General features: G+C 57.8%; 8 protein-coding genes across 13 annotated transcripts in view; 5 read left to right on the plus strand and 3 right to left on the minus strand.

Annotated features, from left to right (window-relative positions):
• Nucleotides 1-7066, minus strand: part of CDR2L (cerebellar degeneration related protein 2 like) — a 13716-nt gene extending 6650 nt beyond the window's left edge. Inside the window, exons 1-2 of one of the 2 annotated variants that reach the window (XM_044378748.3) lie at nt 6558-6641; nt 5390-5639 (exon numbers count right to left, since the gene is read on the minus strand). In XM_044378748.3, the coding sequence (XP_044234683.1) occupies nt 5390-5405 (16 nt within the window). In that variant the 5' untranslated portion in view covers nt 5406-5639; nt 6558-6641. Of the gene's footprint in view, nt 1-5389; nt 5640-6557 lie in introns of both variants that reach the window. The other variant, XM_026484190.4, reaches the window with a different exon arrangement.
• A 9439-nt stretch (nt 7067-16505) lies between these two features.
• On the plus strand, nt 16506-34073 carry HID1 (HID1 domain containing). Its single transcript, XM_026484194.4, has 19 exons — nt 16506-16621; nt 21845-21994; nt 22508-22678; nt 23250-23363; nt 23970-24076; nt 24342-24458; nt 26173-26395; nt 26587-26643; nt 27453-27593; nt 27769-27859; nt 28068-28219; nt 28325-28403; nt 29322-29486; nt 30644-30871; nt 31190-31296; nt 31804-31884; nt 32477-32568; nt 32761-32919; nt 33183-34073. Exons 1-19 carry the CDS (start codon nt 16556-16558, stop codon nt 33244-33246), a joined length of 2364 nt encoding a protein of 787 aa, XP_026339979.1. The 5' UTR covers nt 16506-16555; the 3' UTR covers nt 33247-34073.
• An 803-nt stretch (nt 34074-34876) lies between these two features.
• OTOP3 (otopetrin 3) lies at nt 34877-45362 on the minus strand. The gene is given in 9 exon segments (XM_057318206.1): nt 34877-35542; nt 36603-37417; nt 38987-39105; nt 39388-39431; nt 39433-39447; nt 40073-40209; nt 40299-40394; nt 40397-40714; nt 45344-45362. Coding segments are annotated over 9 exon segments (1734 nt in total). The 3' UTR covers nt 34877-35371.
• A 1752-nt stretch (nt 45363-47114) lies between these two features.
• On the minus strand, nt 47115-55603 carry OTOP2 (otopetrin 2). The gene is given in 8 exon segments (XM_057318185.1): nt 47115-47348; nt 49229-49960; nt 49962-50113; nt 52069-52202; nt 52644-52702; nt 53983-54119; nt 54811-55159; nt 55427-55603. Coding segments are annotated over 7 exon segments (1701 nt in total). The 5' UTR covers nt 55127-55159; nt 55427-55603; the 3' UTR covers nt 47115-47177.
• An 843-nt stretch (nt 55604-56446) lies between these two features.
• On the plus strand, nt 56447-71714 carry USH1G (USH1 protein network component sans). Of its 3 annotated transcripts, XR_008961292.1 has the most exons (4): nt 56449-56832; nt 59033-60250; nt 61149-61332; nt 71593-71714. XR_008961292.1 is itself a non-coding variant. In XM_048226056.2 (3 exons), exons 1-3 carry the CDS (start codon nt 56669-56671, stop codon nt 61150-61152), a joined length of 1386 nt encoding a protein of 461 aa, XP_048082013.1. In that variant the 5' UTR covers nt 56449-56668; the 3' UTR covers nt 61153-67124. The 3 variants fall into 3 exon arrangements, 2 of the variants coding, with proteins under 2 accessions (XP_026339980.1, XP_048082013.1); XM_048226056.2 differs by lacking the exon at nt 71593-71714 and having other exon boundaries at nt 61149-67124; XM_026484195.2 differs by lacking the exons at nt 61149-61332; nt 71593-71714 and having other exon boundaries at nt 56447-56832; nt 59033-60254.
• A 4935-nt stretch (nt 71715-76649) lies between these two features.
• Nucleotides 76650-91309, plus strand: FADS6 (fatty acid desaturase 6). The gene is made up of 7 exons (XM_057318207.1): nt 76650-76689; nt 76778-77260; nt 77752-77918; nt 86706-86886; nt 87492-87679; nt 88686-88865; nt 89331-91309. The coding sequence occupies exons 1-7, from the start codon at nt 76650-76652 to the stop codon at nt 89478-89480; spliced, it is 1389 nt and encodes a 462-aa protein (XP_057174190.1). The 3' UTR covers nt 89481-91309.
• A 2480-nt stretch (nt 91310-93789) lies between these two features.
• Nucleotides 93790-103885, plus strand: FDXR (ferredoxin reductase). 3 transcript variants are annotated; one of them, XM_026484198.4, is made up of 13 exons: nt 93819-93985; nt 94575-94690; nt 94776-94847; nt 99480-99575; nt 99784-99906; nt 100061-100174; nt 100530-100631; nt 101447-101554; nt 101802-101886; nt 102019-102218; nt 102301-102472; nt 103150-103320; nt 103456-103885. In XM_026484198.4, exons 1-13 carry the CDS (start codon nt 93907-93909, stop codon nt 103584-103586), a joined length of 1569 nt encoding a protein of 522 aa, XP_026339983.1. In that variant the 5' UTR covers nt 93819-93906; the 3' UTR covers nt 103587-103885. The 3 variants fall into 3 exon arrangements, with proteins under 3 accessions (XP_026339982.1, XP_044234693.1, XP_026339983.1); XM_026484197.4 differs by lacking the exon at nt 94575-94690 and having other exon boundaries at nt 93790-93985; nt 94750-94847; XM_044378758.3 differs by lacking the exons at nt 94575-94690; nt 100061-100174 and having other exon boundaries at nt 93800-93985; nt 94750-94847.
• A 5931-nt stretch (nt 103886-109816) lies between these two features.
• Nucleotides 109817-121526, plus strand: GRIN2C (glutamate ionotropic receptor NMDA type subunit 2C). Its single transcript, XM_026484199.4, is given in 13 exon segments — nt 109817-110248; nt 112215-112813; nt 113154-113268; nt 114177-114191; nt 114193-114389; nt 114536-114701; nt 115050-115203; nt 116596-116721; nt 116977-117206; nt 117573-117733; nt 118211-118398; nt 119322-119554; nt 119975-121526. Coding segments are annotated over 13 exon segments (3696 nt in total). The 5' UTR covers nt 109817-109849; the 3' UTR covers nt 121088-121526.
• Nucleotides 121527-121896: the final 370 nt, after the last annotated feature.

Below are 121896 nucleotides of genomic sequence, written 5' to 3' on the forward strand. Positions count from 1 at the left end.
TGCTCTCTCTGTGTCTGTCTCTCTCTGTCAAAGAAGAAAAAAAAAAAAAAGAAACAAAGGGAACGGCGTATTTATTATTATCAAGGGAAAATATATTATTTCTTTTATTTCTAAGAAGAGTTAAGCAGAATGATGGAAATGTTCTAAAGCTGACAACTGGGATGACTCCACTGTGAATATACTGGAGACTGTTGCATTGCTGTGCACTTTAAGTGAGTGAATTGCCTGGTGTGTGAATTACATCTCAGTAAAGCTGTTTAAAAAAAAAAAAAAAAAAAGATTCAGGCAGCTTAACCAGGAGACAGAGACTGGTGGTGGGGACAAGGACCTTAAGGAGGTTCTGGTGGAGTTCACAAGGCCCTTCCTTCCTCCCTTCCCCCTCTTCCCCCCCCTTCCTTTTTTAAAGATTTATTTATTTGTTTGAGAGAGAGAGAGAACACACATGAGCAAGCACAGAGGGAAGGGGAGAGGGAGAGGCAGACTCCCAGCTGAGCAGGGAGCCCTATGGGGGGCTCGATCCCAGGACCTCGGGATCATGACCTGAGCCAAAGGCAGCTGCTTAACTGACTGAGCCACCCAGGCGCCCCTCTTTTCTTTTCTTTTTTTTTTTAAGACTCTTTTCTTCTGCAAATTGCTTTAAGGCTTGTGTGAAGGTGTACTTGACGTAAAAAACCAAACAGCACAGAAAGGTTAACAAAAGTGACCAAAATATTACTTGAAAATGTACCTCATCTCGATCTATAACTGGGAATCCTACAAACACATGGCCGTGGCCTCAAACAGTTATCAAAGAATAGTGCCATTTGTAAGTAATTAGAATTACGGTCCGTGTGGGGCAGGGGAGGAGGGGGGAGCAAGTAGGTAGAAGAAAACGCCCCACTTAGAGAGACATGCGGGTAACCATCCTTCCAAACAGCTCTCTGGGCTTAGAGCAGCTGCAGGCACGATTTTGTGTGAACAGAATGTTTTTCGGTACCTGCTTTTTTCACTTCACAGTTTGGCATAAACAGCTTTCTGTGTCCACCTGGATCTCCGGGGCCGTTTTTAGTGGGTGTGAGTGTCCTATTGTGTATAGGTCCCTAAGTAGCCCTTACTGTTGGACTTTTAGGAATCTCCCGTTTTTTTCTCTCTGTTAAAAATGAAACTGGGGTTGCCTGGGTGGCTCAGTTCGTTGAACATCCGTCTTCCACTCAGGTCATAATCTCAGGGTCCTGGGGTCGAGCCCCGCGTCAGGCTCCCTGTGCTCAACGGGGAGTCTGCTTTTCCCTCTGCCCTGCCCCCCCCAACTCGTGCTCTCTCTCTCTCTCAAATAAATACATAAAATCTTAAAAAAAATGAAACTGTACAAAAATTCATATTACAAAGATCTCGGTGCAAATCACTGCCTACATCCTGAAGATCCTTTCCCAGAAACAGAATCACTGGGACAAAGAATAGGCCTATCTGATTCATTCTGCCAAAATGCTGTCCAGGAAAGCTTGGGTCTTTTTTCCCATCATGAGGTTGTTTCTTAAAACAGCCCTCAATCCAGGCCGATAGTATCAGTCCAGATCGAGATGGGTAAAGGCAACTCTGCTGGGGCCGATGTGATATGGTTCAGGGATTCAGTCTTTAATGCTTTCCCTGTTCAGACAATGATCGTTCTAGACTCCCCAGAGGATGGACGGTCTCTATAGTCCCCCTAGCGAGTTTCATCAATACAGTTGTTTCAGCTGAGCCCCTTGCTTGGCTCGGACCGGTCTGGGGAGGGGGCTTTTCTTCTCAGGAGAGCCCAGGAGAGAGGTGACTCCCAGTGGGCCAAGGACAGCAGAGCCTCAGGCTTTTTTTTTCAGCCAGGCTGGAGGTCGGACTGACATCACCTTATGGAACCCAGAGGGCCTGGACAAAAGGCCCAGCTGCCTGTCGGGAACAAGCCTGGAGTCTGCTCCCACACATAAAGGTAAGGTTTTGAAACAGCCAGAGAGGAGTCTCCAGGCTGGGCCTCAGCCAGGAGCAGGGCCCCTGCGCCCCGGATGTCACCCGGAGGAGTTTCCTGGAGGAGTGCAAACCTGGTATCCCGGAGAAAGGCTGCAATAACCTAGCCTGGGAAAACAAAAGCTGCTTTCCTGAACAGCTACCTCAGCCACTAAAAAAAATAATAATAATAATCAGGGTCGCCTGGGTGGCTCAGTGAGTTGAGCGTCTGACTCTTGGTTTCAGGTCAGGTCATGATCTCAGGGTCCTGAGATTGAGCCCCCGCACTGGGCTTGGTGCTCAGCATGGAGTCTTCTTATCTCCCTCCCTCCCCCTCTGCTCCTCCACTTCCTCTTGCGTGCGCCGTCTCTCTCAAATAAATACATAAAATCTTAAAAAAAATAATCATATAGATCTCAGATAAGAACCTTCAACTTTGAGCAATGAACTTTGGATGATGATGGCAAGAAAAACCAGTTACCTAATACAGACCAGTAGGGGAATGGGGCCACTTGCCATATGAATTTATTAACTATAAGTTGGGCAAATGTGTACAAAGTGTGAAGGCGTCTGGAGGCAAAGTGTGAGGTTTGATGTGAGCATCGTAGAACCGCAGCCCTACATTATGTTGAGCGTTTGGTGGAAATTCGGGAGCCCAGCAAGACCACCCCTGCTTCGTGATGAGGGAGCCACACCGTCTTCGTACTTTCTGAAATGAGATGGTGAACATTTGGCTCATCCCCAAATGGTATCAAATAACTCAGGTAGCAATGAAAAAGCACAGAGGCCCACACTCATTGGGGTTTTCTCCTTTGGGAACTGGCAGGTGGCCTGTGAAAAGGCTATTGCTACTGATGCAGGCGTTGGGGGACAGGCTCCAGGCGTGGCCTGCTTGGAGTTCCTGCAGCTTAACCTAGAGTCTAAGACCTCAGGCTCTGAAGCTGAGTGAGGAAAGGCCGAGAATAACTGCATTTTATGGTTTTCCTGCCAGGTGAGCCCCTGAGCTGTGTGGGTATTTCTACCGCCAGCAGCTGCAAGTCACTGTAACCCAGGGACACAGAAGCTTGCCCTGCGAAGGCAGCGAAAGTGACTCAGGCATGGGGAGGAACACAACAGAAGCTGTTTGGGGTGGGGGAGAATCTCAGAGATCGTCTCAGGGAAACTGGATCACAATGTAAGCTAAACTGGTCAAAGCTGCCAGGAGGGGCCACAGGAGAAGTCTAGAAGCTGCAGGGCAGGGGACTGGCTGGAGCCAAGTGCTGGGCAATGCGCACCAGCTAGCGGAGGGCTGGTGGCTCTGGGGGTGGGCGTAGCTCCCCCTGGCCCAGGGGTGGGGGAGGCCTGGGGGTGGGAGAATGGGGGAACTGGCTAAGCAGGAAGTAGACGCCAGAGCCATGAATAGCCTGTCCCAACCAGATTAATGGTCACACTGGACCAAGCTGGGGGAAGGTACCAAGTCTGAATGGGCACCTCCCCCCCCCCCCCCCGCCTGGACCCTGGAGTTTTCTGGGGTCTCCTGTAGTGGGCTTCAGCAGTTTTGCCCTCTGAGTGCCTGCTGATGTGAGCAATGCCCCAGAGGCCTGAGAGGGAATGGCTGGGAGCCACAGGAATGTGTTTGAAAAGAAACCCTGAAAACCCACTGTCCCTACTCATTGTGGTTGGGGTGGGGCCCCACAGACTCTGGAGGAGAAAGGTGGGAAAGGGACAAGGGACAGGCGAAGGGATGAAGGGACAAAGATAAAGCGGGGGGGGGGGGGGGGGAGGAGGGGATCTACCACCTGGCAGGCCTGCAAAGTTCCTGCTTACAACCTCCAGGGCATGACTGTCGGGAACTCTGGGTCCACACAACTGGGTCCGGTCACCTTCCTCCTCTTGCCATGTCAGAGCTCTCGCCCAAGGCTGAGACTCAAGGTCAGGTACCCAGGATTTCAAATCTGTGACTCAGCCCTCTCTCAGCCTGGAAAGAGGTACCACAGGGGCCACCAGGCCTAGTCCAAGGTTGGGAAGGGAGGCAGGCAGAGAGAGTGAGCCTGTGCTTAACGATCAATGGCTTTCTCCATTTTTACAGGTGCTTGTGTCAGTGGGCAGAGGGAACATGGTGAGGATCTCAAACCTTGCTTGTCCCAACTGCCTCCCTCCACTGGGACAAAACAGCATCCAAGTCAAACAGCATCTGGAAGGCCAAGCTTTCAGAAAGTACATTTGGGGCTGCCCTCAGGACGGGGGAAACAAATGCAGAGGGGAGGCCAGGCTGGCTGAACAAACCATGGCCTGAGCCAGTCAGAGGCAACCAGGGAGCAACTGGGCAGAAGAGAACTGGGGGGTTGGGGACAGGGAAGGGGGATGCAACAGGCACTTGATCCCCAGTGTGGCCGGACTTTGGCCCACGCTTCACCCCATTACCCAGCTCTCTGTGCTGGGCTCCAGGAGGTGGTGCTACAGTGGCTGTGCCTGAGACTTCCTCCGAACCCACCCCCGGCACTCTAGATGGCTCCTACTTTCTAGCTGTGTGTGGTCTTCTACATTGCTCTGTACCTTGGCGTAGCATTCCCTCTGCCTCGAATGCCCAGGCAGCCCCTACTCACCCTCCAGCTCAGACGGGCCTTTGCATAAACCTTTGAGTCTCAGAACAGAAGGCCCTCTGCTCTCACTACAGAGACAGAGGGCCTTCTGCCCTCACCCAGGGTGAGGGGACATTTGTTTTGAGGTCAAAAACTCCAGTTTCCTCGGACACTGACTGATTTCTGGTTTCCCTCCTTATTCCCGGGCCCTGGATACTCCTGGGGCCACAAGACAAGGCCAGCAGCTGCAGACCAGCAAGGCCAGCCCCTACCTTGGTCGCAGAGCACAGCTGCCCAGCCCAGCTCGGATCCCGACACCTCTCACTCTCCGGAAACAGCATGTCTCCCATCCCTACTCTCTGGCTCCTTCCTCCCACATCTGGGCCGGGCAGTGTGCCAGAGACTTTGTTAGGGGTGCGGGAATGAAATGAGACAGCAGCAATATCAGCATCAGCCTCCCGGGAAGCCATCTTCCCAGGCGCTCAGTTTCTAGTCTTTCCATCTAGGCCTGCCTCTTCCATGAAGCCCTCTTACTGCATCTTAACACCCACACTCAGTTATAGGCGCATCTCCACCTGCCCGGGTGCACCCAGGAGCCCAGGGCTGAGACTATCCCAGCGCCCAGGATGGTGTCTGACACTTAAGTGTCAGCCTGATAGGTGTTTGTGGGATGCAAGATTTGGGGGATGGTGCCCAGGATGGGGGAGGGAGTTGTCACAGCCAGTACTGGACATCACACTCCATGCAGGGAGGCTGAGGGTAGACTCCAGGGCAAAGAGTATGGCAGAGTTCAGCCCAGCACCCCCAGTTCCACATTGGTCCCCCAGGGGCTCTGATTAACCCACGCTCCCAAGTACAAGGACAGTCTCATTTACCAGCAAATCTGGCCATGTGGGGATGTGGGTCAGGGCCAGGAAACAAAGGCTCCAGGATCTGGGTAGATGTCTCACACGAGGGCAAATCTACGCATCTGGGGCCCCTGTGGATGGCAACTCAGAGCAGGGGTGTTAGTACACACTGAACCAGACTTGTGTCCACACTCGCCTGGTTTGCTGGGTGACGGTGGTCACTTCTCCTGGGTATGTTTCCTTGCCACTCCAGCTCTAACCATCCAAGAATGAGGCACTTGGGGGAAGAGAGGGTGGAATAGACTCTGTTCCAGCAGACCTTGGCCCTGACCCTCTTAGGCCTCCTCCTCCTTCCTGTCCCACAGCTCCGCCCCCTGCCTGGAGTGATGTCACCTTGGCCACCTCATCACCAGATTCTAACCCCCTTCAAGCCACCCTCTCTACCCTCAGATGGAAGTGGGGGAGGTGGCTCCCCCTTTATTCAGGATCTAGTCTGGTGCATTGCTCAGAATTCCCAAACCTGGTTCCCTCCGAACCATGAGTCATTTGAGAGAGGGCCGGAAGGGAAAGGGCCAGGAGACCCCCTTCCCCTCAGGAAGGCAGATTGGAGACTCCAAGTTTTTGCTGCTTCTTGGCCAGCAGGGTCCCCAAACCCCTATACCCTCCCTGGGTAAAGGGTAAGGGACTTGGGGAAACTTTCTGGGAGTCTCAGAGCTCAGGAATCCTGGCAGGGAAGGGTGCCACTGGATTTGGAATGGGATAACTTTCCGCTACACACACACACACACACACACACACACACATTCCTCTCAGCAAAACACAACCAAGGAGCCACCTCCCCGCCTTCAAAGACTTCCAGCCAGCACTCAGGCCCCCAACAATACCAGGGGCGTCTGGACAGTTCCTGCCTCTAAGATGGGGTGGGTGAGCTGGGTGAAGTATGCCCCTGTCGTTCAGGGAAAGAGAAAGGCCGCTCCCCCCCACTTTTGCACGGCTCCGCGGGTCCCGCCCGGGTGTTCCCGGGCAGCGTTCCCTCTCTCCACGTCCCCATTCTCCAGACGCATCACCCCTCGGAGTCCACCGCTCCGGGTCCAGCCCAGCCCTCCCCGGGGTGATACTGCTCAACAATGGAGAAGCGGACAGGGGTCGCCGGTCGCATCCCGCTCTCCCGCCGCACCCACGCCCCGGTGCTCACCCTGTTCCAGGTCCTGCTGGTCGTACCAGGGCTCCTCTTCCTCTGTGGAGAAGTCCTCCATCCCGGCGGCTCTCCGCATGGCCCCGCGGGCGGCGGGCGGCAGGCAGGCGCTGCGGCGGCGCAGCTCAGGGCCGGTGCGCGGGGCCCGGGACAATGCGGCGGAGGCGGGCCGGGCCTCCCGCGTCGCGAACTCGGGCTGCAGCGACCCCGCCCGCGCCGCGCCCCCTCGCCATCGGCCGCCGACCCGGCGCCCACGCGGGGCTGGCGCGCCGCCGCGGTCCTGCCCGGCCGGGGTCCTGCGGAGCCGGGGGCACCGGGCGGCGGCGGCACAAAGGGTGGAGGGGCGGAGACGGCGGGCGAGACGGCGGCAAGGACGGTCGGAGTCCGCCGGCACGTCTGCGGCGCTAGGAGTGCGCGGGGGCCGCGGCGGGAGTCCCCAGCCCGGCTCCGGCCCGCGCTGCCCCCGGCCCGCCCGGCGACACCCGGAGCCGCCGCTGCATCTTGGCGGGGTCCGCCCCGCGCTTCCCTAGCCGCCCGCTCCGGGAGGTGGGGCCGACCGCCGCTGACCAATCAAGAGACGTATGCAAAGATGGAGGAGGGGCCGAGGGCGGGATCTCCCTGGTGCCCTGGTGCCCTGGTGCGGCTGTTGCTGGTTCAACCTCACCCTCCCTCTAACGCCCGACCCCCTCGGTTTACCGCTAGCTATCTGAAATGATTTTATTTTGTTTACCTGCTGTTGTGTCTCTCTCCCTCTAGATCTCCTGAAAGCACAGATGGTGCTTCTCTTGTTCACAGCTGTCTCAGTGCCTAGAAAAGGCTGGCCCGTTGGTACCTTCCGTGGACACTCTTTGAATGAATGAATATTTATTTACGATTACCTTTAAGAAGTTGAGTGTTTAAATATCTGTGGCTGGACACTTCAGGCCAGGAGTGGCGAAGTTTGAGGGTGTGTTACCTGCATTCCGGACCTTTCCTTTTAAGGTCCTGTTTCCCTCCCCTTCCCTCTCCTTCCGTATCTTATATCCAGTTACAACAGTTAAACCCATACACAATTTCACATTCTAAGCATTCTTTCCTTAAAGGAGCTATCAGACTCAAGCATTCATGAACATTCATGTAACTGACTGTTATTAGGAGTCACCATGAGCTGGTACTGTTGAGGCATCCTGAGTATATCCAACTCTGAATATATGTGGCAAATATATCCAACAAAGGACTTGTATCCAGAATATAGAAAGAATATCTGCAAATCCACAGGAAAGACAGCCCAGTAGAAAAGTGGGTAAAAGACTTGACCAGGCACTTCACAAATGACCAAATGACCCAACAAACGTGTGACGAGGTGTTCAACTTCTTTAGAAGATCAACACTTGCAGGGGAAGAGAAGGAAACAGGGTTTGCATAGGGAGGAGTTGGGTTGAGATGTGGCCTTGACGAAAGCCTCTCCTGACTCTGGATACCTCTGGAATCTAAATCTGGAGAGATCCTTCAAACCTATTCCAAGTGGCAATGGGGAGAGGGCCTTTATATCCCCCTCCCCATGTCCACGAGTCATTGAATGGATGCAGGTGGTGAATGGTAAGCAGTGTAATCTTGGGCAAAGGAGCTCTTTTCAGCACCTCTCTTCTTAGAGAGGGCTGGCAGCTGAGGACTGTCAGCCAGCAGCTTCCCAGCAGCTGGGGGAACAAATCCTTCTGTTCTGAGAGGGAGTCTGGGGAATGCATCACAGCATCCATCATACATGCATACCCTATAATCCAGCCATTCTGTTCCTATATATGTGCAACAGAAATATGTAGATATGTTAATAAAAGGCACGCGCAAGAATGTTCATAGCAGCACAATTGACAATAGCCCACACTGGAAACAACCAAATGTCCGTCAATAGTCGATGAACAAGACGTGGTATATGCGTGCAGTGGAATATTGTATAGTACAAGTAAAATGTTGAGTGAAAGATGCCAGGCATAGAAAGCAAATACTCTCATTAGTCTCCTGTTGTTTCTATAACAATTCATCCCAAATGTTGTGACTTGAAACAACACAGACTTACTGTCTGACAGTTTTGTAGGTTAGAAGTCCAACATGGCTCTCAATGGCTGAAATACAGTTGACTCCAAGGCTGTATTCTGTTCTGGAAGCTCCAGGGAAGAATCGGTTTCCTTGCTTCCAAAGGCCACCCACATTCCTTGGCTTGTGTCCCCCTTCTTCCACCTCCAAAGCCGTCAACAGCAGGTTGAATCTTTCTCATGCTGCATCATTCTGACCTTTCTGCTTCCCTCTTCTGCTTTTAAAGACCTGTGATGACACTGAGCCCGCCCAATAATCCAGCACCATCTCCCCATCTCAAGGTCCTTAATTCAATCACACCTGCAAAGTCCCCTTTGCTATGCAAGGTAACATATTTAAAGGTTTTGGGGATTAGGATGCGAGCCTCATTAGGGATCATTCCATTTATGTAAAGTTCAAAACTGGCAAAAATGAATCTGACCAGGATAGTGTTTAGCTTTCAAGACTCATGTAGGGAACTCTGAGGGGCTTGAGTGTTTTATTTCCTGATCTGGGTACTGGTTACACAGGTGTGTTTATTCGTGACAATCATTGACCTGTACACTCAGGGTTTTTTTTTTTTGGTGTTTTTTTTTAAGTAGGCTCCACACCCAGTGTGGGGCTTGAACTCATGATCCTGAGATCAAGAGTCACATGCTGTACTGACTGAGCCAACCAGGCACTCCAGCCTGTACACTTAGGATGTATACATTTCTTTGAATATATGTTATACTTCAATAACATAGTTTGCTTAAAAATAAAAAGAAATCTGTGGCTGAGATATAGGCAGTCTCTGCCCTTGTGCAGCTTTCATTCTAGTGGGGACAAATAAAACATTTATTACAACTTGCAATGTGTGCTATGAAGGAAATTAACAGGGTTCTGGGAGCAAGTTTGGGGCAAGGTTTAGATTCAGTGTTCGGGAAAGACCTTCCTTGGGAGGTGACTGACCTCTAGGCTAATACCTAAAGGGTGAGCTAGTGCCGGCCATGCCAAGCTCTGGTTGGGGGTGAGTGTTCAGGCAGAGGCAACAGCAAGGGCAAAAGCCTAAGGGGGAAAAGAGCTTGACATATATTAACAACTGATGGAAGGCCATCGTAACTGAGCGGAGTGGATAAAGGAGAGACAAAATCGGAGTTAGGGCTGTGGGAAGGAATTGGGATATTTTTTCCCCCAACTGGACAAAGAGAAGGAGTAAAAGGCTTTTCATTTTCAGTTGTAAAATATCAGTGGCAATTTTGGAGCACGGATGGGAGGGGAGGAAGCAAGAGTGGAAGCAAGACTGGTTTGGAGGCTTTTGTGATCCTCTGGAAGGGAAGTACTGGTGGGATGGGCAAGGCTGCTGGCAGTGGACTCCAAGCAAGACGGACACAGTCTGGGTGCAGAATGGAGATGTGCAGATGAACCGACTGAAGAATCAGAGTGATGCCTTAGACTTCTGGCTCCAGTAACTGGGTGATGGTGACGCCATTTATTGAGCTGGGGACAAAAATGAGTCTAAGGGACCAGCAGGTCGTTGGGGGGGGGAGTAAGTTCCAAAGGGGTCTGGTCAGCACTTCAAGCCCACCAAGTCCCCTTCCCATTTGTTCATTTCTTTGTTCTGCAGCTCTGTGGGAGAGCTGCCCCGAGGGAGCTTAGGAAGTCCCCAGAGGAAAGCAGGGGCAAAGGGCTGAGGGCCAGGGCCTGGGGAGGGCTGCCTCAATTTCCCCAGCCTGGACAGAAAGGATGCTAGTTAAAGCAATTACAGACAGCCCCCACTGAAGATTCAGCTCCAACCTCTGGAGCTAAGGATGCTTTCAGTGGTGACTTGGATGACCCGCATACTTGCAAATATCCAGCTCCTGTGTCACCCCCCAGCCTTTGGCCTTTACCATACTGGCCAGATCCTCAGCATGGCTCTCCTCTCCTGTAGCCACCCTCCTCTCGCCCCAGTCCCAGAAGCATCACCTGGTGGGGACAAGCATGTCACAAAGGCTGGATTCTCACTGCCATCCCAGCAATAGGCAGGGTGATCAAGGCTGGATTCTCTTGGATCTCATGAGACTGGTATAGGTCAGAGCTGGGATACCAGCTCTTCCAAGTCAGTGGGGCTTCCTTGTCTCCCTCTGCAGGGGACAGAGAGTGGAGGTCCAGGTGACCTGCAAAGCTGTGGCTGGCTGAGGGATGGGAGGTGGCTGCTGTGTACCAGGCCTGTGCCAGGCCCTTTGCCTGAGTTGGTGCATAGGAACTCCAGACTCCTTGCCAGCTGGGACCACTCCCCGTGCCTTCAGGCCAGACTTAACATTTTTTAGACAATTCCAAGAGGAGGAAAATCAGATCTGCTTTTTTGTTTTTTTTTTTAAGTTTATTTATAAAGTTTATTTATTTTATAAAGTTTATTTAAGTAATCTCTACACCCTAGGTGGGACTCGAACTCACCACCTGGAGATCAAGAGTGGCATGCTCCTCCCACTGAGCCAGCCAGGCACCCCAGATCTGCTTCTGAGGAAGGAAATTCCGCAGCCTCTCTGAGCTAGCCCCCAACAAGCTCTGGGACCCGTTTCAGGCCCTTCCCTCTAAGTAGGTAGAGGGCTTCCGCGGGGTCAGAAGTGTAAGCTCTCTGACCTTGGTTAGCTCCCCGGCCTGGTACCTCATAGGAGTGTCGGGCAGACCTACTGCGTACTGTTGCTTATTGGAGGCATCGAGACTCGGCACTGATGGCTAGAGCCCTCCACGGACCCAATGTCCCCCAAGCCTTGGGCATTATGATTCCCCCGGGGTTGGCTTCACACTCCAGCAACCAGGAGCGCTTCCCCAGCTCCCTGGAAATGCAAGCCCAGCTCCTGGATGTGGGAACAGAGCGCAGAGAGGGAATTCGGGGGCGGGGGGGGGGGGGGGCAGGGAGCCGGGACCCGCAGCGCAACGCCCTCCGCCAGCACTGTTTGGGCGCAGGGCGGGGCTGGACACCCGGCCCCCTCGGCGGAGTCGCCACTGCCACCCACCCGCCCAGCCTCGCTCCCCATCCCCCCTCCCGCCCGGCCCACCGGAAATGACGGCGCTTACGGAGGCAGCGCTGACGTTGGAGGGTCCCGGCCGCTCCCAGTCGCCCGAGTCACCCTGTGGGAGGGGCACGGTGCCCAGGCCGAGCCTCCGGGCCCTCGGGGTACGCACCACCCCCTCACGCTGCGTATCTTGGGTTGAGGTCAGGGGATCAGGCGATATCAGGACACTTTCCTCGGGTGCCCTCACCCTTGCAGGCCGCGCTGCCCGCCCTGTCCCCAGACCCCTCGTTCCAGCGCTGGGCGCACGTTGCACTGATGATCTTGTCCCATCTGTCCCCCCTCCACCAGTCTGAAGTCAGTGCCAGGCGGGATAAGGCGCAAGTGAGGTCATCTGGTGCCCATCCCCCCGTCCCCCGTATATCATCTGATGTGTCCCAGACAACCCTCTGCTCTGAGAGGGGAATTATTTTAGATTCTCACCCTCCTTGCGGTCAGGAAGTGCTTCCCTGTGCCTACCTCAAATCCCTGCAGTTTAGAACTCCCAGGCCTGCCATCGGAGGAGTGACCTTTAGGGTGCCAAGGCTGAGTGTCCTTCTGTGGCCTCCCCCTTTACTTCTTTAAGACCTCCCCGTGGGGCTACTGAGAGAATTCAGGGAGCAGACACAGGCCAAGTGCTTAGAATAGTGCCTGGGCCATGAGAGCCCCATTCAGTGTTAGCCTTTCCGGGTACTATTATTATTACAACTTTTTTACCTGGAGGACGTTCCTTGCACATCACAATCTCTCTTCTGGAAGGGCTCCTGAGACCTGTTTAGGGACCTTACCTTCCTGGCCGGGAGGGGGGCGGGGCAGGTGAGGCCTGCAGTCAAAGCTGGAGCCAGGGGCCTTGGAGACTATGGAGAAGTTCCAGGCACATTTGCTCACTGCATCTTGCTTCCCAGTATCACAGATTGCAGCCCCACTGCATGGGATCCATCTGCCTCTGGGCAGATTGAGAGCTCCTCCAGGGTAGGAACTCTGGGTGGCCCCTAACAGGTGCCTGATGAAGGGACAAATGGATGCTCTGAAACCAGTGGTGGAACCATATTCCTTGGCTTTCCTTCTCTCTCTGTCCACTTGCCCCACCTCAAAAACTCCTAAAAGAACTACGAATCGAATCTGAGAAAGAGTTCGTGAGAATGTGTGGTTCCTGTTGGCTGGTGAACTATCCAGGTGGCTCCGCCTTCTGTGACCCAGGAGTTCCTTGTATGCATTCACCCTATCAAGAATTGCTGTGTTCCAGGCCAGTGCTGGGTGCAGGGATGCAGGGAGCAAGACGGACCCAGTCCCCGCCCACTTGCAGCTTACATTTCAGTAGGAGAGACAGACATAAACCAAACAAAGAGCAAAAAGATTTTACGTGATGGTTAAAGTTCTAGTCCACATACCAGCAGCTAGAATAACAACAGCCAGGGATGGGAAATCTCTCAGGGAAAGAGATGTTTGAGATAAGACCCCAAGGATGAGAAAGGGGCAGCCCCATGGAGAGTGGGCAGACAAATGTCCAGGTCACATTTGCCTCATCTTGCCTGTGTGTTCTTCCTCTTGTTTTCTTTATTTTTTGTTTTTATTTTATTTTTTAAAGATTTTATTTATTTGAGAGAGAGCCTGTGAGTGAGAGAGCACAAGCAGGGGGAACAGCAGAGGGAGAAGGAGAAACAGGCTCCCCACTCAGCAGGGAGCCTGATGGGGGCTGATCCCAGGACCCCAGGATCATGACCTGAGCTGAAGGCAGACACTTAACCAACTGAGCCACCCAGGCGCCCCTTTGCTACAGTATTTTAGAGCAAGGTCCAGTCTTTAGGCATCCTCCCTCTATACACTTCAGTATGCGCTAAACAATAACCAACAGCATTTAAAAAACAATCATTGGTGGGAATAGGGAGGATGCGAAGTTTAACTTGGAGACAATAAACAGGTGGTGGGGTTAAACAGGTATTTTTCCACCTAGATGTATTAGCAGTCACATTCCTTAAGACGATATTAATATTTTTTCCATCCTATGGTGGCAAGAGTGCCCAGGGAACTTGTAAGATTTTCCGGAGATGGACATTAAGATTTCCTGAAGAGCAGAATGCCCAGTGAATGGGAGAAGACCTTCTGAGGTTGGATGAGGATAAATGGACTCATTAAATCCATCCCATGAAAGCTGATGGAAAGAGCAAGGTCCATGGATGACCAGTAATATTTTGGTGCCACTTGGAGTTTCTGGTTGCAAATCCCTGAAATGGCTCTGAGTGCAGGGCAGGCCAAAGAGGCTCACAGTTACTCCCTTGAAATGGCCAGTTAGCACCTGCTCTTGGTCTTTGTCTTCTTAAAGTCAAATGTATTGAGGTATAATTTGCATACTGTACAATTCACCCCCCTTAGGTGTATAGTTATATGAACCTCAGCAGACATGATATAGCCATGAAACTAACACCACAATCATAGCAGAGACTGTTTTCATCACCCCCAAAAGTTTCCTTATACTTTTTCATAGCCAGTCTCTCATCCTACTCTCAGCCCAGGGCCACCACTCATTTGTTTTCTGTCCCGCTGTTTTGTCTTTTCCAGAATGTCACATAACTGATATAACAGTACGCCGCCTTCTGTGTCTTTTGAGATTTTGAGACTCATTCACATTGTTGCTGCTTGTATCAGTATTTTGTTCCTTTTTGTCGCTAAATACTAGTCCTATTGTATGGGTGAACTCCAATCTGTTTAGTCACAGATGATGGACATTTGGGTAGTTTCCACTCTTTGGTGATTATAAATGAAATTGCTATAAGCATTATGCAGGCTTTTTGTAGGGATAGATGCCTTCATTTTTCCTGGATAAATACCACGAGTGGGATTATTGAGATATGTGGTAATTGTATATTTGACTTCATAAGAAAATATAAATGCTCCCCATCCTCACAAGTATTTGGTATTGTTGTGTGTTTTTTTTAAAGACTTATTTATTTATTTATTTATTTATTTATTTATTTATTTGACAGAGAGAGACAGCCAGCAAGAGAGGGAATGCAAGCAGGGGGAGTGGGAGAGGAAGAAGCAGGCTCCCAGCAAAGGAGCCCGATGTGGGACTCGGTCCCGGAATGCCGGGATCACACCCTGAGCCGAAGGCAGACTGCGCTACCCAGGTGCCCCTGTTGTGTTTTTTTAAACCCATTCTAATAGGTATATAATAATTATCACATTATGGTTTCAATTTGCATTTCCCTGGTGACTAAGATTCCAATTTTTTAAAAAGATTTTATTTATTTATTTATTTATTTATTTATTTATTTATTTGACAGAGAGAGAGACAGCCAGCGAGAGAGGGAACACAAGCAGGGGGAGTGGGAGAGGAAGAAGCAGGCTCATAGCAGAGGAGCCTGATGTGGGGCTCGATCCCATAACGCCAGGATCACGCCCTGAGCCAAAGGCAGACGCTTAACCGCTGTGCCACCCAGGCACCCCTGGATTTTATTATTTTTTTTTTGATGCCAAATAAAGACACTATTCATTTGTTATCTTGGAGCAATTAGAAAAGCCATGAAGCCTGCCCACGATTTCATCCAGGGCAGGGAAGACCCACCTCTGGAGCAAGGACAGAGCTATCCTGTGCAGCCTGCTCCTCTAGTGAGAGGGAAGCATCCCTGTCCCCTCTCCTCCCTGTCCCCCTCCTCCCCGCCTCCATGCCTGTCCTACCCTGCCTTCACACCACCATTTCACTGGATAGATGGCGCACCCCTCCCTTTTCACCTGTGGAATTCCTATTTAAGCTAAATGACACCTTCTTTTGAAGTGTCTAGGATTTCCAGAAGCTTCCAGACATAGCATGCAAGATGATCTGGAGAAAGTGCAGCCTCTTTTGGAGCCAGAGCTGGATTTGCTCTTTTGGTTTTGTTCTTAAGTAGCTGTGTGACTTTGGGCAAGTAATGTAACTGCCTTGAACTTCAGTTTCCCCTACTATAAAATGGGGTAGTACTTACCTCAGAGGTAGATTTTTGTTGGCTTAGAGATTTTGTCCTCACATCATCATCATCATCATCATCATCACCATCACCATCAATATTATTAATTTGTCTCTATAAAGGCTTACTGGGCTGAAACACGGTTAATTCTTTCCTCGTTTCTTTCCCAAGCTAATTTTTATAAAGGGCAGGCCTTGTGACTTAAGACCCCTACGTCCCTGGCCTTGACACAGTGTTAGTAAATACCAGTCCCTCAACGCGTCTGTTGAAATAGATGGACTTAAACGGATTCTCAGGGAAGGCAGGTGGCCAGAAAGGAGCTGTGGGACCAGGAGGGACCTCCCACTCTCATCAGACCAGGGAGCTGCTTTTCTGGAGCGTGGGGCTTGTGGCTGGAAAAACAGCGGGGCTGTCTGGTGATGTGGGTTTGACAGGTCAATAAAAAGGAACCAAGAAAGCAGATGCTCAGGGAAAAAAAAAAAAAGGAATAGGGAGGACAGGGGTTGACAAGGAAGAAACTCTGAGGGAGAGGGCAGGCTGAGAAAGTGTGGGCCCAGAGTGGCGTGGGGACCAATGGTGGAGATGGGGGCGAGGAACGCGAGGCTGGGAAGGTTGCGGGCCCTGGGGGCTGAGAGGAAATGCGAGAGATGTAACGAGGACAACGCTCCGACGCAGAAGGGAGGGCGCGGAGGCACGGGGACTGGCTGAGAAGGACGCCTGGCGTGCGGCGGTAGCGGATCCCAGGAGCCGATTCCCCGCGCCTGGAGTGGGCGGTGCGGGGCGCGGCAGGTGCGGGGGCGGAGCCACGTGAGGGAGGAGCCCAGCGGGGCGGAGCCCAGCGGGGGCGGGGCCGACGCCGGGCCGGCAGGCGGGGTGCTAGGCTCCTCTTCTGCGAGAGCAGCGGGGGCCGTGGAGCTGGAGCTGGATCCCGAGCCGGGGCCGGGGCGGGAGTCGGGGCCGGGGCGGGGCCGGAGCGGGCTCCAGCGCTATGGGGTCGGCCGACTCTAAGCTGAATTTCCGAAAGGCGGTGATCCAGCTCACCACCAAGACGCAGGTGCGACCGGGGTCCCGGCCTCCCCACCCACCTGCGGGGCTGGGGGCTGGGGCTGGGGGGGGCCGGGGGGTGCTGCGCGAACTTGGCTCGTGAGGAGATGGGGGACCGACTGGCCTGCAGGGTGACGCTGAAGCCAGGGCCGGAGCGGGACCCGTTGGCCTACCCCAGGGCTTCATCCCCTAACCCTAGCCCCTCACCCCCAGCCTCCTCTCCCTGGAATATCCCTCTGCCCGCGGCAGCTGCTGCCACCTTAGGCTGACGTGTGCCTACTCCTTGAGCCGGCATCGCCGCTGCCCGCCACCTGTCCCGCCGCCTCCCCCCACCTCACCCCCGCTCCCGCCCCTCCAGCCCCGCATCTTCAGCTTCACCCCCACTCCCGCCCCCACCCACCCATCCGCCTCCATGCTCCCCTCCCTGCCCCTCGGTGCCGGCGATTCCTGGACGCACAGACCCGGCTGATTCAATGCAAACAAAGCCGGGCCGGCGCCTCCCGGGTCGGGGAAACAGCTGGTGCGCGGTGGCAGCGGCCTCGCTGGGCCCAGGTTGATGCCAGGGAAGGCCCAGGTCTTCCTGAGAACATGCCAAGAGTGGCGGGCAGCGCTGCAGCCTAGCAAAGGGAGCTGTTCCCAGGCCCTTCGAGTCCCCCGCTGGGGACCACCGCTCCGGGGGCTCCTCCTCTGAGGCCCAGCAGAGGGGATGGCTGTGTTTTCAGGTACCCTCTATTCTCTGGGTCAGAGAACCCTCCAGGTTGTCTTTGACTGGCTGGTGTGGGGCCTGGGGGTGTCTTTCAGCCAGTACCCTCCCCCTGAGTTCACAAGTGGCAGAGAGGCCACCTCCGTCCCCCAACACACAGGACCTGGCTCCTTCCCTGCTTACCCCTTCTGTTCTTACCCCTTGAACCAGGCTGCTCTGGCTGCAGAGATGCCCAGCCTTGACTCCCCAGGTCCCCCACTTTCAAGGGAGTTGGGACCTGCTGCCATCTGGGACTTTCCTCTTACACTTGCCCCCAGGGCTGTCTCTTGCTCTTGGTAGTTAGAGTGGGATTGAGGGATCTGTCTTCCCACAGCCAGCTGATCACAGCTCCAGAGGCCAGACCTCTGGTCCTACACTCTCTTGTTCCCACGAAAGAAAGGTCAGGTGCCTGGCAAATGCCCCAGGCCTCTGGAGAGTCCAGTCCCAGCTAAGAGGCATTTGATAGAAACCAGACTTTGCTTCTCGCCACTTCCCTAATGGCTCCTGGTTAGTTCTAGTACTTGGCTTTTTTGGGATGGGGCTTCTAGGTCTGTGGGCGGCAGGTGGGCCAGCCCTGCAATGTGGGGCCCCAGGGAGAGGCAGGAGGGAGGCTCCCATGTTTACCTACCTGGGGAAGGAAACACGTTGTTGAAGGAATGAACTATGGGCTGTTGGCTCAGCCGGAAGGGTCCTTTGCCAGGCCAGCAGGACTAGCTCAGCTGGGTCCCAAAGGATCTGGGTGTACTAGATTCCTACCTGCGCTGGCCCTCTCCCCAAAATACGGCGTGTCTCCAGCTTCCCCTGGCTGCAGCCCTGTTACGGAACTGACTGAGATGGTGCTGTCCTGTTTCCCAGCTGAGGAATGGGAGCTGGCTTGGGTCAAGACTGGAAACAGATACCAGGCCGGGTCTCCTTCCAGAGACCACAGGGGCCCTGCAGGTGGGAAGGGACCTGGGCTGGCTGGAGGGAGAGACCCTGAAGCCTCCTGTCCTGTGTAGTGACCTGGCTTGGGCAGCAGAGGAGTGAAGACCAGATCCCAGATGGTCATTCCAGACCTTGCCACTCAGTCTCCAAGGAGATTAAGGCCAACTGTCCACAGGGTGTCCTCCAGTCTCAGACACTTAGAGGCAATGCCATGAACACAGATGTTTGTCCTGGGCAGCAGACAAGCCGACCCAGAACCTTTTCCTGTGGCCTGGGCATGAGCTGCCGCTGCTGGGCCTTCACTGCCGGGCCTTCCCTGTCTTCCTGTGCTGCATCCTGTTTTCTTCCTGCCCTGGGCTAGGCCTGACCCTGGTCTTAAGGCTTAGCAGTTTTGGCTGTGTTTCCCGGACCTTTCCTGGGGTGGGTGGGACCCTCTTTTAGATCCTGCCTTTTTGGAGGTTCTCCGCCGTAGGCTGGGTGAGGCCTCGTGGGTCCGTGTGTATATGTGTGCATGTGTATGTGCGTGTGAATGCCATGGTGACACAGTCCTCCAGAACAGGTCACCCTTAGCTGGCTAGAGCACTTATGGTCCTTTGCTCCCCCTTACCCCCTAGAAAGTGCTAGCTGGGCTCCCAAGCTGGTGGGGGGGTCTGGCCTGAGCAGGGGCTGGTGAAGCTGGGGTAAGATTATCTGTTTTCCCACCAGGGTAGCTCAGTCCCTATGGCCTGGCAGCATGGGCCTTCCCGTCTGTTGCAAAAATACTTCCTTCAAACAAACTGGCTTGGGTTTTGGAAGCTTCCTTGGAAGCCTAAGGGTCTCCAGTGACCTTGGCCAACACCTGGAGCATCAGGCCAGCATGGGATAGCCAGGTGATGGTCACCAAGCTGAAGCGTCCGGGCCGCAGTGGGAGCTGGAGGGCTGGGACTCTCCTCTGCTTCTTGGCTGGGCTAGCCTGGGGCCTCCTAAGTCTCCTTTTAAGTCTCTCTCCTCATTTGGACACTTGCCTGAACTAGGCCAGAGGTCAAGTCCACTGGTGATCAAATGAGTTTCTGCCCCTTTAAGGGGGTAGTGTCTACTGGGGAGGTGGGGAAAGTGTTAGAGGTGGGGAGCTTCCCAGAGGTGCTCCCAGGTTTTCTAGGATGTCCTTCCCCACCCCAGCCCTGGCCACCTACACTGGGGGGTGGCGCCCCTTGACCCCAGGGACTGTCAGAGGGCTGCTTTGGCTGAGGCTAGCAAACCCTAGCCCTTGGCCGCTCCTTTGGCCTTTGTTCTTCTCCCCCAGCTAACTTGCTCTACCAGTTCTGGGACCGAGGAGGCCCTGGTACCAGGCCTGTCCTATCGACCATGGCCATTTGCTGCCCAGTAGCTTGGAGGGGGGGCATTACTTGGAGAGTGGGCGAGGTTACACCCGGACCTCAGTGAGGCTTTCAAGCCCAGCCCTGAGTTTGGACAGGCCCACTGGTGCTCAGGCCTGCCCAGTGACTGGGTTGAAGGGATCTCTAGGACAATGATAGCCTTTCTGTGAACAAATATCGGCTGAGCATCTGCCATATGCCCTAACTGCAGGGTCAGGGAAGAAGGCTCGGTGGGCTAATGGGGCCTGGAGGCAAGTGCTTTGAGACTCCTGGAGTCAGGGCCTATGATGAGTGACTGAGGGTGAGGAGTGGGGTTCCAAGTTGGCAGCAAACCTGTCGGTCCAGAGCTCTGGAAAGAAGGGGCTTCAGAGAACAGAGTTATTATTATTATTTTAAAGATTTTATTTATTTATTAGAGAGAGAGCACAAGCAGGGGGGAATGGCAAGGAGAGGGAGAGGGAGAAGCAGATTCCCTTCCGAACAGGGAGCCTGATGTGGGGCTCGATCCCAGGACTCCGGGATCACGACCTGAGCCGAAGGCGACGCTTAACCGTCTGAGCCACCTAGTTGCCCCAGAACAGAGTTATTTTTAAACGATATATATATATTTTTCTGATGGTCAGAGTAAGGCACACCGTGTGGAGTTGTGTGGTAGAAGGGCCTGTATCGACACTTTCAAAGAAGGGAGGAGGCCAGGTTGATGAAGCAGCTGGGGTCTCTTGCAGGAGCTGCTGTTCGGAAGAGTGCCTTGGGCACCCTGGCCTCTCAGCAGGCGAACATTCAAAAGGAAAAAATAGTAATATGTGTGTTTGCAGAAAAACATAAGTAAAAAAATAAAAACCACCCAGAGAGATAATCGCTGTGAGCGTGCTGTCATTTTTGTCTAGGCTTTTATTACTACCTAATTTAGCAAAGATCGTGACCGCCCTATAGCTGGTGTTATATCTTATCTTTTTCACACAGGGTTGTACCGTGAGCATTTTTCATTCGTTAATAGTCTTTGGCAACATGGCTCTGGTGGTTGCGTAATATTCTAGTCCATGAAAGGGCCTTAACTTTTTGAGTGTTCCCTGCTTTTTGGTCATTTAGGTTCATTCCAGCTCCTCACTATTATCAACAATAACACATCAGCGAACCTCCTTATATGTTCACATCTCTGATCATTTCCTTAGGAAGGATTTCTAGAAGTGGAGCTTATGATTCAAATTGGTTCCCTGTGCCACTGCCTGTGTGATTCAAAAGGCACACGTGTGCCTACAGCGTATGGCCTCCATAGCACTGCTAGGACTTTGGAATGCATTAGAAGGGTGGGCATGCGGGGAGGAGGGGACAGTCTGAGCAAAGGCCAAGAGATGTTGTGACAGTGTTGTGTTGCAGGGATAGCAAATACAGGTGTGCGTGAACCCACATGCAGTGTGTGTGTGTGCATACGTGTGTGCGTGTGTACACGCACGTAGGTATGTTGGGTAAGATCTTGGCTGACGGTCTGGCCCAATCCTGCAGGCAGCAGGTAGCCCCAAAGGTCTTTATGGAGGGAATAGTGCCTTTGGTGCTGTGCCTTGAACATGGGCTGGAGGCTGTGTGGAGGCAGGGTTGAGGATGTAAATTTGGAGGTGTGGTCCTGGCAAGAGAGGCCTGAACCGCAGCACTGGCGGTGGGGCCCTGGGAGGAGTGGTGCAGCCAGAGAGCTGGGGCCTGGCTCCTTTACATTTGGCATCTGTTGGGTGTGCGGGGAGAGGGTGGAAGCTGGGGCCGAGGGGTTGGTGAGGCTGGGCTTAGGTGAAATGAGCACACATTCCCTGTCCTCTTCCTTTGGGGCGGGGCACATCCTGGGTCTGTCCCCCAGGCACTTGACCTAGCAGCACGGCCTGGGGAGGTCTCCAGGTGGGGAGGCCCGGCCAGAGGAGGACAGTGAGTTATCCCATTCCTCAGGGACTAACTCTGAGTTAGGCTTTGGCTGCTGAACTCAGTGGTTGGCCGACCTCTGACATCCATGCCACGTGTCTCCAGCCTGTCTCTACCAGCCAGGGCTCACAGTGGCTGAAGGATGTCCCCCACCCCCAGGGGAGGGCCCCTGGGCACCAACAGGGTTGGAATAGGGGGGCTGTGGCTTCCCTTTTGGGGCTCATTTGGCTACAGACTGGGCAAACGGCGGGCCTGTTGGCAAGAGATTATGTAACAACTCTGGACACATGCCCCCCTCCCCCCCCAGCCTGTGGAAGCCACCGATGATGCCTTTTGGGACCAGTTCTGGGCAGACACGGCCACCTCAGTGCAGGATGTCTTTGCGCTGGTGCCCGCGGCAGAGATCCGGGCCGTGCGGGAGGAGTCGCCCTCCAATCTGGCCACTCTGTGCTACAAGGTGAGCATAGGTGCTCTGCCTCTCGCTGCCCCTCCCTGCTGAGCCGTTTCCCACCCTCCTGAGGAGGCTGAAGCTGGCCCAGCCCTGCGGACCCAGTGAGCAGGCGCCCACGACATCCCACCTGTCCAGCTCTGGCCTGTCTCGAGGCTGTACCCGCTTCTCCCCACTGGCTGGGCTCTGGGGGGGAGGTGGTCCTGGCAGCCACCCCCTGGGAGGGCTTCCACACATCAGCTCCTTCAGCTCACCCTGCGCGGTGGTTACTGGTAAGGTCACCGTTTTACAGATGAGGAAGCAGACTCAGACGGGGGTCACTGCGCAAGGTCTCAGCCAGGGAGCGGTGGTCTGGGCTCTCGGGGGATGCTCCAGGCCGCTCTCTGACCCACTTCCCGTCCCCCTGGGCTGGCTGACCCTGTCTGCCTCTCCCGCTCGGAAGCCTGGTGTGCCCGTCCTGATCCCAAGTGCGAGGTCCCCACTCCCCGCCCACCCAGCGTGCCCCGCTGCCTGTCCCCTCAGGCTGTGGAGAAGCTGGTGCAGGGAGCAGAGAGCGGCTGCCATTCGGAGAAGGAGAAGCAGATTGTCTTGAACTGCAGCCGGCTTCTCACCCGCGTGCTGCCCTACATCTTCGAGGACCCTGACTGGAGGGGCTTCTTCTGGTCCACAGTGCCCGGGGCAGGGCGAGCAGGGGTCAGTGGCCCTGGCTGGGGGGCCGGGTGGGAGGCGATGTGGTGACAGGGAGAGAACCCATTCAGGGCCCGTCACGTTCCTCCAAATCTCTTGTGGGGTTTGGGAAGTGCAGGGGCAGGGGAATGGGGTTGCTGCTGAGGCGGGGGGTCATCTCCCACAGGGGCGTCTGCCCCTTCAGCCGGGCAGACATGGGGGCAGGGCTGCTGGGCACTCTCCCTCCCCGCTCATCTCCTCCCTGGGTTTATTGCCAGGCAACGGGCCAAGGGCAGGACCCCAGTGATTCCCAGCAGGGCCGAGGCTCTAGAGTTTTCAGAATTGACCTGGTTCCTTCCAGTCAGTGGGGAGGTTTCTTCCTGGGTCCCGGCCCTGCTCCTGCCTGAGCCCCCTTCTGCCTTAGGAGGTTTGGGGTGGTTGGAATGTACTTCCTTTTCCTACTGTCTCTTCCTTCATCCCTCTGCCCATGGGTGCCTGCCTGGGCCCAGATCCAAGCCCCTTCTAACCCCCAAGTCCTGGGGCTGCCTCTTCCTGGCCAGCGACCGCTGACGTGGCCTGTGTGCTGTACCCTGAGCAGGGAGAGGAGGAGGATGAGAATGCCCGGCCCCTCGCTGAGTCCCTGCTCCTGGCCATCGCCGACCTCCTCTTCTGTCCGGATTTCACTGTCCAGAGCCACCGAAGGAGCACTGTGGTGAGAGTCCCCCAGTCTCCCACCCCTAGGCTGGGGAGGGCTCTGGTCCTGGGTTGGGGCTGGTTGAAGTTCCCTGGGCAGGACCCCGTGGGGGCAGGGGCTGCTCTGGAAGAGCTGAGCAGGCCTGGGGAGGGGCCGGTGACTGGCACAGCTGGAGAGGAGCCAGCTGGTGCCTGGCCCTGCCCCCTGTATCCGGGAGTCTGGGCACAAGCACCCATTGTCCTTGCCTGGACAGCGGGTGGGGGTGTGGGGCTTGACACAGGAGGTCTGGCCTGCTCACTTCCTGTGGGCTCATGGACTCGACCTTTAGTGTTCTCTGCTCCCCACCCCCACGCACCACTAGGTGCACCCAATTCCATTCCCCTCCCTCCCTATCTCTCTCTCCCTGCCTCAAGCTGGACTGAACAAGTAAAAGAACCAGAGAAGAAAAATTAGCTTACAAGAGGTTGAGAACATTAATTTCTTCCCTTGTGCATTATCACCTGGGGCATTTTGAGGGTCTGTCTTTAGGAGAATATGAGGGTCTCTGCCCCCAGGGACAACAGCAGGGGGGGGGGACTTGGGTTGGCCACCCCCAGCCTGATCGCTCCTGAACGGTGTCCCCAGGACTCAGCAGAGGACGTCCACTCCCTGGACAGCTGTGAATACATCTGGGAGGCTGGCGTGGGCTTTGCTCACTCCCCCCAGCCCAACTACATCCATGACGTGAACCGGTGAGTTTCGCTTGGACCCAGAGCCCATAGTGTAGCTGGACTCCAGGCCTGCTCCCCACTCCCTGGCTCAGAGAGGGAACCATGCATGGGGTCTTTTAAGGAGATCCTGTCCCCCTTGTGATCCCGCAGCAGCCTGACAAGGATAAAATGGGGTCATTTCTTTTCATGGACTTGAGCTGGGGCTGGGCAGGGTGGGCATGCTCTCTTAGAGAAGCATGGAGATCTTCAGGTACTGAACCCCCTGCATAATTGCCTCTCCCCTAAGGATGGAGCTGTTGAAACTGCTGCTGACATGCTTCTCTGAGGCCATGTACCTGCCCCCAGCTCCAGACAGTGGCGGCACCAACCCGTGGGTGCAGTTCTTTTGTTCCACGGAGAACAGGTGAGGGGCCCCTGGCCTTTCTTTCCATCCTCCTTCTTGTTCCAGGGAGCCCGGAACAGAGGCAGCTCTCCAGCCCGGCCTCTTAGTGGAGGGGAGGTGCTGACCCCTGGTGGTGATGTCTTGTAACTTAACAGCCACACGTTTTGCCCCAGAAGTCCAATGTCCCACTGGGGGGTCCTAGATGACTGATGCCTGGGTCCTCCATCAGAGCCATGCTGTCCAGCAGAAACATAATGCAAACCACATATGCTGATGTCAACATAAGTTGAACATTTCTAGTGGTGACATGAAGAAAATTAAAAAAAAAGAAAACAGGTGAAATTAATTTTGGTATTTCATTTAACCCAATATACACCAAATACTAGTATTTACCAGGTACTCGAGATGCCAAATTACTGAGATGTTTTACATTCCCTTTTCATGTGAAGTTTTCAGAATCCGTTGTGTAGTTTGCAGTCACAGCCCATCCCAATTCAGACCAACCACATTTTAAGCTCTCAGCTATGTGTGGCTTGTATGGGGCAGTGTAGGGTAGAGAGGCTGGGGAGAGGGCGTAACGAACACCCTGAAGGGTGGGGAAGCCTGGCCACAAGGGGGCGCTCCTGGGCTCTGCAGGTGTCACGTGGGGGGACTGAGTGTGTAAAGCAGCAGCTGTGCTCCAGCGGTGCGGCTCCAGCCGTCCCCAGGGCTGTGCAGACAGAATTGGAGTTAGTGTCCCTGAGGGTCGTGGCTCACCTCTTTCCTTCCAGACTCCCATTCCCTCATGGTGTGCCTTATCCTTCAGATTTTGCTGGACTTCTGCCCAACTTTTTAATTTTTCCCCCCCAAAAGAGAAGGGAAGCGAGGCGACTCCCCCCGCCAGCCACAGTCCAAAGCTGGCCGGAGTTTTTTGCTTTGTTTTCTCACCAGCATTATCAGGCAAGCGGCCATGCTTTGCCACTCACTTAACCTCTCTGGGTCTCAGTTTCCTTGCCTGTAAGATAAGGAGCTTGAACCCTGACATCCTACAAATCTCTGAATGATGTCAGTCTGTGGCCTGGGAGCTGCGTGATCGAGCGCGTGCTCCGCTCCCCGAAGGGAAGCCCACCTCCCTGTGGGACTCTAACCCCTTCTTTGAAGCCCCAGGGAGGGCACCTGCCCCTCAGAGATCTGAGGGACCAGTCCTTAGATGTGCAGCACCGCAAATGGACCCTAATGTAAACTACGGGTTTTGATGGTGGGTCCGTGTAGGTCTGTTGATTATAACACATGAGCCACTCCGCTGTGGACATCGGTAGTGGGAGAGGCTGTGCATGGGTGAGGGCAGAGGGCATGGGGGAATCTCTGTTCCTCCCTCGTGATTTTTGCAGTGAACCTGACATTGCTCTAAACATAGTCTTAATTTTTTTAAAAATAGGCTTTAGCCCTTGGGGGGGGAAATCTAAGGGGTGTGGACATGATTTCCCACATAACTGGCCACCCCACTCTCGGTAATAAATTCCTCTGTCCTTGGCCTAACCTGGCCTGGGTCCCGGATGCAGGCCCGGCCAAGGAGAGGTCTCTTTTCCTCAGGAAGGGATGAGCCGGGTTCTGCTCTCTGGCTCCCAGCCCGGGGCCAGCACCGAAACACTTGTCGAGCGAGGGCATGGCTGCCTGACCCTCCCGTGTGGCCACCTGGGGGGTGGACGAAGGCTGGCCAGGTGGTCTCCACAGCCTTGTTCCTCTTCTATCGCAGACATGCCCTCCCCCTGTTTACCTCCCTCCTCAACACCGTGTGTGCCTATGACCCTGTGGGCTACGGGATCCCCTACAACCACCTGCTCTTCTCCGACTACCGGGAACCCCTGGTGGAGGAGGCTGCCCAGGTGCTCATTGTCACCTTGGACCATGACAGTGCCACCAGCACCAGCCCCACTGTGGACGGCACCACCACAGGCACTGCCATGGATGACACGGACGTAAGGATGGGAGTGGTGGGGAGGGCACCAGGCTCTGGGCACTCTCTGTAGCAGAGCGGGGCAAGGGATACCCAGTGGGCACTTCATGGTGAGCCTGGGGATGTCTGAGGGGGCACTGCTGCCACCACGTAGGCCTGAGGTAGGGGCAAGGCGTGAAGCCACCTGCTTATCCCAGGCTCCCCCCTCGGCAGCCTCCGGGCCCTGAGAACCTGTTTGTGAACTACCTGTCCCGCATCCATCGTGAGGAGGTGAGTAGAACACTGCTCTTGCTCCAGTGGCTTCTCAATGCCCACCCGCCACAATGGTTATGGCCTTGCAGGGGGTGAGGTGATGGAGATGAGATGGGGTAGGGGGGAGTCCTGATCCCTACAGGAAGGAACCATGGTCCCTGTGGACTTGACCACCCCAAGTAAAATAGTGATGGCAGGACTTCGAGGGTTTTGAGATGCAGAAAAGGGCTGACGGCCTCAACTGGGTGAGGACAACTGGGCAGGCTTCCAGGAGGAGGTGGCTCTGATGTAAGGTTTTGGTGGGGGGAAGGACAGTGGACTTAAAGGCCAGGCAGACCTGAGTTTGTGTGTCTTGTGACCTTGGGGGAGGTTCTTGTGCTCCCCAGAGCTCTGACTTCTGCTGCTGTAACATGGGGACAGTAACTGCTTCCTCACTTTCTTGGGACGATTACTTGTAGTAGGTGCTTAGCAGGTGACAGCTTTTTGAGAATAGCAGAGTGTGCCTCTGGTGTGACAGGGTGATGGGGAGGGACGAGGGGATGGCGTCTGTCCACACAGAGTCCAGGTGGACAGGGGCTGGTTCAGGGGGTGACGGGTCACTAGGAGCAGCCTTGCTCAGGGATGGGGGAGCCTGTGGTCTGGGGAAGGGGCAGGGGTTCTCTCCAGACCTGTCCTGGACTCAGCTTCCTGAGGGGCCTGCCTCAGGACAGCTATTGATGACAGAATCTGGGCCTTTCAGGCTCCAGAGGTGGGACCAGGCTCTGGGGGAGTGAGGAGGCATTTGGGAGGGAGCTGCACTGGACAGATCCCTGCTGTCCCCCGCTCAGGACTTCCAGTTCATCCTCAAGGGCATAGCCCGGCTGCTCTCCAACCCCCTGCTCCAGACCTACCTGCCCAACTCCACCAAGAAGATCCAGTTCCACCAGGAGCTGCTGGTCCTCTTCTGGAAGCTCTGTGACTTCAATAAGGTGGGCTGGCCTCAGGCCCAGCCTGGCGGACAGTGGCGTGCCCGAGGTGGGAGGCGGCTACGCTGGCTAGCCCAGGGATGGGGACGGCATCTGGGCAGACTCCCAGGATGGGGAGACGGTGGGGCAGAGCCGTTTCCCCTCTGACCCTGCCCACCTGTTCCCTCCCTCCCTCCAGAAATTCCTCTTCTTTGTGCTCAAGAGCAGTGATGTGCTGGACATCCTGGTCCCCATCCTCTACTTCCTCAACGATGCCCGAGCGGATCATTGTAAGGCTGGCGTGGGCGTAAGATCCTGGGGGCTTCCTTGTAGAGGGGCGGGTCCAGCCAATCTGCGCGGCCTCCCAGGAGCTCAGGCTCAGGGCTCTGACCTCCCAGGAAGGGCTTCTTCCAGTGCTCCCGAGATGGGGCCCTGCCCTGCGCTCCTTACTCCCGTGCCCACTCTGTGCGGTGATTTCTCCCGTAACCCATGCTGCAGCTCGGGTTGGCCTGATGCACATTGGAGTCTTCATCTTGTTGCTTCTGAGCGGGGAGCGGAACTTTGGGGTGAGGCTGAACAAGCCCTACTCGGTGCGCGTGCCCATGGACATCCCTGTCTTCACCGGTACCCATGCAGACCTGCTCATTGTGGTGAGGGGGCTGCCTTAGCCAGGACTGGGGGCATGGGGGACGTCCTTTTGGCTGCGTCTGGAGGTGGAGGGGACCCCATGGCCACCCTCCTGCCTCCCCGCACAGGTATTCCACAAGATCATCACCAGCGGTCACCAGCGCCTGCAGCCCCTCTTTGATTGCCTGCTCACCATTGTGGTCAACGGTAGGGGTGCTGGGAGCCCGCCTTCCCCGTTCTCACCACCAGGTGGCGCCAGGCCACAGGCCTACCTATCGCGCCTCCCTGGTTCAAACCTGCCCAGTCCAATAGCAAAATATGACGGTAGCCACGTATGTCCTGGTTAATTTTCTAGTAGCCGTATTAAGCGCACAGGTCCGTATGTGACTTCAGACCGTGCACAGCGTCTCATCTCGGATTCCCCCTCTCAGGCTCTGCCAAAAATTAAGTTTCTTTCTTTTTTCTTTTTTTTTTTTTTTTAAGATTTTATTTATTTAATTGACAGAGAGAGAGGCAGCGAGAGAGGGAACACAAGCAGAGGGAGTGGGAGAGGGAGAAGCAGGCTCCCCGCTGAGCAGGGAGCCCAATGCCAGACTTGATCCCAGAACGCTGGGATCATGACCTGAGCCGAAGGCAGACGCTTAAGGACTGAGCCACCCAGGCGCCCCAAAACTAAGTTTCTGATTATGTGTGGAGTGTTGGGATTCCAGTTTGATATTCTAGAAAGACTTAAAGATCCGGGGAACTCTGGGCAAGTTTACAAACCTGTCAGGGTCTCCGTTTCTTCGTCTATGAAATGGGGCTGGTTCCCTCTGTGTCCGGCCCCCTTGTCAGAAGTGGGGGTGGGGGGCGAGAGGCCGCATGTGAGTGGCTCCGTAAACCGTGAGGCTGTCCACGTGGCAGAGGGACGAGGGTGCGGGTATGGGGCCCACCCGGCCTCCTGGAGCTCTGCAGAGCATGGCCTGTGGGGCCTCAGCCTCTGAGGGCTTGGTCTTCCTGGCTTTGTGGGGGATTTTACAGGCAAGGGGCAGGGAGGGTTTGGCAGTGGGAGCATCGTGTCCCGCAGGCCAAGGGTGTGCAGGGATGGCTGGGGGGCTCAGGAGTGAGCTGGCTCCTCCCCTGCAGTGTCCCCCTACCTCAAGAGCCTGTCCATGGTAGCTGCCAATAAGCTGCTGCACCTGCTGGAGGCCTTCTCCACCACCTGGTTCCTCTTCTCCGCTGCCCAGAACCACCACCTGGTCTTCTTCCTGCTGGAGGCCTTCAACAACATCATCCAGTACCAGTTTGATGGTGAGACGCAGCCCGAGCCCTGGCCTGGCCTCAGGGGCGGGAATCAGGACGGGCAGTGCATAGGGACACCTTCCCGTCCTCTAAGGAGGGCAGAACCCTCTGCTCCCCCCACCCCCATTCATTCAACGTGCATTTATTGAGCATCTGCTGCATACCAAGCCAGTGCTGGCTGCAGGGCATACAGGGGGGAGCAATGCGCAATGCGCAATGCTCCCTGCCCCCGTGCAGCTCACAGCTGGGGATGCAGGCACGGAGGGAGGCCTTAAACAGTGGTCTCCAAGACAGACAGGCCACCTTAAATCTGATGAAAGGGGAGCGCAGAGCAGTAGGACCCTGAGGGGTATTGTAAATGCCACACTGGCTACTGGAGTGAGTGGCTGTGGGCACATAACCTCTCTGAGCTTTAGGCTGTGAGACAGTCATAACAATGGTAAGAGAGTCCTTATGTCTGAGGGTGTTGGGAGGATTAAGTAATCGCCCACAAAAAGCATTTAGCGCAGTGTCTGGTGACTTAGATATTAGCCGTTGCTATTATTTCCAAAATAAGTAATATTTGCACTGATTTGTGAGGGATGAATGGAGGGGGGGTGGGGTAGAAAAAGCATTGTGTGGTAGGGGGCAACATATGCAAAGGCCCTGGGGTGAGATGTTGAACTGGAAGCAGGACAATGTGGTGAGAGGCAGGATCAGATTGCAGGATGGGGCCTTGAAGGCCCAGAGTCCAGGGAATTCAGCATGGGCAGTGGAGCACAGGCCATGTTGTCCTTCCTCCCTGGTGACCTGGCTCAGGGACACAGTCAAAATATGGAACATAGGCTTGGTGTGGACTCTGACGTGCTGGGGCTGCCCCACTTTGCCAGTGGTCCCCTTTAGTGCGCCGTGTTGTGAGGGCGTCTGGAAGGTACTAGGGAGAGGCCTGGAGGGGGCCTCAGCCCAGAGGCTCCTCCCCAACGATGTAACACCGTGGCGTAGCCACAGCTGCACACACCGCCAGGTGCCAGCCCTTCTCCAGTCCCCTCTCTTGGGCGCCCTGTGCCATCTCCTACCCCTGGAGTTAGACACCCTCCTGTCCTCCAAACTCCCTCTCCCAGAAACCTGTCCAGGTGGAAGAGGAGACAAGGGGCCTCCCTGAAGTGTGGCGTGCTCCCTCCCTACAGGCAACTCCAACCTGGTCTACGCCATCATCCGAAAGCGCAGTGTCTTCCACCAGCTGGCCAACCTGCCCACCGATCCGCCTGCCATCCACAAGGCCTTGCAACGGCGCCGACGGGCACCTGAGCCCTTGTCCCGAACTGGCTCACAGGAGGGTGCCTCCATGGAGGGCTCCCGCCCTGCTGCCCCCGCTGAGCCTGGCACTCTCAAGACCAGCCTGGTGGCCACCCCAGGTCTGGCCTGGCAGGTGGCAGGAGGGTGTGGATACCAGCATGGTTGGGGGATGGGCGGGGTCTCTGGGATGTCATCCCATCTCTGGCAAAGGGCATGGACTGAGTTGGGAAGCTGAGAGGACGGGAAGGGGGTATTGGGAGGCCCAGGAAGGCTAGCTTGGTGCTGGGTGGGGGGGCCAAGAACCGCATATAGGGGATTTAGGCATAGCCGCTAAAGTGGGTGGAGGAAAGAGGGGGGCGTCATGGGGCCCAGTGCAGATGCTTTCTCAGAGGGGCCCTGTGGCAGGTGTCCTCACACCCACCCACCCCCACTACCAGGCATTGACAAGCTGACAGAGAAGTCCCAGGTGTCAGAGGATGGCACCTTGCGATCTCTGGAGCCCACATCCCAGCAGAGCTTGTCCGATGGCAGCCCAGCCATGGAGGTGGGCGGTGGGGACTCCCGCAGTGGGGTGAGGTTGGGACTTCCCTTTCTCCCTGGCCTCTGTGGTTGGGCTGGGCCAGGGTACTCTGGGGTCACCTGGAGCAGAGGGCAGGAACCCTGTACCCAGGACATCCAGGAGGTGCTTTCACAGACCTCTCCCTTGTTTACCGGTCCCAGGCTTAAGCCCTTGGCCTTCAGACTCCTCATCCATCAGCCTTATCTCAGCTGAGCTGGCCTTTACCCGGCCAGCCCAGCCAGCCCCTGGCCCTAAACCTGTCATCGGTCTGGGCTGGGTCAGGCTGGGCCTGGGGCTCCGGGGCAAAGGGTGCTGGGCTGTCTGCTCTGTTGGGAGTGAGCCCCCCACCAACGTGAGCCAGTAGAGAGCCTCATTGCCTCCTGGATTCCAGGCTAGGGGAGGGACTGGGAAGAAGGGCTGCTCCTCGGCCCTCTGCCCCCACTCTGCGCCCACTCCCTCTACTCTTCACTTCCACCCCTCCCCTGGGACCAGGAGCCTGACCAGGCGTGGCGGGAGCAGCGGCGACTGTCCAGCGCATCAGCCAGTGGGCAGTGGAGCCCAACCTCGGAATGGGTGAGGGTTTGGGCAGATGGCCCTGAGGTGGGGCGGACAGGGGCTCCTGGCCCTAGGAACAGCTCAGTTAAGGCTCGGATGGGAATGTGTCCAAATTCAAAAACTGGTCTGGGCGCCAGGCTCTGGGTCACTCCTTCCGGCTGGGTGACCTTGGCCTCTCTGGCCAGTTGCTTCCCCCGTCTACACTGTCCCAGAGTTCTGCTGCAGGGTTGACTTCAGCTGCCCATGGTGCTGGCTCTCTTACTAGGCTTTCCTTCCTAGCTTCTTCCTCCAAGTCGCTTGTCCACTCCTGTATGTGTGTCCTGTGATCACTACTGATAGCCCTTCCATGGGGATAAACGTCCTACTTGATTATGCCATTGGGAGGCTGCAAGGGGACAGTTTTTGGCACGTTTACGCTCAGGGAGAGGCCACGGCTCTTACCATGTATAACAGTCCCTGTTCGTGGGCACAGCCCCGTGTCAGACCCTTGCTGTGGTGAGCGGAGACAAGTCCTGCCTTGGGGAGGTTTGGTTCTGGATCAGGGGCCAGGCCTATCCCCCTGCCCGGGGGGCTACCTTCCCAGCCCCAGGAACCCCGCTCCCGCCCTCAGGTCCTTTCCTGGAAGTCAAAACTGCCACTCCAGACCATCATGAGGCTGCTCCAAGTGCTGGTCCCCCAGGTGGAAAAGATCTGCATTGACAAGTGAGCCCGGGGTGAGGGTACGGGGAGGGGTGGGGGGATGGGGGTGGTGGGCAGGAGTAGCAGGTGGGCTCTGAGGCAGGGGCAAGCCAGGCTTGGGTGGGGTGTGGCTGGGAGCATGAGCCCCATGCTGCCCTTGGCTTTCAGAGTGGGTTCTCCTGTGTGAGCACATGGGACACCCCCCCTTCCTGGCAGGGGCCTGACAGATGAGTCGGAGATCCTGAGGTTCCTGCAGCACGGCACCCTGGTGGGGCTGCTGCCTGTGCCCCACCCCATCCTCATTCGCAAGTACCAGGCCAACTCGGGCACGGCGATGTGGTTCCGCACCTACATGTGGGGGGTCATCTATCTGAGGTGGGTCTGGCGTTCCCCCGAGGGTCTGCCCAGGGGGGCTCAGCGGGGCCCTCGGCTCTGGGTCCCACCATGGTAGTGGGGTTCATGTCAAGGTAGTCAACCAGGGCGGTCTTGTCTAGTTGGGGGTGGGCACCCACTGCCTGGGGTGGGACATCAGGGTGGAAAGGGTTTGGGCTGGACGACCTCCAGTGGGAGGTCGTGGCCTCCCCAGTCTTTTCTGCAAGGTCTCCCAGCACCCCCGTGACAGCCCACTCCTTCTGTAGGAATGTGGACCCACCTGTCTGGTACGACACGGATGTGAAGCTGTTTGAGATCCAGCGGGTGTGAGGATGGAAGCCTACTGGGGACGAGGACCAGGGGAAGGTGGGGGCCCTGGTCCCCTGATGCTCCCCTGACCCACTGTTCTAGGTTTTAAATGACCACAATCAGAGCTGGGGCTGGCAGAGGTGCTGAGTCCCGGGTGGCAGGCCCTAAAGGCCCCTGGTGGCTAGGATGGTGGAGACAGGTTCTAATCAACTCCCCTGACGGCTGGACTCATAGGAGCCTCCCATCTCCAGGGCTGCAGGCTCTGGCCAGAGCCCCCACCTCACTCTGGCTCCCCCCCAAGACCCGTTTCTGTGCTGCCCATTCCCAGAGGCCACCAGGTCACTGAGCCCTCATGGATTGCCCAACAGGGAGCTGTGGGCTGTCCCGTGAGGCACCTGGGCAGGGGCAGGGGGCCCTTCCGCGCCTCCTAACCTGATACCACCTGGTCCAGGCCCAGCTTGCTGCCAGGGCCTGAAGGAGGAAGGGGGTGGCCAGGCTGCTTGAGGAGGAGACTGGGGGGCTGGTAGACTGCAGAAGCCAGACTGGGGGACCTCATGCATTTTAGGGGTTTGGAGTGGGGTGTTGAGGGTCTCCTGCTGTATTCTACCTGGTCAATGGATATAGCCTGACTCCCTGTTATCCAGTATGGGGGCGGGGGAAGTGTAGGAAGGAAGCTGTTCAATCCTCCCTGCCCCCGCCCACTGCCTGGATTACGGGGGGCCAGAGGGAGCAGGATGCCACCCCTCCATCCTCCAGCTCTGGCCTCTGGGCCCCTCACCCTGCCTGAGTCAGTACAGTCTTTGCTCTGTACAATCGGCCTCTTTACACAATAAACCACCCTCTGCACATCCTGGCTCTTTGTGCTTGGAGGGGAGGGGCTGGGGCCGTGGCTCTTGTCTTCAGGGGAGCTGGGGCCCCTTCTTCCCAGAATCAGTCCCCAGAGGGCCTTCAACACCGGCCCGGGAACCAGCATTTGTCATTTTCTTGAATGGGAAAATGGAAGATTGTACTCTTTCACCCGGGGCGCGGCCCCCTGGGCTATGGCCACCCAGAGAAAGAGCCCATGAAGGAGAGGAGGGAGGCTGGCCTCCCAGCCTTCTACTCGGCCCCTGGGGGGCTCTCCTGGCCCCAGGAAGCCACCGAAACAGCACTGGGGGTCCCTGGGGCTGCGGCCCTGTGCTTGCCAGTGCCCAGGCTCATGGGGAGGGGCCCAGCGGCATGCCAAGCCTGGGCTGCCCTGCCTGAGCCTCACCTTGGGCCTCACCCAGGGCACAGCTCAGTGTTTGCACTGGGCTCAGGGAGATGGATGGGCTGTCAGTCCTTGCCCCCTCTCCCCGATGGCTCAGAAGATACAGCGGGCATGGGGACCAGACAGCCAGAGGCTTCTGTCCCTGTAAGCCAGCTGCAAAGTCACCTGGGACTCTGTTCCAGAGAGAAGCGAGCTAGCGAGGGGTGGGGGTGCATGAGAGCCCCAGCCCCTCTCTTCACCTCCTCCCATGAATCACACAAGGGGAGGACTGGTTTAGACCCCTCCTGGCTCAGAAATAGACTGTCCCAGCCCTCACCAGGCGGACTGTCCCTTCCCACCATACTTGGAGTGGCAGTTCTGTCCCTGGGAACAAATGTCACGAAGCCTGAGTGTAATCGATCAAACAAACAGGGTTTATGGCAGCAGGAGAGAGCTGTTGAACCCTGCCTGGTAGCTAATTAATGAGCTCATTAGGAGACAGAGTACGTGGTGAGGGAGGGCCAGGGCTGCCTGCTGGGCTGCAAGCTTCTGGGATGTCCTGGGCTGAGCTCGGACCAGGTGTCCTTCCCGCAGAAGGAGGCAGACCCCTGAGGCCGGCCAGGCTCGGTGGCAGCGGCCCTCCTCGACTCAGGCCTCTTGGGTGCACCCTGGGCTGTACTGATTGTGGTGGTGAGCAGGGGCACGCACGTCCCGGGCACGGGCATCAGAAGCTCAGTGTCCAGGTTCTGCCCTTGGTCTTGGGCTGCAGACAGTGCCCCCACCTCAGTGAGGATCTGGGGAGGGAGAGGCTTTGGGGAACCCAGTCTGGTCTAGGCGCCCCTGCTCAGAGGCTTTGGGCCACCTTCTCCCCAGTCTTGGCACTTGGGAATTCTGCTGGGGGTTGGTCCTTGGGCAGCCTCAGGCCTCCAAGTAGACCTCCACCAGCCCCCCCACGGAGTGCATGCGGTAGAAGACCCCCAGAGGCAGGCCGAAGTTGACGATGGTGAACCATGTCTGGTAGCCATAGAAGTCCTGTTCCAGCCCGTTCTCAAACTCTGGGTGTATGCCAAACGCAGGCATCATCCACAGCTGGGGAGGAGAAGGGGGTTGAGTCAGGGAGAGGGCTCTCCATGCCCCAGGGTGCTCTGCTCGGGAGGGGAGGGCAAGCCCCCACCCTAACATCCCCTCAGCCCTAGGCTTTCAAAGCCAGCCGTTCCCCCCCCCACTCCTCGGCCACATCCCCCCACCCCATCGCACAGCCACCTCCCCACATGCCAGCCTGAGCTCCAGGTGGACCGTGAGGCCCCACACTGCCATCAGCCGTGGCCCAGCCTGCCCTGTCAAGCTGGGCTCCCCTGTGCCCCGACCTCCACCACCTCTTGCCGGTCTTGACTCTCTCTGCTCCCTCCACCTGGCCCTGTCTTCTGTCCAAATTCTGACCCTTTCTCAAGGCCCAGACTCAACCTTCATGAGGCCTCCCTTGGCCCCTGTGGCCCGCACTTCCTTCTCTGAGCTCCTACTGCACTTTCGGGCCAGGCTACAGCGTGTGGTCTGCCTATGGCCGGGGCTTCAGCACCTCAGGGGTTGCCAGCGCAACGCGCCTGGAACGTGGTGTTCAACGTGCCCTTGGACCACCGTTGGTTGTCCCGGCAGTGCCACTGACAGGCTGTGGGACCGCCTAAGCCTCAGTTTCCCCATCTGCCCTACGGCGGCAGTGATGGTGCCGAATGGGGCCTGCGGCACGGGGTGAGCGTGCAGAGTGACAGCATGGAGAGGCGGACGTGGGACTTCAGCTGCCAGACACCCAGCAGTCATGGTTAACTCCTTCCGCTAGAGAGTTTTTAGAAAACCTGGCACTTTGTGATCTCTTCCTTGGACCAGATTCCGGGGGTGATCACTTTCTTGCTAATTCCCTGGCTGGTTTCCCCGTGTCTCTCCAACTAGAAAGTAAACTGGCTGAAGGGGAACATCTTACATGTTTGTAAAGAGCACTTAGGTACGTGCTGGGCACAGTCATGCCAGGCACCTTGCAGGATGCCGGGGGGACTCTGCTCTCAAGCAGCGTAGGGCTAGGAGGAAAGAGGCAGGTGTCCTTGACAACACAAGGGACAGGCCAATCACCCTTGGGATAGTAAACGCTCCCACTCACCGTGATGTTGCAGAGGATGAGGAAGAGCGAGATCTCCTTGAGCGCCCGTCGCTTCCAGTTGAGGTGGCTGTAGGAGTGGATGTAGGCCAGCGAGGCCCGCCGCAGGTCCTGGCCCAGCTCCAGCAGGGAGCCCCGGCGGGGTGGCTCAGCCTCCTGCTTCCCTGCCGGGCCCTCGGGCACCGTCTCCCAGAGCGGGCGCCGGTGCAGGCCCTCGATGATGAAGAGGTTCTGGACGATGTGCTGCAGGATAAGCAGCAGCGAGTAGGCCAGGATGAGGCGGTTGAGCAGCTCATGGGGGCGAGTGGCCACGATGGCCACGATGGAAAAGTAGGCGATGCCCATCTGGCCCAGCGCGGCGCCCATCAGCAGCACCACGTCCAGGCTGCGGGTGGGGTTCTTGAGCGTGTCCAGCTCTCGCTCCTCCAGCCCGTGGATGGCCGTGCCCGCCAGGCATGCCAGGCTCATGGCGGGCAGCACGGCTACATAGAAGGCATAGTAGAGGGCAAAGTACTGGCGTGCGATGGTGGGGCCACTGGCCTCGATCTGGAAGAGCACGAAGACACACACGCCTGCTACCAGGGCCAGCAGGCCCAGCAGTGGCCCAAAGATGGCCCCGTGCAGGTGGAAGGGAGGGGTGCCGGGGTGGGCGCCTGTGTGGGGTGCCAGGCGGCGGCCCACGTTCTTCCACATGACAAAGAGCACAGCGCAGCAGAGGAGGCAGTACTCAGTGCTGAAGGGGTAGAGCATCAGGTAGCCCTTCTGGAAGACCTCGCACACCGTGGCGTTGAGACAGAGGCAGGTGTTGGTGTCATTGCCTGGGAGGGGGCAGGGCGGGAAGGGATAGTTACTCAGGCCTTGCTCGGAGGAAACCAGCTGCACAAATCAGTCCCGTGCCCCTGGAGTATGCCAGAGGTGGAAGGGACCCAGCTGCCCATTTTTACAGACCTGGAAACTGAGGCCCAGAGATAGAAATCAGAAATCACAGGATGGTCATTTCTTTACAAAGGGATCCCAGGCTTCAGGCGCCACGCTTTCCTAAAGCGTTCAACACATGGTGTCTTTGGGGTCAAATGTCACCTCTACAGGTCGCTGGTCGGGCGCAAGAGGAGATCTGCAACTTTGTAACGGGAGGATCTGGCTGAGCAGCTCGCGCTGGGGGGTAATCGGGCACCTGGCCTCGCCGTGAGGTGCCCTGCAAAGCACGCGGCATCACCTGTAGAACGCTGGTGCCCAGAGTGTTTAACCTGAATCTAATCAAGACTTGGGTCCGTACTTCCAGTTTGCAGGCAAAACAGGGAAGAGGAGCACAAGTCAAATGCCACCCTTAGGACGCAGCCTGACAAACCTCAGCACCATTAGGAACACAGAGACTTAAGGGATGGAACAACCAAGCACGTTGCGTGTTTGAACGCATCATCATAGACGACATTTCACAGGCTGGCTGGAGAAAGTTGAATATAGATCGTTGGAGAGGATGGGGATGATGTTGAGGAATTCTGTTAGAAATTAGAAGAGCGTTGTGGTAGTGTAGGGAAATATACTCATTTTAAAGGGATGCACACTAAAATGTTTTGAGATGAAACGCTGTGATCTCCGTAATTTAGCAAAACATTGAAATAAATATGGCAAAATGTTAGTAATTATTATGTCTAGATGATGGCTATGTCCCGTTCTTTTACTCATCTGCGTGTTCAGATGTTTTTAGTAATGAAAGAATCTGTGATGTCACTTGCCAAAGAAATTCTCTTTGCACAGCTCTTCTGAACAATGTGTCTGAGTGTGAGGAATATCCATCGTACACAGGCGGGCCATGACTTTTGCCATGGGTGTGTAAATGCGTGAATGTGCTGGGAAGGATGGCTGCACACGGGTCAGGATGGTGATGCCACCCGGGTGCTTTATACGCACGGGTGCGGCTGAGTCCCACACGTAGGTTTATGGGATACAGCCTCTAAGGGCAGAATGTACAGGTAGGGGATTGGGCACATGGAACTCTGAGGAGTTCTTTCGGCTCCAAAATCTTCTGTCCCTCCTGATAGGTCCAGGTATCTGCAATTGTGTTAGGAAGACACTACTTTCAGTTCTGAAGCCTTTTTGGTTTCTTGCAAGTAAAATGCTAATAGTAGGGGTGGGGTACACACCTGGATTTATCAGTGAAGAGCCCCGCCAGGATTAGGAGCTTGCTGATGGCGAGGCAGAGGCCTGGAGCAGGGCTGCAGGGGGCTAGCACCCCATGGGACAGGCACAGAATGAGGGCAGGGTGTCTACCAGTGTTAGTCGTGATCTGGCCTCCAGAGTTTGCTCCCGCTCTGGGAGGGAGTGTAGCGTGTGTGCGTGTGTGTGCGTGCGGGCATTCAGGGCTGGGGATCATGTCTCCTCTGTACCTGAGAAGTTTTCCATGAGGGCGTTGAGCTCAGCCTTGATCTCGCGGTGCGTGGAGTCGTTGGTGACAGCCAGCACCCACAGCAGCAGGTCTGTGGCCAGGGTCAGCATTAGACCACACCTGGAGGACGTGTCACACTCTGCCCACACAGCCCAGCCGGCTCCCCAGGTGCCCCGCCCTCATCATCACTGACTTTAGGGTGACCACTCTGTCCCAAAGCCAGATCCCATCTGGCATGGGGACTACGGAGGAGGCAGCCCTCGGGACTGGGACCCCTGGGACCCCTTCCCAGACTAACTGGTGGCCCCAGGGACACCATGTCCAAGGAAGTTGTGGGAGCAGGCACTAGCGGGGGGACAGGGGGACCCAGGAGTTGGAGGGAGAGAAAGTGCCCCATCTTACCTGGTGAGATTGGTCCTGACCTGAACACAGTCCTTACAGTGTTTCCCAGAGCACCCAGGTCTGAAAGAGATGGGGCCTTGAGCCCGGGGCCTGGGGTCCCGGTGGGTAGAACCGTGGGGTGTGTGCCCCAATTGCTTGTGTGTATTTACAACGGAAGTGACAGTGAGGAAGGCTGGATTGGGATCCTGGCTCTGCTATTTCCTTGCTGTGTCATCTTGGGCCACTGGCAAAATATTTCAGAGCCTCAGTCTCCTTGGCTCTAAAATGAGGCTAAAATGCCTACCCCTCAGGGGGATGCCTGCTTACTGGGGGGATGGAAAGGATGATGCAAAGAAATGGCTAGCACGATGCCCGGCACGGGACAGGGACTCAGGAACGCGAGCGGTAGTAGCTCTGTGAACCTGGGCGGGGGGTGTAGATTTGGTCATATGCCAGTAGGCACGGGTGGACGTATCTCCAGGTGTCTGCATGTCAGTGACACGTTGGCTGTGCTGACGCAGGCACACACGTGTAGGTGTGCGTGGTTGCAGGCAGGAGGTGCGGGTGTGTGGAGGCAGGCAGGAGTGGGGGGCTGTGGTACGTGTGTGCGTCCCCTCGGCCCCGTATGTGTTTGCCTGCGTGGTGGTTTCCCGGGCACAGGCAGGGAGTGTGTGCACGCGGCATGGGGAGGAGGGCGGCCGGTCACCTGGACGCCGAGGAAGATGATCTCGATGACAGGGAAGATGAGTTCCAGCTGCGACTTGCAGTGGATGTGGCTGACGTCATAGCCCACCCGGAAGACGTTGAGGCAGATGGTGCAGCTGCCGAAGAGCACCAGGGAGCCTGGCCGGGCCAGGTGGCCGTTGGCACCCCCCCTGCACCTGGCTCTCCCTCCCCACCCCTCTCCGTCCACCCAGTGCCCCCACACTCACCCCGCACCCAAATGGGTCCCGCGTGAGGGTCGTGGTAGAGCACAGCGTGGGGGTGGCGCGTGGTGCGGGCGGCAAAGTAGAGGAGCCAGAGGAGGACAGGGCCTTCAGCGCAGCCAGCAGGATCCACACGTCGCCCAGCGTGACAGCCACGTTGTTGAAGACCATGCTGCAGATGAAGGCTCCGCCCAGGAACACCACGTTGAGGGCCAGGAGCCCCGAGAAGAGCTGCCCTGCCTTCTGGGCCTGCCTGTCCCTCCGCAGCAGCAGTGAGAAATGCCGCACCAGCCAGGACTTCTGCCGGGGCGAGGCGGGAGCCCCCGTTTGCTCAGCCCCCGCGTGCACCGGGTTCCCCTCGGCCGGGGCTACTCCGATCCCCTGCGCTTCTGGGGAGGCCACGGATGGAGCCTGAAGAGGGGCTGGGGAGAAAGGGTCCTGGTGGGCTGCCGGGCTGTCCCGGCTTCAGTTGGGGACCTGCTGTGTGACCTGGGGCAGGCTCTGCAACCTCCCTGGTCGGACATTGGAAATAACAGCAGCCTCTCTGTCGACTTCACGGGACCTGGGGAGGTTCGAAACAGACCAGGGGGTATGGAAATTCTTTGTGCTCCAAATAAACACAGGGATGATTTTGATTAGCTTGAGGAATACCTCACTTCCAGCCCCTGCAGGGCTGTCCCGCTTTCTGCCCCAGCGCCTGATCTTGAGAAGGAAAATAACGTTTGTTAGGAGAGCCAGGGGCATCTGCATCATGTCTGGACACTGGACATTTTCCGGGGTTGTGACTTTTCACCACGAGCGGGCAGCTCGTGTTCCGCTGACCTCTGGGAGGTATTTCCCTCCTGAAGCCAGGGAGAGCGAGCAAGTGTCCTCTCGTGTTCTGACTCCGGTTAGTCGGGTAATGGTTGCCTGGCCTGCTGTGTGGAGCAGGATCCTGAGGCTGAGTGTGGGTGTGGTGGGAAAGAATGCTGTCATCTGAACTAATACTCTATTATGGGTACCTATGAGTACACATAAAATCACTCCTTTTAAAAGGTCTAGAAGACGCCCACCAGGTTGACAGCCGGAGTTTCTTCTGGGGAAGGGAAGAGGGTATTAGGATTGGGAGTGGTTTAATGCTCTCGTTTTTAAGAGCGTATTATTTATGTGATTAAAATTAATTTTAAAGCGCATTAAGGTTTAGGGGGAAAAGTTCTGGGATTGATTTGCGATGTCTGCGGTGAACAAGGGACGGGCTGGGATCAGCATGTGTGCTATGCCCCAGCCTTGAACGGAACTGACTTCCGTATGCACCATCCTCCACCCCGACTCCTGGATGACCTGTGAATGCCCAGCACAACATGGGGAACACCATCCTCGACTTTTCTCTTTCCCTGAATGTCTCCTGCTACTTTCTCAACTTCCTCAAGTCTTCACTCAGGCCCACTCTTTGTCACGCCTCTCTTGGACCCAGATATTGGGTCACCCCATACCTGCAGCTCAGGGCCCCAGCCTGGAGTCCAGCACGCTCCCCTGTGGGCCCTTTGGGTACCCATTCCTTGTGAGACTGAAGCCGCCCTAGAGAGTGGGGATGCCCTGGTGTTTCAGGGTGCTGTCCTTGTGCGAGCTGACCTGGGAGCCTCTCTTGCCATCCCCAGCCACCTCTGGTTCTCTCCCTTGGGGCTGCCACTGCCCTTACATGCTTGGTGCTCTGGGCCCAGGGTTCCAAGTGCTCTCTGTACCCATTCTCCAGGGGGACATCCTCTCAGCGAGTGGCATCTTCATCACCACCTCTCCCAGCAGGTAGCTGGGCACCCGCCTTGCCTCCCCCCTCCCCCCTCAACCTCTCGGGTCCCAGCCTGTCCATTCTAGCCCACAAGTCTCCCTTAGATTTTTCTTGACCTCAACTTCTACCCTCGTCCAGGGCCCCCTCCTCTCTCTCCGGGACTGGTCTCCCTATGCACTGTGCCTCTCCCCTACTTTGAGCCCAACATAGGCAACCAGTCGCTGAGGTGAAATAAGTCAGTCAGAGAAGGACAAATACCACAAGATTTCACTTATATATGGAATTTAAGAAACAACGAACAAATGAAAGGACAGAGAAAAAAGGAGAAACAAAAAATCAGACTCTTCAACCTAGAGAACAAACTGGTGGTTACAGAGGGGAGGGGGGTGGGGGGTGGGCGAAGTAGGTGATGGGCACACTCATCGTGATGAGCACTGACGGATGTATAGAATTGGGGGATCACTATATTGTACCCCGGAAACTAATATAACACTGTATGTTAATTATACTTGTGTTAAAATAATGACTTAAAAAAAAAGGCAAACAATTGCCCTCAGTATAAAGTCCAAACTACCTCGCATGGCCTGCGCAGCCTTTCACAAACGAAACCAGGCAGTGCGTGTTTAGCTTGGGCTTGGAGGCTGGCTTCTGCCGCTTCCTGGTCTGGCCTCGACTTACCTCTCCAGCACTGTCCTCAGACCCCACTCCCTGCCGCGGGCTGCGCCGTCCTGCTGCAGTTCCCAGAACGTGCTGGCTTTTGTTCACCTCCCTGTCCACCCATGCCCCACCCTTTGCCCACAATGCCCACCCACTTGCCCTTTGACTGACTACAGCTTAGAGCAGAAACCCCCTTCCCTAAGCGGCCTTCCCTGAACCCCATGCCTAGGCTGCACTAGGTACCCCCACTGCACCCCATGTTTGTTGCTGGGGCATCACCTATTATGCTTGCCCCATTTGAACCCATTGTGTTTTGCTCTGTCTCTGCCTTTGAACTCTGAGCTTCGAGAACTTCAGCCTTTCCCTCTGTAACCACCCAAAGACCCTCACTGCATTTGGCTTTAAAATACAGTCTCTCCAGCCCCCATACGCCCATGTGAACTTGTTCAATATTTATATCTTCTTTGGTTCTCTTATGGCAAATAGAATAACAAAACTCAGTCCTCTCTTAAAGATTCTCCAAAGATTTTGTCCCCGTTTCCCAGTCGTCTCTGTCATCTTTGCTCTAGTTTTTCCCCCTCCCTGTCCAGCCCCCCTCTCACACTCGCGCACCTGTCCCAATGTTGATCCAGGCCTAGCCAGAGGGCTCCAGGGCTCCACATTTCTTGGGTGGCTTCCCGCCTCCCCCCTTCGCTCCTGGAGCCCGCTGTTCCTCTGCCTTGCCTGCTACCCTCCACCAATGGTTCCCGTCCAACCTCACCACCTACCTTAAGCCCCTCTCCCGGGAAGCATCCTCTCCCTGCCCAAGCATCTATTGAGAGTGGGTGTGCACTGTGTGGTGAGGCGCTGTGGGCATGGCTGGCTCCCCTCCAGTCTGGGAGCTCCTCCAGGGTGGAGACCAGGTCCTGCTTAACTTAAACCCTCCAAACCTAGCCCAGGCAAGACACTCTCGCTGGCTGACTTTGCCATTTTCTGGGGGGAGATTTCTGGGGGGGAGAAGCATGGACAGAGACCCTTTCCATTAAGTCCTTTCCATGCACGCCCAGCTTAGGAGACTTTAGAGAAGATCTTCATCTTTCCTCCCAGGCTCCCCCGCCTAAATTGAGCAAGCATAAGGTTCATAGGGACACCTCCCTGCTCCTTTTCTCCCAACGCCGACTGCTCCTTTCAGCCTTCCCCAGAAATCTCCTTTGTCTTCTCAGGGCAGTATAGCCCAAGGATTAAGAGCTCAGATTCTGGGAGCTCCCGGGTGGCTCAGCCGGTTAAGCGTCTACTTTTGACTCAGGACCCTGGGATTGAGCCCCAGGTCAGGCTGCCTGCTGGGCGGGGAGTCTGCTTCTCCCTCTCACTCTGCCTCTCCACCTCCCCCCCCCCCCTCCGCTTGAGTGCTCTCTTTCAGCTTTCTCTATCAAATAAATAAATAAATAAATAATCTTAAAAAAAAAAAAAGAGTCCAGATTCTGGCACTTACTACCTCTGTGATCCTGGATAAGCTACTCAGACTCTCAGTTTCCCCATATGTAAAATGGATGTACAACTATGGAATAGTACCCAATGCATAGAAGGTGCTCAGTAAAGATTTCTCGAATGAATAAACGGAGGACTTAACGCATAATACCTACCTCATAGGGATTTTGTCAGAATTAAATGATTTAATGCATGTAAATGCACGTAGAGCCTGTTAGCTATTTGTGCATTTCCTTCCAGTTCTGCCGAGGTCCTGGAGAGGTTGGAAGGGTCAGGATTACTCGTGAATTTCAGGGGCGGTTTTTGCTTGGACTGCAGGCCTAGAGGGGACACTGGAGGACAAGATTCCAGGTGCCCTCTCTCCAGGGCCCTCTTCCAATTGTCCCTATCCTCCCCACCCCCAATCCAACCCTCCAACGGTCGCTAGAGGGAGCCCTGAAAGTGGCGATTCGGTCCGCCGCGGGGAGGGTGCCGGGGTGGGGTACGTAGGGGTCTCGGGGAAGAGGGGGAGGGCACCCAGCACTGACAAGGAGGAATCCGCCGCCCTCTGGCACGTCCCTCGGCGCGACGCCAGTCCAAGGGAGGGCGGAACACCAAACTGATTTGTGGGTCGCAATTAGAGACAGGTGATGAAAGCGGCGCAGCCGTCGGGGCGCGGCGCCTGGCTAGGAGCGCAGGGCCAGCTCTGGAGGAGTCTGCTGAGCGCGGACTGGGAGCTTGGGATTTCTCTACGAGCCACTCGAGCGACTGCGGGGCCTGGGGCAGCCGCTACCCATATGCCTCAGACTGGGCGTCCAGGCAGTCCCAACTCCACACCCCTTTACCCAGCCGTCCTGGTTTTTGCTTCTTTCTGGCCTCAGCACCCACCTTTGGCTGTGCGCGCCCAGACCGGCTGGGGTGGGGCGCGCCCTGCTGACTTTTGTGTGCGCTCCATCCACGGAAAGGAGGTGGGGCACGGAGCTAGAGTTGGGGTGGGGGGCAGAGAGGGGCCCGTTCTGCGGTCGCCAGGGGTTGGCCTCCGCCCAGTCAACCCGCCCTTCCTCCCCTAGTCTATGAACCGGGTTTTTGGGGGCGGAGCAGGTGTGAATGTCAAGGGTGGGCCCGCCGGGAATGTCCCGCCAGCAGCCCAAGGGCGCTCCTTGAGTCTAGCCGGCCGCCTTACCTGAGGCCTGGGCGGGCATCGCGGCCGGCTGACCACCGACTGCTGGCGCAGCGCCGATCGTCAGTCCAGGTGAGGCCCCCGCGCCCGCACCGATACCCCCGACGCCCTACCCTCGCGGGACTGCGCAGCCGCTGCTCGGGCTCCTCCGCCCATCGATTTTTCTGTTGACTTTGGGAATCTCATTAATCCTTCGTTAATTAGCCCGCCAGGGGCTCCAACCCGGACGGTGCAGCCAGTAGCGAGGCGGCTAGGCGGGCGGGCGGGGCCGGAGGCGGCGCAGGCTTTCGGCCTCAGGGTCAGAGGACCAGCGACCGCCCGCCTCCCGGGTGGGGGGGGGGGGTGCAACGTCCTTAAGCTGCAGCAAAGGGGTTCAGGCCACATTTTCCTTTGGTGGCCAGGCAGGGAACAGACTGGACCCCCTCCCTCCCAGGTCTGGTGTCGTCTCTTCCTGTACCCCACCCAGCACCCGAGAGGGGTGCGGTCTCACAGCAACCTCGCCTCTCCACTCTCTCTCCCTAAATCAAACGTGAACTTGGGGCGGAAGAGACCTCATTCTGACGGGACAGGAGGTGGGTGGGGAGGGAAGTCCCCCCCCTCGTGCCCTCCTCATGCTACCCGCAGCCTCTGAGACCTGCCCACCTCATCCTGCCGGCAGGGTCCAGACACGTCCTCCTCTCAAGTCCCTAATGCTCCAGGCGCTGCTGCTCCCACCTCTCCCACCCCAGCCCCCACCCCAGTCCCCACTGTAGCCTGTCCCCTCTTCACCTGACTGTGGCCGGCCACTGATTCTTCCTCCTCTCCTAGTTCGCAGGGCCTCCTCTTCAATCTCTGCCTGGCTTTCTCAGGTTCTCTCCCTGCTAGTCCGTCTCATGCCTTTTCTGGATTAGAAGCCCTAGGGCTTTGCCTGGGGGACCCCCAGGGAGTGGGGGTGGTGGGTAAGAGGAGGCCCCTTGCAGTAAGGTTCTGTCCCCCAACACCTCTTAAACTAGAACAGCTCTGTTTGTGTTATAAACTTGGGTTCCTGAAATATTTTATTTAAAGAAAAAGAAGTTCTGCTGTTTGAGAATTATGATTCTTAGTAGAAAGGCTCTGGCTCTCTTTAGCTCTGTGACCTTGGGCAAGTCGCTTTACCTCTCTGGGCCTCAGGTTCCTTCGTAGAATGGTCGTTGGGTTAGGTCAGTCTTTCCTGACCTTTCATGCTTCATGGAACACATAAACAAATGTATTTGTCCTTTGAGGATAAGGGGACAAGGAAGATGGCAGCCTGCGCACTCTGCCCAGCTGCTCCCAGCCGCCCAGGAACTGACTGGTCTGTACCCAGTCTGTAAGTCAGGTTTGGCTCACCCGCTGAAAAGCTTGAGGCCTGAAAATCTCCAGGGTTCCTTCCAGCTCTGACCCCCAAGAGCCTGTCCTGCAATCATCCCAGATGGAGTGGCTGAGACAAGGAGTGGGGAGCAGCTGGCGAACTGCAGGCCGTTCCAGCTCCGGGCAGCTGTCCTGGCCAGGCCACAGGGCTCGGATCAGGGGTGGTGCCAGAGCCACCAACACTTCCAGATCTTGCCTGGTCCCGGATAGTATAGGGAGAGGTCTCCTCTCCCTGGTCACTCCATGCTTCTGGATCATGCTGGGGTGGGTGGGTATGTCCTGATTGTGATGTAAAAACTCATCCTGGAAAAATAACTTTGGTGCAAATTCTACCCTGGGGCGGGGGGGGTGGGGTGGGGTGGGGTGGGTGGTAATGTAGCATAGTGACCGCCAGCCTGGGGTTCTTTGCTGGGGGTCTCGGAGTGGGCACATGAGCAGAGCCCCACCCCTGTGTGTCTCTGTGGGGGCTTCAGGACAACACGTAGACCTCCAGCAGGCTGGAGACAGCGTGCATACGGTAGAAGATGCCGAAAGGAAGGCAGATGTTGACGATGGCTGCCCACAGCGAGTAGCCGTAGAAGTCCACCTCCACAGTGTTGCTGAAGTGAGGCCGGGCTCCGAAGGCAGGCATGATCCACAGCTGTGGGGAGAGAGGAGCGCGTCAGGTCCTGGCCTGGCCTGGCCATTTGCCGGTCATTGCTGTGGGTTTTGCTGGGGGTTGACAGGATGGGGGTCCCAGCCCTCTAGTTTGTTGGAAAGCAAGGGCTGGGGGGTGGTGAGTGGGGAACCTCAGAATCTTGGGCAGGGTTTGGCACTCACAAAGGAGCTCAGAAAATGTGCCCAACCGAACTTGCCCACCGCAGGCTGGGACTCCCCCTGTGATCACGTCTCCTACCGTGTTATCATGGCTCATTTGTCAGATGGGGAAGAGGGGAAAAAGATAGGTGATGTGAGAATTTGGTACAAACGACTAAATCAGCAGCTCTCTCCTGGAGAGATGTGTGCAGGGTGGTGGTAGAATCAGACAGGCCCAAGGCAGGGGTTTCAGGATCTAGCCAGAAGTGGACCCCAGCACCACCCTCCATAAGCTCTGTTCTCCAGCTCCCCTCCTTTCCCAGGTCTGGGAGGATGTTAAGGCTGGAATCCTGCTTCATCTCTGGCTGGAGCTCAGACGGTTCAGGTGTGGGGTATGACGCAAAGAACAATGGCTTCTAGGCCAGCCCCACCTTCCCCAGCCCCAGTTTACTGTGCCCTTGGGCACACACAGCTCCTTTCTGAGCCTGTTTCTGTCTGTCCTATGAAATGGAGTTGGGGATGATGCTCCTAGAGTTGACCCGGGACAGCAAAAACATCATCCCTGGAGGTGGCTCCCAGCCTGCAGGTGGGGCCCCCGGTGGGGGTGGGGGAGGTGGGGGCGGGGCCAGGCTGGGGGCAGGCTCCCAGCCGGCCCAAGATAGAAGGAGATTTTGAGTCTTATTGCTTCTACTGGATGGTCAGAGATTGGTGATCACCTTTTTCTGTTTGTTTGTTTGTTTGTTTGTTTGTTAACAGATTACCTGCCCGTTGGGCAGTATTCACAGCAGGAACACACTGAGAATGCACCCAGGTCAGGGCCGTTGGTGTATTTCGTGCAGTGTGCGCTCGGGGGGAATCAGTCTGGAGTCCTGTTCTACATCACGATAGACCCACATTGAGGGTGTTTGTATCTTAGGGATATTTTTCTGTTGGAGGTTATCGCTGCAAGGGCCATTTTTATACTGAGTGAAACTTCAGCAGAGCTGTGCTCTGTATTTGCGATGTACTCACATGGGTACATGTTTGCATATTGGAAATTTCTCCCCCAGCGACTTTATCTACACTGGAGTGTTTCTCTGTTGGGTTGTAGCCACACGAGGGGTATTCCTTTACTGGGGGGGTGTGTCTTCCCGGGGAGTGTTTGTGCCCTGGGGTGAAGTCCGCTGCTAGCACACGAAGTTTCTCTTAGTAAGCGGTTCTGCTGAATTAGCAGGGAGGGGGCGCTGTTGCGAATGCCCCCCTTCCAGGCCAGCCCTCCGCCGCACTCTGCTAAGAGTGCTCACACTTCTGCTGGTTTCTGCTACTTCCTGATGCTGCTCCAATTATTCTGAGAAGCAGGCTGGTCACAAGTTCCCAGGAGCAGTCACACCTTCCACCTAGGGGTGAGGGCACCCTCCCTCTACATCACTTCACGGCTCCCTCTCACTTCTGCCCAGCCCCCATGTCAGCATTCCCTGGGACCCCTCCAGTTCCATCTGCAGCCTAGATGCCAGAAGGCTGGGATTTCATTCTCTCTCTGTGTCCTGAGATGCTGTTTGCCCAGGGGCTGCATCTGACCCTCTCTGAACTTGCTTCTCTCCTAGAGAGCTGTAGATTTCTCGAGTGGGCTGGAGGCAAGACAGAGAAGGCCAAGTGAATAAACCTGAAAGAGCATCCTTCCTTGGCCTTCTCTTCCCACCAGCCCATTCCCATCTCCCCCCCCCCCAACGACCCCCGGTTACTCACGATGACATTGCAGAGCAGGAGAAACAGAGAAATGTCCTTCAGGCACCGGCGTCTCCAGTGGCCCCTGGGGGCCGAGATGATGGCCATTGCTTCCTGAGGGCCCACTGGGTTGGTGCCAACCAGCCTGGGAGTGGGTGGGCAGGCAGGCAAGGTGTGGAGCGCATCCTGGTTGGCGAAGGTAAGTCCATGGCAGGACTCCTTGGGGGTGGTGTCATGAGGCTTAGCCCCGGGTGGTCCCCGGTGGAGGCTCTCGATGATGAACACATTCTGGAAGGTGTGCTGGGCAATCATGAGCAGAGCATGGGCTAGGTTGAGCGCTCCCAGTAGGTCCCTGGGTGTGCCCACCACCACGGCTACGATAGAGTAGTAGGAGATAGCGTACTGGCCCAGGGCAGCACCCATCAGCAGCGCCACGTCCAGGGTTCGAGTGGGGTTCTTATGGTGATCCATGGCCCGGCGGTCAAAACGGTAGATGACTGAGCCGCTCAGACTGACCAAGGTCATGAGCCCCAGACAGATGATGTTGAAACTGTAGTAGATGACCAGGGCCTGCTGGGTGCGGCCCCCCTCCCCACTCACTTGGACCTCGTAGATGATGAAGACGGCCAGCCCCACCACGAAGAGCATCAGGCCCAGGATCGGGCCAGCGAAAAGGGTCTCCCGGAAGAGGCTGACCCGGGATGGGGTGTGGCCGTGGCCGTGGCCGTGGGTGGAGGAGGCCAGCAGCCTGCCCCACATTCTTCCACATGACATACAGCATAGTGGAAGCAAACAGGCTGTACTCGATGTTGAAGGGATACAGGTAGAAGTAGCCCTGTTGGAAGATCTGGCAGATGGCTGTATTGCAGGAACAGTCTCCGCCCACCGAGCTGCTGGCACGCTCCGCTGTGGAGACAGAGGCACAGAGCTGCACCGCCCTCCCACCTTCCTGGAGAAGACCCTCGCCTCTTGACTGTGGCTTCTGTTAGGGCGGAATCACTGTCTGCCATATTCACCACCGTATCCCAAAATGCCGACACAGGGCCCGGCAGGCGCATTCATTCCACAGGTATTTACTGAGCACCTACTATGCTCCAGAGACTGGGACACTCAGTAAGCAGCAGGTGCTCAATAAACAAAAATTGGAACCTCAGATTCTGCCTGCTTCATCCCATGCCATTCCTGCAGGCAGACATTTCCAATCCTTCCCAATCAGTAATCACCCCTGGCTCCCCAAGATAGGCGAGGTTCTGTTCCCAGTAGATGGTGGCCCTCTTGGGAACCCCAGAGTTCAAGCTTCCTCAAGGCTCTCCCCGGCATCTGACTCGGCCCAGAACGTGAGCTGCTTTGGCCAGGTGCCTTCCGTGACCTCCCAGCACTCTGGTTTGTAGCACCCCTATAGGAATCCTGTCCTGTGCCCGGAGTGCGCTTTTTAGAATACCTTGGATCTTGGCAAACTTCTCTTTTGATCCCCAGAACTATTCCCACTGGTTTTGCAGATGCAGACACTGAGGCTAACTGAGGTAACGTGGCTTGTAATGGCAGAGCTATTGACCTGGCTCCCAACCCCACGGCAGGTACCTTCCTAGTATTGCCTCTCTGCACCCCAGGGCCCCAGCGTGTTAAGTTGGCCACCTCTCTGGGTTGTTTTTTTGGTTTTGTTTTGTTTGAGAGAGAGAGAGAGAGAGAGAGAATGCGTGTGTGCAGGGGGAGGGGCAGAGGGAGAGGGAGAGAGAGAATCTTAAGCAGGCTCCAGGCCCAGCCAGCATGGAGCCCGACACAGGGCTTGATCTCGTGACCCTGATATCATGACCTGAGCCAAAATTAAGAGTTGGACTCTTCACCAACTGAGCCACCCAGGCGCCCCCTCCGGGTTGGTTTTCACCATCCTCAGGAGCTCTCTGTATATGCAAGGTGGCCCTTTGTCTGTCCTGCTGGGCTGGGGTCTCCTGCTCCATGCTCTCTGTTCCTGGACCCTTCCATACTAGGAGTGCGTGTGTCTTCAGGCAAAATCCAGATGGACTTAGTCATCTAGTCTGGTTTTGATTAGTGGGGGGCCCTACGGAAGTCCCGAGAACTAGGGCCAGGGGGCCTGTGGAGCTCATTCAGTATAGCATATCGGTTCAAGGCAAAGATGGATCTCAATCCCAGGTCTCCCAATTTCAAGCTCTATTTAACCTTTAATGCCTTAGTTTCTGTATCTGTAAAATGGGAATATTAATAGTCCTCATCTCGGGGCTCAGTCGGTTAAGCCTCTGACTCTTCATTTCTGCTCAGGTCATGATCTCAGGGTTGTGAGATCGAGCCCCGTACCAGGCTTTGGGCTCACTGCGGAGTCGGCTTAAGATTGTCTTCCTCCCTCTGCCCCTCCCCCACCCCCTCTTGCTCTCTCTTTCAAAAAAAAAAAGTTCCCATCTCATTGGGAAGTTGTGAGGGTTAAGTAAGGTAGAGTGTTTAGGACACTTACCACAGACCCTGACATACGGAGCTCAGTCAAGTGTCACTATTGTCATCGTGATTATTTTGTCTACCTTCTCCCTGACAGACTCTGCCCTGTGCTTCCACCATCGAGCTATCTGCCTCCCTTTTCTGTCCTTCCCTTTGATCGCCCTCACCCTTTCATTCTGGAGCCCAAACCCCTTCTTTGGTGGGATGGAGACCTGAACAGCGGGGCCAAAGCTGCACCCTCCAGGAAGAGAAGATGGCCCCTGACACCTCTGGTGTCACCTGCACCTATACTTCTTCAGAGGCAGAGCCTGGAGCAGGAGAGGCTCTCCTCTCTCATGAGGGCAAGGGAGACAAGCACCCTGCCTAAGGCCTGGAAGTCCCTGGACCAGGTATAATGTGGAGCGGACACTCACGGTCAGGGGCGAGGCGGAGATGGCTGGTGTTGCTGTGGGAACTATCATAGGAGTGGGTCTGGTGCACGGACTCGTCCACTACAGCTGCCATCCAGATGGCCAGGTTGGTGGTAAGGGTGAACATGAGACCGCACCTGTTTGGGGAGGGGGAGCAAAGAGGCCAGTGAGAGGCTTGCCCACCGTGGGTCCCTGGGGAGATGGAAAGCTGGGGAACTATACCGGGAGATGACGTTGGGAAGTAAGAAAACAGTCAGGCCCCCGTGTGAACAGAGAGGCTGAGTTTGGAAGGAACACTTAGTCTGGCCAGGATGCTACCCAAGAGAGGACCAGGGAGCATCCAGGGGCTCAGGCCACTGCTGCCCCCTCTCCTAAGGGAAAGCACATACAATGCACTATATAACCCACGCCACCGAAACACACGGGTATGGGTGTGTAGGCACACGCATGCACACAACACAGCACAGAGTGGTGGACTCAGGCTGACAGAGCAAAGGGGCCTTGGTTGAAACCCCACCAAGGGCACAGAAAGAGGCCCTGGGTGGACGTGGATGTTGAGCTGTGGAGCCTGTACTCACCGGGTCAGATCCAGGTGGACATGAATACAGTCTTTAGCAGAGACCCAGAGAAAGTAAGTCTGTGTTGAGAGAGAGCGGGGGAGGTCATTCACTCTGCAGATGGGCTAAACTCTGGAGTGCCCATGTCCAAACCCGGCAGTATGTTCCCTCCACCTCAAGAGCCCCCATACTAACCTACCAGGTTTATCTTAGCTTTACAAAAATGAGTGAGGCGCTTTCTCTCTTTCTATGGAACAATTTGTATAAAATCATTCTCCGTTCTTTCAGAGTTTGCAAAATGTTACCTGTAAACTCTTGCTGTTTGTTTGTTTGTTGTTGTTGCTGTTTTCAGGTAGAGTTTTGACTGTCTAGTTACTTATTCCTGGGAGCCAGGCCAGCCTGAGGCTGGGTCTTGTCTCTCTTGGGTAGAGAGAATCTCTGGTGGCTTCTCCCCTCCCCTTGGCAACATCCCCATCCTTTGTTGTTCTGCAACCCTCCCCTCGTTGCCAACAAATCCTTGTCATGGTATTTTGTTGATGTGGGGGTGTCTGTATTTTCATTTTACCTGCGTATTCTTCAAACCTACACACCGTAAAAAGGTAAAACTATTATAAGTACCAAAGTCATAAACGTGTGGAATTGTGGAAATCCACACAGCAGAGGTGATGTCTCAGGAGAGGGAACCCTACATGTGGTCATTCTGGTCATGGTACAGGGATGAGATCTGTTCTGGTCTCCTGTAAGACCAGTCCTGCCTCAGCTCAATCAGAAGATCTTTCAGAGTCTTATGTATGCAACAAATAAAAAAATATATGCTTGAACTTGTTTGAAAGACCCCAGGTACAGGATACCCTATTTCCTAAACAAATATAGAACATATGGGCAGTAGCTGAAGCCAAACCCACCATGCCCACAGCAGGACCTTGAGCTGAGACTGACCCCCTCTACAGGCAAACCCACCATGCCCACAGCAGGACCTTGAGCTGAGACTGACCCCCTCTACAGGCAAACCCACCATGCCCACAGCAGGACCTTGAGCTGAGACAGACCCCCTCTACAGGTCCCCAGGGAAGGCGGACCAGGTTCTAGGAGACATGGCAGCTGCCACAACTCTGACATGTTAGATGTTAAGACCGGCACTGCTTGGGTTGAAATGAAATCACAGGGCCCCTAAGTAGGAGCTCACGTTTGGATATTACTTCATTACCAAGCGCTTCCAGATTTATGGACTCATATGACCCATGCTACGGTCCTATCCCCACCTTACTTGATTGCTCAGGGTAGAAGAGTGGAGATCTCCTGACCTCATACCAGGTGTTGGCTCCTTTCCACCACACTCAAGAACACTCCTCCCACCCACCTGGACGATGACAAACACAGCCTGGGTGAGAGGGTGCAGGATCTTGATGGCCGACTGGCACTCAAAGAAACTGGAGTAGTAGCCAGTCTTGAAGACATCCATGACAAGGGTGCAGATCCCAAACAGCACCAGCCCACCTGGGAATGAGGGGTGGGGGATGGGTCAGAGAGGATGGTTTATAGATCTGAGGATGGATGGCTAGATGGGGGGTTCGTTGGATGGCTGGGTGGATGGAGGGATGAATAGGGTAGGTGGAAGGATCAATGGACAGATGAATGGGGTGGGTGAGAGGATGGATAAATGGCTGTCTGTCTGTCTGTCTGGATGGATGGATGGGTAGATGGATAGGTGGATAATTGGATGATGGATGGACGGATAGGTGGATGGGTGAATGGATGAATTAAAAGATGAATGGGTGGATGGAGGATGAGTATAGGATTGAGGGGGTGGATGGATGGGTGGATATCCTATTGAGCCCCTATCTCTTTGGAGCTGCATGGATTGGGGTAAGACTGGCCCTAGGTGGGCTCCTTCAGTTGCAGCTGTCATCTGGTCTCTGCTCTCCATCAAAGGCTTTCCCATGACCACCCCTTTTCAATCTTTAGGAAGGGCAAAGAAGTTCCCCTCCATCCCTCACTTCATTCTTCTTCCAAGACTATTTCCTTTTCTATTCTCTTTCAACCGCAGCCCATCTCATCTTCAGACACATCTGGTCCCCGGGGAATTTCTCAACCCCCTACCTTGACGCGCACTCCACAATTCCTCTGAAAGTCCCAGCCTCTGGCTCCTCTCCTGCCCCCCACCTCCCCCCCCCACCTCCCCTGGCACCTCGGAGCCAGATGGGGCCGGCGTGCGCGTCCCGGTAGGGGACGGCGTCGGGGCAGCGCACGGTCCGGAGGAGGTAGAAGAGGATCCAGAGGGAGGCGAGCAGCATCATGGTGGTGAGCAGCGCGAACACGTCGGTGTCATACACCGCTACCTTGTTGAAGGCGCCGCCACTGATGAGCGTGCAGGCGAGAAGCAGCACGTTCACGGCCAGCAGCACGGACAGCAGGCGGCCGCCCTTCTTCCACACCTCGCGGGAGCCTGCCCGCGGCGCTGCCGGTGGGCTCTCCTTGGGGCCCGGGGCCGACTCCTCGGACATGGCAGGGGCGACTGGGGGAGGTTGGACGGGTCACTGTGGAGGAGGAGGGGACAGGACCCCAGGTCAACCCCGAGGGCTCTCCTTCCTCCATCTTATCCCTAGGTTTAGGAAGCGAGAAGTTCCTCACCCGGAGGGTGGGGGCCGGGGTGGTGGAGGAAGCGCTGGGGAAAGGGAAGAGAAAAGCGACCCTTCGGGTCTCTCGCTCGACGACGGAGGGAATGAGAAGCCGCGGCAGCCTCGTCGGACCCCGTCCAACGTCCCCACTCCCCAGTCCGTAGACCCTCTGGTCCGGGCACCCACCTGGCTGGGCCGGGAGCCCGCGCTGCGCTGGGGGTCAGGGGGCGGCGAGCGTCTCCTCTCTCCCACACCGGGCTGGACGGGCGCTTTATACCGGGGAGGGCAGGCTGATTTACAGACGCGGGAGCTCAGCTCCATAAATCTCTCAGTGCCACTCACATGATCCATCTTTTCTCCGAGCTGAATTTAGGGAACAGAGAGCGGGAGCCAGATAAGGTAAGATTTATATTTACCTGTTAAGAGGCGCCCCCTCCCCCGCCGTCCCGTCACCTTGGCGCGGCCAGGCTTGGGCGCAGCCCTGCACTGCGGCACCCAGAGGGCACCCCGCCCCCGGCGCCCACCGCGCCCTCGCACCCCGCGGTCCCCGCCGTCCAGAGCCCCGAGTGCTGATGCTCAATAGACTCCCCAAGGGCCCGCAGGCATCCCAACGCCCTCCCAGACCCTGCGCACCCTATACCTTCCTGCTCCTCTGTTGCTGCCCCAAGATCGGGACCCCAGTGCTCCTTTCCCCCCACACCCTCACAGTGATCAAAGTTCCTTCTTCCTCTATCCCTCCCCGCAGTCTTCTGGTCGCCTGGAAGCTACGAAGTCGGGTTTGGGTATGAAGTTCGCCAGCTGCGCGCAGAGTCCGCGTCCGGTCTTCTAGCGCCCCCTGCTGGAGCGCGGCTCGCCGACCCCGCGCGGGCGAGGGGCAGCCAGGACTGCCCGGTGCTGCTCGCTGTCTGGGCGTCAGTCCTCCTACCCGTCCTAGACCCACTGTCCTAGGGATCCAGACTGCCCGCAGACACCCCTCCCCAGCCCTTGGCCCCTTCCTTCGACGGGTGGAGACATCGGGAGCTGCAGAGCTGGGGATCCAGTGAGGACAGACCGCGTACTGTCCCCAGACTGCGCCTCATGGGGCGGAGCACTGGGGTCACCACGCGCTTTTGGAGCGAGGGCAGGGCCTCGCGTGGGTCACCCCTGTGAGCTCGGGAGCAGGGTGTTTAGGACCCAGTGGCAACCCGGGGGCGGCTCCCTGGGCAGCGGGAGATCCTTCCCTCCTCCCTCCCGGGGTGAGCGGCTCAGATGTCCGAGTAGCGGCGGCTCTGGCGCTCCGCAACCTCCGTGTGCGGCAGCGGGGGCTGGCGGCCCCGGCCCCTGCTCGGCTCCCTCCTGCAACCCCATGCCTCAGCCCTAACCCCGCCGCCCTCCCCCGCGGGGGGCATTTCCCCGCGCCCCTTGCCCACCCCGCCCAAGTCAGGCGCCATGAACGACCAATACCACCGGGCGGCCCGGGACGGCTACCTGGAGCTCCTCAAAGAGGCCACCAGGAAGGAACTGAACGCCCCCGATGAGGATGGCATGACTCCCACCCTCTGGGCTGCCTACCATGGCAACCTGGAATCGCTGCGTCTCATCGTGAGCCGAGGGTGAGTACCCACCCAGTTCCTGCTTAAGCCCCCCAGTGGAGGGGGAAGAGAGTGTTCAGGCCCCTCCGGTCCCCTGAGACACACTCCCTAAGACTCCAAGGTATCTTCCCCCTCTCTCCTCTGACCTGCCCTCTTCTCTACCCGACTGATCCTAAGATGGGACCCTGGAGCCTGGCAGTTGTGGGAGGGGGACACAACTTGAGGCATGTGACATTGTGACCTGGATGTGGGGCTAGGAGGGGAGGGACTGGGTTTGGGGGTCCATGATTATGGGAGGGGCTGCAGAGTGAGGGGAAGGTGGGAGAGGTCTCCTGGGTGGGTGGTGCCTGGAAGGAAGAGTGGGGAGGGAAGAGAAGGGGCACAGGCGGTGGGAGGAGAGGCTCCTTAGTGCCCACTCCCCAGCTTGTGGTCCAAGGGGCTCTCTCAGCCAGTGCTGCACCTCTCCTCAGGCTGGGGCTCTCCCAGCTCTCTCCCAGCTCATTCTTAGGATTTATGGGCACTGTTCACAGCACCAAATGTCAGTGGGTGCAGCCACCTCATTAACTGCCTCTGTGCCCCTCCCCCAGAACAGGCTCCCTCTCCCTCCTTTAGGAGTTGTCTGGGGGGAGGAGTGGGCCTAGGGTCCAGGTGTAGAGCCAGGGAAGGGGTTTGAAGGTAGCAATGAAGGAATTCAGGGTCCAGGGCCACTGATGTGGGCTCCCGGGGCCGAATGACACTGGACAACTTCGCCAGTCTCCACAGTTTTATACAGAGAGGTCACCTGGGTGAACTGGACACCTAGGCAGCCTGGACAGGGAAAAGGAGTGGAAGACATGCCCCAGGAAGACATGCCCCTGGAAGGTTCATAGGAACATCTTAGGCCCTGGGAAATCACAGTGGAGGGAAAAGGGCCCAGCTGGCCCTGGTGCCAATGCTGGCCTGTGGCCTGAACATGTGGTGGGTGGGGAACCCCCCTTGCCCCCCCCAAGTTGCTCCTCAGGCCAGCAAAAGGTGGGAGCACCCCCTAAGACCAGGCTGCCGAGCCATGTTTTGAGAAGCCAAGCCTGGCCCCTTCCCACACCAAGAGAGCACACAGTGATCCTGCCATCCCGCCCCCCACCAGAGAGGTCCATGGGAGGAGGGGAAAAGAGTGCCTTCCTGGTGCGCCAAATCCCCCAACTCCTACAGAGAGCAAGGGTTGGTGCTGGATGGGGTGTGGGCCAGATGCCAAGCAGCTCCTTGCCACATTGTCAGGCTGGACTTGGCGACCAGTAGGGGAAGTGAGGACGTGGTTGTGGGGGGAGCTGTTGAGACAAGGGGGTGATTCTTCCTCCAGCGCTGCGGGGTGGCCTCGTGGCCTCATTAGTGTGAGTCAGAGGTGCTGAGCCAGGCCCCTGCGGGAGGGGAGAGCTTGGAGGAGCCAGGCGGAGCATGCCCAAGAGAGCACAGTCTGGTGCAGAGGGTGTGGGAGGGTGCCGGGGAAGTCCCCTGGGCCGGCCTAAGTCAGCCTGCCTGACAAGGCTCCCAAAGATGGGGCAGCTCCGGGAAGGGAGAGCCGCTGGACCCAGGTTGCCGACTTGCCTCCTCCTCCCCTTTGGTCCTGGCTGCCCCCACGCTCCCCTCCCAGCCCAGGCCAAGACCCGACACCTGCTCTCACACGCAGCCTTGCCAGGCCTGGCCCTGCTCCCTGCAGACACGGCCGTGCCCGCCAACACGCGGGCACACACCCTCACACACACACTCACCCCGGGCTCAGGCTCCGCACCCACCACCCTCTCGTGCCCTCTTTTAGGGTCACCCCCGCACCCTCAGCCACATTCACCACCACGCCGGCCAAGAGACCCAGACTCGGCCCTGGCCCACCGCCTCCCTGGGCCAGCTCCCCGCTGGGCCCCATGAATAATTCACTCCTTTCTCTCAGGGCATCAAATATTTATCCCCTGAGATTCCCAGCCCTCCGTTCTCTTGGGGAAGGCCCCGCCCTGGCCCCGCCTCTTCTGCCGCCCCACCCCCTGCAGGCCTGGGGCCGTTTCCGCCTTCGCTCCAGGGCCGTCTGGCGTCTCCTGGAGTCGGAGGAGGCGTCTCAGGCCCTCGGGTCCCGCAGGTGTGCCCGTGGCGGCAGCTCAGCCAGGCCGGGAGCTCCCCGCGCCTGCAGCCGGTGCCGTCCGCCCGCCTGAAGCTGTGTTGGCTCATCACCCCTCCTTGCGTGTCCTCCCTGCAGGGGCGACCCAGACAAGTGTGACATCTGGGGCAACACGCCCCTGCACCTGGCCGCTTCCAATGGCCACCTGCACTGCCTCTCCTTCCTGGTGTCCTTCGGGGCCAACATCTGGTGCCTGGACAACGACTACCACACGCCGCTGGACATGGCCGCCATGAAGGGCCACATGGAGTGCGTGCGCTACCTGGACTCCATCGCGGCCAAGCAGAGCAGCCTCAACCCCAAGCTGGTGGGCAAGCTGAAGGACAAGGCCTTCCGCGAGGCGGAGCGGCGCATCCGCGAGTGCGCCAAGATGCAGCGCAAGCACCACGAGCGCATGGAGCGGCGCTACCGCCGCGAGCTGGCCGAGCGCTCGGACGCGCTCAGCTTCTCCAGCCTCACGTCCAGCACCCTGAGCCGCCGGCTGCAGCACCTGGCGCTGGCCAGCCCCCTGCCCTACTCGCAGGCCACGCTGCACGGCACGGCCAGGGGCAAGGCCAAGATCCAGCGGAAGCTGGAGCGGCGCAAGCAGGGCGGCGACGGCACCTTCAAGATCTCCGAGGACGGCCGCAAGAGCGTGCGCTCGCTCTCGGGGCTGCAGCTGGGCAGCGACGTGATGTTCGTGCGCCAGGGCACCTACGCCAACCCCAAGGAGTGGGGCCGCTCCCCGCTCCGGGACATGTTCCTCTCCGACGAGGACAGCGTCTCCCGTGCCACGCTGGCGGCCGAGCCGGCCCACTCGGAGGTCAGCACCGACTCAGGCCACGACTCCCTGTTCACCCGCCCCGGCCTGGGCACCATGGTGTTTCGCAGGAACTACTTGAGCAGCGGGCTGCACGGGCTGGGCCGCGAGGACGCGGTGCTGGACGGCGGGGGCGCCCCGCGAGGCCGGCTGCAGAGCTCCCCCAGCCTGGACGACGACAGCCTGGGCAGTGCCAACAGCCTCCAGGACCGCAGCTGCGGGGAGGAGCTGCCCTGGGACGAGCTGGACTTGGGCCTGGATGAGGACCTGGAGCCCGAGACGAGCCCGCTGGAGACCTTCCTGGCCTCCCTGCACATGGAGGACTTCACCTCCCTCCTGCGGCAGGAGAAGATTGACCTGGAGGCGCTGATGCTGTGCTCCGACCTTGACCTCCGCAGCATCAGCGTCCCTCTGGGGCCCCGCAAGAAGATTCTGGGGGCCGTGAGGAGGAGGAGGCAGGCGCTGGAGCGCCCGCCGGCCCTGGAGGACACTGAGTTGTGAGTGCCTCGAGCCTTGGGGGTGGGGGGTGGGTGGGAAGATAGGGGCCCGGAAGGCCTTAGGGGGCGGCAGGGGAGGATCTACCTCTTAAGGATGTGTAGGGGGTAATACCGAATTTCGTAAAATCTAAGTCCCCATAAATGACAGGAGGTCCCACTTAATTTGTTTATCCCCAATTCTGAAAAAGAAGCTGCCAATTTAAGGACAGGAGGCCTTCTTATCACAGCTAATGTAAAATGCACCTTGATTTTGGAGCTATCAGAATGCCCCCAAATGGGTGTCTTAGTGTGGATGTCAGAGTAGTCACAGAGTAGTCACAGCCAGGACGTTCTGAGTCCTTCCATCCACTGGGTGCTGGAGATGCCCCTGCACCTGTCCTTTTACTGAGTCCTCCCCAGCTCCCATGTGCGGGGCTATATGATCCCCATTTTCCAGGAGAGCAAGTGGAGGCTCAGAGCGTTCCAGCAGCTCCCCCCAAGGTCCTGCTGCTGCTTGGTGCAGAGCCTGGACTGGATCCCTGGTCTGTGTGGTCCTAGAGCCTGGTGATTCCCATGGGAGGCGAGTTGTCACGTTCAGAAGCGGTCGGGGGAGCTCAAGTCTGCTATCACACTGGTGGCCTGGCCCTGCCCCGACCCCTTTCTCATGGCATCCCACAAGCCCAGCAAATGCTGCCACCTCGTTTTGGTGTTTATAGCCTGAACCCTGCATGGCTGGGCAGTGGTGGGGGTGGGGAGGCAATCTGGTTTAGAGTTCAGGGGATGGGAGGACACCCCCTGGCCAGTGTCCCCATCCCTGATCATTAGCCTGTCAGGGTTAGTTGTCCAAAAGGCTGGTCTTGGTTTAAAATGATGTCTTGAAGGCCTTTGCCTGAAATCTGTTTTTGTGTCTTTCCTACAGATAACAGGAGGCTCCTCTCCCCAGACCAAAATGAAATGCAAGTTGCCACAACCCACTGTGGGGCCATGAGGTCCTCACAGTCGCCAGCCCTGAAGCCTCCCCGCCCCTCCCCAGGAGCAAAGACCATGTGGGTCATCTCCTTTGAAAGCCTGTCCATACTCCGCAGGAGAGATGTAGCCTGGAGGTACCAGCGAGGGGTCCCAGAGCCCTTGAGCCACCCCATCTGAATGGCCCCAAGGACTTGTGGATTTGTGGGAGGCCAGCCCCAGAGGAAGGGCAGGGGACCCTTGGGGCCTCAGGGAATAGATGACAGGCTCATTAGAGCTGAATGGGAGTGTGAGGGGCAGGCATGGCCGGTCCCAGGGGTCGTTGTCTCTCCCCACCCCTCCTCCAAGGGTCCTGGTGTTATGTTCAGGCTGGAGACTTGCTCACTTCCTACATTTTTGTGAAGGGAAGAGTTTGGGCTGCCTCCCCTCCCCCCATACACCCTAGAGAGGAGGTTCCTGGCTAGACTCTTCAGCCAAATGCCCTGACTTTAGTCCCCACCCCTGTCCCAAGCATAGCCAGCCCCCTTCTCCTTCACCTACTGGCCATGCTGGGGAGTTTGAGTGCCAGGCTGGGGTGGGCAGTGGGGGTGACTGGCACCCTTACCAGGTGCACCCTTGTGGTGGGGACCAGCCTGACTCTGCCCTCCTCACGCTGCCCTCCTCCACCCTGCCTCCACCCTGGTCCCTCCAGGGACCCCAGAGGGTCAGGGCGATAGACGCAAGGTGCTAGAGCAACGAGCCGCAGTATTACGGCCCCCAGGCCCGGTGGGCGTGCTCTGGGCTGGAGAACAGGCAGCCGCCAACTGCCTCAGCATCTCCCAGGCCGGAGACTGGCAGAGACTGGGCATGGCTGGGGGTCTAGCCTCTTGTGGGCCAGTTGTGCGATATGGACAGTGGAAGGGCCCAAGGATGTAGCTAATCTGAGCTGCCGACTGTCCCCGGGTCTGCAGGGCGCTGTGCGTGTGTGTCTGTGCTGAGGGCCGGTTGGTGGACCTGCCTGCGGGTGTGGGGGTGGTGAGGCAGCCGCGTGGTTCTGCACGGGTAGTCCGTGAGCGAGAGCTCAGCGCCTCCCTGCTCTGTGACAGTGGTGAGACCAGGGGAAAGGCCAGCCCAAGGGGTCCTCAGACATGGGTCCTGAGGCAGGTGTTCTTGGTTTTTCCATCAGACTGAGGTTGCGGCTGTGGGTGAGGTGCTCGGGGCGCCCTCACCTGTGTGTGCACACACCCCCCACCTGTGCCCTCTGTGCTCTGTCAGCAGCTTACCCCCGTCCCTGACCCTCAGCTTGGGAAGCGGCTCCCACTGGGAGCACTGCCACAGCCCCCACGTCTTTCTTGGGACCCTTCGGCTGGGTCAGAAAATGCCACAGGCCTCCCTCTGGTGCATCCGTGTCTGTGCCCAGAGCGGAGGAGGTGGTTCCTGTTCCCACGCGGCGGGCTTGCCGCCTGCCACTGCCACCCTGAGCCCACCCCAGCCCTTTTCCCTGTTCTCTGGGCCTGGGCCTGGGGCCACCCCCAAGTGCCGACTTGACTTTCTCAGGGCCCCAGGTGCTGCCCTTTGTCTTCTGTCCCCTGCCGGTGTCCTGCCTCAGCTTCCTCCCGGTTCTCCCAGTGCCGGCATGGGGCAGGCTCTGGGATTCCCGCTGCCCTACAAAGTACCCCTCCCGCAGGCTCATTATAACTTTTGTAGAGAATGTTCTGTATCATTGTCACGCCTGTGTCTCATTCTTTAATCACTTGGGGGTGGGAGAGGGAGAAGGTCTTTTTGTACCTAAGAGGACTTGGTCCTCATGGGCCCCTTGGAGGGGGTTGAGGGATGGATGGTTGGGCCTGCCCCCTCATATGTCCCTGCAGGGCCTTCCCTCATCCCTGGGCCTTCACCCTGCTTTCTCTGGGCCCAGAATTTGGGGCCGATGGGGAGGGAGTGTTCAGAAGAACCAGGACAGGAGAGCCAGAAGCTGAGTGAGGAGGATGGTCTGGGCTCCAGCCTGTTCCCAGGTCCTGCAGCTGCTGAGGGCAGGAGGACACTTCCTCCCTTGCCACCGGGGCCTGCCTGGCCTTCTCCAGACCTGGGCAGACGCTGTACCCAAGGAGGCTGCCACCCACCTCCCAGGCCCCATCAGCCCTCGTCTTAAGGCCCCCACCCACGCTGGGAGGCCACCAGTGTGGTCCCCATTTCCCTCACCACCCCAGGCAGCTCTTGGGGCAGCCCTGTTTAGAACCCTCCTTTCTCCCCGGGAGGTAAGGCTTCTCTTTAAGTTGGAGGACAATGGCCTCTGTTTACTCCATCAAGTCTGGGAAAGGGTCCCCTGAGTCATTTTATTTCATTCCCTAAGGATGTTGGGTCAAGTGCTTCTGCCAAAGGGAGTTCAAGACAGCTCCCTCCCTCCAGCATCACTCAGAAAGGTCCAGAGGATGTCCCAGCGGGAAGGTTGCTTAGCAACCCTCTGGGGTTCTAGGTCATCTCCCTCCACTTTACAGATGGGAAAACTGAGTCCTACCGAGGGAAAGATCCAGACCCAGAGCACCGGCCTCCTAACTGCTGGTACACTTTCCTCACCCCCAGGCTGCGGAGGGGGCGGGATTCTGTCCTCAGATGCTCCACGGGGCTGTCCACCCTGCGACCCCTACTGGCCACCCTGGTCACTGCACCTACCTCCGGAAAGACCCTCCAGTCCCGGGGCCACCCTTCCAGGGGAAGGACAGGAGGGTGAGGACCGAATAACAAGACAGCGGATGGGAGCTTCAGCGTAGAGGCAGAGACTAATCGGAAGCCCTAGGGGCTGGGGTCTCCAGGGGTCAGTGTGGCCGGAGGGCGGAAGCCTGGGGCATGGGAGCAGGAGCAGTTGAGGGGACTTCAAACACAGTGAAGGGAAGAATTTTACATGGTAGGGATTCAGCCTTCTCGACCCATTTCCCTTGAAACTGAGATCGAGGTTAGGGCAGTTCTAAAGGTTTAGAGTGATCAGTGGCTCTTTGCTTTTAGGGATTAGAATCTGGTGATAACACGGACACTTCCTCTGGAAAAATGCACAGCAGACACACACACTCATATGCAATTCTGCTCCTCATTCCGGGCAGCTCCTGGAGCTCTGAGGGGTCCAGGGACCCCACGTTAGGAAGCCTTAGTTCGACTGCTCTGAAGTTACATCACAAATGGGATTACTACTCTGATGGAGATGGGGGTGTCAGAATGAATCAGATGTGACGCGGCCTCATTTTACAGATGAGGTAACAGGCCCAGAGGGCAAGGGGCTGGCAGGAGATAACAGAGCAGCCAAATGGGCAAAGTGACACTCGGTCTTCTGATGCCTCCCAGGGTGCTAGCTGCCTCCTGTCCCTATGTCGACCAGTCCCAGACAGCATGACAGCCCTGTGCTCCCAGGGCATGGCTGTGTCACCCTCTCTGAGATAAGCCTGGGTCGTACGCGAAGTGGCAGGACTCGGGAGACAGCCGGCCAGATCCAGGCCGCAAAGCTGGCTCTGGCCCTTTCCAGCTGTGTGGCCTCGGGTAAGTTACCCAGCCTCTCTGAGTCTGTTTCCTCAAATAAAATAGGTGATTATAACTCTTTATAATAAGAGTGTCAACCCCGTGGATCAGCAGGAGGTGAAACCATCATGGAATGAGAGTGCACGCTAAGGCGTTTCGCCGACTGCCTGATACTCAGTACACATCAGTTAGTACTGATCATGGTTGTTGGTGGCCTCAGGCCCATGAGGTACTCACCGCATTTGTGGCCCCGCCCACCCAATAGGTGAATCCTAGGTGCTTCCAGGGAGCAGTTCTGCTTTTCTGACCCCCATACATCAACCCCACCAATCATACTAGCTCCTGGATAGGGCACTGAAGGCATCCTCATCCCGCCAGCTGGGGGCATTGGTGATTCAGCCGCCGGCTAAGGAATGGTCAGCTAGCCAAGGGGGCCACCATCCAGTGGGAGGGCTCCCGGGGAATCCTGGGGTACCCAAAGGGCTGGGCATCTTTCCTGGAGGCCCACTGGCCTGGTCCCATTATGCTACTATCTGAACATTAGAGTTTATCGAAAACTTTCCCCTAGTCCTGCGGGGTAAGTAGGTGAGGAGTTTTAGCCCCACTCCATAGATGAAGAGATGGACCATCAGAGAGACTTTGTGACATTCCTTAGGTCCCAGTAAATTAAGGAAAGTTCAGGCTCCCTGACCTGGGTCCCTTCGGCCACCCTGTCCCCAGAGGGAAGCTTTCACGTTTTTACTATTAATGTTGACAGCTTAATAAGGTGTCAGCACTGTATACATTTAATCCTCACACTAAAGCCATAACCCTGTAAAACAAGAGCTATATTATGATTATTATCCCTGTTTCATGGGTGGGAAAACAGAGGGTCAGAGCAATGGTGCCTATCGCCCAAGGTCACAGAGCTGGCAGGCGGACAAAGCAGGCCTCAAAGACAAGTTTCTGTGGTGTTGAAGCCTGCGTGCCTTACTATGGCGTATTGCCTTCCCAGGCACTTGTACCCCTTGGTGGGGGTTGTCTTTGTCTTGGGTCCCCTTGACCTGGGCACGCCTGGTCCTGGGCAGATGCCAGACTCAGCCCGGCATGGGGGGGCATGCTGGCAACTTCAGTGACCCATGCACCTGGGCTGATCCACCTGCCTGGAGGCGCTGGGCCGAGAGAGGACAGTTTGTGGGGCCAATGGGCAGGATACTGGGGGGCTGTTTGGGAGGGTAAAAGCCAGCCGAGACAGGGGAGCAAGCCTGCTCCCCCATTTCGTCGTGACCAGAGAGTCTGCCTGTCTCCCTGTCTCTTGGTGTCTCTGCCCTGTCTCTCCCTGTAACGCTGGGGCTCCTGCTCAGTCTTTCCTCCCCTCTCCCCGCTTTCCGTTGCCTCGTCTCTCTCCAGGCTCCCTTGCTGTTGGTCACGTAGTAAGCAATAAATATTTGGTAACTGCTCCCAGTTCCTGACACAGAGTTCCTGAGTTCGTGGAAGTTCCTGGGTGATAGGAGCATCTTTTGTTCAAACGAGGCGACTCTGGGTGGGCTCCCGGACAGCTTCCGGCTGGGGCCTGGTCACCACGGCTAGAAGTTTGGAGCTTTCAGCGCCCCCCCCCATCCTCTGGGGAGGGGAGAGAGGCTGGACATTGGGTTAATGATCGATCATGCCTTTGTAACGAAGCCTCCACGAGCACCCCTACTCTGCGGGGTTCAGAGAGCGTCTGAGTTGATGGGCGCACACATGTTCTGAGAGGGCAGGGTCCCCTGACTCCACAGGGACGGATGCTCCTGTGCTCGGGACCCTTCTGGACCCCGTGTATCCCTCATCTGGCTGTTTATACGGATCCTTCATAATATGTTTACAATAAACCAGTAAATGTAAGTAAAGTGCTTTTCTCAGCTCTGTGAGCTGTTCCAGCAAACTATTGAGGCTGAGGCAGCGGGTTCAGGGAACCTCCAAATTTTAGACAAGTTGCACAGAAGTGCAGGTAGCCTGGGGACCCGGGACGTCAGCAGTGAGGGTGCGTGTGTGGGACTGAGCCCCGGGATCTGTGGAGTCTGACACCCCGTTGTCAGCTTCAGAACTGAATGAAATTACAGGACAGTTGGCGTCCAGAGCTGGAGAATTGATTGTTGGTGTGGGAAGAACCCCCGTCTGGTGTCAGAAGTGTTGTGAGGAGAGGAACGGTTTTCCTCTAGCGTCTTTCTCTCAATCTGTCTTCCCAGGAGTTCAGGCTCCCTGTCCCTGTCCCCACCTCGGTGTGGTTCCTGTCTTGGGTTGAACCAGAACCCTGTAGCCCCTCCTCTCCTCACCCCACACCTGCAGGGTTACTGTGTGAGACCCAGCAGGCATGCAGCACTGGTCTCTGACCCAGGTCTCACCTCCCCAGGTCTCACCTCCCACCAATAGTCCCCGTAACAGCACGTGGTGTGGCCCAAGCGTTTCCCGCGTGTTTCTCGCGTGGTCTCGGGCACCACTGTTATTCCTGGTTTTCAAATGAGGAAACCAAGGCACAGAGGTGTTAGTAAAATGTGCCCAAGCTCACACTGCTGGAGGTGGTGGAGCTAGGGCTCAGACCCGGGCAGGCTGGCTCCCAGCTGTGGGCATGTCTCGTCATGATGGTGAGCATTTATTGAGCACCTGCTGTATGTCAGCACTTTACATCTGTGATTTCTGTGCATTCACATGACAGCCTCATTTAATAATTATGGGGGGGTCAATGAACCCATTTGTCAGAGATGAAAACCGAGACTTGAGAGCACTAGGTTGTTGCTTGGGTCACACAGCCTGTAAGAGCACACACAGGGCCTGACTCCTTGTCTGTCTGACTCTGGACCAGCTGCTCCCCGGGTTTCTATAGCTGAATGACTAAGTCTGATGGGGCTTGGAGCCTGAGGTGGGGAAACTTCTGGTAAGTCCATTCAGAGCCACCCATCTGGTCTTTGGAGAAAGGCCCTCGGGGCATGCCAGTGTGGTGAGCCCTGGAAATCCTTTAAGGCTATAAATCCCAGTTTTACCCTCTCTCACTCTGGCTTCTTTATTCCATGGGGTCAGGGGGGTCTGCGTGGGTAAGACTTCTGTGGGACCCTCTCCTCGCTCTGCGTATACACACCCTCGGAAGTTGCTCCACGGGACCCTGAAGAGTAGTCGGTGGGAGCCTGTGGGTGGGGGAAGGGGCTTTCCCTGGGAGGAGAGCGAGTGGGGGGAACAGCAGCTGCCAGGCGAGTCTGGGCCCTGACCCCCACCGTCTCTGCCCCTGGGGGCTTTCCCTTTCCCACAGAGTCACAGCACACAGCACCCTCACAGCATTGTCTCCAAGTGGCAAGGGCAGGAAGGCATTCTTGACCAGCCCCATTTTACAGGGGGGGAAACTGAGGTTCAGGAGGACAAATGACCTGCTAGGAAGGGCCTAAACCAGGGTGTCGATTCTGGTGCATTTGCGCTGCTGCTCGCAGCCAGCTGCCTTCTCAGAGCATAAATCCAGCACTTTGCACACACCGGGCACAGCAAAGCCTTGGGAACAGTATCACTGCCTCACAGGGAAGGAAACCGGGACTCAGGTGGGTTAGGTCACTTCTCCAAGGGGCTGACGACACAAGTGTCCGTGCTGTGGGATTCAAACCCCAAACTCTGGCTCTTTCTACCCCATTCGCTGAGCCACCTCCCCAGGTTCTCTCCGGCACAAGGGTGGCTCAGGGGCTCCCCAGGTCAGAATAGGGGCTCGGCTGGCAGGACTTGGGGAGTGGGATGGGGGACAGGCAGGACTTGCTGCCTCCCCTTCCTCCTCCGTTCCTATTTACCCCCTTCCTGCTCTGCTTCCGGATCTACTGCTGACCGCTCTCCGTTGTGTGTGCCTGTGTGTGTGTGTGTGTGTGTGTGTGTGTGTGTGTGTGTAATGTGGGTGACGGCGCTGACGTGGTCTCTGCAAGCACGGGGTGAGTGTCGTGGGCCCGGAGCTCTCCTGGAAGGTTGGGTTTATTTGTGAGCTGAGCGTGCTGTGGTCTCCGTGGTCTTGCTCATTTATCTTTGCTTCAGGGCCTCCAAGTTTCCCAGAAGAAGGGCGTGTGCGTGCGTGTGCATGTGTATGCATGTGTGTGCATGTGTGGACACACACACAGGGCTCCACGATTTTGTCTACAGTCTATTTTTAGACTCCTTCTATTATTTTTAGGGCCCCAGCTCCTTTGACTGGAAGGTTGAGGCTCCAGCCCCCCACGCCACCTCTCCTCGCCCCATCCCTTGCCCTGAATTGGGGGTTCCCATACTGCTTTCTCCAAACTCTCTGGGTGACTGGTTTGTTGCGGGTCAGAACCCCGGGGGATGGGCAGTAGGGGGAGAAGGACCAATGACCCAGAAGGATGGGGATCGGGTAGAGGCAAATCTACCTTTTTGGGCAGCCTGTTTACCAAGGCCCCGGGGTGGGCATCTTCCCCTTGGCCGGCATGGCTAATTGGGGTGCACAGCTCTGCCGCCTGCCGGGAAGGCTAATTTGCCTTTCCAAGCCTCTGAGTTTCCATCTGCGAGTGGAGATAATTAAACCCTACATAGTAGGCCAGTTGGGGGATAAACTATATTAGGCGCTTAGCTCAGGTCTTGACACCCAGTAGGTGGAGGACTAGCCCAGGGGCCTGGTAGGCAGGAGTCTGGAGATGGGGAGGGCTCAGCGGGTATCAGCCAGGTCTGGGCATCCCTGAGCTGGAGGCCCCGAGAACCGACATGTTGGGTTGTCCCCAGCTCCCCTTTCCATGGTCCCTGCACTTCCTGCACCGTGTTCAGTATTTGCAGAGCAGAAGAGGGAGGAGGCATCATGCCCCTGAACCCCAGCCCTCCTCTGTGCGCAGGAACCATTTATTAGTATCATTATTGATACCGATATACGTTAGATTTAAATCATATCAATATTCAGCATGACGATAATGTACGTAAAGCAGGACAAGGAGTAGCTTAGTGACGAGCGCTTGCCCTATGGTGGCCCGTTGATGCTCATAGTACAGAAATGACCTTATTGCTTTCTCCAGCACCCCAGTAAGCTAGGTAGTATCACCCTCATCCACGCCAAGTCACCTTGTCAGAAACCTGAGGCTCAGAGAGGTCAAGCAACTCACCTAAGGTCACACAGCAAGAATGGGACCGTGAGGTATGTCTGAGTCCAGAGCCCCGCTGTATACACTGTTCTCGGTTGCCTCCACACCATGCAAGAATTGTGGCCCTCACTCCCCTTCCAGCCCTGGCACTGGCCCTGCCAGGTCCAACACACACCTTTCAGGCTAATCTACACCCCAGAGTCACTCACACACACTGGACTGTGGTATTGAACTGATGCAGGAGGAGGGACCAAGTGACCCTCGGAAAACCTCACTGGTCAGGAGTCTGGGTTGCTAACAGCTCCAGCCTTGGCTTTTCAAGAACCTAGTTTGCTCTATAATTTGTAAAGGTGGCGTGGGCCTCAGTGTCCTTTCCTGTCAGGTGGGGATGGGCTGACAGCCTGGGAGCCCCAGCACCTTCCCCACCAGCTAAGGCTGGCCCCCTTTCCCTTACCTGTCTCACTCCCTGACCTGCCCCTCTGGGCCATCACCAACCTGGCTTCGTCCCTGCAGAGCGGCTGGCGGCCTAGAAGGTGGGAGGCACACAGCAGGTGGCTGTGGCGGGCCAGGGCTAGGGTCCTTGGAGGTGAGGCGGACGCTGAGACGTCCTGTCGATGTGGTCCTGCCCGGCCAGAGCCAGGGGAGCTTGGGGTGCCCGTCCCACTCTCAGCTGATCAAGATCTGAGCCACAGCCCAGCCACTTCTCCACCGAGTGCTCGGCCCCACCCCTGTGAATAATGCCGCTTGCCTCCTGGAGCAGGCCTTCACGGGGCTTTGATGATTTGGGGGGTAGCATGAATGGGTAGAAGACAAGGAAGGCTTACGGACCTGGCCACCCAGGTGTGGAGCCTAGAAATGGTTACAATGCTGGTGGGATTTACCTTTCTAATGTACCCCATGTCTCCCAGCCTCCCAGTACCAGCCTTCCAGGTCTCCAAACGTATGCCTGACTCTCACGATCCCCTTCCAGGGCCTGGGGCTGGGGCAAGGCTCCTTCCCACCCCACCCCAACCACAATGATAATTAACCCCAATGAACCCCAGCAAATAAAGACGTGGATTGCAGAAAGGAAGAATCATCGCTGCCCCAGGGTAGGGAACTCCAGAGGTCCCAGGAAGGCTAAACCCAGCATCATCTAGCACCAGCCCTTCACACACAGACCCCATTTGTGCCTGAGTAGGTCCACGGGCACCCCATCTGTTGGGGCCTGGGAGGAGAGCTCACCCCTCTCAAGTTTGGACCAGTATCTTTTTCTTCATCTAATGTTTTTTTTAAAAAAAAACTTTATCTCCTCCTTCCATGCTCCTGACCCTGTTTTTCTAATCTTTCCATTCCTCCACCTATTCATTTATTCAACCAATGTTTACTGAGGACCTACTATGTGCCACACACTGTGTGAGGCCCCAGGGAATGGGTGTTGTCCAAAGAGCAGGAAGGACCCGTGTCCCCACCAAGCCCCGTCCCCTCTCCTTCAGGCAGCCTGGTTTGACTCACACGGGTCTGTCCATCAGCCGGTAAACAAGGCGCTGTGCTGGGCATGACGGGTGTGTGAGTGTGTGGCAGGTGGCAGGTTGGAAATTATGCAGGAAGCTCAGGGAAGCATAAGGAAGGTGTGTGGGGGATCCGTGCCCTCAGGAAGCCCAGCGTGCATCGGCAGTGGGCAGAGACTGCTACTTATATGACCCTCTCTCCCCGGGCACAGGGACGCAGTGACCCCGAGTCTGCCTGTGGTGAGACTGCACGCCCCAATTCCAGTGGGACGCGGATGGAAGGGACGCAGTACCACCTCCAGACCTGGAGCTAAAACCTTCTTTTCATGTTTTCTCTTCCACTCCCACCCCCTAGACATCATTATGGCCCGTGTTGGAGGCAGAGGCATCACCCGATGGAAGGAGCCTGAACCCCCAAGTCACCACTTGGAGCAGGGCCAGCTGGCCCATGTTAGACTGTGATGTGAGCAAGAAATAAATCTGTGCTATATTTACTGCTGAGATGTTTGGGGCTGTTTGTTACAACGGCTACTGCTACTTACCTGGGCTAATGGAGGCGGATGACACAGACCTGGGAACATGCAGAATCCTACGATTAGGTCACAGGGCACGAGAGGGATCACTGACAGGCAGGGAATGACAACCGGTGTCTAACGCTAGCTCCTAGATGAGGTCAGAGCAAGGCACAGACACTGTGAGTGGGAGCGCCCGGCAAACAGTAGGTGCTCAATAAATCTGGTGGCATGAGTGAAATATATGGGAACGTCGGGAAGGTTTTGTAGGGGTGGCTGAAGTTACCAGCACCCCGGAGGATGGGTGGGGTTTAGATGGGGCGTGGGGGTAGAAACAATTACCCCAGGAATGAAGACAGAGGTGAGAAGGAGCAACAGCGTCCCAGGCTTTTGGGGGTCAGTGAGCAGCCACTCTGGCCAGAAGCAGAAGAGTAGTCAAAGATGGAGCTAGAACTTGGAGGCCCTCAAAGGCCACGCTGAGCAATTTAGACCTCAGGCTGTGGGTCAGCGGTCTCCAAAGGGGGGTGTGCACAACTATTGGGGTACAGGAAAATATTAAAAAGCCCATTGATATTTATCTCAGTCTTTTAATGGCCTGTGTTTCATATATATGAAACTCCTAAGCTCAGAGAGGTTGAGTAACTTACCCAAAGCCACACGGCTAGTAAGCATGTCTGACTCCAAAGCTGTGCTCTTCCCATTTGCTGAGTCTTATGCAGAAAGGTGAGAGATTGGATGGGGGCAGAGGGAGGTCTAGGGGGAGGCTGGCTGGGAGGAGTAGACAGGCCCCAGCCCTGGCTGTCTCTGCCTTGGTAGCAGGACAGCAGCCCACTGTGGGCAGAGGTCAAGGAGCCTGCCCAGGCCTGCTCACTGGGCCCCTGGGGCCTGTTATGAGAAGCCACGCAGGGAGCCTCCAAGCTGCGGACCCGGCTGGCCCATCACCCAGAGCTTTTCCTCACAATTCACTCTCACTCCCGGGAGCAGGATCCTGGGAGCCGGGAGAGGCAGAACGCGGGGCTGGGAGGTCAGGATGGGCTGACAGAGGGGATTGGGGAAGAGTCCGGCAGATCAGGTCCTTCTCCCACCCCCCACACGCTCAGCTGCCAAACCCCATGGCCACGGGAACGGAGCTCCAGCCCCAACCTGCTTTCCCACATTTCACTCTTGCTGGATTTATGGGTGACATCTGCTTTTTACCTCTTAACATCCTGTTTTTACCTCTTAAACAAGCAAGCAAGCAAGCAAGCAAGAAAACAAACAAAACTCTTACCAGTTAGAAAAATAAAGCAAACGTTTTAATTAAAATGGAATATACACACGGAAAAATGTACCCATAATAGCAGTATAGCATGATGAATTTTTATAAAGGGTAATAAATACCCAGATCGAGAAACAAAACATTTACTAGACCCCAGAAACCCTTATGTGTCCCCTTGTGGTCACTACCCCCATCAGTAACAGCCGTCTTAAGCCTGTTTGTGAATTTTATATGAATGGAATCAAATGGAATCTGGGCTCTGTTGTGTCTGGTTTAGTTCAACATTAGGTTTGGGCTGTTTAATACACCCCGGCATGCATATTCCACATTTTATTTCTCATTGTACTGTTGGGGGATAATGGAGATGTCCCCAGGGTTTGCCTATTTTGAGTACCGTGGCTATGAATGTTTCTGCAAGTTTCTTCACATTTCTGTTGAGTGTACACCTAGGGCATGCCTGTGTTCAGAGCTCTAATAAAGCTCTTTCCATTTAAAAAGGCAATCTGCCTCCCTGCTTTGTTTTTGCTTTTGCCAACTCTACCGAGGTGTAATTAACTGTAATAGAACACACCCATTTGGAGGGTGCAGGTCGATGACTTTAGACCAACACATGCACCCACGTGAGCACAACCAGTCAAGATACAGAACATTTCCATCCTCCCAGAAAGTTTCCTCACGTCCCTTTGCAATCACTGTCCCCGCCCCCCTCCCTGGGCGACTACCAATTTGATTTCTTTTTTTTTTTTAAAGATTTTATTTATTTATTCGACAGAGATAGAGACAGCCGGCGAGAGAGGGAACACAGCAGGGGGAGTGGGAGAGGAAGAAGCAGGCTCACAGCCGAGGAGCCTGATGCGGGGCTCGATCCCATAACGCCGGGATCACGCCCTGAGCCGAAGGCAGATGCTTAACCGCTGTGCCACCCAGGCGCCCCCCGATTTGATTTTCTATCACCATCTATTAGTTCTGCTGCTCTTGAACTTCCTGTCAATGGAATCGTACAGTAAGGACTCGAGTGTTGTCTGGCTTCTCTCCCTCGGCGTTCGGAGTTCGTCCACACTGTTCCTCTGCACTCTTGGCCTCTACCAGCTGCTCCTTTATATTTTGTGTGTTGTTTGACTGTATCCACTTGTTCATCCATTCTCCTGCAGATGGACATTCAAGCTGTTTCCAGTTTGGCACAGTGAACAACGCTGCTACGATCATCTATGATCATCAAGGTACACATTTTTATGTGGACACATGTTTTTATTTCTGTTGGTTGAATAGCTGGGAGCTGCATGGTTGGGTCATAGGGTAAGTGTATATTTAACCTTACAGGGAACTGCCAAACTGTTTTCCAAAGGGGTTGTGCCACCTTGTCCTCTCATCAGCCACGAATGAGAGGTCAGTGGCTCCACATTCCCTCACCAATGTTTAGTGGTGCCTGGCTGTTTACATTGAGCCATACTTACCTCATTGGGAGTTCTAATCTGCATTTCCCTAAAGACTAATGATGCCCAACATTTTTTCATGTGCTCATTAGCCATTTGTACATTTGCTTTGGTGAACTGTGTATTTCAGTCTTCCTGATTTTGTGGGTTTTTAAAAATATTTTATTTATTTATTTAATAGAGAGAAAGAGTGAGAGAACACAAGCAGGGAGCGGGGCAGAGGGAGAGGGAGAAGCAGGCTCTCCACTGAGCAGGGAGCCTGATGCGGGGCTCGATTCCAGGACTCTGCAATCGTGTCCTGAGCCGAAGGCAGACGCTTCACCGACAGAGCCACCCAGGTAGGTGCCCTCAGTCTTCCTGATTTTGATCTCCCCCTCTCCCTTCCTATAGCGCCCCTCGCCTGCCATCTACATCCTCAGGACCCTCTTGTTTTCGGGTACTGAAAAGTCCCCAGACTAGTCTCTTGCACTCCAGTGGGCCACTGCCCTGTGCCCGATGACCCTTCCCAAACACACGACACAAGTCACTCCCTTGCTCTGAAGGCTGCTATGGTTCCCCCAGCCTGCAGGAGAAGCCCCCACCTCTCAGTCTGCCGTTCTCTGTGCCTCCAGCCCCTGGTCCCAGCCTTTCTCTCCTGCCTTCCCTAACGATCTCCCAACCCTCTGTGTGTCTTAAGACCCAGAATGCCTGGTTTTCTTCCTTCGCCGGCAGGTTTAAATGAAGTCTGCTTCTCTCCAGGGAGACTGCCAGCCAGCCCACCCATGGGGATTCCCGGCTCCTGGAGCTCCGCGAGCGCACATGCGCCTCCACTCCTGTCTGACGTCACTTAGACGTCCAGGGGGAAAGCGAGGGGCTTCTTGGCACTTTCTTCCTACCTTGGTAGGAAGTTTCCTAATTTATAGGATAAAGGCCATGGAATTCCACCTTTATAAAATTGTATTATCATACTGCATATTAATATCAAATATGCGTTTAAAAATTGTACATGTCCCGTCCCTGAAAATGCTAGGATATCTGGGAGGCGAGGCACTTGGAGGTAGGGTGGGGTGGGGGAAAGGCACCTCCTCCTTCTCTGTCTTAAGAGTCTGATAGAGACAAAAGATAATTGAATTTGGAGGAGACACCCTGGATATGAGTTCTAGTTCTGCCATTTAGGAATTTGGGGTGGGTGTTGGGGAGATCAGTTCATCTCTCTGCGACTCCGTGGATTAGATGGGGCTGATGCCATCTTTGCAGAGCTGTGGGAAAACAGAAAACCTAATTAGGATATGGAAGCCAATGGTGAACACACAAGTGTGTGTCTGTGTGTGCATGCCTGCGTGTGGTGAGAATGGGTCTTTTAGACTGTAGCCCCTTAGAATACTGACCTGGTAAAGAAATCTTACCCTTTTATACAGAATCGGAGGGCTAAGCTCACAGGAATTCGTGAAGGAAGATGTCACGGCAGACAGCAGGAATCAGTCATTAGTGTCCCTAACGTCCTCACAGGGCTCTCCTCCACCTCCCTCCTCCTCCTGCTTTTCTTCCTCCTTTCCAAAGATCTCCTCTGAAGTGCTGCTGCCCTCGCCATGCCAGACCTCATTTTGAAAGGGACTTCAGTACGAAACCAGGGGGAATGTAAAACAAAAAAGAGAAAGAACAGAGCCCCAGATGCTGAGAAGGGTGTCAGCCGAGCAGGGTCTTGTGCCGGAAGGACCTCCAGCAGCTCTGGGGAGGGGGGGGGGGCCTGCACTGATGGGAAAGGGCCAGGGCAGATGCTGCTCCCAAGTCAGGGGGGGTGGGTGCTGTTTGCCATGACCCTGGGTGCCCTTGAGCCAGTGGAATTGCAGAAGGATCCACCTGGAATGGTGAGCTCTGAGTGTGTTTTCTCTATAGTTACGCCTTTCTCCATGGTTATTCGTTTTACAGTTTCTCACTCCAAAAATCTCTGGGCTGGAGAGCCAGTTCTCCATGGGTCACCATTGCTAAAGTCGAGGACCAGAGGGACCCCCATGCCCCATCTGTCTGGACGGAGTGAGTCCTTGCACTTTCTGCCGCATGAATTCAAGAATGTTTTTGTGCCAAGAACTGTTCTAGGTACTAAAGACGCCGCCTGAGCGGGAGCGGCAAAGGTAAGACCCTGCCTGTTGGTGGAGACGGCCGGCCCCGGTCACACGTGGGAGCGTCTGCTAGGCGCTACTAAGAAAAATACGCAGGCCAGGGGATAAAAATGCTACAGCGGACTCTAGAGAGGGCGGGGACCGGAGGACGCGAGGAGGGTGTCTGAAGGCAGGCGGTCTGAGAGGGCCCTGGCGGGGGCTCTCTTTGGGAGTCTCGGCGCCACCCCCCACCGCCAAGGCGGCCGGCGTTCCCTCCAGCCCCGGCGGGTTCTCGCTCCGGGTGGCCTCCGCACCGGGGCGCATCCGCCCGCTCCTTCTGCGGCGTTTCTGGGCTCTCCCGCCGGGAGGGTGCCCCCGGGTCCGGCCGGGTGGTCGCCGCGCGCGGCAGGAGGCGCTCGGGTGCCCAGCACGCACCATGACACCGAGGGCGGGTGTCCCCGGCTGGCGCGTGACTCCGCCCCGGCCCGCCCCTGCTCGCGCCGTGCGCCTCGCGGGGCGCCGCAGACCGTCCCCCAGTCCTCCTGGGTCGCCCTGGTGGCCGCCGGGAGCGCGGAGCCCATGGAGCCGGCTGGGGGCGCCCCCCGGGGGAACGGCGGAGGCGAGGCGCTGCTGGGCGAGCTGGAGGCGCTGGTCCGGGACGTGGAGAGGGCGAGCTCCTGGTGGGAGCGCCACGGCGTGGACTGCGCCATCCTCGCGCTCAGCCTCCTCGCCTTGCCGGCCGGTGAGGAGCACAGAACAGGGTGACAGGAAGCCGGGCTGCGGAGCGGAGTGAGGGGTAGGGTGGTGGAGAGGCTGGGGACTGGGGCGTGGAGGAGATGGTGCGTGCTGGGGACCCCAGGAAGGAGGGGTTCAACCCAAATCAGAAAGTCTGGTTGCAGTGTCCTGCCGTTTGTCCCCAGAGGATGGGGCACTGGAGAAGGGAGAAGGCCTGACTGCCTGAATGGCGGCGGGGTGGGGGGGAGTTGAGAGGGATGAGAGGGACAGGGGGAGGGGAGGATGTTCCATGGGGGACACCGGGAATGGGGTTTTCCTTGGACATTTCCTGGTCCGGACCTGCCTCATTCTGCCTGTGGCAGCCCCCAGGCCCCTGGCCCACTTTGGCCTGGGCTGTAAGGGTAGGGGCCAGGGTGTTTGGGCCCAGATCCTCAAAAGCTGGAGGAAACCCCTGCCAAGCCCCTATCCCCTCATCTCCTCTCTCCTTTCTCCATGCAGGGTTCATATGCCTGCGCTCTGAGAATGTGCTGGTCCTTGGGCTGGGCATCACCATCCTGGGTGTGTGTCACTACACGCTCACGGTCAAGGGCAGCCACCTGGCCACTCACGGGGCACTCACGGAGTCTAAAGGCTGGAGCAAGGTCTGGGAGCTCTTCTTCGTGGAGGTGAGGTTAGGTGGGGTGGAGGTGACTGCTGGCACTGTGTGGGTGGTCTCATTGTTCGGTTCGGTTCTGTTCTGTTTTTTTTTTTTTTTTCAATCCCATCGTTCTGTGGGGTGTGCAGATGTGTGGACAGGCCACTGTGGGTGTTGGTATGTGTATCCAAGTGTGCAGCCTACACTACAGTTGTGTGTGTGTGTGTGTGTGTGTGTGCGTGTGTGCACTGCCCCCAGACCTTGAGATGGTGTTCACACCAGTGGGTAGAGAGCTGCACGAGGAATGGATGCGTGTCCACCTACGGGAACTGGCCTGGGCACCCCTGTTTCTCCGGGGGGTACCTCCTTGCCTCTCTGTGGCACTGGACAAAGTGGAAATAGAGCTTCCTCCTCCTACCAGGACCCCTGTCCTGGCTACAACCTTTGGGGCCTCCTGGTTTCACAGTCAGGGAGTAAAATGTGAACCCCGAACAGAAAGGGAGAGGGAGCAGGGGCCTGACCGTGTCCCAGCTCTGGAACGTGCACCGCTCTGATGCCTGGCGACGGCCGAGCCAGCCTGAGGAGCCCCTGCTCTCCTGACCTTTGCATCCCATGACCTTCTTCTACTCCTTCCCCATTCTGCCTCACCCTTTTCCCCTACGGGCAAAGCCAGAGGCTTTTGGCCAGGTTGTCCTTCTCTCTGGACTGGTGTCACGCCTTTCCGGTTCCTCTGTGGAACTTGCCCCCTCCCCGCCCCCTTCCAGGTAGACCCTCACCGGGTTGCCCAGGTCCCCTATGAACAGACATGAAAGCTGGCACTGGAAGCAGACTTTTCTGCCACGGCTTGCCATGACCAATTAGCTCAATGATTAACTTGATATGACTTTTTAAAAAAGATTTTATTTATTTACTTTTCAGAGAGAGAGAGCACAAGCAGGGGGTGCAGCAGGCAGACTCTCCGCTGAGCAGGGAGCCCGATGCGGGAGATATGGGACTTGACCCCAGGACCCTGGGATCATGATCTGAGCCAAAGGCAGACGCTTCACTGACCGAGCCCCCCAGGCCTCCCGAACTTTATATAACTTTATTAAGGTCTCTATAACTACGCACACGCACAGACACACAGACATTTCATAAAGTCACACATTTCCTCCCTGGGGCTCTCCATTCCCCCTTCTCCCCTTCCCCTCCTCTCCCACCTGCACACGTTTCTGAAGTGCTGACAGCAAGAGGAACCTGCGGGTTCCCGATCCTCAGGGTGCATTTCAAGTCAGTTCCCTTCCCAGGGAACCGCTGGGCGGTGGTGCTGGTTAGACCCTGAGGCCTGGAGCTGGGGTCAGATGCCCCGTAGCTTGTAATCATGGGCAGGGGAGAAGCTGGGGACACAACGGGTAGGATGAGCTCTGTGTGGACTTCTCTAAACTGTCCTGAGTGCCAGGAGCCCCGGGGACAGCTGAGGGTGAGTAGGTGTTGTGGATTTTGGACTAAGTTACGACAGGAGATTTGACCATATAGAGGTGACCGTGTTCTCAAACTTCCCTGTGCAGCTGAATGACCTGGAGGCCCAGGCTTGTCAGAGAAGGGCACCCTGGCCCCTCTATTCACCAGGTTCCCCAGTGATCGAATACCCACCAAAGTTTGAGAACGCCCTGGCTTTGATTCTGGGGAAGAAGGTAGCTATTGTGGATGCCAAGGGAAGGCAGGGAGCTGAGGACACGTCCACCCAGAAGCTTCCCCAGCCTCCCCAGCTGAAGAGCTGGCACAGAATCACAGTGTCTTTTTTTTGTTTTGTTTTTTAGGATTTTATTTATTTATTTGACAGAGTGAGACAGCGAGGGAGGGAACACAAGCAGGGGGAGTGGGAGAGGGAGAAGCAGGCTTCCCGCCGAGCAGGGAGCCCGATGCAGGGCTCGATCCCAGGACCCTGGGATCATGACCTGAGCCGAAAGCAGATGCTTAACGACTGAGCCACTCAGGCGCCCTCAGAATCACAGTGTCTGACCCGCCGTGAGGGACCAGGTGGCTTTGTGGCTGCAGGTTGTCTTGTCCCCATGATCCCCAGGGCCGTGGCCTCATCCTGACCTCTTCGTAGGTTCAGGTCTTGGCACAAGGCTGAGATCTCGGTGGGTATTTCGTCAGTATTTGTTGCTGGTGACTCTGCAGGTGACGTGGAGACAAAGTCCAGGGAAAAGCCAGCTCCTGGAAGGTCACCGTCCAGAGGCCTGTGAGTCCGTTGTGGTGGGGGAGGCTTGGTTCTCACCTCCGTGTGGTGACTGCCGCAGGGCGTGCTTTCCGGCCAAACACAGCACGGTTCTGGCTATGCGCCTGGGGAGCGTCTGGTTTCCAGTGTGCGGCAGGGGTCGGCTCAGTCTCCCCCTACCGCTGGCATTCGTGGGGCGAGTGGGATCCTCGGGGAGGGTGCTGGTCTTGGTGGCCAGGCAGGGGCCGGCGTTGGGCATGGCCGCGGGAGCCACAGGCCCAGCCCCACCGGCTGCCTGACCTGGAGCAAGTTGCTTAATTCGGTGTTGGCTCCCTCATCTAATAAACAGGCATCATAACATCACTGGCCTGGTGGAGCCAGTGCGAGGCTTCCATGCGACCACGGAGATCAGGATTGAGGGCCTGGGCCTGACTCTTGGACGCTCACCAGGTCTTGGCGTTGTTCTTTCTTTTCTGGAGGGAACGTGAGGTCAACAGCAAGGAGAGGGTTAGCAGTTTTGTCTTTCCCATCTGTTAGCGCTGTTTGTGTTTAAAAGAAAAGTTCGTGCATTATGCAAAGTTGGACAGATCTGAGTGTGTGAGTGTGTGTGTGTGTTGAGGGCGCTGTTTGCTGCGGCGCTGGCCCACCCTCTGTTCTCCGCATGGCACAGCTGGACCTGACTCCCCACTTCCGCCGAGGCTTACTGTCTGCTCTCTTTGATCCTTCTCTCCTTGGCTGCCTGTGCTCGACCCTCAGGAGCCACCAGCCCTACAGAATGATCTAGTTCTTTAGTCTGGAGCCCCAGGAGTCAGCGAGGGTCATTCGTGTCCCTGGGCACCCAGCTTTGGCCAGGCTTGTCACAGGGTCTGCTGGGTTGAGCTGGGGGTGGGACAAGGGCCTGGCCCTCTCTGACCACTTGGATCTGGGAGGAGGGGCAGGCAGGGTGGACAGGGCAGTGACACTCCAGCTGTCGTGGTTTCTTTGAGGTATCCCCAGTCATACACACCTGCCCACACTACAGCGAACTTCCCTCTGAAGACCCACTTCCGGTTTGCATGAGAAAGTTCCATGCCTCCTGCTAGTGAGCCTCTGACCTCTCCTGGTCCACGGATGGCCCTGGCCTTCCCTGCAGAGCACCTGCCCCTCTTGGTCCTAGGTTATGTGCTAGGACTGCAGGAAGGGGGAGGCAGGGTGGGGTGGGCAGGGCCAACCTTGGTTTAAATCCCGCAGCTTGGAAAGGGTTGACTCCCCAGATCAGAGGGTTTTAAGGACTTCCCTGTATTTCACTCATAATCAAGATGCTTCTTGAGTGGGAGGGAACAGGTCGAGTCAGTCACTAAGCTCTTTAGTGTGTCTCCACTTCAAACCCTCCTTCTAAAGTGGCTTTGTGTTGCAGGGGTGGAGTCACAGCTGGTCCAAGGGGAGCATGGGGAGCCCGGCTCTGCCCTGGGGGAGGGGGCGTCACACAGGGGAATGCCACCACTGTCGTTGGAGTCCCGTGTAGTGGTAGAAACAGAGCTCGGAAGCCCAGCCTGGTCCTGATTCTAGAATGTACTCAAGTTCAGTGTGGCCATTATCTTCTGGGGTATCTCTCTGACCTTTCTTCTGTCCGCACCCGAACCCTGAGGGGTGTTAGTCTGGGTATGCCGACTATGATTTTTAATTTTTTTTATTTAAAAAAATTATTTAGAGGGGAAAACTAGATCTGTAGCACGAAATATACTTTTGCAGAGAAAAACACAAACTTCAGTTTCTAAATAATTATAGATTCACAGGACTTTGCAAAAATAGGAGAGGTCCAGTGTACCCTTCACCCAGCTTCTCCCATTAGTTACATTTATTTATTTATTTTTTTAGATTTTATTTATTTATTAGAGAGAGTGAGTGAGAGACAGAGAGAGAGAGAGAGCAGAAGCTGGGAGAGAGGCAGAGAGAGAGGGAGAGGGAGAAGCAGGCTCCCTGCTGAGCAAGGAGCCCCATGTGGGACTCGATCCCAGGACCCTAGGATCATGACCCGAGCTGAAAGCAGAGGCTTAACCGACTGAGCCACCCAGGCGCCCCACCAAAAGGGACTTTCAAGCAGCCCCCCACCCCACCGCCCCCGCTTTGGTGTGGCTTCCTCAAGGGTAAGCCCGAGGACTCTGGGATGGGGGTCTCATGGTGATTCCTACTCCTGTAGGTCTGTAAAGCCCGGCTTCTGGTGGCAGGGACCGTGGTGGGCTTGCATATGACCTCTCAGAGGCAGAGGACCCCAGAGCAGGGCCAGGCAGTGGTCTGTGGATGGCAGCCAAGTGTGAGGACTACAGCCTTGAGGGAGGGGCTCGGGGAGAGGAGGGCAGGCTTGCTGTGAGCCCAGCAGCAGCTGTCTAGCTGGGCGAGGACGCCGTTTCAGGGGGAGCTTCGGTGGCTGGGACAACGTCAGTCCAGGCTGAGTGGCGATGGTCGAGCAGGGCTCCCCACATCACCGAGCTTCTCCTCCCTGCCAAGCCCTCCACTGGGTGCTGGGGACACAACGGTGACCCAGACCCGCTTCTGATTCCCCAAGGGCTCAGAGTCCGGTGGGAAACAGATATACATGCATGACGCAGAAATAATAAACGTCCTATTTATATCAGCGGACACTTACTGGGCGCCTCCTGTGTACTTTACACAAATTACTGCATTCAGTAGGCACGCCTCCCTGTGAGGTGGAAGCTGTCATTACCCTCACTTCGTAGATGAGGAAACACTGGTCTGGGAGGTTAAGTCGCTTGGCCAAGACAGCTCAGCTGGTACGAGGTGCAGCCGGGACCAGGGCAGGCGGAACGTGACGGGGGCACCGAGCAGGTGGTGTGCGGGCCATGAGCACGGAGAGAGCATGGCAGGGACACGGGGCGACATCTCCAGACATCGTTGGCTACTGTGACCGGTGTGTGTGTGTGTGTGTGTGTGTGCACGTTACTGGCACCTAGTGGGCAGAGGCCAGGTGTGCATTTGGGATATACTTCTATAAGAAAAGAATTGGTTGTTTATCTGAAATTTGAATTTATCTGGGTGTCCTATACTTTATCTGACAAACCTATTGCCTAGGCCCATGGCGCCCCAGAGGCCCCCACCACCCTGAAGCCAACATGAAGGGGGTGCTCAGCTCCTGGGAATCAGTGAGAGAGGGTCCAGAGGGAGCCCGGGGCCTGTCCTCCCTGAGGGCAGCTGGCTCAGGACAACCAGGCGCCTTTCTTTCCTGTCTAGTCCTCGCTTGTTGCCCCCTGGCCCTGTGTCCCTCTCTGGAGTGATGCCACCATGCCCTAGGCCCCCGAGCTGGAAACCTGGTCATAGCCCTTGATCCCTGCTGATCCTCCCACCCCTCCCCTTCCCAGGTCCTGTCCCCCATGCCTGCCTGTCCCTTTCCCTTTCCAACAGCCTGCAGCCCATCACCTGTCTCATCCTGCCCCTCCCCTTCCAATGCAGTAGAATGACCTATTTAAAACCCAACTTCGACTGCACCATAATTTTATATGATGTGATGTAATCCTGCAAAGTATTGTTTGTTTAGAAAAATAAAATATTCAAGGACACGTAAGAGATCAAGGTCCTCCCTTAAGTCCCAGGAGGAAAATGGGGAGCTGGGGGGTGAGGTAGGAACAAGACCCATCACTGCGGACTTTCTGAATTCCGAATTATGTAAACGTATTACCTATTCAAAAAATAGTATTTTTCGAACTACCACCTTAGCTATTCGTTACTTTTGGCCGCCGGCAGAGGTCTGAGGTTGCTCGAGTGCGCAAGTGGCCAAGTGAAGAAATAAGTGACTGATGAGAGCCTTGGGGTCCCTGATGCTTAGCAGAGGGAAGGTGTCAGGAAGACTTACAGTGCCACCTGCCCCATGCACATGCTGGCCACTTACATCGCCCAAGTGCTGCTAAGAGATTGGGGCCCTTAAGTCTTCCTGAGGGGTACAGAGGACGGAGACATCCAGAAGCAACACCCTCCTTGAGGCGCCTGGATGAACCAGTTGGTGGAACGTGTGCCTCTCGATCTTGGGTTGGGTGGAGAGATTGCTAAAAAAAAAAAAAAAAAAAAAAAAAAAAAAAAAAGAGCAATACCAGCCGTAGGGCTTCTGGAACTCTCCCCGGGTCTGCATGTGGCATCCTCTTGTGTGAGACCTCTGCCTAATCCTCGGGAGCAGGCAGCTCCTTGCGCAGCATTTGGCCCCTCCCCTGCACTCTGGCCGATGGGTGTATGTGCCGATGGGTGCAGGTGCCTGGGAGATGCGCCGCCGTCTGTGTGGTCTTCTCTCTCAGCCCAAATCCACCCTCTCCTTCCCTCCACAGAAGGAACATCCAGATGGGAGTGAGAATTCCAGTGTTATGGAAATAGCCCCAAATCTGTTCTTATTCATATAAAAAGGCCAACCAAACAGACTCTGGAAGTGGGTGCTGAGTCACATGTAGCTCATCCCCCCCACCCTGGGGTCCGGCCACGTGGCTGAGCGGCTGACTGAGGACCCCGCCAGGTCCCTGGGGGCCGAGTTCTTACAGCGCTGCTCAGTCCTGCTCAGGCGCCCGGTCGTTGGTGGCGGTGCTACTCCGAGTGTGGTGAGCTGCCCATCTGGTCTGCGAGCAGAGGCCGAGCTGGTGCCAGAAGGAAAGGCAACTCTGTCCCCAAGCAGCCTGCAGGTGCCATGGGCCCTTGAAGCAGAAGCGCATAGAAGGAGCGATTCCAAACAGCTGCTTCTCGGGGCGCCTGGGTGGCTCACTCGGTAAAGCGTCTGCCTTCAGCTCAGGTCATGATCCCAGGGTCCTGGGACCTGGGATCAAGCCATGCGTCAGTCTCCTTGCTCAGCAGGGAGCCTGCTTCTCCCTCTGCCCCTCCCCCCAACTCCTGTTCTCTCTCTCTCTCCCCCAAATAAGTAAATAAAATCTTTAAAAATATATATGGTTTCTTAAAAAAAAACAAAAACAAACCAGTTGTTTCTTCCAATTACATGGGATAGGACCTTGAGGTTCAAAACACACCCTTGCAGGCCTTGGCCAGAGGCAGGCTGGCCTCTGAGGAGATCCCAGCAGACCAGGCTGCCGCCCCGAGCCCGCGGCTGAAAGCCTCTGCCTGAAACTCGAACCAACAGCGAGGCCCCGGTGGGTGCGTGCTCTGGGGACCAGCAGGCCTGGAAGACCTGTCACTTCAGCTGACACATTACCCACGCACCCTCTGCAGCCTCCCCCAGGATCTGTCCCTCTGTGAGCTTACAAAAACAGTGAGCAAAATGCCATCCCTAGGTGGGTACCTCACCTGAGAGCGAAGCGCTTCGTCCCACTTTCGTGGGCTGCACAGCAAGGCTGTGTGGGGTCGGCGCTGACCTTCCCGCCCCTGCCTCCCGAGGGGCCCGGGCAGCGCTGGTTTGGCATATCGGTCTGTTGTAACACCGCGGTGGTCACGTCACTAGCTGTGCCCCTCCTCGGTGTCCTTCAGCCGGAGCTTCCAGCTACATTTTTGTGCCATCTCAGTCCAAGGGAGGAAGTCTCTGCAGACAGAGCATGAAGACGATGCTGTTTCCGATGTGTCTCCTCCTGGCTTTGCCTCTGCTGCCTGGACCCAGAGCCTGGGTTCCTGCTCCCTTGCAGTTAGCGGCTCGTCTCAGGGTCTTACGGCTTATCTTGGGTGGATTCTGGGTGCCAATCCTCCCTCTAACAGCTTCCTAGCTGAGTGACCTGGGTGGTCACGTGGCCTCCCTCAGTCTCAGTTTCTGCTTCTGTCAACTGTGGATCATAGCGCCCCTGACCCGCCAGGCTTGAAGATCGCACTCGCAACGCGCAGGACACGGACCGCGCAGCGAAGGCTGCTCTGCTGTCTTCACCAGGCTCACCGCGATCGCAGCTGGGAAACTCTTCATGTTCCTCTGGAAACAGGCGGGCAGCCTCTTTGATAAAATTAGCAGAATCTTCTGGCCTGGATAAAATACTGGAGGAGGCTGACATCTGCATTTTAATTTGCATATATCTGCATAAGAGACACCTTAGTGTCTCTTTTGCATCCAGAAGGACTGCCCTTCTCGGAGTCCCCGAGCTGCTGTCCCGCTGCTGCTTGTGGGCAGTTTGGAAGAATCCCACGAGGGGCATGCAGAGGAGTCACCCCTGGGGAGAAGCTCATGCTCAGCCCCCAGCGGGGCGCCTCCCCCTGGGTGCCACCCTCATGGACAGACCACTCCTGCACCCCTCCCCTCGCTGCGGGAGGGGGCTCGGAATGCAAAACAGTGCTGTGAAGATACAGAGGTTTCCAAGAGAAACAGGCACAAAATCATTGCAGCTGGGTGCCTGGAGCTTTACCTGCAGTGCGCCCGATCCTCTGACAGCCCCCTCAGGCTTGCGGGCTTGCCCGGGTGGTCAGCGGCAGAGTGGCCGTTGGGGCTGGCTTCCCCCCTCCAAACACTTAGCATCGCTGCGCCGAGCGGATGCAGCTCTTTTGACTGGCGGCCACTCTGCGGCCACAGAGACCCGAGCGCTGATGGTCCGACTAGCTGGGGGGTGTAGGGCAGGCAGGCCCTGGAAACGCAGCATCCGGGGAGGGTGGGCGTTCTTGAGGCCCGCTTGGCTTGACCGTGCCTGCCACGGACCCGGTGCCCTGTCCGGCCCCCTCTTCCAGGTATGCTCGGCCTTCAGTGCAGAGTATGCCCACTACGGACACGTCAAGCTGCACCACGGCTACACCAACGTGCTGGGCCTGGGCGACTCGAGCACCTGGAGGCTGCCTTGCCTCAACCGCTTTGTGTACATGTTCCTGGCTCCTCTCTCGATCCCCGTCATAACCCCACTGGTGGCTGTCGGTGAGTATGCCAGGGCCGCGCCCTGCCGAGAGCGGGTTCCCCCCTTTCCTTACTTCACCTCTTGGCTTCCTGGAGGCTGCTCGTGGAGGAAGCTGAGAGCCCCGAGTTGAGACCAGAAACTTTCTGAGACAGCCAGGCAGGGTGGAAGGAGCCTTGGACTCAGGGCCGAGTCTGGCTCTGCCACTTGCTGGCTGATGACCGATGACAGGTAATGTAACCACTCTGGCTCAGGTTGTTACCTGGTCCTCAAGGGTGGTGTGAGAGCATCGTGAGGTCACAGATACAAACGTACTTCGCAGGTGCCTCGTGCTGTATTGCACGTTAGGGATTGTAATATTCTGGTAACAATATCATTCGGTGGAAGGAGGGGCTGGGTCCCTGCCCTGGATGGCACTTACCACTTCCTAGCAGAGTGGCCTTGGTCAAGTTGCTTAGTGCTCTGCTTCCTTATCCATAAGGTGGGTGAACGTACTTTTCCGGGCTGTGAGGATGAATGGATCGCCCTAGTTAGCACGCTAGTTAGCCCCCGTGGGCCAGAAGGGCCAGCTTGTGCGGGATCTGAACGCTGCCCCCCCACCCCCCGGACTTCTTGTTCCCTCCGGCAGAGCGGCTGAGAAGGGCGGAGCTCAGGTCGGCTGTGCGCACCCTGGGCCTGATCTCCCTGGGCCTCTACGCTCACTACTGGCTGCTTCGGAGCGTGTCTGGCTTCCGGAGCCCAGGCTCGGCCCTGCTCTGCATGCTCACCACCAGATCCCTGCTGGCCCACCCCTACCTCCATGTCAACATCTTCCAGGTGAGGCCTCCCCAACCCTGACCGCAGGCTAGACTCAGGGCTCTGGGGAGAGAGAGGCCACCTGGGGAGAGAGAGAGCCATTCCTTCCTGTCTCCCACCCCCACTCTCTGTGGGTTATCAGAGTTTGGGTTTCAGGTGAAGAATGTGCTTCTCTTCAACACTGGCTGCCGCTCATATATGGATCGTGGATGGAAGATTTAAGAAACTTCTATGCCTAGGGCCCTTGATTAGCTCCTGTGGAGACACAAGTGATTAGGGACCCCATCTCCCGTCCTTGGGGCACTTACTGTGATAAGCCCAAGTGACATGAGCTATGGGCCATCACCAAGGCCCCAGCGCAGGCCACGAGGCTGGAGGAGCCGGAGACAGGAGACCTTCCAGAGGCTCAGCACTCAGATCAGGGCCATTTCCATAGGGATGTGTCCCTGCTCCCTGGACATGAGACAGATGAAGCCCCCTTCACGCGCCTATCCCGGCCCTGGCCACGCTGCCGGCGATGACTTCACCTCAGAGCGTGCAGCTGTGCGTGCTGCCCGAGCCATCCTGCCACCTGCCTGTCCTGCTAGAGAGGACGCTCCCATTCACTCCCACATCCCTTAGAGGCACTTATCCATACTTGTTGAATGAACAATTACACAAACTTGATCTTGAACCCCAAGCAGGATTTTGATTCATGAAAAGAGAGCAGAGAAGGTCTCTCCAAGATGAGACAAAGGCATGGTGGCATGACAGCGAGCAGTGGGCAGTGGTGGGCATGCCAGGACCATGGGGTCCAAAGGGTATCCAAGCCCAGCCCCTCATCGTACAGATGGAAAGAGAGGCCCAGAGATGGGTGAGACTGAGCTCAGAGCACGGACAGGAGAGTCCCAGCCTCCTCTCGCCTCTCCAGGTCCCGCAGGAGTGGGAGTGAGGGAGGCAGAAGGACCCACCGGGTCCCCAAGTGGTAGGCGAGGATGTCCAGGGCAGGGCGGGGAGGCCCAGGGTGTGACCCACGCATCTGTCACAGCACATCGGGCTGCCCATGTTCTCCCGGGACAAGAAGCCCCGGCGGATTCACATGATGAGCCTGGGGGTGCTGAACCTGCCCCGGCTGCCGCTGCTGGACTGGGCATTCGGCCACTCCCTCATCAGCTGCCACGTGGAGCACCACCTCTTCCCCCGGCTCTCTGACAACATGTGTCTGAAGGTGGGCTGCGGGCGGCCTGGCGGGCTGGGATGAAGGGACTGAGGGCGGAGCGGAGTGAACCGTGGGTCCCCCAGCTGGCCGGGTCAGAGGTACCCTGCAAGGGCAGCCCCGTGTACAAGCGGCAGCGTGCGTCTCCAATCAGAGACGTGTGGGTTCCTTACGAGCACTGCGACTCTGGACAAGTTAACTGAGTGTCCAGGAGCCTCGCTTCCTCATCTGGACCATGAGAGTGAGCGGTGCTTGTTGGCGGGGAAGATATGGGGGAGAAGCCCCCACCTCACCCACTTCTTTCCCTTGCCTGCTGGGAGGGGAGAGGTAGGAATCCTCCCCGCCTGTCCAGTCCTCCAGAGCATCATGGAACAAGGCGACAGGAGCTGGGGCTGGGAGGAGGAAGGGCCCCCCACGGGGAGGGGGCTGCCCCCAGTCCCGGCTCAGCGGCCCCTCCTCCTGCCCATCTTCCTGCAGGTGAAGCCCGTGGTGTCCGGGTTCCTCCATGAGAAGCAGCTGCCGTACAACGAGGACTCTTACCTGGCTCGCTTCAGGCTGTTTCTCAGTCGCTATGAGGAGTTCATGGTGCAGACCCCTCCCATCACCGAACTGGTGGGATTGCAATGAGGGGTGGGCCGCACAGTCACCCTGCACCCCCTCCCTGGCCCAACCCTAGCTCTCTTGCTTCTGCTGGCCTGCCCTCTCTCCAGGAGGGCCCGGGCCCTTCCCCAGTGCGGGGGCTGGGTTGCTGGTGGTGGAGTGGGGAGGCACTGGGGGCAGTGAGGTGGAGGGCTCCAGCTGGGATTTCCAGGGGTAACCTGTCCTGCTTGCTTTTCTGGGTTTTGAGGGATATCTGGGGGAAAGGAAAAACAGTGGCTGGGCATTCTGGTCAGTGTGGACCTCAGCCAACTTCATCTCAGGGCTAAACAGCTCGATTCCTCCCCTGCTGTGTCTGAGCCTTGGTAGGGTTAAGGGAAGGTGATGGGGGGAAAGGAGGGCCCTGGGCAGGGGGAGGCGAGGAGAGCGAAGGGTCAGTCCCTCAGTTAGGGCCTCCCGAGTGCCAGGAGAGCCCATGCTTGGCTGGCCACTGCTTCTTCCTTCGTCCTTTGGGCTCTGTCTGCTAAGGAGCCCTCTCCCCAGGGACAGGGAGAGGTTACTTTTGGCAGACTTTCCTGGTATCTCAGCCAGAGAAGCCTCTGCCAGACACAGGCTCAGCAGCTCCCGAGATGCGCAATATCAGTGAAATCAAAGCGTACGTGTTTTGTGGGGAGAGCACTCCAGGGGAAATAAGGGCATAAATAAGAGTGTCAATAGCTTTGAGCTTGACCTTGGCTAGTTCTAGAAAAAGTCTGCTTTGGTCCATGATGTTTAGAAGGGGTGGGCCTGGAAGAACTATCAATTGCAAAGAGAAAAATTACTGGGAGGGTAGCCGAGGCTGGAGGGGATGATGGGCACAGGGTCTGGAGGACAGACAGCCTTAGAGGGGAGAGGAAGGAGGACAGGGTGCAGATACAAGGGGCTTGGAGTCAAGAGCAGGGCTTGGCTGTGAACAGGTGCCTGCAGCCTGGGAGGGAGGCAGGGATCCAGGGAGTCACGGATGCCAGCCAGAGGAGGGAGGCAGCGTGCTGGAGACGCCACCGAGAGTCAGCCAAAGTGGGCAGCCTGGAGCGAGGGCTGGGGGCCACCCTAACTAGCGGCTGGATGAGAGGGCACAAGGAAGGGCCCAGCTGGAGACTGAGGGAGGGACAGAGGAGGAGGCCAGGCCTATGACGCGAGACCAGAGCAGTTAGTCCAGAGCAGGGCTTCTTACATCGGCAGTATCGACATCATGGCCAGATCCTCCTTCGTCACTGGGCCTGTCCTGGGCATCCCAGGGCGTTTAGCAACATCCCTGGCTTCTACCCACGGGGACGCCAGGAACCCAAGTTGTGACAATCAAAAAATGTCTCCAGACATTGCCAACTAACTGTCCCCTAGGGGGCAAAATTATCTCTGGTTGAGAACATGCGAGTCATGTTCTGAGCACACAATTGCCTTGTTTTTCAGGGACAACTTTGGACAGGGTAGAGGGCATGCTGGCTCCGCGGGTGGGGAGGCTAAATGCAGCAAGTGGGCCGGGCAGGGGCTTAGACCGCAGGCCGCGCCATCCTCCACGCCCGGTCCCGGGGGAGAACCCGTCCGTGGTGTGGCTCTGCTGCCCCTCCAGATCCATTCCCTCCCTACCCCCTCTTCACCTCCACCCTGCCTTCCTCCACAAAAGACCACGGCTTCTGCCCGGCGCCCTTTCCTACAGCGAGGCCTCTCACTGCTTCTGAAACTGCTCCCTCCTTCTGCTCCTTCGGGGCCTGGGCTGGTAATGGCTTCCAGCCGTTGCTAGCCAGGGGTGCCTCCCCATTCCCTTGATCCTGCCCACACTTCTGTGCAAAGTTCCTTCATTAAACTCTTTTCAGTCAGCCCTCCTGAGTGTGCCATCTGTTTCCTGCTGGGAGGTGGACCGATAGAGCTGAGTTTGGGATCCAAGCAGCCCTCTTGGAACAAGAAAGGGTTGGCAGCCTCCCCAGCCTCCTGCTTTGCTATACGTTATTACTGCTCTTTTGAAATGCATTAACAGCTCAGAAATGGCTCTCAGGTCTGGGAATGTGATAATCAAACCGCTAATTCTCCACACGAAAAAATGCAGTGTCAGAAAAGGTCCCATTGCACAGCCCTGGCTACACATCAAAACCGTCCTAATCCATACCAGTGACTCATTGTTATCGATCTGGGCCTGAGTGGGGAGTGGGCAGCCTCCGTACCAGACCTGGCCGTACCGCAGGAGCTCGGGAACAAGGCACTTGATTTCTTTGAGGCTCGATTTTCTGTTACTCTAAGGATGTGGGCTGGGAATGCATGGGGCTTGAGAGGAAAGGAGGGAGGTGACAGGAGAGAATGAAGCCCTCCCTGGACTCTACAGAGACCTCAGGTCTAATTTACAGAGGTATACGGGAGGTGATAATATGATGATGGTGAGGATGATAGCTAACATTTTTAGAACTTATAGCAAACACTTTTTATGAGGGAGGGGGGAGAGAGGGGCAGAGGGAAAGGGAGAGAGAGGATCCCAAGCAGGCTCCACGCCCAGCTTGGAGCCCCACTTGGGGCTTGATCCCATGACCCTGAGATCATGACCTGAGCCGAAATCAAGAGTTGGATGCTTAACTGACTGAGGCACCCAGATGTCACCAGATAGTATTTTGGGCCTTGTGGACCATACGGCCTCAGTCACAATGACTGAAACACAACTACTCAAAGCACGTTGAGCCACAGAAAATATGGAAAGAAATGAGCATGACTGTGTGCCAATAAAACTTTTTTTGAACTTTAAGTAATTTTTACATGCCACAAAATATTATTCTTCACAATTTTTTAACCATTTAAGAATGGACAAACCATTAGCTTGTGCTAGTATGAAAACAGGTGATGGGCAGGATTTGGCCTGCAAGCCATAGTTTGCCAGGCACAAAATACAATGTCTTAGTAAAACGCAGAACAGTATTTATTTCTCAGTAGGAGAGAGGTGAGGTGACAAGGAGAGGCACACGTCCCATTTCTTGACCCAGACGCTGGTTTATAGGGTTACACCTTGTGGTAATTCATCAAACAGTGTACTCACGATTTGTGCACTTTTCTGTTTGTTAGACTTCAATAAAAAGACAATTACAAAATGATGAGGCGGGGATGCCTGGGTGGCTCAGTCAGTTAAGCGGCTGCCTTTGGCTCAGGTCATGATTCCAGGGTCCTGGGGTGGAGTCCTGCACCCAGCTCCTTGTTCAGCAGGGAAACTGCTTCTCCTGCTGCCTGCGGCTCCCCCTGCTTGTGCTCTCTGTCTCTCTGACAAATAAACAAACAAATAAAATATTTAAAAATAAAAACAGTGATAAGGCAGCGAACTAAGTAATGATGAGCTCAAGTAGAGTGTTCCGGGGACAACTAGGGGCCTTAACCCAGCTTGGGAGAGGGCCGTCAGGGAAGGCTTCCCCAAGGAAGTGCCTGACAGGAGGGACCTGGGTGGGGGTGGGGGTGGGGGGGTGGGGGGTGGTGGAAGCTGAAGCTGGCGTTGGGTTTACTGGGTCAGATTTGACCACAGACCCTGTCCTTTAAACATGTATTTTTGGTCACCATGGATTTTTGGCATTAATTTTGACCTCTAAAAATATTGCATTAAAATATTTTTACCTTAATCACTGAGGTTTTGGCGCCTCCTGAAATTCTGCACCCGAGGCCCAGGCCTAAGCAGCCTCACTGTTAGTACCAGTCCACTTGGGACTGGGGCGGGCGACCTGGCTCTGTCCTTAAGTACCCAGGGCAAGCCGCTCCTCCCGTTTCTTCACCTACGTGAAGGGGAGGGACTTGATCTCTAAGGTTTAAAATGCTGCCTGGCCTGCACTGGACAGCATCTGGCCGGGGTGACACCTGCTTTAGGCCCACGTGCGGCCAAGGCCCAGCAGGAGCCCTTTTTCCCCAGACTTCCGGACTCCGTGGTTATCACGCTATAGGCAGGGAGGCGCCTTTGGAACTCGACTCATGATTGGCTGGAAAGACACCAGGCCCAGGCGGGGAGGGCACGCTCTCAAAAGGCACCGGCCCATGCGTCATCAGAGAGTGACGAGCGCCTCCGAGGGGGAGAGGCTAAGTAAAGTAAGCTCCTTCCTAATTGGCTCCGTCCATCAGGCAGGATTGATACAGCGATGGAGATTCGCTCTCGTTCAACGCTAGCCTCCAGATGATTGGATTGGGGAGAAATTTATTAAGTCACTAACGCTCAGAAGTCCTGGGGGCGGGCCCTTCAGCGATAGAGGGTGGATCCGCGGGCGGGCGTCCCTTCTGGGGGCGGGATGGTTTCGCGGTGGGGGCGTGGCCTCCACGCCGCGCGTCCCCAGAGCGTAGGAGGCGGGACTTGGGGGCGGGGGCAGGTCGGGGGCGGGGCCGGAGCCCGCGCGGAGCACGGATTCCCCGGTCCTGAGCGCGGGGCGTCGCTGGGATCCTGTCCTCTGGCTGGTTGCTCTTCCCAGCCATGGCTCTGCGTTGCTGGCCCTGGTGGCACTGGTCGGCATGGCGTCGGACCCGGCCGCCTCCCGCCGGGAGGACCCCGAGTAGGAGCAGGGCACTTACCTCTGGGGCTGAATGTCCGCGCAGGGAGGCCTGCGAGCGCCAAGTGTGGGGGTCGGAGCGGAGCTGGGGCAGGGCTGGAGAGGGGTGAGAGGGGGCCAGGGGCGAAACCGGAAGGGTTTAGTCCTACGGACGAGATTGGCATGGTGTACGGGGGCAGGTGGGGGCCTGTGCGGTCAGATGTGTGTCAACAAAGGTGAGAAGGGGAGACTGTGAGGTGCACAGGTGTGAGACCGGGTGAATGGGGATTATATGAAGAAGGTCTGGGAGCCAAGAGCGAAGTCTGAGGCAAAACAGGGGTCTGTAGGAAAGACAGGTGTCTATATGGACAATATAGCATTCTGTGGAGAGAGAGTAGTTAGAAGAAGTACAGTCCGGCATTGTGGGAGATCCCTGGGGCAAGATTGGGATGATTTAGAGTCCGTTGGAAGGATGTGGTATTCTAGCTGGGTGGGTAGGGAACCCTGTAAGAAAAATGAAATACTGTGCAGGTCAGCTTCAAGGGTGTTGGGGGTTGTTGAGTGGGCATAGTAAATCCATGGGTGAGTCGTGGGGCTCTGGATGAAGACATAGCCTTTGGGGGTTCAGACGAAGTAGGGGATCTTGCAAACGCCAAAGCTTTGAGGAAAAAGAGGAGGGTGCAAATGGGGGTGAAGCTTGAGAAACTCCAGCTTCTGCCTGATGCTCATGTTGGTTTGGGAAGTGCTGATCTGACCTTCCATCCCCCCCCCCACCTGCCTCCCATCAGGCTTCCTGCAGCAGTTCTCTACACAGGAGCAGCCCCCCCAGATCTGTGTGGTGGGCAGTGGTCCAGCTGGCTTCTATACCGCCCAGCACCTGCTAAAGGTAAGCCACATTTTCCTGGTTCCCTCTCCCATGATTCACCTGTTGCTCCAATCCTGAGGGCAAGCCCCACCCCCTTTGAGTTTTAAAAGCGCTCCTGGATCCCTGATGGGAAAAGGGCTCCCAGCACATCTAGACTGGACACTCCCTATATGCTTTGTCACCTACATCTGGGGCTCCCCACTCTAGGTCCTCAGCTATGGGAGAAGGGTTCAGTGGTAGATAGTCTGCTATGCCAACTTGGCCAAGCCCTTCATGGAATTTATGCAGGTTTGCAGGACGACTTTATCCTGCCCCTCATCGTCCCTTTCTCTCTCTCTCTGTTCTGTCCTCAACATCCTACATCTTGAGGCTACCCCCTCTTCTCAGGGTTTTCTGTCCCTGTAGCCACCTTGTTGTGCTCCAGCCCTCCCCATGCTATGTTGTTCTTTCAGCCTGCCTTCGACCCCCCATTCCTCCCACCCCAAGGCCGGAGCCTCAAGGCTCACAGTGTTGACCTTGGTGGGCAGGGCCCCAAGGCTGCTGGTTACCCTTGAGACTTGGGCAGATCTGGGTGGGAGGGGGAGAGGGAGACCTAGGCTGACTAAGGCATGACACAGTGGCCTTGCTTTGGAGGGATGTGGAGTCTGTGGAGAGACAGGAGAAAAGAAGACTGTATTAACTGTACACATAGATATGCAGAAGCTGAAAAGGTGGGGTAAACCAGTCATCCTAGTTTGCCTAAGACACGGAGCTTTCAATGTTAAACCCGGGAGGGTCTCGGGGAGACCAGCGTGAGTTGGACACCCTGCTGAAAAGTGACCCAAACGTGCCCTACAAGCAACACAGGTGAAAGAGCTAATTACTGAGATGTGCCAGCACGAGCTGAGTCAGGCACGGTTGGTCAGAAAGGGTTTCCTGGAGAAGGCGCATTTGAGCTTCACTGAAGGAGGTCGTGGGCTTTGGAGAGGACCTGCCACATGTGGGAGGTCATGCTTGGGCAAACTGCCTGGTGGTAGAACAGCCCTGGGCCCTGGGATGGAGACCAGGGATCCCCCAGGGTCTGCAGAGATCCTGGAGGGCTTTGTGTAAGGTGCGCTTGCTAGCTGAGCCTGAAATTTGGGCAGTGGGGAGAGTGGGCCTTCCAGGCAGGCTTCTCAGTGCCCCCAGTGTGAGCAGTGGCCCTGGCCTGCAGTCGGCCGGCACACACTTGCACGCGTTTTCCTTGTGAGGGGCGCTGGGGGATGGACCCAGGAGCCAGTTCCGAGCCAGTCCTTTCCCACCGGGAGTTCCAGGCTACTGGCTGTGCTCCCGAGCCAGGAACGTGCACCACACTTGTGGGACGGTGGCACTTGGCTGAGCCAGGGGCTGTACAGCATCTGATGTCCCCATGCCAACCTTTGAAGCAGGCGTCACGACTCTTGCTTCGCAGGTAAGGACAGAGGCTGAGCAACATAACCCAGGGTCCCCCCCTGGACAGGGAAGATGCTAGGACCTGAGTGCAGGCGGTCTGATGGCAGAGCCGCTTTCTTTTTCTTTCTTTTTTAAATTAAAAAAAATTATTTTGGGGCACCTGGCTGGCTCAGTCAGAAGACCTGTGACTCTTAATCTTGGGGTCATGAGTTCAAGCCCCACATTGGGTGTAGAGATGACTTAAATAAATAAAACTTAAAAGAACGTATTTTCACTGAAGTGTAGTTGATACGCAATATTATGGTAGCTTCAGGTATTCAACACGAGGGTCCTGCGCAGGTCTCTGTGGGCTATGCCCTTACGCTCACCTCGGGTGTAGCCACCATCAGTCACCACACTCCGCCTGGACAGTACCATCAACTAAATGCCCCATGCTGTACCTTTCAGCCCTGTGACTCATTCATTCCATCACTGGAAGCCTGTACCTCCCACTCCCCTGCTCCCATTTTGCGCACCCCCCACCGCCTCCTCTCTGGCACCCACCAGTCTGTTCTCTGTATTTATGGGTCAGAGCTGTTCTTGAGTACCACGCTGGGCTATCCATTCAGCAGTGATTTATTGGACACTGACATGTGCCAGGCATAGGCTCAACCCTAGGAACACGGGTACGAGCAGAACAGACACGCTCAAGGACATGATAGCCTAATGGGAGGGGGTGGGGGGGGAAGAGCATTTATCCAGTTTCTGGGGCTCCAATAGATCAAGCACAGAGGCCGGGGGTGAGGGGCATGGTGTACAGAGAGCTGCGCCCAGCCCAGCCTGGAGGAGGAGGTGTCCACATTGCTGTCCGAAAGACAGAAGCTTCCAGGTGGACGAGGGGCAGGTGACAGGCAAGAGAGTCCCAGGCACAGAGGGCCGCATGGACAAGGGCCCAGAGGGAGGAGAGTATGTCCCTTTGGGGACAGGTGAGTTGGGGAAGAAAGGCTTGTGGGTAAGGGTAGAGAACTGATGGAGGAGGCAGGTGGGCCCAGATCCACGGTGCCTTGGAAGCCACTGGCCAGGCTTGGAAGCAGGCAGTGTCTCGTGGTGCTCTCTCCACCCCTCCCCTCCTTCCATCAGAGGCCTCTGGGGTAGTTATTAACATGCTCAGACCTCATCAAACCATTGAATCTAAGGCTGAAACCTAGGAATCAACAATTTTAAATGAACACAGCAGGGGATTCTGAAGCCCACTGCTGTGGGTGTAGTTGGCTTCACCGAAAGGTTTTAGGCAAGCACCTCATTTTTGAAATAGAGCTCTCTCTGCCTGCAGGGCAGACAGTGGAACGGGGAGGCAGGGCCGGTGGCCAGGAGAGCAATGGAGAGCTGCTGAGGTGGCGATGGGGGGGGGGGGGGGGAAGATAGGTGACTGATTGGGCAGGGTCGAGGGGAGTTGGGGACGAACCCCGGGTTCTGGCTCAGGCTCCAGGTGGATGGGTTGGGAGGGGACACAGGAGCAGAAGGAAAGAGTTTTGGGGGGCGGGGAGCTGACTTCCATCTAGGTGGCTTTGAGGAGTCTGCAGTGTCGTCCAGGGCTGGCAGGTTTGGAGGGGGCCGTCCGGGCAGGGGAGACAGTGGAACACTGCAGGTCTACAGGAATCCGAGGTCGTAGGAGGGAGTGGATGCAGCTTCCCCTGGGAACGTGTGCCCGGGGGGTGGGAGGGGTCCCACACTGGGATAACCTCAGATAATGTTTTCGTTGGGGCGGGGGTAGAAGAAAAGAAGCCTGAGAAAGAACAGCCAGAGGGAGAGGCGGGAGCTGAGTTAGGGAAGAGCGGGTTCGCTGAAGACAAGGTCGGCCAGGAAAGAGAGAGCCAGTAAACACGCCGGCAGGCCTCGCATTGCGGAGGTGGCCTTGGCCAGGGCAGTGTGACCAGGAGGGACGGATCCGTAGCAGGAAAGGATGGAAGATAAAGGCGAAAAGCCGGGCCGTGTGTGGCCCAGACCGCCAGGCCGTGCAGTTTGAACTTTGCCCCTTGGCGGTGGGCGGTCGGGGAAGGTTCAATGGCAAGGCGGTGATGTGTAACAGTAACAGGAAAGGACAACTTTTTGACTGAGCACCCACAGTGGGTCGGGTGCTGGGCTAAGTGCGTCAGAAGGTCAGAGACCCTCCCTGGTTGGTCCCTGCCGTGTGGGTGCGGCATCAGCGGGCGTGAACGAGGTGCTTCGGGTGCCACCTGTGGCTGGAACGGGCGGGCAGATGGGGGGGGGAGCCTGGACTTGGGTGCAGCAGTGAGTGGAGGGCAGGAGGGGATTTAGACAAAGGCGAGGAGGTGAGTGTGAGCCTTTGTAGGGGTGAGGGCAACTGGAGGGCAGGAACTCATTTGGCCTGAGTCCCACAGAGTTGAGAGTATCACAGAAAGAGCCTGGGATGGGGTGCAAGGCGGGGCAGTGTCATCCATAGAAGCCCCGGCTGCTTGACTCCAAATCGGCGTCTCTCACTGTCCTGAACTTCTGGATGCTTCCCAACAACCCGGAGAGGGGTCTCTTATCTGTCCCAGTTTGCAGAGGAAGAGTCTGAGACCCAGGCCGATCTCGGGACCGGCCAGGGCCATGTGGATGGTCGGTGGTAGAGCCAGACCCGACCTCTCTGCCCACCTGCAACCCTTGCCTTCCCCGTGGCCCTTCTAGGTGCTCCAGAGGGCAGGCGAGGTGGGACCACTGTGTAAGTGAGCTCGTTTTTTCTAAGACTGAGAGTGAGCCATTCCATTTCCCTCTGACCCCCAGAAGCCCCAGCTGTGCTCCCCCCCATGTCCTGGTGGTCCCTTTTCCAACAGGATGATTTGGGAGACTAGGGCTAAGGCGGCTATGCATTTCAAAGGGTAGTTATCGGCTCATCAGACTGACCGGATGTTTCTAGAACTATCGAAGGGTTCTAGGGCAGGGCTATGTGTCAGGCCTGGCCCAAGTAGATGAAGAAGCCCCCCGTAGGCCTCCAGTGGGGGAGAGCTGCCTCCTTCCTTAGTGGGCCGGAGTCCTTGCCGTCTTGATGCGCTGCAGTCCCGAGGTCTGACCTCAGCTGCTGGGGCTTCTCTGCTGCCCCGCGCCTCCTGTCCAGCGCTCTAGGCAGGTGGGGAATCGGGGCCTTGCTTTCTCCTCGTGTCCTCAGCGCACTGAGCTGGGCTGGCCTGCCCTGTCGGGGAAGGGAGGACCCATAGGGCCCAGCCTCTCCCTGGGTCCCACCAGCTGCCGCCCTCTCCCCAGCACCACCCCCGGGCCCACGTGGACATCTACGAGAAGCAGCTGGTGCCTTTCGGCCTGGTGCGCTTTGGCGTGGCGCCCGACCACCCCGAGGTGAAGGTGGGTCTCTCTGGGCCGGAGGAGGGGTTTGGAGACTTTGGTCGAGGTCAGGAGGGAAAGGAGCCTTCCTGGCTGCATGGAATGACCCCAGGCCCTCTGTGTGGATGCCGCGCAGGTGTCCTCCTGGGGGCATTGTGAGGCGAGGGTGGCACAGGCATGATCCCTGGAGTGCCCCACCCCTAACCCCTTTCCCTCTGGGGCCTGGCAGAATGTCATCAACACCTTCACCCAGACGGCTCGCTCGGACCGCTGTGCCTTCCGTGGCAACGTGGTGGTCGGCAGGGACGTGGCTGTGTCGGAGCTGCAGGCGGCCTACCACGCTGTGGTGCTGGTGGGTGCCCACGGCTGCAGGGCAGGGCGGCAGAGGAGAGACCCAAACCCTGGGCAGGGCCTGGGGCAGCAGCTGGGGAGGAGGAGCCGGAAGGAGGCCCTGCTTGGGTCTGCCACCCCTTCGCTGGTGCCAGGCACTCCGGGTCTTTCCTCAGAGCTATGGGGCAGAGGACCATCAGGCCCTGGAAATTCCCGGTGAGGAGCTGCCCGGTGTGTTCTCTGCTCGGGCCTTTGTGGGCTGGTACAATGGGCTTCCTGAGAACCGGGAGGTGAGTTTGGGGAGCACTCCTGCTACTTCTTCCTCCCCACTCCTCAGCCAGGGCCTGGGGCAGCTCTTGGACGCCACAGCTGGGGAGACAAGGGAGCCACTGTCCCAAGCTGGAAGGCTCCTAGGGAGATGAGATGTGAGCCATCCGGGCTGCCTGAAGGGCAGGTCAACCAGGGAAGGCCCCTGCGAGAAGGTGGGACTTGGGAGGAGAGGAGGGGCGTCAGCTGAGGCTCAGGTGGGGTTGGCTTTCCGGGCGTGGGGAAGTCTGGGGGCTCGGCTGGTGACTGGGCATGAGCTGAGATTAGCCTGACTGGGGCCAAGGCTGGGGGAGCCCTACCCAGACCTGTCCCTGCTAGCTGGCGCCAGACCTGAGCTGCGACACAGCTGTGATCCTGGGGCAAGGGAATGTGGCTCTGGATGTGGCCCGGATCCTGCTGACCCCACCTGAGCACCTGGAGGTGAGTGGGCAGATCAGGGGGGCTGGGGGGCTGGAGCGGGGGTCACACCAGGGAGAGGGTGCCACTGCCTGCAGGGTTCAGGCCTCACCCTCCAAGCTGAGCTCAGTGCCTCTGTTTCCCTGTGGTGCCAGGCAGAGGCTTCCTGAAAGGCAGCCCGTGAGCTTTGCTTCATACCGTTTCCCCCTTTGCTTTCCGCACTCCAGCTACATGGATGGGCCTTTAAAACACCACCACCACCACCACCACCACCACCAACAACAACAACAACAACTATTCAGTGTGTACACATGATTCCCCTGCCAGTTAACCTGTGTTCATCTTTTAGTTCCTGGCTCAATTGTCCCTTCCTCCAGGAAGCCCTCCAGTACCACCTTAATATGTCCATTTCCCTGTAATACCTTCTTCTCATAGACTTGTCTACTCTTTCAAAGCATGTTGTCACCACTACAATTTTATACGTATTAATGAATATTGGACAAGCTTCACTGTCTCCACCAGATCATAAGCTCTGCGAGGGCCTGCACCATGTCTCTTTTGCTTACTGTTGACACCGACCCCACCCGCATGCCCCTTGCCTAGTGCCTGGCTCTTGCTGAACACTGAGGAAGCACTTGTTGAATTGAGAGTAGGAGCCTGGTTTGCTGCTAGGTGGAGCCATTTGCAGAACTGGCAGCAGTGCTCCATCTGGCCACCAGGAGGCGCGGTGGTGCAGTTCCAGGCGGCCGACCTCCCCACGGAGGGTAGGAAAACCGCGGAATGCAAAGTCCCCTTGCCGGGTCAGCGTCCGATGACTTCAAGCCCTCCTTTTGTGCCAGAAAACAGACATCACAGAAGCTGCCCTGGGGGTGCTGAGGCAGAGTCGGGTGAAGACGGTGTGGATAGTGGGCCGCCGTGGACCCCTGCAAGTGGCCTTCACCATTAAGGTGCTGGGGCCAGAGGGGGGTCAGGGTCTCAAATAGATGGTCTGCCCTTGGGAGGTGTGACAGTACTGAGCCCCCGAGAATGGCTGCTGCCTGGGGTGGGAGGGGGGAGCCAGGCAGGGCCTCGGGGCCTGGTGCCTTCTGTGGCCGGTGGTGGTGGTGGTGTGTCCCATCTGGGCTGGGCTCTGGGGTGGGCTCAGGAGTGGACAGTGCTCTGGGCCTGAACTCCACCCTACCTCCCACCCCCAAGGAGCTTCGGGAGATGATTCAGTTACCAGGAACCCGGCCCATGTTGGATCCTGCAGATTTCTTGGGCCTTCAGGACAGAATCAAGGGTGAGGGGCCCTGACCTGGCCTCCTAGATCACCAGGGAGGGGATGGTCTAGGTCTGCGAGGGCTTGGGGGAGCGCTTTGGGGGAGAGGGCTGCGATCCAGGGACAGGCCTGAGATGTTCTCGTTGCCGACAGAGGTCCCCCGCCAGAGGAAGCGGCTGACAGAACTTCTGCTTCGCACAGCCACAGAGAAGCCAGGGGTGGAAGAGGCAGCCCGCCGGGCGTTGGCCTCCCGCACCTGGGGCCTCCGCTTCTTTCGAAGCCCCCAGCAGGTGCTGTCCTCACCAGACGGGCGGCAGGTAGCTGGCATTCGCCTGGCTGTCACCAGACTGGAGGTGAGTCTCTTGTTACCCAGAGACGTCCCCTTCTCCAGGCCCCCCCGCCCCAGCCCAGTGTTGCCCACACTCTCCTCAACAGGGTGTTGGTGAGGCCGCCCGCGCAGTGCCCACTGGAGACGCAGAAGACCTCCCTTGTGGGCTGGTACTGAGCAGTGTCGGGTATAAGAGCCGCCCCATCGACCCCAGTGTGCCCTTTGACCCCAAACGTGGGGTCATCCCCAATATGGAAGGCCGGGTTGTAGATGTGCCAGGTGAGAGGATGCAGGGAGGCCAGGCACCGAACTGTTGTGGGGGATGGAGAGGCTGCTGTCTCCCGGGGCTGGTGTCTCCCATCCATTTTTTCGGCCAGTGACACACACTAAGAAACATCTCGGAGCCAGGCCCTGTCCCTGGACCCCATCCTGGGGCCCAGCCCCCCTCCTCCTGGCTCGAGCTGGGAGGGACTTTCCCAGGCTAGCCGACGTGCCCGCGTACGCCTGCTTACCTCGTCATTCAGTTGACTGAGGCCTGCTCTGGGCTAGGCCCCCATGCTCAGGGCTGGGATTAGCGATCACACGCAACCCCTGTCCTAAGGGACCCTCCGGTCTGATTAAATACCCACATGCCTGCCTACTCATTCATCCCAGTCATGTTTAGAAGGGCCTGCGGAGACTGGAGGTGGGGCGAGACCCATCTACCCTCAGGGAGCTCCTGGCTGACAGCGAAACTGAGGTGGAAGGGCTGGTGTGGTAAAACCAGGTTGAGAAGAGTCCAGGGCAGGGGGCCAGGAGCCACAGTGGGCCCAGGTGACAGGGCTGCAGGGAGGACGTGGGCTGTGCGGGAGTGTGTGCACGTGTGTGCGTGTGCCTGCGTGTGTACACCGGGGGCTCAGGCTTGCCAGAGCACCCAGCCCCCTCCCCTCTCCTGACCGCGTGTTGTCCCTTGGCAGGCCTCTACTGCAGCGGCTGGGTGAAGCGGGGGCCCACAGGGGTCATCGCCACTACCATGACGGACAGCTTCCTCACCGGCCAGATGCTGCTGCAGGACCTGAAGGCTGGGCTGCTGCCATCTGGTCCCAGGCCGGGCTATGCGGCCATTGAGGCCCTGCTCAGCAGCCGAGGTCTGGGCCCCGTGTGAGCTCTTGGGAGGCGTGGTGGGCAGCGCCGGGCCTTTCCACTGTTGGGGAGGGAGTGCTCTGGGCTGGGGGTGGAAGAGGAGGGTATGGAGGCAGTGACTTCTCTTCCCTGTGCTTCAGGGGTCCGGCCTGTCTCTTTCTTGGACTGGGAGAAGCTGGATGCAGAGGAGGTGTCCCGGGGCAAGGGTGCTGGGAAGCCCAGGGAGAAGTTGCTGGATCCTCAGGAGATGCTGCGGCTGCTGGGGCGCTGAGTAGATCCCGGGCTGCCTGGCAGAGAAGGCATGCTGTGCCCAGGAGAGGGGCCCGGGTCAGTCAGCGGGACTCTGCACCACGGCTGTGTCACCTGCCCGCCCTGGCACGGGGTCTTGGCTGCCTCTTCCAGGGGCCTCTGAGCACTTCCTCCTGGCAGAAGGTTGCCCTTGCCAGAGATAACCTTAGTTAGGGATGGGTGGAGGTGCAGGCTGACTTTCCTCCCTCCCACCTCTTTCCCGTCAGACTGTGGAGGGTCACCAGGTCAGGAATATACTGGAAATAAAACAGCTATAATGGAGGGCCAGTGGTTGATGTGTGACTTTTTTCGGGGCCGGGGTCACCTTCCAGCCACAGTTCCCCTCCTGTCACCAGGTGGCGCTGCAGAGCCAGCTCCCTGCTCGGGGGCCTCTTGGGGGCTTGAGGGGGTTTGGCAGCCAGGCCTGGAACCCACTGTCCCTCTCTCTGCTTGGCTCTGCTGCTGCGGCCTGCCTGCCTGCCTTCTGCTCACGCTGCAGGCATCCTGGGACCCCCACCTGCCTGCTCTGCTGGCCCTTCGGCCCAGTTCCCTCTCTGGTTAGCCCTCAGTAGAAGCAAAACAAGAAGAGAAAGGCAGGAGTGGGGAGTGTGGGCAGCAGCTTGCCCCAGGCATCTGGTATGGGTCCTTTCTGTCCACTCCCAAGGCCTTCCCACCTCTTGGTTTCCAGCCACATGGACAAGCCTTTTAAAAATAGTACCTCGGTCTCTGTAGTGCTTTGCAGTTGACAAAGCGTGTTCGCTGTCTTTTATGCCAGTCCCAAGAGGCTGGTCTCACTTTAGAGACTGACGAATCCTCGGAGTTAACTGGCCCAAGGTCACATAGCTAGTGAGCTGTGGGCTCGAACCCCCGGCTCCAAGCAGGCTGCTGGTTTCTCCGAGGCAGCCCTTGGCCCCGAGTGTTGGGTCTGGGGACGCAGTCCCGGAGAAGGGACCCAGGCGTCCCGCGCGCGGGCGGGCAAGGAGGGGCCCGGAGCGGCGGGGAGCGGGCGGCGGGGCGGGCCGGGGCGGGGCGGAGGCGGCGGGTCCCGGTGGGGCGGGCCCGCGCGGGCGGCGGCGAGCGCTCCGCCACAGCCTGCTGGCGAGCCCTGGGAACCGGAGGCGCGGCGTGCAGTCCAGCCCGGGACGGAGCCGGGCGCCGAGCCGACCCCCGGAGGGCGCGGGGCGCGGGGGCGGGGGCGGGCCAGCGCAGCCCGCCAGGCCGCGCCACCGACACGGGCCCCGCGCTGCCCGGGCTCCGGTGCCCGCCGAGCTAGGACGGAGCGCGCCAGCGCGCGGGGCCGAGGCGCCGGGACATGCAGCGCGCGGGAGGCGGCCGGCGCGGGCTCTCGGCGCGGGCGCAGCGCCCCTTCCCCCCGGTGAGTGTCGGGTGGCGAGCCGGGGACGCCAACTTCGCCGCCAACTTGGGGCTGGGCTCGGGCGCCGCGCGGGCAAGGACGGCGGAGACAGACGCGGGACTCCCGGGGACAGTCTGGCCAGCGCGGGGAACCCGAGGAGGGGGCGGCCGGGGACCCGGGACCCTCGGGGACCGGGCCTGGGATTCGGACCCGGGCGGGCGGAGGGGAGGCGAGGCACGGAGGCCGAGGTGACAGGCGCGCGGCGGACGCGAGGGAAGGACGCGGGTGAGGCGCCCAAGACGTTTGTCTCCCCGGTCGCCGAGCCCTCCAGCTCCTCCTTCGCTGGGCGTCGCGGCGCCGCGGGGGAGGGGGCGGTGCGGGGACGCGGGAGTCTGGGCCGCCGGCCCCCGCAACTGTTGCTGCTGGAAGCCGCTGGGGCGGGGAGCTGGCCCGGGCGCTGGAGCCGCCACTGCGCGAAGGGTGCTGGAGAGGGCCTGGGCAGAGAGGACCAAAGGGGGCTGTCGGTGGCTCGGGGAGCTCGGGCCCCCGCCTCCCGGAGGTCAGCACCTTCTGCGCGCCTCTCCCTTGACACCGCCGCCTCTTCACACCCTGCGAGTCCCCCAGATCCTTATCTCCCCCATCCCCCAGCTCTCCTTCTTCCGCTCCTCTGCCCGGCACAGCCCTCCTTCCTCTGACCTCAAGGAATCAGCGCGGGCTTCACGGGGTCGTGGGGTCTTCCCACATGTGGACTCCACGCCCGGTGGACCCGGGCTCCGAGGGCGCAAAAGGAAGGCCAGGCAAAGAGGACCATGGGGGAACCGTGGCCCCGGAGCTCTGGGCCCTGGCTGTCGCAGCAGCGGGTTGCTCAGGTCTCCCGGGGCTTCGACAACGATCCCCGACGGCGGGAAAGGGAAACCTGGAGCCTCCTGCTGCGGATGGCGTTTCGTGCCCAGGCCTAGGAGGGCAGGGCCAGGGACTTGTGAAGGCAAGGCATCAAGCCTCCAGAAAATCCCCAAGGGTGCGCCCCACGACCCATAGGAAGGTCCTGCTGGGTGAGCGAAGCGGGGATCCCAGCCGGGTTCTTGACACTCGCACCACCCTGGTTCCCAGACCTGCTCACCCGGAGGGACTTGGGGCTCGGTCCCCCAGCCCTTCGGTGGTGGTACCACCCTGGCTCGGTCTCCGACCCGGGGTCACAAGGAAATCAAGGAAGGCTCATGTGCTCCATCTTGCAGCCCGTCTAGTTTCTGGCTGCTCCAGTCCGTTTCAAGTCTGCTCTTGAACTCCGTACTAAGAATTTGGATAGAAGGGTGAAGGGGACCCAGTAGACTGGAAACCAGATTTCTGGGTTCTCCCCAAGCCCTGGTACCCCGCCCACAGCCCGGCCTGCCCGGCGACCTCGCCCCTCCCACCCGGCAACCTGCGGGGCTTGCGATGCCTGGGGGTGGGAGGCCTAGGAGCCGGGGATGCCTGCGGGGAGGGGGTGGGGTGTAGCAGCGCGGCGGGGGGGCGCGAACGTGGTGCCCAGTTTGGCCGCCAGGAGGCGTGGCACGGGTCCTGGAGCCCGGAGTCGCCGCCGCTGCCGCCGCCGCCGCATCGCGAGTGTCCTTGAGCCGCGGGTGACGGTGGCTCTCGCCGCTCGCGCCCCGTCCTCCCGCGGGGGGAGCCTGATGCCACGTTCCCTATGAATTATTTATCGCCGGCCTAAAAATACCCCGAACTTCACAGCCCGAGTGTAAGAGATTCCTGCCAAGGGGAGGGGGCGGGGCGCCCCCCGGGGGGCCGGGGCGGAATCAGCGGGGAGGGGGGAGTTAATCTTGGAGGGGGACTTTGGTGCCGGCGCCAATGGGAGCGAGATGCAGGAGCGGTCTTCTCCCCTGACACCTGGGTTCCGATTTTAGCTCAGCAAAAGTCAAGGAGGGAAGGAAACCCGACGGCAAAGTAGAGGCCGCTTATCAGAGGGCAGTGGCTACAACGGGCAGAGCAGCCGAAGCAAAGCTGGTGGGTGGGGCCCCTTCCTGGGGCCAAAGCTCCTGGCGGGAGAAGGGGGAGCCACCAGTGTCTGGGTGTGAGTGTGCATGTGCGCACATCCGTGTGGGGGAGCCTGCCTGGGAACGAGGCGGGGGGGGGGGGGGAGCTGAGCGGCGGCAACAAGAGCCGTAGGCACGTGCAGGTGCTCAGAGATGTCTAAGGTTTCAGAGGACTGACCGCTGGCGACCATCCCCTGGGCCTCTCTGGGGTGCCGGTGTTCATTAACTGAGCCTGCTAGTGAAAGGTGGGAGCTGATGAGAGAGTGGTAGAGGTTCCTAAGAGAAGGTCAGGTGTGTGGCAGGGGCATCATCAAGTTTGCAGACACCTGCCAATCACTGCAGCGGCCAAGCGGGGAGCTTCCCAACCCAGCAGAGGTAGGGAGGTGGGGCAGGAAGAAGGAGGTGGCCTACAGCTGCGCCCAGACCCTATATCTTCTCACCCCTCCTGTCCAGAGGAGGAACTAGGGCAGATACCTGGGGGGAGAGGGATTTAAGTTGGGCTCTGCAAATTCTGGAATTTTGTTGTGTAGAAAAGAGAGAGGCTGTGAGAAGAGGATATTCTAGCCCGAGGGAACCGCAGAACGGAGACTGGAGATGAGGACAGTGAGGGGCTGTCTGGCTAACAGACTGGCAGGAGTGGGGGGCTATGGAGGGGAGACAATGGGTTGGTGTCAGGGTGTGTGGGGCCCTAGTCATGGGCCCAAAGTATCTGGACTTCATCTGTGGGTGCCAGGGAGCAGCTGTGCTGCGTGAGGAGGGGTGCAGTGGCCAGATAGTTTCAGACCAGCGGGGTGGGAGGGGATCAAGGTGGATGGGAGGTGGAGAGGTTGAGGGGCCAGAGCTGGGGGTATGACCCTTCTGCCTTGGTGGGGAGGCTGGAGGTCATGTGGTGATAAGTCTCTGGGGTCTGCATCTCTTTGAATCTGCCCTTTGCTATCTGAAGCTCAGAGAAACTTACCTGGGGGGGGCCCTCCCTCCAGAGGTACTGTGTGCACACTCCGGTGACAGGCACCGCCTGCCTGACAGTCCTCTCCTTCTCAGCCCCAATCCCAGAGGACACCTTCCCATCGAGGGAGTCTCCGGGGGGAGTGTCCCCTTGGAGCTGGGGGAGAGCGTGGGTCCTACCTCTAGAGTCACGTTGTCCAAAAGAAGCAACATGAGAGCTGCAGGTGTCATTGTAAATTTTCCAGTGGCAACAGAACAAGTAAAAGGAAACAGGTGAAATGAGTATATTTTGTTTAACTCAATGTATGTAAAATATTACTTCCACGTATCATCTATATAAAGAATATTCATGAGATCGTTTACATTCTTTTTTTTCACACTCCATCTTCCATATCCAGCATGTATGTGACACTGACCTCGGACCCCAGTGCAGACAAGCTGCATTTCTGCTGCCCACGGTCACCCGTGACTGGTGGCTGCTGTTCCGCACGGCACAGACGTGGAGCTCAGAGCTGGGAGGCAGAGATCGGGGAGGCTTGGGGCTGCCCAGGGGACAGGGGACCTCCTGGGACCGCGCTGTGAGCAGAGATGCGCACAGAAAGGCCTGGGAAAGGGCGGAGCAAAAGCATGGAGGCGCCCTTTGCAGGTGTCACTTGAGTTCCCTGATTGGTGGTGGCTGAGGCGTGCTGTGGCCTGGCGTCATTTAGGTTCCAATCCCAGACTCACACATGTCTCTGGGCTGACAGGCTAAGTCGGTGCACCAGGAAACCATACAGGGGGGGGCGGACTTCAAGGGCACCAAAGCGAGTATTCATTCTCTCCGCTGCCCAAAGTGCTGTCTTCTCAGCCGCCATTAAACCACGGTCACCCTGGCCACCCTTCGGCTCTGCCCCACTCAGAAGTCTTGCTGGGGATGTGACGAAGAGGGAGAAGGTGGCATGGCTGTGGCTGATGGCCAGCTGAGAGGGAGCGCTGCATCTGTGGGCACCACTCACTGGCTTGGCTGTTGGTTCCCATCCAAAGCGATGATGTTTATTTAGCTGGGATACACGTCACGCCCTTGGGTTAGGTCAACACAATCCTGCACACCAGCGCTGGCCGGGGGGAGCAGCCTATGTGGAAGACACCTCAGGGTTTCAGGAGACCCTGAGCCCTGACCAAGTCAGGGGTGTCCCACTCCTGTGGAATGGTTGCTGCTAGTTGAGGCCAAAGGGGAAGGGTGGGGACGTCTGGTGCCCAGGAGGAGGGGCTCTGTGCCATGCAGGGCCACACAGAGCAGGGCCCTCGGGGATGTGAGGTTCAGTTTGGGTTGGGGAATATAGAGACCGGGAGTGTCAGAGAAGCTGCCTTCCTTCCCCTGGATGTGGGGCTGTCACCTATAAGATAAGGATGCTGATAGCAGTGGACGACCCGCCTGCTGCTGTGAGGCAGGTCCTGTGATGATCAGAAGAAAACGTACTTAAGTGACTTCCCCAGGATCACACAGCTAGTAAGTGGCAGAGCTGGGACTTGAACTCAGGTCTGTCCGACTCAAATCCATGCCCTTGGACACCGGCCTGGCATTTTCAGCGTACCTTCCTGGGGCAGAACCCAGACGGATGCATTTCCAAAGGTCTGGCCTTTCCAGGCAAGCATGCTGTTCGACAGCAGAATGGAAGTAATGAGCACCTATGGGGACTCACGTTGTTCCAGCCCTTGCCCCTCCAGGTACCCCAGGGGGACGCTTAGCTAACCTGTCTCTTTATCTGTGTCTGGCTGTCCTTCCATCTCTGCCCTTCTTTGAGGAGGGGGATTTTCCCTCTTTTCTTTCCCTCGGGACGTGCGTCTCTGACCCCGGGTGTGCTCATCTTTTCTCTTTGTGCTTCTGTCTCCCTCCCTGTACCTATCCCGATCTCTCTGCAGGACGCTCCAGTGGACATGGGTGGCGCCCTGGGGCCAGCCCTGCTGCTCACCTCACTCCTCGGCGCCTGGGCAAGGCTGGGCCCTGGGCAGGGTGAGCAAGCCCTGACAGTGGCTGTGGTGTTTGGCAGCTCGGGGCCATCGCAGGCCCAAGTTCGTACCCGCCTCACCTCCCAGAGCTTCATGGACCTGCCTCTGGAGATCCAGCCGCTCACTGTGGGGGTCAACAACACCAATCCCAGCAGCCTCCTCACCCAGATCTGCGGGCTCCTAGGGGCGGCCCGCATCCACGGCATTGTTTTTGAGGACAATGTGGGCACTGAGGCCGTGGCCCAGATCTTGGACTTCATCTCCTCCCAGACCCATGTGCCCATCCTCAGCATCAGTGGGGGCTCTGCTGTGGTCCTCACCCCCAAGGTGCCTGTCCAAACTCATGTCCTCTCATCCCGGGGGCCGGGGGCCGGGAGCCAGGCTGGGGCTGCAGGAGTGGGGTAGAGGCTGGGCCAGGGAGAGACTTAGGCTCTGGGCAGCTGGGATTGGGTGGCGCCAGCAGGGAGCTGGGGGCTGAGGGCACAAGCTGGGCGAGGGGGGAGAAGGCTGTGGGAAGGATTTTCTCATGTTCTAGAAGATAAACTTTCTGGGCTGCTTTCACATTGTATCTGGATGAGGGGGTGTGGGTGGCAAGCTCACCTCTGGCTTTGGTGGGCAACCCTGGTCCACCTTCTCTCTGCTTCTCTGGCCTTCCTTGGTCAAGTTCTAGACCCAGAGAATCCGATGCAGTTAACCTGCATGGAGACCATTCAGTGGCAGGTCACTGTCCCAGGCATGGGGGACGCTTGGCCTCACAGAGTTTGCATCCTGTGGGGAGAAAGTTCTAAACACACATTTGTCTGAAGTCTCAGCTGGGACAAATGTTCTGAAGGAAAAACACAGGATGCCAGGAGGGTCTAAGAGGGCCCCCATTTGGGTAGGGGGTTGGGCAGAGAAGGTCTCTTAAGACATCATATCGAAGGTCTGGAGGATGAGGGAGAGTTGGTGTGTGTGTGTGTGTGTGTGTGTGTGTGTGGTGTGGGGGACAGTGTTCCCACCAGAGGCATCAGGTGGTGTGAAGACAGCCAGGTGGAAGGAGCTGGGAGTTCTTGAGAGAGGGCTGGAAAGGAAGGTGAGATCCTGAGCACATAGGAAGATATTTGGGTTTTATCCTAAGTAATTGGGGGGGGGGCACAAGAAGGTGTTGAGGGGGGAGACCAATCTGATTTGCCTTTCTTTTATGATTATTTTTTATTATGGAGAAATTGGAGCATGCATAGAAGAGTATAATGACCCCATGGACTATCCACCCCCAGCCAACCCTGCCCCATCCCTACGTCCACGCACTTCTGCCTCTTCTATGTCTGAGGCAAAGCCCTATTGTCCGATCCAGAAATACTTCTCTATATATCTCTAATAGATAAGGGCTTAAAAACCAAGCCAGTATACATTATCACATCTAAAAAACAAAATTCCATAACATCATCAAATATCCAGATAGTATTCAAATTTCCCCATTGTTTCATAAACATCATAAATGCTTATTTTTAAATGTGTTTGCTTGAATCGAGAAACACATCAGGTTTCCACCTAGCGACTGGCCCATGTAGCTTCCGAGCCTCGGTCTCTAGGACCCTCCTCCGCTCTCCTTTTTTTGCCATTTGTTTGTTGAGGGAACTGGGTTACTTGTCCTGTAGGGTTGTCCCGGATTTGCTTTTTAAAAAAGATTGGGACAGCAGCGGTGTGGTGAAATCTTGGGGGCCTGCAGGGGCAGCAGGGAGCCCACAGTTAGGAGGAGATCGTGCTAGCCCAGGCTCCAGCCGCCAGTGCCCTCGGCATCTGTGATGGTGGAGGCGGTGGAGAGGAGGAGCGTTCTCATCCCCAGGGCTCCGCGGAGGATGGCGCTCCCAGTTACCTTTGGGCCCGACAGTAACTCCCAGCATGGTGGGTCTCTACCTTAAAGTTGGTCGGAGGCAGCGCTTCCCAAACTGGCGGGCTCTAGAAGCACCTGAAGAGCTTGTTAAAATACAGATTCATGAGCGCCATCCCCAGATTCTGATCCAGGAGGTGTGCGATGCGCCTGAGAATTTGCATTTCCAACAAGCTCCGCGGGGGCAGCTAGTTTTTAATCCGGCGTTGCTCCGGTGGGGGCCCGCTTGAGTAGTTTTAAAAGCCCCCCAGGTGATTCTACTGGGCAGCAGGGATTAGGAACCGCGCGGGGGGCGGGAAGCAGGTGTTGCGGCACGGGGGCTCCCGGGCCGGCGGCATCCTCATCAGGGGACTGCGCGAGGGAGCAGGAGTTGGGGCGGGGCGCGCCGCCCCCGCCCCGACTCAGGCCCCGCCCCGCCCCCAGGAGCCGGGCTCCGCCTTCCTGCAGCTGGGCGTGTCCCTGGAGCAGCAGCTGCAGGTGCTGTTCAAGGTGCTGGAGGAGTACGACTGGAGCGCGTTCGCCGTGATCACCAGCCTGCACCCGGGGCACGCGCTCTTCCTGGACGGGGTGCGCGCCGTCGCCGACGCCAGCTACCTGAGCTGGCGGCTGCTGGACGTGCTCACCCTGGAGCTGGGCCCGGGCGGGCAGCGCGCACACATCCAGCGCCTGCTGCGCCAGGTCGACGCCCCGGTGCTGGTGGCCTACTGCTCGCGGGAGGAGGCCGAGGTGCTCTTCGCCGAGGCGGCGCAGGCCGGCCTGGTGGGGCCTGGACACGTGTGGCTGGTGCCCAGCCTGGCATTGGGCAGCACTGACGCGCCCCCCGCGGCCTTCCCCGTGGGCCTCATCAGCGTCGTCACTGAGAGCTGGCGCCTCAGCCTCCGCCAGAAGGTCCGCGACGGCGTGGCCATCCTGGCCCTGGGCGCCCACGGCTACCAGCGGCAGCATGGTGCCCTGCCCTCCCCGGCTGGGGACTGCCGTGGCTACCCCGGGCCCGTCAACCCTGCACGGGAGGCCTTCTACAGGTGGGCACCTGGCCCAGTCATGGGAGGGGGCAGGGCCCTTCAGCGCACCTGGGCTGCAGGGAGCTTGGGCTCACTGGCCACACCTCCCACTAGCTGTGTGCCTGGGGCCAGGTTACCTTACCTCTCTGAGCTTAGTTTTGACAACTGAAAAAAAAAAAAGCCAGTTTGATGTTGTGTCGAGGATTTCGGAGGGGGTGTGTCAATACAGGGAACCGGAACAGTAAGGGCACAGTCAGTGCTACCTGGTGGTGGTGATGGGGGTGAGGTGGAAGGTGGGGGAAGGGGCCTCTGGTCCTGGGCAGGGCTGCGGGGACACCCTGGTTTCTCTCCCCCACTGCAGGCACCTACTAAATGTCACCTGGGAGGGCCGAGACTTCTCCTTCAGCCCTGGTGGGTACCTGGTCCAGCCCACCATGGTTGTGATCGCCCTCAACCGCCACCGCCTCTGGGAGATGGTGAGAAGGGGGTGAGCCCAGGGTTCCTCGGTATCCTCTCATTTTGTCCCCAGCCCCTCTTGTCCCACAGCTGAGCAGAGGGTCCCTTCTGTCTTTCATCCAGCCCCTCATCCTTCAGGTCTCAGCTGAAGCATCTGCACTGAACCAGGGTGGGTGAGGCAGCTCGGCTGAGGGCCCCCATGGCACCCTAGCCTCCCCCCACAAGTGAACTTGTCAAGCACTTGTCCTGCCCCTAGGGGACTCGCCCACAGCTATGTTGGCCAGACGGACATGTAAACATAGAGAATTTGAGGAGATGCGTGCAAAGCACCACGGGGGTACAGAGAAGGGCCAAAAACCAGTTCTGTCTTCAAAGGAGGGAACTGGGGAAGGATCCACAGAAGTTGGGATGTTTGGGCTCACTGTGGAGGGCTGAGAAGCAGCCCATAAGGAAGGGATAGTAGGCTGGTTTAGACAGAGGGGCAGAAGGGTTTAAGGCATTTTAAAGTAATGTGTTTGGGGGTGTGGAGACTGAGGAGGAAGAGCGCGGTGAGGGGGGTATGGTGGACCTGAGTGGGAAGGCCTTGAGTACTGGGTGAAGGACTTCATACTGAGGTGGGGGTGGAGGTGGGGGTAGGGGTAGCGTGGTGAGACAGGCTCAGGTCTGGGCTCAGGGACGATGCTGTGGGCCAGCAGCGGTGTGGAGGCTAGATTGGAAAAGCTCAGGGACCAGAGGCTGGGAGGGGGCTGCGGGGAGCTCTCCCTTCTGGGCCCTGCCCAGCCCCTTGCTCCCCAAATTCTCCTGCCCCGGATGTCCCCAGGTTAGGGAGGGGCATTCTTGGCCCTGGCAGGCCCCACCGGGGGCCCCACCTAGAGGGTGGGGGTATTTGGGCTGGAGGTCCCCTGCTGAAGCTGGTCACCCTTTGCAGGTGGGGCGCTGGGACCCACGGTGTCCTCCACATGAAGTACCCAGTGTGGCCTCGCTATAGCGCGTCTCTACAGCCTGTTATGGACAGCCGGCACGTGACGGTGGCCACGCTGGAAGAGCGGCCCTTTGTCATCGTGGAGAGCCCTGACCCTGGCTCGGGCGGCTGTGTGCCCAACACCGTGCCGTGCCGCAGGCAGAGCAACCACACCTTCAGGTCCGCGAGAACACACAGGAAGGCCCCGTGTGAGCTGTCACGCGATGGCAGGCGTGTGTGGCTTATGCTTGGGTAGGGGGTTGGGGGCTGCCCACCAAACTGGGAGGAGCTGCTGGCTCTGACTTCTGGTGGTCTCTTGGTGGCAGCAGCGGTGACACAGCCCCCTACACCAAGCTCTGCTGTAAGGGCTTCTGCATTGACATCCTCAAGAAGCTGGCCAAGGTGGTCAAGTTCTCCTATGACCTGTACCTGGTGACCAATGGCAAGCATGGCAAGAGGGTTCGGGGCGTGTGGAACGGCATGATCGGGGAGGTAGGCCCTCCCCTGAGGTCCGCCTGAGCCCATCCCCCTGCCCGCTGGCCACCCCAGGCCCCACGCATCGCTCAGCCACCCCTCGATGTTCCTGTGCTGGGGGAGGGGGTCAGTCAGGGCGGGGCCTGGGCCCAGCTCCTAAGGCTCTCCCAGCTGGCAGGGAAGATGGGCTGTCACCAGTAACGCCCCCTGTGCTGGTCAGTACTGCAAGTGGAGCTCTGAGGACCCCAGATGGGAACAGCCGGCTCAGCCCAGGGGGTGCTGGAAGGGTAGCCGGGGGAGGCTGGAGAGGGTGCTCCAGCCGGTGGGACACTTTCTCCAACCCGGGCCTGGCCCCCATGGCCCCAGGTGTACTACAAGCGGGCAGACATGGCCATCGGCTCCCTCACCATCAACGAGGAGCGCTCCGAGATTGTGGACTTCTCCGTGCCCTTCGTGGAGACGGGCATCAGCGTGATGGTGGCACGCAGCAACGGCACCGTCTCCCCATCGGCCTTCCTGGGTGCGGCTCGGGGTGGGCAGGGAGGACTCCAGGGTCTAAGGAGCACGCTTGGAAACAGGGAGTTTGGGGTGGGGCTCAGAGGGCCAGCACAGCAGCCGTAGGTGCCTGGGAGGTTGGCCGGAGGCCTGAGCTGCAGGAGAGTAGGACGGAGAGGGGAGAGTGAAGCCAATGTTCCATTCCGAGCCCAAGGACTGGGTACGGAGGGCGGAGGGGCCGCTGGGAGGGGCAGGAAAGCTGGGAAGGCGGGCTGACTTCGGGAGGTGCCTTGTGGGCTAGGACGCACTGGGGGAGAAGCTTCGCAGGGAGCTGGAGGAGCCGACCCAGAGAGTGGCAAGCGGTGCTAGTCTGTGACTTGATCAGGAATTCAGCATCTGTGGGGCAGCCCCTTTTGCGCCAAGCCTCCCGCTAGCTGCTGGGGATACAGCCATAGTCCTGGCTGTCACCAAGAGCCCTGTCAGGAGGTCAGTGGGACTTGCAGTGTGAGGTTTACAGACAGCCACGAGGACAGGCAAGCCTCAGCCAGGAGCAGAGGAGGGCATCCCCTTCCTGCTGTGTGGCCTTGAGCAAGTCACCGAACCTCTCTGAGCAGGGTTCCTCGGCTGCGTAGAAGACAACAAACCCCACCCCACAGGATGGGCATGGCATCGGGGACACAGTGCTTACGGCAGTCATGCCTCCTTGCTCAGGGAGACTGAAGCCATTGAGTAGACTGGTCAGAGGAGCTCAGTTGGTCTCCCCAGCTCCTGGGGCTTCCGGGCCCTGTCAGTAGGATCAAGAGTGAGACCTGATCTCAAAGACCCTGATTCCAGGCCGAACAAGCAGCTCGTCCACGCTGGGCCAGGCAGGGCACTTCCAGAACAGGAGTGTGGTTAGCGGTGCTGGCAGGCGAGGGAGGAGAGGGAATGAGAAAATGCCCTGGGCAAACTGCCCTGGCTTTGTGGAATCTGGCCAGGTGGGGGGAGGAGGATGGGGGAAGGAGCAGGTTGTAGGCCTTGCAGGCTGGGGGGAATGGGACAGGGAGGGGAGAGCGCATGGGGTGTAAAGTCTTTTTGTGAAAGGAAGTTGGGGGTGGGAGTGGGATCTAGGGGATATGTGTCGTCAAAGGGAAGTTTCCTGGGGGTGGGGTGATGGGATCTTGTCCCAGGGCAGAGGGGAAAGGGAAACCGAGAATGCTGGAGAGCCTGGCCTCCCCGGAGTGGGGTGTGGGGTCTCTCCTGCGGCTCTGCTGCTCTGAGAGTCAGAGACCCCTTGGCTCAGTCCTCGGGGCTCATGGGCCCCGCCCCCCTCTGACCAAGTGGGTCCCCTGCCAGCACCCAGTGCTCTGGGCTCTGGGCGGGAGGGACGGTAGCGGGACGGCAGCAAGGCCTCTGAGCTGCCTCCCTCTGTTCCCAGAGCCCTACAGCCCTTCCGTGTGGGTGATGATGTTCGTCATGTGTCTCACCGTGGTGGCCGTCACGGTCTTCACGTTCGAGTACTTCAGCCCTGTCAGCTACAACCAGAACCTCACCAGCGGCAAGAGTAAGCTCTCAGCCAGGCCTGGGTGGAGAGAGCATGGGGATGGGGCCGGGCTCAGGGCTGCAGGGGCCCCTCAGAGAAGGCTGGGTCCTGGGGGAGGTCTCTGGCTTCCAGACAACCGGCAGGGGCCAGTCAGATACATGAGAGAGAGGAACAAGGTGGGCTGGCTTGCCCTGGAGTGGGGATAGCTGGGGACGGGGCCTCGCCCAGGCCAGAGTGAGGACCTGAGCCCCTCTGCGCCCACCCTCTTGCTCCCAGAGTCTGGGGGCCCATCCTTCACCATCGGCAAGTCTGTGTGGCTGCTGTGGGCGCTGGTCTTCAACAACTCAGTACCCATTGAGAACCCCCGAGGCACCACCAGCAAGATCATGGTCCTGGTCTGGGCCTTCTTTGCGGTCATCTTCCTCGCCAGCTACACCGCCAACCTGGCCGCCTTCATGATCCAGGAGCAGTACATCGACACTGTGTCTGGCCTCAGTGATAAGAAGGTCCTGGGGCCATAGCTGGCAGAGGGCAGGGGGGCCAAGAGCGGGGGGACCCAGGAGAGGAATTTGAAATGGAGCAGGGAGCAGGAGGCAGCTGGGGAGCCTGGGGAGGAGAGGCTGGGGCACCGGGGGAGGGGGAGGAGGGCTCAGGTCCACCGACTGAGTGGCCTTGGGTAAGTCTCTTCCTGACCTGGCCTCAGTGTCACCATTTGTAAAACACAGGAGTGGCCTGGACAGTCTCTTGGACTCCTGTGCCCTCACCACGCAAGTGCAGACCCCAGGGCTGGGCCCAGGGGACAGGGTCGGGGAGTGTCGGTGCCTGCAAGGCTGGACAGAGGGGCATGAACGGTGCCTGCTCTCTGCCCACAGTTCCAGCGGCCTCAAGATCAGTACCCGCCCTTCCGCTTTGGCACGGTGCCCAATGGCAGCACAGAGCGGAACATCCGCAGCAACTACCGAGACATGCACACCCACATGGTCAAGTTCAACCAGCGTTCGGTGGAAGACGCGCTCAGCAGCCTCAAGATGGGGTGGGTCTTCAGCTCTGCACCTACCCTCTGACTTCTCTACCCACATGCCTCCCTGATGACCAGCCTCAGCTCTGGCCCTTCCTGAGACACGCAAGGTGGGGACATTGAGGCTGGGGTGTCCTGTAGGACTTGGGGCAGAGCGAAGTTTCAAGCAAAACTGCACGCCCACTGTGGCCCAGAAATGCGGCTGAGGGGTCAGTCTTGGCCTGAGGTGGTGGTGGGACCTTCTTAGGGTCCTGGGGGCATGGAGGGGCTGGGCAGAGAGGGCGTGTCCTCTGAGGGTAGAGAGTTCCCTGGTCCCTCTGAGAGGAGGGTAGGTGGGGTCCCTGAGCTCTGCATCCGGGACCCAGGAGAACCAGAGAAGGCTCTGCCCACCCATCCCTCCTGGTCAGTGCTCAGCGGGCTCATAGGGCCTAGATCCCTGTCAGGCCCTAGGTTTGGTGTCCCCATCTCACATGCCCCCTGGCCTGTCCCCAGGAAGCTGGACGCCTTCATCTATGATGCTGCTGTCCTCAACTACATGGCGGGCAAGGACGAGGGCTGCAAGCTGGTCACCATCGGCTCTGGCAAGGTCTTTGCCACCACCGGCTACGGCATCGCCATGCAGAAGGACTCCCACTGGAAGCGGGCCATAGACTTGGCGCTCCTGCAGTTCTTGGGGGACGGTGGGTGCTGCTGCTGGGGGCCTGGGGCCCAGGGTGGGCCATAGAAGCTGAGGTGGGGACACTGGCCTGATGGCTGGCCAGCATCTCCACTACTCTTCTCGGAGTCCCAGGGCCTGTGCGCAGGAAGACGTCTCTGGGAGTGAGAGCTGGGCCCATGGGTGGGGGTCTTTGGAGGGACTGCATGAAGACCTGGGGAAGAGGTGGACTTGCCAGGAGGGAGTGGGAGATAGGACTGCATGAGAGTCCCTGAAGGGCAGGAAGACAGGAGGAAGCTCAGGCCCCACGGTGGGGCTTTGCGGGGGTAGGCTCAGATCCTCTTTTTTTTCTCTAGACCCCTGTCCCAACCATTTCCACCTTGAGATCACCTAGGGTAGTGCCAAGGGCCTGCCCAGTCCCAGATCCGGGGGCCCAGGCTTGCCTTGGTACCAGCGGCTCACATGTGTAAGCAGCCCAGCTGGCCCTACCCCCAAACCCAGAGGCTGCAGCGCTGAAGGATAAACTGTGATTCTCCCTCAATACCACAGAATGAGAATGATAGCAATGAAGGTGCTGGGGTGTCCTCAGGGCCCTAGGCCTCTTGTCTCTGTGTGCCCAGCTCTGTGCCTAGCATGGAGATGATCCCCAAGTTTGGCCCAGAAGTGAACGATAACATTCACCCGGTCAGCAAGCTCTTCCTGGGCACGGGGTGGGTGCGCATGTCAAAGGCTGGCTTCGACTACCCCAGCCCCCACTCTGCTTTCCTTTCTTCCTGCTCATTAACACCCCCTCCCCCCCAGTCCCGCCTCCGCCGGGCTAGAGCCCCGTGTGGCCCTGCAAGAGGGTGGCACCCTGGCTCCAGACCCCGCCTCGCTCCAGGCTTGCGTGAGCATTGGGAGGGTCTTCCCTGAGCCAGGTGTGTCCCCCGCTGTCCCCCCCCTCGCCAGGGGAGACACAGAAGCTGGAGACGGTGTGGCTGTCGGGGATCTGCCAGAACGAGAAGAACGAGGTGATGAGCAGCAAGCTGGATATCGACAACATGGCCGGCGTCTTCTACATGCTGCTTGTAGCCATGGGGCTGGCCCTGCTGGTCTTTGCCTGGGAGCACCTGGTCTACTGGAAACTGCGCCACTCAGTGCCCAGCACGCCCCGGCTGGACTTCCTGCTGGCCTTCAGCAGGGTGGGTGCCACCCCACCCCAGGCAGGCCCCAGCTTTAGGGGCACCAACCCAGTTAAGTCAGAGCTAGCCATGGCCCCGTTTACCGGTTTAAGAACTGGGGGCCACCTGGCAGCGCACAGCAGGGGAGAAGCAGAGCCCTCCTGCAGCACGCGGGCCAGTGTTTCGGAGCCAGGCTGACGGGTTCCAACCCTCACTGCTATTGACAAGCTGTGCGCCTCTAGGAAGAGAGCCTCTTGGAGCCTCAGATCGATCCCGGGCAATTGCGCTCGCAGTGGCACAGTGCCGGGCGCATAGGAGGCGCTGAACAAATGTTCGTTGCTTCCTAGGACGTGGGGACGCGCGGGCTGGTGATTGGACCGGGAGGTGGGCGGTCCCTGAGAGGAGCTGGCAGCTCACGGCTGTCTCCTCCCGGCTGCCCAGGGCATCTACAGCTGCTTCAGCGGGGTGCAGAGCCTGGCCAGCCCCGCGCGGCCGCCCAGCCCGGACCTGACCGCCGGCTCGGCCCAGGCCAGCGTGCTCAAGATGCTGCAGGCGGCACGCGACATGGTGACCACGGCGGGCGTGAGCAGCTCCCTGGACCGCGCCGCGCGCACCATTGAGAGCTGGGGCAGCGGCCGCCGCGCGCCCCCGCCGCCCGCCTGCCCCGGCCCGCGGCCGCCCACCCCCGGCCCATCTCCTGGCCCATCCCCCGAACCCAGCCCCACGGGCTGGGGACCGCCAGGCGGGGGCCGTGCCGCGCCGGGGCGCCGGGTCCCGCAGCCCCCGGGCCGCCCCCCGACGCCCAGGCCGCCGCTGCCCGACGTCTCCCGGGTGTCAGGCTGGCCCGCTCGGGAGGCGCGGCGGCAGGTGCTGGCCGCGCACGGCGGGCGGCACCTCTCGGCCTCCGAGCGGCGCGCGCTCCCAGAGCGCCCCCTGTCGCCCGAGCGCTGTCACTACAGCTCCTTCCCTCGAGCCGACAGGTCGGGGCGCCCCTTCCTCCCGCTCTTCCCGGAGCCCCCGGAGCAGGAGGACCTGCCGCTACTCGGGCCGGAGCAGCTGGCTCGGCGGGAGGCCCTGCTGCGCGCGGCCTGGGCCCGGGGCCCACGCCCGCGCCACGCTTCCCTGCCCAGCTCGGTGGCCGAGGCCTTCGCCTGGCCCAGGTCGCTGCCCGCGGGGTGTGGCCGCCCGGCCTGCGGGCGCTTGGTGCAGGTGCCATCCATGTGGCTGCCGTCCTACCGGGAGGCCTGCCAGGAGGGCGTGTGGGCGAGGGTCCCCGCCTGGCCACACAGACAGCACGCTTGCCTGCACGCCCACGCCCACCTGCCGCTTTGCTGGGGGGCTGTCTGCCCCCCTCTGCCCCCCTGTGCCAGCCACGGTCCCTGGCTCACTGGGGCCTGGGGGCGTCCGGGGCACAGGGGCAGGATCCTGGGTCTGAGCACAGGCTACAGGGACAGTGCGGGGCTGGAAGAGGTCAGCAGGGTGGCCTGCGGGTCACATGGCTTCCCTGGACCTTGTACCTGGAGGCGGATCTCCAGCTTGGAGTCAGAAGTGTGAGGGCTCAGCGACTCTGGTTCCTGGTCAGCTGGATTCTCTGCCTGGTGCTGTCAGGGTTAGTGGGGGCAGGTGACTTGGGCTTTTCTGGCTTTTGCCTTGAAATCCTGGCTGTGGGACCCCAATGACAGACGTCTTCCATGGTCAGTTCGGTGACCTCGGCAGTCTCAGGTCTCGGCGTGGGCTGGGTGGGCTCTTGCTGTCCTCTTATGCAAAGTCCTTCCCACCTGTCCTGGAGTCACCGGGAGTAGTGCAGTCTCCCTGCCCTGCCGTTAGCTAGATTTCAGTCATGACTGCTGGGGGCCTGGTGTGGGAGCATAGAGGCTGGAACTCGGGGTTGGGGCAGGGCTGTCCCGCTCCTTGGTCTCCCTGTCTGGAGTTTCTTCTCAAAGCACTGGGGCATTAAACAAATCTTTTACAACCCACTGGTCCTGGCTGCCTCATTCTGCATCCCTAGAGGGGGCACGTCACAGCCTGTAGGCAATAGGAGCACGCTGGGGGTATCCCAGGCAGGGCCTCTGCCTAGAGAAGGTGAGCAGCTCCTTCTGGGGGAGTATCTGGGAGATGAGGCCGAGGGCGGGCTCTGGGTGGCAGCAGCCACTTGGTATTCAATGCCAGCTCCTACCCACCCTGGAGCCGGATGTGACAAATGTGCTCAGCGTGGGGGCTTGGGTGGCGACGGATGGAGCTCATCCTTCAATCTCCTTGAAAAGAGAGGCTCAAGCCGGGGGCTGTGGGTGTCCTGCCTTGCCAAGGGCCCACCAAGGAGCCTGACAGTGTATCAATGGGAACGGCAGAGGGAGGTCTGCTGT

Source organism: Ursus arctos, unplaced genomic scaffold (assembly GCF_023065955.2).
Source record: "Ursus arctos isolate Adak ecotype North America unplaced genomic scaffold, UrsArc2.0 scaffold_24, whole genome shotgun sequence".
Lineage (NCBI taxonomy): Eukaryota > Metazoa > Chordata > Mammalia > Carnivora > Ursidae > Ursus > Ursus arctos.

Excerpts from the sequence above, each read along its gene's own strand:
- HID1 (XM_026484194.4), top strand. The coding sequence starts at position 16,556 with ATGGGGTCGGCCGACTCTAAGCTGAATTTCCGAAAGGCGGTGATCCAG. Across the intron at positions 24,459-26,172 it reads TTTTGTTCCACGGAGAACAG|ACATGCCCTCCCCCTGTTTA; the intron begins GTGAGGGGCCCC and ends CTTCTATCGCAG. Across the intron at positions 32,569-32,760 it reads GAAAAGATCTGCATTGACAA|GGGCCTGACAGATGAGTCGG; the intron begins GTGAGCCCGGGG and ends CCTTCCTGGCAG.
- USH1G (XM_026484195.2), top strand. The coding sequence starts at position 56,669 with ATGAACGACCAATACCACCGGGCGGCCCGGGACGGCTACCTGGAGCTC. Across the intron at positions 56,833-59,032 it reads CGTCTCATCGTGAGCCGAGG|GGGCGACCCAGACAAGTGTG; the intron begins GTGAGTACCCAC and ends TCCTCCCTGCAG.
- FADS6 (XM_057318207.1), top strand. The coding sequence starts at position 76,650 with ATGCTACAGCGGACTCTAGAGAGGGCGGGGACCGGAGGAC. Across the intron at positions 77,261-77,751 it reads CCTCCTCGCCTTGCCGGCCG|GGTTCATATGCCTGCGCTCT; the intron begins GTGAGGAGCACA and ends TTCTCCATGCAG. Across the intron at positions 86,887-87,491 it reads AACCCCACTGGTGGCTGTCG|AGCGGCTGAGAAGGGCGGAG; the intron begins GTGAGTATGCCA and ends TCCCTCCGGCAG.
- FDXR (XM_026484198.4), top strand. The coding sequence starts at position 93,907 with ATGGCTCTGCGTTGCTGGCCCTGGTGGCACTGGTCGGCATGGCGTCGG. Across the intron at positions 99,576-99,783 it reads CCGACCACCCCGAGGTGAAG|AATGTCATCAACACCTTCAC; the intron begins GTGGGTCTCTCT and ends GGGGCCTGGCAG. Across the intron at positions 103,321-103,455 it reads GGCCCTGCTCAGCAGCCGAG|GGGTCCGGCCTGTCTCTTTC; the intron begins GTCTGGGCCCCG and ends CCTGTGCTTCAG.